The sequence below is a fragment of the Papaver somniferum genome, chromosome 1 (genome assembly GCF_003573695.1).
Source record: "Papaver somniferum cultivar HN1 chromosome 1, ASM357369v1, whole genome shotgun sequence".
In the NCBI taxonomy this organism is placed as follows: Eukaryota; Viridiplantae; Streptophyta; class Magnoliopsida; order Ranunculales; family Papaveraceae; genus Papaver; species Papaver somniferum.
In genome coordinates this window covers 1,674,836-1,819,014 of record NC_039358.1, presented here as the reverse complement: position 1 = coordinate 1,819,014, position 144,179 = coordinate 1,674,836, and the positions used below count along the sequence as shown (strand labels likewise).

Genomic DNA, 144,179 nt, shown 5'->3' with positions numbered 1-144,179 from the left:
CAGCAAAGATTAAACAGACTAAAAACTAAACCGCAACAAAACAGTGAACAAAAACAAAACAAAATGGAACAAAGTGAAAGTGACACAAAGGCAATTAGCCTAAGGCAGGGAAGATGGTGAAACTAACATGGTGACAATGCAAGGCCAAGGGAAGAATACATGCATACAAATAGAATGGGAAGAGAATTAGCTTGCTATGAGCACTAATTTCTCCCAATGCTCAATCAACACAATGCATCCTAAGCATACAAAAATGGAATGGCAAGATAATCAGCTTGCTATGAGCACTGATTTCTTCCATTTCTCAATTAATTCAGTGCTTCAAAGGCTTCTAGCCTAGCATTAACAGGAACATAACAGGAACATTATCAAAGGAACTTATCAACACAATGCATCAAAACAAGCACATTAACAGGATCATCAACAGGATATGAAAACAAGCACATTAACAGGAACATAAACATGAAATTAAAACAAGCACATTAACAGGAGCATAACAAACATTTAAACTACTAAACAGGGAATTAAAACAGGGAAAGAAACTAAAATTGAACAGAAATGAACATGAACATAAATGAAATTGAAATTGAAATAAAATTGAACTAAAATTAACAGAACTAAGTTCTGGACACTGGCTAGTCCAGCATAAAGTTTTACAACAACACCCACAAGGCTATTTATACCCACAGACACAATTAGGGTTCTACCCAAAAAAAATTCCCAAATTAACAGTAGACTAGGGTTTGATTTTTTTACCTAATTTGATGTAGCAACATCAAATTAAACTCGACCCATTCTTCCTCTGAATCTCCTGGTGCCTTTCCCATGCTCCTATTTCATCTCTAGGTCACCTATTTCATCAACCTCTCACGCCTAGGGTTTCATGGATGAAACGTGAGAGATGGAGGGAATAGGGGTCTAGATAGGTAGGGAGTGATGATGTGGTGTTTGGTAGTGATTTGGTGGAGGTTAGGTGGTAGAGATGGTGGTGACAGAGGTGGAGAAGGTGGTGGTGTACGGTGGAGAAGGTGGTTCTGCACACAGGGTATGGTGGTGAAGGAGAGCTCGACTGTTTTGGGAAGAAGGGGGGGTGTTTGGTTAGGTCATAGGGTTCGGGTGCTCCAGTGTGTGGCGGCTTCATCGATTTTTGATGTTCAGCAAGACTAAGCCGTGAGATGTGGAGCTGGTAGGTAGATCGGACGGTGATGCGGAGGCAAGCGAGGAGCGATCGTCGGATGAAGTGATACAACGAAACGAACGGTGCTAGATTAGGTTAGGTGCTGTAGTGTAAGGCGGAGATATCAAACTTTGATGAACAGCAAGGGAGCAACCGTTGGATTCAACTACCATCTAATCTGAAGGCTTGGAATTTCGGCGCTGTGGTGCTTGGCAGAGACTTCAGATTTTGATGCTCTATGAAGGAGCGACCATCGGATGCTTCTGAGAACTGATCTGATGGCTGATAACGGAGGCGTTTTTGTGTGTAGAAAATGAGGTTGTGCGCACCATTCTTCGCGGCTTCGTTGCGTGATTTCTCCCGGCTTTTCACTACTTTTCTGCTCTTTTTGCTCCGCAAGTCATCCAGACTTTATTTATTACCTAAAAATGAAAAATTAATTAATAAAAATATTTATTCTTGAAAACAATGAAAATACAGAATATGGGATAAAATGTAGAATTACTGCACAAAAGATGAGTTAAATGCAACAAAAAGGGATAAATATATACAATATTTGGCACTCATCATTTCTTTGTTCAAAAAAAAAAAAAAAAAAAAAAACGATATTCAGAAAAAAAAAAAAAAAATAGAAATATCAAGAAAAACAAAAAAACAAAAATACAAATCAAGTATTTATCAATTCCATCATCTTTTGTTCCAAAAATAAAAAGAGAGTAGTCAATGTAAATAAGAGTCATGTAAATAGTCATTTTGTTGTTTCATTGTAATAAGCAAGGAGGGTGTATGCCATTGATGTACAACGCGAGTAATTGTGAAATACCTCCAACTCATTCACAATTCTCGTAAAGTCCGGACAGCTAGCTAGATTTCGACCTTGGTTCTTAGCCTGAGAAACTACTCTTGGTGATTAGTAGTCATAACTTCAGATCTTTCTTTACACATGTGTAGATACACTTTACACTCTTATCACATGTCTTTTTTTTGTTATCAGTGCTAGGATTGTGCCTTCCATAGCTAGATTGACATCTCCATTTTGCTGTGAGCTTAAACTGTTTTACATGTCACATTTGATGGAATCTGAGCTTATATTTTGACCTAGAACTTTGTAGGTACGTTCTAAGCAAACCTTCACGAGACTTCAACTCGTCCACTAGGGACACTTAGTGGTTTAAAAGGCTTAGTGCATACGCTAAATGCATTCGAGAGACCAGCGACAGTGGTATAGTTAGGATTTCCTTAGTTTTGTTTTACTTGAGGACAAGTAAAATTCAGGTTTGGGGGTATTTGATGAGTGCCAAATATTGTATATATTTATCCCTTTTTGTTGGCATTTTAACTCATCTTTTGTGCATTAATTCTACATTTTATCCCATATTCTGTATTTTCATTGTTTTCAAGAATAAATATTTTTATTAATTAATTTTGCATTTTTAGGTAATAAATAAAGTCTGGATAACTTGCGGAGCGGAAAAGAGTTGAAGAGTAGTGAAAATCCGGAAGAAATTACGCAAGGAAGCCGCAAAGAATGGTGCGCACAAGTCCAAAAAGCTAGGAATGGGCTCAAGAAGGAAGAATTGTTCTTAAAGAAGATATGGGCTTGGCATACCCAAGGCCCAAAACCCTTACCCAAACCCATTTTCTATATCCATACCCGCCTCCATTCTCAGCCGTTAGATTGGATCCATCTCATCATCCAATGGTCGCTTCTTCATCGTGCATCAAAATCTGAAGTCCCTGCAAAACACCATAGTGCCTAAATTCCAAGCCTTCAGATTAGATCACATTTAGATCCTACGGTCGCTCCTTTGCCTGCGCATCAAATCTCGATACTTCCGCCTAACACTACAACACCTAACTCCATCTGGCGTCGTTAATTTTGTTGTATTGTATAATCCAACGGTCGCTGCAGGATCCACTTCATCTCACCGTCAGATTGATCTTTCATCTCCATATCCCACGGTCAGATTCGCCAAACATCGAACTCGATGATCCCGCTACACACCATAGCGACCGAACCCTATGACCTAACCAAACATCCCCTTCTTCCCAAAACCATCGATCTCATCTTCTCCCTCACCTCTGCAGAACCACCTTCTCCACTGCCATCGCCACCACCTACTCCATAGCCACCTAAACACCACCTCCACCATCATCACAACCACCTATATTACCTATCCCACCTAATACCCCTCTCTCTAGCCCTCTATTTCACTGATTTCTCACCATTCTTTTCTCTGAAACCCTAGGTGAGAAATCAGTCAAATAGGTGAGTCTAGAGTAGCAGTTAGCGCATGGGAATGAAGTAATAGAACAAGAGGAAGGATGGGTCAGTGTGGATTGAAGAGAAATCGCATCAAAGAAGGTAAAATCCGAAACCCTAATTTCTCTGCCAAATTAGGTATTTGGGAAATTGTCCCCAATTTTCAATTGAAAAAGCATGGAGAAGAACAGAGATGATAGGGGTATGGTTGAATTAAGTGAATTAGGTGAGAAACCCTAATTATGTACTGTTTGATTTTGGGGATTTTTGGGGAGGAACCCTAATTTTGTAAATTTCGGAAATTGGGTCTGTGGGTATAAATAGGGACTGTGGTATGATGTAAAAGTTATGCTGGAATAGCCAGTGTCCAGAACTTTGATGTTCTGTATATGTTCTACTCTTAATATCCTGTTGATGTTCATGTGTGTTAGTTTCTTTCCCTGTTTTAATTTCCTGTTGATGTTCATGTTTGTTAGTTTAAATGTTGTGTTGTTCCTGTTAATCATATGTTGTTCCATTTGTTTTCTCATGTTCTGAGTTCACTGCTGAGGCTCAGATGAAGATTTAGTGGACTGCTAGATAGTGGAATGTTAGGCTAGAAACCTCAGTGCACTGATTTGATTGAGCAATGGGAGAATTCAGTGCTCACTAGTGCTTGTGATTGATTGTACTGTCAAAAGACAGTCAATTCTAGGAGCACATCAGTTGAGCAAGCTGTTTATCTTGCTATTCCCTTTTTGTATGCATAGGATGTTCAATTCAACCTAGAACTACACTATCTGGCTAGGTCACAAGGGTGGACTCTAAGCCTTAGCTTAGCCACAGCTGCAAACATCTCCCCTGCCCTTGGCTTAGGCCTTGGTTTATCTCTTTGTCATTCTTTATGCCATTATCACCTTCACCATCATCATTGTTGTTTGCTGTTTGCTTATGCCATTGTTAATATGCACATGTAGATTACTGTTGTTTTATCATTGTATATATTGCCACATTGTATATATTGATACTATCTCCATTGCCATCCTCACTGCCTTGGTCTTTCCCTTTGCTATATTGCCTTGTTTTGCCCTGTTTTCTTCCCTTGGCTTGCTGCCTCCCTTCCACAGCTTGTGCTGCTGCTGCTACTTTCCTTCCACCACTGCTGCTGCTGCAACTGAGCTTGGCTCACAGCAATCCAAAAGCCCAAGCTCAGTTCTCAGTTCAAGACCAAGCCCAGGTTTGAACCAAAAGTTGAAGCCCACTGTCCATTGTTTGTACAAACTGAAGCCCAGTTCATTAAGGCCCAGCCACAGTTTAGGTTAAGGCTCAAAGCCCAATTTAGTCAACTGTGGGCTTAATCCAAAAGCCTGAACTCAATTAAAAGCCCAATCCAATTCAGGCTTAATCAAAAGCCTAATTCAGAGACCAAAGCCCAAGCTCAGTTCATTTCATCGTTAAAAAAAAACCCATTAGGCCCAATAGCAATTTAGAGCCCAAAAACACTACAAAACACTCCCAATCTCTGTGGATCGACCCGTACTTGCACGAGTTACAACCGACGACCGTGCACTTGCGGTATTACTGTAGGCCCGCGTTTTCTTCGCTTCATTTTTATATACTCCTCCGGGCCCACCACTATTGGGCTTCTAATTGTGCTTTGGGCTTAGTGGGTTTGTTTGTAATGATGAAGTGTTTTAGGCCTTGGGCCTTTGAATGATGAACTGTGAACTTGGTCTTTGGTCTCTGAATTAGGCTTTTGCCTTAAACCTGAATTGGACTGGGCCTTTAATTGAGTTCAGGCTTTGATTGAATCGGGCTTTTACTTTAAAAGTGACCTGGGCCTTTGTAATGACTGAGAACTGGCCTTGGTAACCTAATGATGAGCTGGGCCTTGAGCCTTTAGCTTGAGCTAGGCTTTGAACCTGGGCTTTTAGCCTTTGGTTCTAAGAATAACTAAACCTTTTGAGTTAACTGTGGGCTGAACTGGCTTGTGCTGTGAGCCAAACTCAGTTGCAGCAGCAGCAGTGGCTGTAGCACATGGCAAGAGAAGTGGAGTGGCAGCAACAGCTGCAGAAACTCAGATGCAGGAGGCAGCAACATGGGAGAACTGGAAGCACCAGGTAGCAGGCCTAGGAGCACCAGCTGATAGCAGCAGTGCAAAGGGCAAGTGTACAGCAGCAGCACAACAATGCAAGTAGTTGAAGCAGCAGAACAAGGAGTAGTAGAAGTAGCAGGAGCAAAGACAATGCAATAAATAAAATGTAAAGAAGCAAAGACAATGAAGTAAAGAAGACTAACAAAATAGCAAAGAAAACAAAACAAAGAACATCAATGACAGTGGAGGAAAACAAAAGTAACAAGGAAACAATGGAGGAAATGGAACAAACCAAGGCTGTTTTAGCCAAGGGCAGTGGAGATGGTGAAGGTGAAATGGTGAAGGTGAGCCTAGGCATACTACTAGAGTGGGAAGAGAACCAGTTTGCTCACAGTCACTAGTGAGCACTAGTTTCTCCCCAATGCTCAATCAACACAATGCTCTAAAGGCTTTAGCCTAACATTCACACAAAACAGTAAACATGAGTGATGAAAGAACACTAGGATGTTGAATCCATCATTAACCTAGGGGATATTCTACTCACAGCTAAAACAGTTACCAAAGTACTAATTGTCTGATTAAAGTACAACTAGTCTAAGGGCTTAACAACATTGGACAAGAGATGCACATGATGAAGAATATCTTATTGATTCATGGTTTCATCTAGTCCTAGCATTTGAGGCTTAGAACATACATAACAAGAACACTACAGGACATGATACAAACATTACATAAACATAACATAACAGAAATATGGGAGTGACAGCAAAGAACAAACATAACACAACAGTGGAGTTCATAACAGGAACAACACATAACAACATCACAGTGACATAAAATAGAGAAAATCAAAACATTAAAATGGATAAACAGTGAACAGCAAAATGAACATTTAACAGAACTAAGTTCTGGACACTGGCTATTCCAGCATAAAACCTCACACACAAACCCACAGTTCCAATTTATAGTTTACAAGAGAAGTCCCCAAAAGCCCCAAAACAGTGTAATTAGGGTTTGGTGAAAAATTGGAATTAGTTTTACCTAATCACTGATGATTGCTTCTTACTTCGACCCACGCCTCTAATTGTTCTCCTGATGTTATCCACGCCTCCAATTGCAACTCTATTTCACCTAATTTGTCAATTTCACCTCTAGGGTTCCTGACATGGGAGAGGCGTGAAATTGAGTGATTAGGAGGACATAGAGTTGGTGAAAGGGGAAGTAATGATGTGGGATAGGGTTGTTGAGTGATTTGATAGCTCGTATTGAGCTGGTGGTGGTGGCAGATGGAGTGGGTGGCGGAGCAGGTGGTGGTCATGGGGTTTGCAGTGAAGAAGAGGGGAGGAAGAAGAAGGAGCCCGATAGAAAATAGGTTAGGGTTTGTTTGGTTTTTGGGTATAGGTATTGGGTACCTATGGTGTGTAGCGGGATCATCGAGGTTAGATGTTGGCGAAGCTGAGCCATTGGAACCGAAGCTGGTAGGTGAATCGGATGGCTACCCTTGAAGAGTCTGGTAGCAACCGTCGGATGTCTTGATACAACGAAGTTAACGGCTCTAGATGGGGTTAGGTGTTGAAGTGTTAAGCGGAAGTATCTAGATTTGATGCACATGCCTAGAAGCGATCGTTGGATTCAACTAAAATCTAATCTGAAGGCTTGGAATTTAGGCACTATGGTGTTTTGCAGGTACTTCAGATTTTGATGCACGATGAAGAAGCGACCATTGGATGATGAGATGGATCCAATCTAACGGCTGAGAATGGAGGCGGGTATGGATATAGAAAATGGGTTTGGGTAAGGGTTTTGGGCCTTGGGTATGCCAAGCCCATATCTTCTTTAAGAACAATTCTTCCTTCTTGAGCCCATTCCTAACTTTTTGGTCTTGTGCGCACCATTCTTTGCGGCTTCCTTGCGTAATTTCTTCCGGCTTTTCACTACTCTTCAACTCTTTTCCGCTCCGCAAGTTATCCAGACTTTATTTATTACCTAAAAATGCAAAATTAAGTAAGAAAAATATTTATTCTTGAAAACAATGAAAATACAGAATATGGGATAAAATGTAGAATTAATGCGCAAAAGATGAGTTAAATGCCAACAAAAAGGGATAAATATATACATTATTTGGCACCCATCAAATACCCCCAAACCTGAATTTTACTTGTCCTCAAGTAAAACAAAACTAAGGAAATCCTAACTATACCACTGTCGCTGGTCTCTCGAATGCATTTAGCGTATGCACTAAGCCTTTTAAACCACTAAGTGTCCCTAGTGGACGAGTTAAGTCTCGTGAAGGTTTGCTTAGAACGTACCTACAAAGTTCTAGGTCAAAATATAAGCTCAGATTCCATCAAATATGACATGTGCAAAACAGTTTAAGCTCACAGCAAAATGGAGATGTCAATCTAGCTATCGAAGGCACAATCCTAGCACTGATAACAAAAAAAGACATGTGATAAGAGTGTAAAGTGTATCTACACATGTGTAAAGAAAGATCTGAAGTTATGACTACTAATCACCAAGAGATAGTTTCTCAGGCTAAGAACCAAGGTCGAAATCTAGCTAGCTGTCCGGACTTTACGAGAATTGTGAATGAGTTGGAGGTATTTCACAATTACTTGCGTTGTACATCAATGGCATACACCCTCCTTGCTTATTACAATGAAACAACAAAATGACAATTTACATGACTCTTATTTACATTGACTACTCTCTTTTTATTTTTGGAACAAGAGAGGATGGAATTGATAAATACTTGATTTTTTTGTATTTTTCTGATATTTATTTTTCTTTTTTTTTGAATATATACATCGTTTTTTTTTTTTTTTTTAGAACAAGGAAACACTTTTGATACATATACAAAAGGAAACAAAAGATTACATGACACTTTGCAAGAGGTAGCCCTTTTTGATGCACCCAGTTAAATTCGATGGTTGTCTTTCTTAATGTAACCTCCACCTTCTATCCCAACCAACCAAAGAACAAGCTAGTCAAGTTTCGTTCAGTATTCTAAAGTGATTGGCAATCGTAACTTCCTATCAAACACCTTGAAGATCGAGGCCATACATGTATTGGTAGATCGTGCGCGTGCAAATTTCTTATCACTATGTGAATTGTGCTAGAATCAGGGTGCCTAAATATCTAGACTAAGACTCCTAATAAAAATACATATTTGCACAAGAGTCAACATTTCAAGGTAAATGAGCTCCATTTTTTATGTTTTTTTTCAATTTTTAATTTTTTATTTTGATTTTTCAATTTTTTTTTTTTTGGAAGTTTTCAATTTTTTCAAAAAGAAGGAGTTTTGTTTTCAATTATGGCATAATATCATGGTATTTACTCTATACCCCCAAACCTAAACTAAACATTGTCCTCAATGTTTCAAAATATGGAAAGAATTAAAATGCAACATATGGAAAGGATCATGTTGAGTAGAGAAAAAGGAAAGAGAATACCCGATTTCGGCGAAAGCAATATTAGAACTCCGTTATTCAAGGAAAAAATCCAACATATTTCAGCCGAGATCATATCGGATTAGCAAAATATATACAAAAGGAATTTTAACTAACACATTATCTACAAGAAAATTTGGTTTTTAATGGGATTGGACTTTTTGGAAAAATTTGGTTTTGTCGGGAGACATTTGGTTTTGGCGGGAGAAAAAGAAAATTTGGTTTAAAAATGGGAGCAAAGTAGAAATTTGGTTTTAAAATTGGGAGCAAAAGAAAATTTTGGTTTTTTTTTTTTTTTTTTTTTAAAAAAGAAAATAAAATTTGGTTTTTGAATGGGAGAAAAGTAAAGTAAATTTTTTTTAAATATATATATATATTTTTTTTTTTTAAGAACAATAAAATGAAGAAAATAAAATTTGGTTTTTGAAATGGGAGCACGCCCACTGTTGGTTTTGTGTTTGCTTTGGCTCAGCTGGTTTGAAAACGTTTGGTGAAACTGAGTTCAAAATCTCGGCCTAGAATTTGGGTACTCGGCCCACTAACGAGTTTACCTAGCGTGATCGGTTACAAGCTCAGCTGGGTTTAAAAATCCAGAATACAAAATACAAGTCCAAATTAAACAAGCTCACAAAAATTAAATACAAGCCCACAAATTAAACAAACAAGCCCACAAAAATTAATTACAACCCAACAGAAAATAAGAGAAGCCCAAAAATTGGCTTTAATATTACAAGCCCACAATTAAAAAATTGGAAGCCCACAATTCGGGTTCTCTTAAATGGGTTACCTTTTAAGCACAGCCCAGCTGCTCTGATATTGTTGCAAAAACCCAGTTGGGCTTTGGTTCTTTTCCTTGGTGGCGTCCCAGCAGAGGAAAAACAGGTTCAGAACAGCAGGTCCAACAGCAAATGAAGTGAAGCAGATGCAGATGCAAATGCTATGCAGTGAAATGCAAAAATAGCTAATAAAACAACAAGAAAAACACAGCACCAATCCCCGGCAGCGGCGCCAAAAACTTGGTGGACCCGGAGATGTGTATAAAATTAAGCGAAATGAAACGGGCCTACAGTAATACCGCAAGTGCACGGTCGTCTGTTGTAGCTCGTGCAAGTACGGGTCGATCCACAGAGACTGGGTGTGTTTTGTAGTTTCTAGCTATTTGGGCTCTAAATTGCTATTGGGCTTCTAATTGTGCTTTGGGCTTAGTGGGTTTGTTTGTAATGATGAAGTGCTTTAGGCCTTGGGCCTTTGAATGATGAACTGTGAACTTGGGCTTTGGTCTCTGAATTAGGCTTTTGCCTTAAACCTGAATTGGACTGGGCCTTTAATTGAGTTCAGGCTTTGATTGAATCAGGCTTTTACTTTAAAAGTGACCTGGGCTTTTGTAATGACTGAGAACTGGGCTTGGTAACCTAATGATGAGCTGGGTCTTGAGCCTTTAGCTTGAGCTAGGCTTTGAACCTGGGCTTTTAGCCTTTGGTTCTAAGAATAACTAAACCTTTTGAGTTAACTGTGGGCTGAACTGGCTTGTGCTGTGAGCCAAACTCAGTTGCAGCAGCAGCAGTGGCTGTAGCACATGGCAAGAGAAGTGGAGTGGCAGCAACAGCTGCAGAAACTCAGATGCAGGAGGCAGCAGCAAGGGAGAACTGGCAGCACCAGGTAGCAGGCCTAGGAGCACCAGCTGATAGCAGCAGTGCAAAGGGCAAGTGTACAGCAGCAGCACAACAATGCAAGTAGTTGAAGCAGCAGAACAAGGAGTAGTAGAAGTAGCAGGAGCAAAGACAATGCAATAAATAAAATGTAAAGAAGCAAAGACAATGAAGTAAAGAAGACTAACAAAATAGCAAAGAAAACAAAACAAAGAACATCAATGACAGTGGAGGAAAACAAAAGTAACAAGGAAACAATGGAGGAAATAGAACAAACCAAGGCTGTTTTAGCCAAGGGCAGTGGAGATGGTGAAGGTGAAATGGTGAAGGTGAGCCTAGGCATACTACTAGAGTGGGAAGAGAACCAGTTTGCTCACAGTCACTAGTGAGCACTAGTTTCTCCCCAATGCTCAATCAACACAATGCTCTAAAGGCTTTAGCCTAACATTCACACAAAACAGTAAACATGAGTGATGAAAGAACACTAGGATGTTGAATCCACCATTAACCTAGGGGATATTCTACTCACAGCTAAAACAGTTACCAAAGTACTAATTGTCTGATTAAAGTACAACTAGTCTAAGGGCTTAACAACATTGGACAAGAGCTGCACATGATGAAGAATATCTTATTGATTCATGGTTTCATCTAGTCCTAGCATTTGAGGCTTAGAACATACATAACAAGAACACTACAGGACATGATACAAACATTACATAAACATAACATAACAGAAATATGGGAGTGACAGCAAAGAACAAACATAACACAACAGTGGAGTTCATAACAGGAACAACACATAACAACATCACAGTGACATAAAATGGAGAAAATCAAAACATTAAAATGGATAAACAGTGAACAGCAAAATGAACATTTAACAGAACTAAGTTCTGGACACTGGCTATTCCAGCATAAAACCTCACACACAAACCCACAGTTCCAATTTATAGTTTACAAGAGAAGTCCCCAAAAGCCCCAAAACAGTGTAATTAGGGTTTGGTGAAAAATTGGAATTAGTTTTACCTAATCACTGATGATTGCTTCTGACTTCGACCCACGCCTCTAATTGTTCTCCTGATGTTATCCACGCCTCCAATTGCAACTCTATTTCACCTAATTTGTCAATTTCACCTCTAGGGTTCCTGACATGGGAGAGACGTGAAATTGAGTGATTAGGAGGACATAGAGTTGGTGAAAGGGGAAGTAATGATGTGGGATAGGGTTGTTGTGTGATTTGAGAGCTCGTATTGAGCTGGTGGTGGTGGCAGATGGAGTGGGTGGCGGAGCAGGTGGTGGTCATGGGGTTTGCAGTGAAGAAGAGGGGAGGAAGAAGAAGGAGCCCGATAGAAAATAGGTTAGGGTTTGTTTGGTTTTTGGGTATAGGTATTGGGTACCTATGGTGTGTAGCGGGATCATCGAGGTTAGATGTTGGCGAAGCTGAGCCATTGGAACCGAAGCTGGTAGGTGAATCGGATGGCTACCCCTGAAGAGTCTGGTAGCAACCGTCGGATGTCTTGATACAACGAAGTTAACGGCTCTAGATGGGGTTAGGTGTTGAAGTGTTAAGCGGAAGTATCTAGATTTGATGCACAGGCCTAGAAGCGATCGTTGGATTCAACTACAATCTAATCTGAAGGCTTGGAATTTAGGCACTATGGTGTTTTGCAGGTACTTCAGATTTTGATGCACGATGAAGAAGCGACCATTGGATGATGAGATGGATCCAATCTAACGGCTGAGAATGGAGGCGGGTATGGATATAGAAAATGGGTTTGGGTAAGGGTTTTGGGCCTTGGGTATGCCAAGCCCATATCTTCTTTAAGCACAATTCTTCGTTCTTGAGCCCATTCCTAGCTTTTTGGACTTGTGCGCACCATTCTTTTCGGCTTCCTTGCGTAATTCCTCCCGGCTTTTCACTACTTTTCTGCTCCGCAAATCATCCAGACTTTATTTGGTACCTAAAAATGCAAAATTAATTAAGAAAAAATATTTATTCTTGAAAACAAGGAAAATACAGAATATGGGATAAAATGTAGAATTAATGCACAAAAGATGAGTTAAAATGCCAACAAAAAGGGATAAATATATACAATATTTGGCACTCATCATCTACTACTTGAGACAAAAAGTCGTATGTTGTATATAGACTTAGATTATACACATTTGGTATTTCGAGCCGAGTATACCTCGCCTATCTATATCTCGAAATATGTGTTGGTAAGCGTTTCGCTTCGAACATATTTATCTTTACCTAGTGACGAAAGTCATGATATGTTTCAATCACTTTGAAAATTTCTTTGACGAGTTATGGTGTAACAACTATATAACGTCCTCTAAGAATTTTTCAATGGTTGGAATGAGAGGTTAGATTACATAACCAATGATGGACATAAGTATTGTTGTGGAAACACATATGTGCATAAGTCCTATCCCTTGAACCAAAGTTTGCGAACTTTGTTGATCAAGAAAAACCGGAAGAATGGCTTGTTGCCAAGTCCGCGAACTGCAGAAATTCTCATCCCGAGAAATTTTGCTGGAGTTCACAAACTTGTTGCGTGAGTACTAGTCCGCGAACCGGAGGAAAGTATTTGCCGAGATTTTCTGCTGGAGTTTGTAAACTCTGCCTGGTTGCTTAAGTCCGCGAACCTAGTGTGCGAACTTAAGAAGGTTATATATCTGAAGATGATTTCTGAACTTAAACTTATAAAGACTAAGGAATGCAGTTTGCAAATCGTGGCTATAAAAGTGCATGAACCGATTAAAGTGAATCAAATCATCTTTGCTTCAATTGTGTCTTGTATAGTACATAAGATTTCCTTGCAATTGAAAAACTCTCTAACTAGTTCATTTTAAGTCATTTGAACTAGTTATGGTGAAGAAGAATATGGTTGGTATGAAATCCTCATATGGCTAACCTTTTGGTTAACTATTGTTGAACCAACAATGTACACGTTTGTGTACGGTTAACAAACTTAGAAGCGTGCATTTCATTTGTGCATAACAAGCTAAGTTTTCGATCTAACGGTTGAGAAATATTATCTTGAATCTAAATCAGGTTTTCATCTAACGGTGGATATTGTTTGCTTTGTGACCAAGGCGAAACCCTGATTTGAAAGACTATATAAAGAATACATCTAGTATTGTGCAAAACTAATACCCACACTTCACGTGTGATACTAGTTTGCGTGCTAGAGTCGATTCTCCTTTAACCTTTGGTTTTCTTCTTCTAAAACCAGGTTAACGACTTCATTGGGATTGTGAAGCCAGGCCAATACTACTTTTATCGTAGTTGTGTGATCTGATCTTGCATCTTCTATCGTACGAGTACAATCAGATTGATTGGATTGAGATTAATATCTCCTATAGGCAAGATATAAAAAGTAGTCACAAAAATCTTCGTCTCATTGTTTGTGATTCCGCAACATCTTGTTTCACTACCATACGATTAAGATTGTTGTGAGGTGATTGATTTGTCTAGGATTTTCTTCGGGAATATAAGACCGGATTATCAATTGGTTCTTGTGCACCTTGATTATTATCAAAAGACGGAACAAAAGCTTTAGGGTTTTTCTGTGAGAGACAGATTGAAAAAGATTATTGAGGGGTATAAAGAATTCGTCAACAGGTTGTTTTCCTCCTCAAACCAAAAATCTTCTGGTAAGAACTCAAACTATGTCTCGTATTTTGATGACAGTAAGTTTTATGATAATTTCTCACATAAAAAGGAGTCCCTCTCTAGATTCAGGAGGAAAATAGACTTGACCATAAAAACAAATCTCTTGATGAGATTGTGGCTCATACTTGTGCTAATTAATCACAAGGGTTGAAGAGCTTACTCATAAAAACCATGTTGAGTAAGATGTGTTAATTTTCAGATATACTTTTGGCATTTGCATATGTTAAGTTGAGCTATCTTCTTATCGTCCATAGCTCAGCTTTTTAGTTGCAAACTTACTATGCTTAAAGTATTGTTTGTGTCTAAAGTGTCTTCTCATTTTCGTAGGAAGTCGTCTTTTGATGTTTTTTCTTTCTACAACTTTGCTCAAAATTGCTTTCCTGAGTTATAGCATTTTTTCGAGGCTTTTGTTGCAAAAATCCCTGTTGGACTTTATTTTTGGGGGTCAGGTTGTACTCGAACGGATATCCATGTTTTGAGACGAGTCAATTGTTTAAGAAAACCCTAGAATCCCTTCCCTAAGAGACCCTTAAATATCAACCTATTGAGTTGCAAAAGTCACGTACACATACTCTAGGTTGGTTTCTGGGTTGTCAAGAATGTCTTCTTCTTCATCTTTCTATGGTGGTTTTGCAAGAGGATTCCTTGATAAAGGTGTTGTTGAATCCACGAAGAAAAGAACCCTTGTAGATGAAGATAATCCTAATGCTTCATGTTATTTTTCCTATGTTCATGAGGATGCTGAAAAGGATGATATGATTTCTGCTGAAGTTATTCATGACTTTCTTAAGTACTTTAGGGAAGCGAAACAACAGCTCATTGCTACTCTGAAAAGTGTTGAAAATTGATTTGGACCTTGGTCTCATAAAATCTCACATCAATTATTTTCGTAAAGAGAATCACCTCTCAGATGAGGAAATGGATGTTGTCAATCACAAGCTCAAGGACCAGTTGTCTCGTGAGGATTCTGAACCGTCCATATGATCTTAATTCGTGTTCAGAATAGCACTGGAGTCTGTTTAATTTTAGCTTGTTTTATTTGTTGCCTAGTATGTCTTCTTTTTGGTTTAGTTGGAAGAATAACTAGTGCTTGAATAGCAATGATTTTGATTACACATAGCTATTATTTTTCATCTTCTTGTTCTTTTTTAGGTTTATTGGTTTAAATTCTAAAAATATTTGGAGGATGATGGTTTGCAATATTTAATCTTTATGATTTGTTACATTGCAATTTGTTATGGGATATTGGTATTTACGTCCGTGAACTATGTTGTCCCATATTTTGTCAAAAGTAAAGTCGTTCATGATCGGTGTTCATGTATTGATTTAAGGATGAATATACTTTTAACATATACAAAAGTTAAGCCTATATTTTCAATTCTTTGATGGAACATAGGTTAAAATATTTTGTGTTCAAGGATTATGTCTATTAAATATCGTTATGCAAATAGTGATGGAAGATAGAATGAATCCTTGTGTATTTCACAGTATTGATCTTCACTGATCCATATTTCATGTAATACTGTGAGGCTCCGTAATGTGTCTTATGTAGAGCACGATCCAACCAAGTTGATTAATTTTTGATTATCTTTGTTGGTTGTTCTGTAAGGTACTTTATGTTGAGCATTCTTGAACTAAATTAATCATCTTGTTTGGTTATTTATTTATTGGTCCATAAGTCTTTTTATGTTGAGCAAAACAAATGACAATTAAATTGATTATTTTTGTAATTAGTTTGGTTGTGTATTCCAATTAGATTAATTATGGGTTCTCTTTTAATTAATCTAGTTGAGTATTTTCATACTCCGTAAGATTCCTCTTATGTTGAGTATATGAACGACTATCTTATTCATTTTCTAATGGTTATGTTAGTCGTATGCTCCGTAAGCTCTCTTATGTCGAGCATAATCAATTAAGTTGATCACTTTTGTGTTTAATTTGATTGCGTATTCCGATTAAATTAATCATGGGTTTACTTTTGATTAATTTGATTGAGTTTCTGGATATAGAAAATCATTCTCATGGTTTTTGGTGTCCAATCAAAATCCTTCTTTTCTTTTGAAATTAAGGTCGCTCTTATTGTTCCCTTGTGAATGACATCGAATGGGGGAGAGTTCTTTTGAACTTGTGCTTAATTGTCATATCTTAAGGGGGGTGCGGCTGTGGAATTTTAAAGGGGTTATCTTGTATCTTTAAACTCCTTGATGAATGCTATTAGCTTCGGAAATATGATTGCATCTAAATTAGATGGTATGTATTTTTCTTTTAGTCATAAAATGTCTCTTACAAAAATTTCATTATGATCCCATTCTTGTACCTTTGCCAATTTTATTGACAAAAAGGGGGAGAATTAATATGTAGTTCACACTATAAATACATATGGTTTTCAGATCATTGTGTAAGGAGGAGTGGTTTCCATGTGAGATGGAGTATTGACTAAGGGGGAGTGAAACATATCGCCATAGTATTATTGTTGAAGTTGTGGTACAATTGGACTTTGACACTGTGTAATAATACTATGACACTGTATAACAATGATCGAGACCGATGCTTTCTCATTGTTATAACTAAGGATCCTCAACAACGGTGATGCTAAACTTACAACCTTTGGGATCATTGGAGTACTTGGAAGTGACGAAGATTTCGAGGAATGTTGAATATTATACATGTGGAATAGAAGCTACTAAAGTTTCTTTATCTTTTTTGTATTCCATATGTATTGATAGTTTTGTAACTAAAATTGACAAAGGGGGAGATTGTTAGAGCATTGGTCGGTCGAACTCGCATGCGTTGCTATCTCAAGTATGTTTGTCAATGTTGGTGATCAAAACTATAAGTCTTGATTTCTAGTCTAGTATAGCTAAGTCTGGGACTATGATAGAAAATTTAGTTGAGATCAAGGACTTCATGGCGATTCATCATACAAGAAGAAGAACTAATCAAGGAACCGGTGGAACTTCTCGACAAAAAGGTATGTGAAGACTTGAAATTAGCTGTCACTCAAAAGTCTATCTACTCTATTTTCTACTTCTTGAGACAAAAAGTCGTACGCTATATATACACTTAGATTATACACATTTGGTATTTCGAGCCGAGTATACCTCACATATCTATATCTCGAAATATGTGTTGGTAAGCGTTTCACTTCGACCATGTTTATCTTTACCTAGTGAAGAAAGTCATGATATGTTTAAATCACTTTAAAAATTGGTTTGACGAGTAATGGTGTAACAACTACATAACGTCCTCTAAGAATGTTTCAATGGTTGGAATGAGAGTTTAGATTACATAACCAATGATGGACATAAGTATTGTTGTGGAAACACATATGTGCATAAGTCCTATCCCTTGAACCAAAGTTTGCGAACTTTGTTGATCAAGAGAAACCGGAAGAATGACTTGTTGCCAAGTACGCGAACTCAGTCCGCGAACTTCCGAACTTCTCATCCCGAGAAATTTTGCTGGAGTTGACAAACTTGTTGCGTGAGTACCAGTCCGCGAACCTGCGGAAAGTCTTTGCCGAGATTTTCTGCTGGAGTTTGTAAACTTTGCCCGGTTGCTTAAGTCCGTGAACCTAGTGTGAGAACTTAAGAAGGTTATATATTTGAAGATGATTTCTGAACTTAAACTAATAAAGAATAAGGAATGCAGTTTGCAAACCGCGGATATAAAAGTTCATGAACCGATTCAAGTGAATCAAATCATCTTTGCTTCAATTGTGTCTTGTGTAATACATAAGATTTCCTTGCAATTGAACAACTCTCTAACTAGTTCATTTGAAGTCATTTGAACTAGTTATGGTAAAGAAGAATATGGTTGGTATGAAATGCTCATATGGCTAACCTTTTGGTTAACTATTGTTGAACCAACAATGTACACGTTTGGGTACGGTTAACAAACCTAGAAGCGTGCATTTCATTTGTGTATGACAAGCTAAGTTTTTGATATAACGGTTGAGAAATATTAGCTTAAATCTAAATCAGGTTTTCATCTAACGGTGGATATTATTTCCTTTGTGACCAAGGCGAAACCCTGATTTGAAAGACTATATAAAGGAGACATGTAGTATTGTGCAAAACTAATCCCTACACTTCACATGTGATACTAGTTTGCGTGCTAGAGTCGATTCTCCTTTAACCTTTGGTTTTCTTCTTCTAAAACCAGGTTAACGACTTAAAGACTTCATTGGGATTGTGAATCCATACCGATACTACTTTTATCGTTGTTGTGTGACCTGATCTTGCATCTTCTATCGTACGAGTACAATCAGATTGATTGGCCTGAGATTAATATATCAGATAGGCAAGATATAAAAAGTAGTCACAAACATCTTCGTCTAATTGTTTGTGATTCCGCAACATCTTTTTTCGCTACCATAAGATTAAGGTTGTTGTAAGGTGATTGATTTATCTCGGCTGTTCTTCGGGAATATAAGACCGGATTATCAATTGGTTCCTGTTCACTTTGATTATTATCAAAAGACGGAAAAAAAACTTTAGGGTTTTTCTGTGGGAGACAGATTGATCCATTGATAGACTTGTCTGTGTGAGACAGATTTGTTTATTGTCAAAGCCTGCGATTTTGGGTCGTAGCAACTCTTAGTTGTGAGTGAGATCAGCTAAGGGAATCAAGTGCGCAGTATCCTGCTGGGATTAGAGGCGTATGGAGTACAACTGTACCTTGGATAAGTGGGAGACAGATTGGGGTTCAACTACAGTCCAGTCCGAAGTTAGCCTGGAGTAGGCTAGTGTCTGTATCGGCTTAATACAGTGTGTGTTCAATCTGGACTAGGTCCTGGGAGTTTTCTGCATTTGCGGTTTCCTCGTTAACAAAATTTCTGGTGTCTGTTATTTAAGTTTCCGCATTATATTGTTTTATCTTTATAATTAAAATAATACAGGTTGTGCGTTCGATCATCAATTAAAGTAATCCAACCTTTGGTTGTTGATTGTCATTGATTGATCCTTGGATATTGGTCTTTAGTACCATCCAAGTTATTCCTTATATTTGATTAGTACTCGCTGTTTCTGTTTGAGGAAATCAAATCAAGAGAGAGAGATATAAACTCATTGATGTACTTTTAATTGATTGAGTCTTGTTGATTCTCTTAAAAGTATATTCGAGTTTGTCCATACAAATTGCTAAGAGAAATATTGGGTGGTGTTGTTAGACCCCCGCTTTTTCAAACCCAACTTCATTTATATTTAGAAAAAGGAGAATTCCCAATAAACAGGTTGGAAGTGCACAATTTAAAGAGTAGAGAAACAAATTATGAGTTGAGAGATGGTGTACTTTACCGAAGATCATTTGTTGGACCATCGCTTAGATGTTTAACAAGAACAGAAGGAATGGAAATCTTGAAAGCATTACACTACGGGGATGCAGGAAATCATAATTGAGGAAGGTCTTTAGCATATAGAACGAAAATACAAGGCTATGATTGGCCATACATGCATGAAAACGCGAAAGAAGTATCAAGACGGTGCGAAGAATGTCAGCGTCATGGAAAGAAGATACACGCGCCCGGGACGATGCTCAACTCCTCCACAAGTGAATGGCCATTTTTAAAATGGGGGTTAGACATTGTGGGCCCATTCATACCAGGAACAAGGCAAAGAAGATATTTAATATTAGCGACAGACTACTTTACAAAGTTGGCAAAAGTAAAAGCGGTGCATCACATTCGAGATAAAGATATTTTCACATTCATATTTGAGAATATCATTTGCATATTCGGGATCCCAGCACAACTAGTTTTTGATAATGGAAAACAATTTGAAGGAGAAAATATAAAAATGTTACTCAATGCGTTCAAAATCAAAAGTGGGAAATCCACTCCATTGTATCCACAAAGCAATGGTCAATTTGAGGCAACCAATAAGACAATTGCAGACACGTTGAAAAAGAAATTGGAGGGACATAATAAAGGATGGTGCGAACAAGTACACAATGCAAAATGGGCATACAGAACAACTAGAAGGGAGGCTACCGGAATGTCACCTTTTTTCCTGACATATGGAGTTGAAGCGGTATTGCCAACTAAGGTTATACTTCCTACAACTAAGCGAGAAGCATGGGAAAAGAATTTAAGTGCGAATTTGATCCTAGCAAAATTGGATGATTTAGAAGAGTGAAGAGAAGTTGCTTTGCGACATATGGAAAATTACCATCAGAGGATAACTCGAGAATATAACAAGCGCGTAAAAATAAGAGATTTTCAGACAGGAGAATTAGTATTGCGAGAGATACCGCCTTATTAGAAAGGAAGTGATGGAAAGTTGGAGAAAAGATGGGATGGACCCTATATAATTAAGAGAATAATTGGAAATGGAGCTTATGAATTGATGGATCCTGAAGGAAAGAACACAGGCCGAAAATTGGAACGTCTATGGAACAGATTATATCTGAAGAAATATTATCTATAAACCATGCGATGATGATCGCATAAATGTATGCATTTGAAGAAAGAAACATGTATATGAAAATTAAGGAAGCGAAAATGAAGATGTGAATTGTTAATAAGGATGAATTATTCCACTGAATGCATTTGAATATTTCGTTATAATGATACTATCCAAATTAAAGACAAAATTAAGACCTTAATAAAAAGGAATCAGAAATAAAGACTCCAATTAAGGAGCCTAGCTATGCCATTGTGGCGTGCATCCTAGTTCGCGTAAAGCAAGAGAAAATAATAAGACCTAATGCACGTCATAATTCGTAAACTAGTTATCATGGCTCAAGTGAAATCTACACCGACCCTGAAGCTTGAGTCATGGATTTGGGGTGAAACAAAAACCCATCCGGTAGGGCGCCTTAGTTGAAAGACTAAGGTAAGAATCTCTTTACAAAGGAGTGCAGAAACTCGATCAAGGCGCCGAGGTACACGGTTGAGTCAAGAGTGCCTGGGGTGTCTGGAGTGTACCTGGCCATTCTTGACAAGTCTTGACTATGATGCAATTGGTCCGAAGAAACCCCACTTAGAGCTATCTTGTAACCATAAACCATATCGGTGGAGGGATAAGAGACCCCTAAAACAACTGGTTGTTGCATTACTGGATGGGAGGAGACCACCCTAACCCGGTAGAGGTACGCCTCCTTGAAGGAGCAATCAAGGGGAATATAAGGACGACACTCTCTATTAGGGAGCTGAATTGTGTCAAAAGACACAAATATCATGAGAATTTTTACTCACGGGAGTATTAAGGCTTGTTATATTTGCGCAATAAAAATCATGGAGAGGTAATAATACAAGACAATGATTAGGCGAGATCAATGGGTTATTTGCATCAATTTCTTCATCGGTTTCTACCTCTAGGTCTTTCATGGATTAACCTAAGGATATTAACAGATGCTACCAAAGAAAGATTTTACAGCCTTGAGAGGAAAAATCATAGTGCAGAGACGTTTTTGATGTTGTTGCCGATGCTCTATTGAACCCTCGACCATGATTTTGGATGAAAAAAGGGCTTCAGCTATTGTTTGTGTTCTTTGGTTAGGGTTTGCTTTCAGAAGAGTGAAGACGACGACGCAAATAAAAAAAACTGGATGGTGGAAAAGAAAACCATTGTATTTATAAGGTTTATCTATCTACCCTTTTAGTTAAGGTTTATTTTATCTTTTATTTCAGTTTTATATTTCCATATTTGATCTGACGGTTGATAATATGTTTAACCGACTGCAAGTGCAAACGCAGCAGACCTGCTTATATTTTATCGACGTTTGTGATGTTGTTTGATACACGTGAAGGATATCTATAAGGTGGTGTCTAAGTGTGAATTGTGGATATAGTCTACACTATTTATATATATATATATATATATTTTTTTTTTGTGAATAACGTATTTCATTAAACTTAGGACTCAAAAGGAGCCGACATTACAATAGAAGTTAAAAGAATTACATGAAAAATAAAAGACGAGTAATTGAAGGTAAATGATAAAACCACCGGTAGGTGTTGGACACGTATATGTTGCCTCGTTAAAAACCTTGACAAGAAAAACCCACAGTCATAGAGATAAAACCTTGACGAAGGAAAAGAGCACAACGCGATGAGTCCTTGAGAAGATCCTAAAATCAACATACAAAGATAACCAAACCATTTGTAATTCTTCAATAACATAGAAAGCATTAGTTTTCCATGGTTACCCAATGAGTAGTCTTCTAATACTGGCAGTGTAAGGTGGGGAGAACAAGCAATATACACTATATATTGTGAAGTTAGTCTAAATATGAGTATTATAGATATAGTTCCAGAAGAAAATACTCCGCCGTGGTTAAAAACTGTATCAAACTCTCTTCCTGGAGTTTCTGACCCCACCGAAAAATATTTAGATCAATAAAAAAAATTGGTTTTTTCACACCACCGATATTTCGTCGAGTAATACCACCAAGCTTAAATTTGGTAACCACAACCTTGAGACCTAAAAAGAAAACGGGGTTTGCGTCTGAATCATCTGCCCAAACAATTCCCTCTAGCACAAATGCCGCACGTTTCTGATGTTCAGAACCCTAATAGCTGTTTCCAAGACCAGCTGCGTCTTTCACCCTGTCTCTCCCGCAGTCCGTCTCTATCTTCTTCCGGTTTCAGTCGTTGCGATTACTTTTTTCAATTGTATCTTGATCAGATTTATTGTTTGATTACCTAATTATGATCGAAAAAATTATATATCTTCTTTTTAATGTTTTATCTTATTGGTTACAGATATTAATGAAGCATCCGATGATAATCGTGTTTTTTCGTATCTAAAAATCAGTAAGTTGATTCTTTGAATCGGTTTACTGTGTATCAATATTTCTTCCGATTCGTTCGTTTGTCAACTTTCAGACCTAATATATGGAGCAGCCATTGATTGCTTAGTTTAGGGTTTATGAACAATGGTGGGAACTTTGGACCACAGGTGGTGTTCATGGTGGTTTTGAGAATCTTGGGTTAATCACGCTTTATGGGAAGCAAATTGCTAAGCCGCTAAGGTATAAAACGTTTTTTGGGAACCGGCTATGAGTTATTAGGTATGGATGCTTTTATTGATTCTCTGTTAGTTTCTCACCATTTTTTTCTTGATTCAAGATATTTTTTTACTGATTCATGATGTTTTATACCAAACATCGTTGCTAGGGTTTCACGGGCTCACAACCCTTAATCTTCTTTTTGATAAGAAAAGTGGAATTAAGCATAAGCGAACTTCATGCTTTTACTGATTCATAATATCTACTGATTAATAAGCTTAAAAATGTGAATAGATTATTGATTCGTGAACTCCTTTAATGAGAACTTATAGTGTTTAATTTGGAGTCAATAATGGTACAATGAATGTATATATTAAGTCCGTGTTCATTTTTTTTAGAAACTCTGAGTCCCATATTCCTTCTCTACTATATACTTCATGTCCAGCAATTGTTCGTCCTTTATCTAATGCATTCAGGTGCCCTAACTTATAGTTATGCAAGTTTTACGACTAACATGGCACATAACTTTTTGGGCTTTGAGTTTTATTTTATTTACAGTTAGCATGTAATTCTTCTAGCAACAAAATTTGGATTTTTGGTGAATTTTGGTTGACATAGATCCATCTAAGAGTTTACAAGCTACAAAACGGATTTAGTACCTTTTCTCTTGGTTATTTTCTTATGTTAATTTTAATTTGTACTGGTTATTAAACTCTTTTTGGTGGTCTTGCGGCTTCTTGCGGTATTATCCAGGGTAAGTTGAACAGAGACATGTCGGGCTCATGACAAGCCAATGACTGAGATGGATAGCAACTGAGATGGATAAGAAGTATACAGCAAGATCGAGGGTGACTAAGATGGGTAGCAGGTATACAGCAAGATCATATATGGAATATAGCTATGTTATTTCTGGAAACGGGTACTTATTCATGCTTATGATTATACAAAATCAAGTTGAAGATATACCATATGATTGAACTATTTAATGTTCCTGTTTTAGCATTGGATGTAGGATATTCTATATGGCAGTGTAAATTAGCTATTTTGGCTATTTTGGCACATTGGATTTAGGAAAGATCATGAAATTAACTGAAGTAGTGCCTGCATACTAATCAGTAGACATTAATCAAATGTTTATAGACATTATGAATCAGTAAGTATTAGCTATTTTGATTCATAATACATGCTAATCAGTAGACATTTTTCAGAAATGCATTTAATCTTGCATCGCATTGCCGTGGGATTCTTGGTCAAATTTCTACAAAGCCTTGCAACTCAACTCATGCTGCTTTAAGTAATCACAGTTCGAATGTAAATGGCAATGAAAATTAATTGCCAAAATATTTGGGACAACTAATTTAACCCGTGCAACGCACGGCCGCACACCTAGTTATCTATAATGACACCGCCACACCGGCCGCTGCGGTATTAGCCGATATTGGGCGCAGCAGAAGTTAGGCTCGTGGGTCTTGGACTTTGTTGCCTGGTGGCCGTTGATGCATTATTGCATTACAGGGAGCTCATAACATTTGTGTCGAACTTTAAATATACTACCTTTTTTAGGTGTAGGATACAGAATCAGGGACGATGAAATTACGTGATGAAATTACGTGTTCCAAAACTCATTATAGCCCGTTTGGCAACACCATTATCTCACCCACCGGTGGCACCAGTAGAAAGACCATGATGAGATAAAAAAGGCATACACTGATTGCATGTTGACAAAGGGTGTTTATCCCTATATTGAATATACAGATAACTCATTATTTGAATATACCGATAACTCATACATGATTATTGTTTGAACTGTTGTTACCTCCGCATTCCCATTGTTTAGACATTCTATGCAAATGGATTTAACTTGGAAACAAATTGTTCCGCGTCGTAGGCTGCTTTAGCTGCTTCGTACATTCCTTGAGCTATGGTGAAAAGTCCTTTGATGCTATCCCACCAAAACTCGAGTGTATCTGTAAATGATTTCCACCATGCTTTTATTTTGTCACAGCATCCAAAACACCCATTACAGCAACCCTCACGTTGTGTCTCCTCCGCCGGTGGTGAAAACAAATCACCGATCAAAGGAATCCGGAACTCATTTGAACTCATTCTCCCTAAACAAATTAAGATTAGCTAATCGCAAGTGACTGTTAAGTTATCTATTCGAGATACATATATAGTGATGACATGAAGACCAGTCGGTGAAACTGCAACAATAACTGAAGTCATTGCAGGACTACTTGGTATGGAATTAAAATATCATAACATGAATATATATTATAAGGGGTTATGTTTGGTATTACTGGTCGATCAACTGTAATTGGCCTCGTTAATTAAAGAATATGATTCCTTTGATGTTGAATGATTGTTGAGGATTAATAACGTCTTATAGTACTTATTTATTGAGGACTAATAACGTCTTATAGTACTTATTCAACAGTACAAGCTAGCAGTCCCAAATGATGCAAATCAGAGTGGCGTACTTGACTGGTGACACTTAATTCTAATTAGGATGAAAAATGGTCACCGTATACCCCCGTGCATGTTCCGTCATCTTCATTCACAACTTAGGATGTCTCACCTGTCCCCGGCCGGAACTAATGCTGTACCCCAGCAGACTTATAATACACAATTCTATACATTTTAGTTATACGTACATTCTTGGAGCTGGGTTTCTTGACAAGTCTAAAGGTCGTATCAATTGGAAATATATACTAATATCAATTGGGTAGCATTTAAGAGTCAAGACACGTAAAATGTTGTACACTTGGTAAAAGAAAGAAAAGGAATAAACCATAAATATGTGAGGCAAGAAAAAACAAAAAGCATCAAAATTTATTTTAGTATATATGATGATGAGGAGTTTCCTTTGAGTTTCCTACGTGATTCCACTATGATATGAAACACAAAATTGGTTAAAAAGATCAAAATTAACAATTTTTGGGTGAAAAGAATATTTAGATTTTGATACTGTTTAAATGGACAAAAATGTAAAAATAGCCAGGATGTAAACAGTATCATCCTATCCATTTTCAAATACGTTTTCTTATTTTTAATTTACATCAGGATACATCCAGTTTCATCCTTACTATTTTTTAAGTTTAAGTCGGGATGAATCCGATTCCATCTTTATTATTTTTTTAGTGTCCATTTCACCGATACTAATTTTTACTCGTCCATTTGAACCATGTTTTAAAAATATTTGGACAATGACCCATTTTCCGGATATGAAATCCATGTTTTCAAATTCGTCAGTTATTTTTATGAGGAGCAAGATGTAGACTTGGTGGACACAACAATGTCATCTCCAACTTTGTTTTCGTTGCAAACTATATAGATTATCCTTGTATAAAACCAATTAGAGAGACAACTCACAAAATCGATCAGAACGAAATGAACAGTTAATAGAGAGAGAGCACATAATTCTTCGAATCGGCAAAAGAGTACGGGGTTTTTGATTAACATATTATTGTATGAATATGCAGGTACGGCGGGGAACGCGGCAATCTTTGCTATTGTTGGTTTAGGACTTCTTAGATTAAGGGTATCAGGTTGTATATGTAAAGAAATGCGACAGTGTTGAAAGAGGTTACGTCAGTGGACACTCTCTTATTTGGTTTCGTTGATTTCAATTCATGATTCTTTATTACAGATTAAAACACACAGAGGATTTGTTTATAAACTTTGAACTCTGTTGACCACCTGAACCGGTGACCAACGTATATATGACCTTCTACAGACAGTTACAACACTTCACATACTTACACAGCACATGACTCATAATGGTCAGTGAAGATACTCTGCACACACTCACAATGTTCAGTGAAGATATGTTTCACAGGACTATATTCTAAACACCCCCTTGGTTATACCACGACATGAAAACTCTCTCAGATGTTACCCAATTAATTGGGTTGGCTGAGTCTAACTCTGTACATACTCTCTATCTCTCTCAATTAATTGGGCTGCTGAGTCTAACTCTGTGCACACTCTATAACGCGTGTGCATGTAACGTTTCAGTCTTCCCTGTTATTAAATTTTCTAAGTTATGTAATGAAAGAGATTATTAACACATGTGATAACGTAGCCATCCGTGAACTACATGCCAAATCCGCCAAATCCGCCAAATATTTTAGGGTCCGTTTGGCACACAAATTTTAGCAATGCAGGCTCATTCAAAATACCTGTAATAGAAAGTATTTGCATTCATACTACCGGTAGTTCAACTAGATGTGTTTGGCTCGATAGATATGTGAAAGGTGTAATTTCATCCTAACAATATCAAATATTGAAATATGTTTCAGGATAAACAAGAAAGTAATAATAAAGCTTTAAATTCATGAATTATTATCTGTAGTCGAAAATCTACTACACCCCTTAGATAATCTATACAATCAACTAAGAAATCATCGTGAAGAACATTTAGAAGAATTTTTATTAAGTTTAAAAATCAATACAAAGAAGTAAAGTAAAACCCTTAACTTGGGGAGAAAACAACTTTCTCTCTCTTAAAGTTCTAACTCTACTCTCAAAAAGATCTCTCTCTTTACACAGTGGTAGTTGGTCATATATATATGAGTTTTACATAGTGGAGGACAGCTAATAAAGCCCCTGTTTTCGGATCTGAAGTGCGATGTCTTCAGACGTTTATATTGTATCTTCTCGCACGGATCCCTTAACTTCGCATAGTCTTCATATTTTACTCGTGACTTCATGACGTCATTGATCCCGTCATCTGGGATATATTATGTACGAGTACATTCGCCGCCTTATAATAGTATCCCTTCGCACGTTACCTAAGGATGCGATATTTAACCCCTACATTTTTCCTCTTCTCTTAGCGGTCTTTATTATGGAAAGAAGGATGAGAGAAACTCCTCTTATAATCCTCTTCGCACCTTTTATGTGATTTTCCGCACCTTATCAACTTATCATATTTCTTAACTGACATTATTCCGAGATTTCGGACTTTAACTTCTCCATGTGTCGTTCTTATCGATCCACCTTTGGACATGTTGCGATTAATCCCTGCAACTGTCGCTTCATGTTCTTTCACTCATTAATGCATTCACAAAAGTGAATTTCGTGGGGAGGAGGCGGAATCCTTTATAAGGCCCCTTTTTCGTTTTTATTCCTCTCTTTTTACTCTCTTCCCTCAACCTCTGCAACTTTTCTTTTCTTACCGTAGCTACTTTTCTATTCGATCTTGAATCTTGATCTTTCTTTGTTCCAACGGTTGCTTCTCTTTCCCGTCTGTTTTATTGTTTCGCCTCTTTGATCATCTTAGCTATCTTGACTTTCTTGATATTTGTAATCCCATTCTATAAGATCAACAATGGGGCATAAGCCAGGTTGGAGAATGGTAGAGCAGTTTGACAGATTACACGTTGAATTCAGGTATAAAGGCTTCACATTAACCGCTACTTCTTCATCGGGGCCTACTTTGACGCTTAACCCTAAGTTCAAGTCTGATCACTGGAATGATCAAAAAATCATTATCTTTGTAGGGAATCTTCTCGCTGGTCTTCCTATTCCCCTCTTGGATCCGCGAATTCCTCTGTTTTATAATATCCTCTCACATGATAAATTTAAGCGTACGATTTTTCAACTGGGCGAGGACGCTATAAGGATTATGTTGGAGTTCGCTCGTCGTGCGGCTGGATTAGGATCCCTTTATCTTAGAGAATATAGGAATGAAGCGTATGCTGACTTAGAAATTATTCTTTCTGATTATACTGTTGAGAGTTTCTTTGCTAACTACGAAGTGGTGATCATGAAGTCTGAGTCATCTCGCTGGGCTGTTCGTCTGTCGAGGAAGGATGGCCTCGCAGAGAATCAAAGGATTATCCGAGACGTTGATTTTAACTATAAGACTAATCACACTGCACGGAACTCCAATGATAATCGCTGGGATGTTTATCCTGTTATTCTTGAGGGTCCATATATCACCGGTTACGGTGACAATAGGTCGATAAATCCCCTTCCCGAGGGTTTTTCGACCTGCTCTCCTTGGTAGTTTAGTTGGATTGAGGAGGAGAAAGTGGTACGTCTTTCTAACCTTCGCTCTTTCATTGATATTTCTTTATTTTACTTTTCTTCCTTCTCTATTTTACTAGTTTCTTCATCTCCAGATTGCCAAGCTGAAGAAGGACTATAAGGCTCATAAGAAACCAGGCACGCTGAAAGCTCTACGTTCGATCACTGATGAAGTAAGAAATAATTTTAATTTTACTTTAACAATATTGTTGCCTCTATTTCTTATCTTTATCAGTGTGCGAAGGTAGAGGGGCTAGATATTGGTGGTACTGATGATAAAAGCTCTTCTGAGGGTGAGGAGGAGGCTGCTACTCGCGCGAAGCCTACTACCTGTGCGAAGTCAACGGGCAAAGTCGTTGCTTTCTTCTTCGAGAAATGTAAGCAAGAAGGATAATCCCAAAAAGAAGAGAAAGATTACCTCTACTACCTCGTCTTCTAATCCTTTAGTTCCTTGCTCTCAGGGGAATGAGCTACCATTCCCTGATGATTCTACTTCAGCTTCCCTCATGACCCAATTATCTCTCATCTCTAAAGACTCCTTCTCAGCTGCTGGTGATGATAACTTAGTTCGCACCTGCAAAATGACTTCTTCCATATATGATGCTCCCACTTTGAGTCATGAATCTCTGCGAGGATCTTCCTCAGCCATATCTCTAGAGTTTTTATTTGCTATGGCTTCCATGGTATGTCTTCTTATTTTATTGTAGACTGGGGTGAGCTTAAGCTAATAATTCTTCCTTGTACTTTAATTATTTTGAATTCCTTTGTCTTCTGGTTCTTACAGGTGGCACGAGCTTCTCATGCGGTTGCCTCTGACTCGCAGAGAAAGAATCACTCCTTGGAGGTTGAGTGTACGAAACTTAAGGGGGAACTTTTGAGTAAGACACAGGAGGCAGATACTCTTCGTCATAGGAATAATCAACTAATAGGTGTGTTTGTTTTCGCTCCCCCATACCTTGTGAACTTTTGTTGTGTCTTTATATTCTTTCTATTACTTAAACCTGCAGAGCTTTATAACCTAACCGAAGAGGCGGCTAGACTTCCCGATGATAGTGATGCCCTTTTAGAGCTTCTTAACGCCTAAGTGAACAATTTCCCCATGCGTGGTCTAGAGAATCTTAGTTGGAAGGAACTGAGGGTAAAATACGAAGCCCTTATTTTTGATCATAGACCACTATTAATTGCTAATAAGGCTTTACAACGTCGCGCCAGTGAGGATAAAGAGAGAATTAGGACTTTAGAAGCCAAAAAGCATACTCTTATAACTAAGAAAGATCAGGTAATCATTAATGGTGCGAAGGCTTTGAAGCACTTTCATGAAGCTCAACTCAAGGTTCAGATAGAAAGGGATTGTGCCATGAGTGAGAGGGATGCTCTTCTCGCTCGTGAAAATAAACTTCGCTCTTGTCTGCTAATAGAGAATTAAAATAAGTTTGAATGGGCTGGTAGAGTCCTCGATAATGCTAGGTTGGGGTTGGCTACAAATGTTAGTTTAGAATCTGACCATGCATCCCTGGTGATTTTGACCCTTGTTCTCATCTCTTCGAATCCGTTGAAAAGGAATTTCTTGAAAAGGAGCAGAAGTATCAGAGAGATATTGAAAGCTTACAGGAAAAGTCTTCTTTTGAGATTGACAGGTTGGAAGCGAAGTTTGTAGCTCGTGACACCAAGTGTCGTCGACTCAAGAAAAATCTCAAAGCCACCGTTTCTAATCTAACCAAGGACGCCATTCGCATACGTGATGGATCTATTAAAGAGGAAATAGGGGAGCTTTGCTCTGAACATCGCATTCGTTTCCCATCTCATTATGAGTTTGAGGCTCCTTCAGAAAATGAAGAAACTTTCAAAATTTCAAATAGTGATGCTGAGTATGAGGATTCTGATGAAGAAGATTATGACTCTGAGTTTGATGAAGATGATGCTAGCAAGAAGTAATCTTCTGCTTCTCTCCTTCTTTTATGTTCTTTTTATTATACCTTCCTCTTTGTACATATACTGAGTATTTTTACCTTTAATAGATTTTCACCTTCTTTATGCTTCTCCCTCCTTCTCCTTTCTGTTTATCGAAAGAAAGAGACTTTCCTTTCTAATAATTTGTGTTAATTTTAGGGTAACTAATAGAAGCGAACTTAATAACCTATGTGCGTGAATTTATCATATAGTATACACGTGCGTCGTGGGTCCATCATGTGCACGAACATAATAATACATGTGCATGAGTTTACCACGTGTGAGAATACATGCACATGAGTTTACCACGCGTGAGAATATACGATTGCTATCATGTTTGACACGAGGCAGCTGTGTTAGTGCGAATAACATATTCATATTATATTTATAATCTCATTCTTGCCTCTGTTGTTCGCAGGAGTGAAATTGCCTCTATTGAATCCTCAGCTATGCATGCGAGCTTTGTAATTCAAAATCATACCTTTGTAATTTGTGGTGTGATCATACCTTTGCCTCTGCTTTTCTTTCACCCTGCAAAAATAATGTTTGTGCTGTCTTTTGTGTTTCTTCGTGAGGTCTTATTGATCCTCCCTAATTAGAGGTTTTAATCATCCTACCCTGTTAATAGGACTTAGCTTTGCCCAGGGTATTCATCTTGGTCGTGCGACAAAATCGCAGGATATCTCTACGCTTTCACGCAGAGACCCATTGATCTCGTCTTATCATCTTTCGTATTATTGCCTCTACAGGATTTTTTTATGCACCAATACGACAGGTCTATACTCTTGTTTGATTTATAGTCCCATGATATTGACGCCTTTTGACACAATTCAGCTCCCTAATGGAGGGTGTCGTACTTATCTTCCCCCTGGTTGCCATTTCAAGGAGGCGTACCCCTACCGGGTTGGGGTGGGATCCTCCCATCCAATGATGCAACAACCAGTTGTTTTCGCGGTCTCTTTCTAGACCGCACCCTAAGTGGGGTATCTTGAAGACCGAGTGTATCATATCCAGGACTTTCCAAGAGCGGTGAGGTACGCTCCAGAGGCCCCCGTCATTGTTGGCTCAACCGTGTACCGCGACGCCCTGATCGAGTTTCTACACTCCATAATAGAGAACTTAGTACCTTAGTCTTTCGACTAAGGAGTCCCTACCGGATAGGCTTTTATTTCGCCCCCATTATCCATGACTCAGGTTCCAGGAAAGGTATGGATTTCGCTCGAGTCATGCATTATTAGGTTTTTCCCCACTGTGACGCACGTTAGGGCTTATCGATATTTCCTCTTGCACAAGTGCGAACTAGGGTGCACGCCACAATTGGATACCTAGCCTCCCTAGTTAAAGGTTTTAAATTTTGTTTCCCCCTAGTGAGGTCTTATTTTGGAGGTCTTATTTTTGCCTCATTTTTCTGCTTGCATGCAAGGAGTATTCGTTGTAGAAGAAATATAATTTTTCTATTAATAATCTTTCCTCGTACTTTTCTGATTTTCCTTTCTCTTCTTTATTCGCACAAACATAAATATCTTTACTAATACTATATAATAATCTATTAGCTACTTCACCCCTTTTCACTTCTTCACCCACTTCGCATATAGGTAATACTTTTGAGATGTATTCGTGCGTCCTAACTGTAAAACTGCTTCAGATGTTTCTTGTTATAAAGCATATTCTCCATTTTGTCCATATTTATTCCACCTCTTTCCATTAACTTGTACATCCCATTACCAACACATCTCTTCACCACATAAGGTCCTGCCCATGTTAATTTTCCTTTATTCTTATCTATCGCTTGCGATATGGTGGTACTTCGTTCATGACTTACTCTCTAGGTTGGAACTCTGCCTTCTTAGTTTGCTTCGCGCATTCATGCTTTTTTGCTTTCTTGAACGTCCTCATCCGAATTTTTCTTGTACTAGTTCCTTCCTGGTTCTCTTTTTCGATCCCAGCATTTTCTCTCTTTGACAATTCCTCACTTTCATGATAGTCATCAACTTCTCCTTTTATTTCTATGAAATTCACCATCAATCTTTCGCACCGCTTACTTTCTTCTGCGTCACGCTTCCAATTTCTTCTCTTATTCGCACGCCCTTCGCTTTTCTCAACATCAATTTTATTGCATGTTTTCGCTTCATTAACATCTCCTTGGATAATTCCAACGCCTTGTGGTAACAGAAACTTGATACACTGATGATATGTGGAAGCCACGCCGAGAATGCTATGTAACCACGGTCTTCCAATTAATGCATTGTATGGAGATTAGACGTCCACGACACAAAAGGTTATTTCTGTAGAGATTTCCTTAAGAGGGATTCGCATGGTAATTTCTCCCTTTGGCTTGTTGGCGGATCCATTGAACCCGTATATTTTATAAGTTGAAGGAATCAGATCTTCATCTTTTCCTCCCATTGTCTTATATGTATGATAAAACAAAATATCCACCGAGCTCCCAGAATCAATTAGTATCCTGTTTATTGCCCATGTGAGATCATCTTCACCTTCTTCCTTGTCCGACTTTTCTTTTGATATTATTTTTAACTTAACTACCAGTGGATTCTCGTAGAGTTCGCCTCCTCCAGATACTTCTTCTGCGCTAAATGTGATTGGTTGTTTCTGTCATTCTTTGAGTTTTGGTATCTTTGCTAGGTTCATTATCTCCTTCCCTTCGGAATCCCTCGCAAATACGCGGCTTAACACATTGTCGTGGAAATCTTCTATACTTTTGAATGAGTGTATTATTGAGTTACAGTGTAGATTCTTGGAATTCTCTCCCACTTCTATTAGAAATGTGTTTTTTCCTTTGTCTGCTCCTGAAGTATCATCCTTGCATGTTCTGCGTCATTTGCTCGCTGTTCGTCATCATGCATGTGGTTGTATTCTCCATTTTGCTCCAATCTACCTTCTCTATGATGTCTTCGCCTGTGTTCGTCCTCTCCTACTTGGACATACCCTATTTTCTGTTGACGACGTTCGCGCTCCTCCTGTGAATTTTATCACCTGAAATTTTTTATCCAAACTATTATTCATAAATTTTCCCTGTGTATTATCTCCATGCTCAGATCTACTTCTCCTAGTAGTACTTCTGCTTGTTCCCGATATCGAGCTCGCACGTGTGGTTCTGGATCGTGATGGTGACTTTCGCTCTTGTAATCGTTGATTTTCCACTCTTAGCTCATCATTTTGTCGTGTCAAGTTTGCACGTAATTCCTCTTATCTTCTTATTTCCTCTGCTAATCGCTGCCTTAGTTCACCAATGGTCATGTTTTCATTTTCTCCTACTGTTGTATTCCTTCTTCATTTTCTTCTGCGGTGTCTGTATCCGTAGTGTGAAAACTTACTTCATCAAGATTTCTTTGGATGTTCTCCCTTGGTTCCTGCTGGGTCTAAGATCTGATCGGTTGAGGCCTGTTGTTCCTCCTTCCCATTCTTGATGTTTCTGCAATTTCGCCTCTTCTTATACCTGCAATTCTTCTACTCCTCCTAATCGGTATTGCATTTTCTCCTGCATATGTTCGTCTCCCCATCTTGTGTCCCTGAAATAACAAACCCTAAGCTTATGCAAATCCAAAACTTCCTTCCTAAATGAAAACTGCGTTTTAAATGAGAGAATCCAAATGTCGAAACTCCGAGAAAATAATCGAACACTTTCACAAAAACAAGGACAATAAGAATTTTTTCAAGAAATAAACTTAAAACTTTTACAAACAGGTATAATTTCAAGATGTCCCTGATTCTATCGCCAAAATATAGTAGTCGAAAATCCTGCTACTATACCCCTTAGATAATATATACAATCAACTAAGAAATCATCGTGAAGAACACTTAGAAGAATTTTTATTAAGTTTAGAAATCAATACAAAGAAGTAAAGTAAAACCCTTAACTTGGGGAGCAAATAACTTTCTCTCTCTTAAAGTTCTAACTCTACTCTCAAAAAAAAATCTCTCCCTTTACACAGTGGTAGTTGGTCCTATATATAGGAGTTTTACATAGTGGAGGACAGCTAATAAAGCCCCTATTTTCGGATCTGATGTGCGATGTCTTCGCACGAATCCCTTAACTTCGCATAGTCTTCATACTTTACTAGTGACTTCATGATGTTATTGATTCCGTCATATGAGATATATTATGTACGAGTACATTCACTCCCTTATAATAGTATCCCTTCGCATGCTACCTAAGGGTGCGATATTTAACCCCTACAATTTCATAAACCATTTATGAGATCAAAGTCTATACTCTCAAAAACGATATCCCAAACCATGGATTCATCTCAAACATCAAAATAAGAATGATAGATCTTGAACTCCAATCAAAATAATCTTGAGATTCAAGAATTATTATCTTGTTTTAACCCTTCATTCAAATCTCAATCAATCATATCCCAATATTGAGTAGAAAAAAATCTAGAAAGAGGGGTGGAGGGATAGAAACCCTTAGTAGCCAGGAGCATCCAAACCCATCACGAATCTCCTTAAAAATCGCGATTTTGCGCTCCTCACTGAGATACATGATGGGAGCACGCTCCTAACATGGGAGAAACGCGATCCCCTTATGTTAGAAATGTTTCCGTACAATCACAACAAATAAAAAAGGAGAGAAGCAAGTGGAAAAGAAACCGAAGAAAAAACCAGTGAGAAAATAAAGGAGAAAATAAATTAGAGAGAAAGTAGACGGCTATGCTAAAAGGAGCAGAAAAAGAAGTTTTGGTGTTAAAACCCTAGGGCGTCATTTTTAGAACGATTTTTTGGGCACTATTCAAAAATGATGGGGGACTACTAAGTGATAGAATATCTACCCTATAATTGTAAGGGATGTCCTATAGTGTGGAAATGACTAACCTACCCTTAACCTATATATATTTAACCACCTCATCACATCACCACCGCCGCTCACCACCACCGACCACCTAGAATCACCACCACGGCCACCTCTATATATAATTTAATTTAAATGATTAACAAAACAAAATCAAAACCAAAGTTACAACAAACCCATTAATTGTCATTTGCTTTTGGTCGAAAAAATGAGAAGTAATCATCAAAATGAGTTGAAAATGGAAGTTGTAGAGAGAAGTTCGATTAGGAATTATCTGAAAAACTTTGTCGAACTAGCCGAACTCAACTTTAATGGAGGTTTTTCTTTTAGAGAAAAGTTCGGTTACGTCGCAATTTTTTTTCCTAGCCGAACTTTTAGTTCGGTTACGTCGCAATTTTTTTCTCCTAACCGAAGTTTTCTCTGAAAACCTATTTATATATTTAGTTCGGTTACGTCGCAAATTTTTTCATTTTATTTTCCCAGCCGAACTTTTAGTTCAGTTACGTCACAATTTTTTTTCTCCTAACCGAACTTTTCTCTGAAAGAAAAAACTCCATCAAGCTGAGTTCGGCTACCTGTGTTCTTAGAAACATTAGCCGAACTACACTTGCTGATGAGTTCGGCTACCTATTCTTCAAATGTCGTAGCCGAACTTTGTTAACCAAACCGAAGTCAATTTGTAAATTGTTCATTTTTAGGAATGTTTTGGCCAATTCAAGCACCATTAACTAAATTTGAAGTATCAATGAGTACCCAAAACATCATACTCTTGTTGTGGCTCTTAAAAAAAAGATCTAACTTTTGTTCTTCCAAAACCCTCATCTTCATTATCATCTTCATCTTCTTCCTCTCAATAATTCTTCTTTTGAAAAAAATCAAATTATTAATTTAATCTCACTAATGACTAATTAACTCATTAATCAATACACTAACTAACTTTATTACCAAGAGAAAGTTTGGTATTAAAAAGAATAGATAAGAGGTGACTCAAAATTACTTAAAATATCCATCAGAAAAATGAAGAGTAGTCCTCCTCCGTTTTCGAGTAGTGCCCAAAAAATCATTCCATTTTTAATTATAAACACCTTGCTTTTAATCTGGGCTAAGTCGTAACCCACTCCCAACATATTCCCATACATCTACCTCGAAGTTCCAACGGATACCAAGCCACAAAACTAGTTTCACCATGCTTCAAGAGACCAAAAATAAAAAAGATGAATGCATCAGATACCGTAGAAAAATTAGTAGTATAACAAATCTTTCTATGAAACCTAATTCACGCTCTCCTTGAATTTCATTTTTCAAGAATTTCACGAATCTCGTTTCCGATTTCGTTCCCGCTCGTTGCTAAGTAGAAACCACGTCTTTGATGAAACACTAACGTCGTAGGTTCTTTTAATGATGGCAATGATGTTTTTGATGAAAACCCAAGTTTCAATCCACAAGTTTGTATCTCAAGAGAATTGCGGAAGAATCTGTAAACCTTCCGAAGTGAGGAAGATGAAAAGAACATGAAATGCCAAATGGAACAGGCAACAAAATAAATGGTCAAAGTTTGTCAAAGGCGTAATTAGAAAGCGTAGTGGAAGGTGTCATTCAATTATGTCGTGCTTTGGCTGTAGCCAAACACCAAATTTATGAGTCGTTGACCGCACCGTGGGACTGCACTCCCTCCTCCTATTACACCAAGCGAAACGGACCCTTAGAGCAACTGCAATGGTGCGATCAAAACCATAAACCAAAGATCAGAAAAAACGACCAAATTTAAGTTTAGTCGGTGGTGTTATACTAGGGTGGAAGAGTAAATTTAGTCGTTTGGGAAAAAGTATACACCAGGATCATATTATATGCCCGCGCCCATCACCAGGATCATATTATATGCCAACCCCATCACATGATCACATTATATGCACGCCCCATCAGCCATCAGGCGAACTTTATATGTACACCTCACTCCGGATCACATTATATGCCCGCCCCATCACCAGGATCACATTATATGCCCGTCTCATCAATAGGATCACATTATATACACGCCCGACGACAAACGAACATTATAAATCCGCTTGACTATATATAGTTTTGGTTTTGGTCCACGACCAAATATAGTCTTTACTCGGTCCCAACTATGTCGCGTCCGAATATAGTCTTGATCCGAATTTTAGTTTTACTCGGTCCCACTATGTCTCGTCTCAGGACCATAGTTATAGGTTTGATCTCCATTGTGGTTGGTGTTAGTGCATAAAAGTCAGAGTCGTCCAAGCCCAATTTCCGAATCCGAATTCCGATTCATAAAATCCCCGGTCCCAATTTTCTCTTGGGCAATGATGCCCTAGTCTAGTTTTCTGCTGGGCAAACACAAATCGATTTCACAATGAAGGAAATTAGGTTAATGGGTTCTTCTTCTTCTGCAGATTCAGATTCAGATTCATCCATGAAAGGAGTTGATCGAGAGGATATACCAGATGATGTTTGGTCTGAAATTTTTCTTCATCTTCCATTTAATTCCATCTTCAAATTCAGGTGTGTTTCAAAGGTATGGTTTTCGATACTCTCAAACCCTTATTTCACTAACAAATGGTATCAACTCAACTATTTATCACTCCCATGGGCATCAGTGGAAGTGGAAAACCATTCCCAAGGTAACACATTCAGAAGAATTTTCACAATTGCATATCCTGATTCATATTCAAAATTTATATCTCATCATCAAACTGGGTTTTCTTTTAGATTTTTATGAATGCGATCCACTCACTCAAAAATGGGATTTACTTCCTCCATCACCACCAAGAGAAGATGATTTCGCTGTGTCAGGTATCGTGTGTAATTATCAATTTTGTTCATCATCAGTCATTTCTAAGAGTTATAAGGTTATCCGGATACCAAATTTTGCAGCTGCAGCAAATGAATTTACAGTTGAAATATTTTCTTCTGATCTGGGTGAATGGAAAATCTATGATGTTTCATGTCCTCAGTATGTTACTTGGGATATTGACTACTTTTACGGCAATCTTTTTACCCACAATGGTGTTTTCTACTGGTTTCAACAGCGAAACCGCAAAATTTTAGCTGTCATTGTGAACGGAAACACCAACCATGGAACCAGTGGCCCCAAATGTAGAATGATCAAGATGCCTGGCGAAGCTGTGGATGGTGATATTAAACATTTAAGTGAATGTCTCGGGGAGTCTGAAGGATTGATCTGTTTCGCTAGGTTTCAGGAAACGGAGATGAGTTTGAGTGCTTGATGGAGACTGGTGTGTGTTGCACAAGGATATTCAACTTCATGATTGGTTAGCAGAAATGTATTCCCAGTTTTTTGGTGTAGGTGTGGGTAACTGGGTTTCACAATTTGAGGTTGCAGGTTTCAGTCTAGTTGACAAAAATGTGGTCATACTTAGTTCCATGGAGTATGCTTGGGCATATAACATCAAGACCAGTGTATGCAAACTGTTATGTCATCCTCGTTTGAGTACCTCAGCAGGTTTTCAACCAAGGCTACAAGCCTTCCACCACCACTTTCTTAGAGTGACACATGGTTTTTGGATGTTCAAATAGTAGTGCATCAAAATGTAAAGGTGTGGAATCCAAACATCCATTATCCTACAAACTTTATTGTTAGAGTGAAGTGAGGACCATCTGGAGATTAGATTGAATGATGACATAAATTAGATTTTCACAAAGACTCGATGAAAATATCTCTTTTGGGGATTTAGGTGGACTTGAGCAGGTGTTCGCAATCCTTCAGTGTCATAGCAACACTTGTTCTTTTTGTTTAGTATCTACCATGTAGGAAGTATAATGCATCTGAATATTTGACAGGCAGGGGATCGATCATATTGCAGCTATATTAATTGAATCTTTTGGCAGGGGTAAAACACAGATACACATCTCATCATTGCGACTTTTCATTGAAAATTATTTGTTTAGCATCATTTTAATTTAACACGCTCCTAGTTTTCTTGTGTATAAAAGATCCACTTGAATAGATTTTTCACCTGGTGCAAATCAATGATTGTTTGTCCCCCTTGAATTGTTATGTTCACTACTATCATTTCCCCCTATCTCTATTTCTGTTGGGTGGTATGTGTAGTTGGTTTATCGGTTTTGATCTTTTGGTGCGAGCCTTTGTTTTAATTAGTGCTTGTATCTGGTGTTTTGGCAGTCGTTTGCCCTTACCTCCTTTTGTGGTGGCTCATTTGTCTTATCAGGATTCGGCGATGGCTAGAACTTCGGGAGAACACACAGGACTTTGAGCATTTGGTCTCTTCTGAAGGAATGGTGTTTGCTGCACTACTTTGATTAGCATATGTACCTCAACCTTGGCAAGGTGGACTTGAGAAAATTATTTAACACCTTGTATATAACTAGATTTATACTCTCACCTTGGAGCACTTACTGTTCTTGATTCTTGTTTATGTTCACTCAATTTCAAATTGTCAGGAATCATGTTGTTTAAATGTGTACTTCCCTTTTAGTTTGTATCTTTCGTTTGTTTACAAGTAACCGATTTTACACTCACGTTTTTTTACTTTTCCTAATGAGTCGAATGTGATAAAGCATTAGCATTATCACCTCAGCTGCACCATAATTAACACATAATTGTAAAAATTCAAGTTATGGTGATTTTTACAGTACTGTGGGCATTTTTGTTTCTGTTTGTGCTTAGATTCAGAGTGAGACTTTGAATGAATTATAAGCCGTGATTCATGCACTTAATTTTGTGACTATAGTCGTTTTACATTTACTGGTGGAAAATTCCTAGGATTCTCCGGTAGACCCTTTTCTGGTGACTAATCAGTTTGAGTGCCATGGAATTTCCGACGAATTAGTGCCCGTGACAATTCATATAATTTCAAAAAGTAATAATTTTGTTTATATAATTAAGACCCATTTTGAAACCGATCAAAATGAAGGATGATCCCAGAACATTTTGGACAATCAACCACATACTTGGGAAGCATGAAATACATCATACAACTCTTGCAACCTGCAACCACAAGAACTTGATCACGGCGAGTATCGTTTCTCTTCGCCTTTGATGATGATGTTGATGGAGATGGTGATTGTGATCTTTGTTCACTATCAGAAGAGTTTTCCTCTTTCACCAAATAATCATTTCGGCACCGGAACTTAGTTATCGCTTTCCTTGGGTCTCTTCTTGATTTCTTACCAGTTTCCTTGTTTCTATAGTAAACTTCACCAGTCTGTACCAAAAGAAGATCAAAACTTTACAAAAGGAAAACAAAATAAACAGAGGTCTCTGTTTCCGAATTTTAATGATGGAATTAAACTAAGAATTGATTGAAATTGGAGAAAAAGGATCAAACCCATGGAAGAAATCATAAAAACATGTAAAAAAAAGATTAAAACAAAAAAAAATCATAATTTAGCATCCCTTGAAATCACTGGTTCCCTCTGTTTTTTTGCAAAAAACAAACAGGGAAACAGAGTGCACATTAAAGACTCTGTTTCAGATTCCTATTAATGGAATTTGAACTATAAAAGAAAAGGGTTTTTGGTAGTACGTACCTTCAAATCAAGACATTGCTCCCATTTCAAAGGAAGAGGGATATCAGAATTAAGCTCAATTCCGTCATTAAAATCTGTTGTATCTTCTTCTTTCATGGTATCATCATCACTAGTGGTAGTAATCCTTGACTTTCCGGCATGATTCATAAGTGATAAATTCTGCAAAGAATGCTCCAAGGCAGCAACACTGGTTGTCGCCATGATATGTTGAAATTCGGACCAAGAACAACCCAAAATGATGGCTAGAGAGACGGAAAGGGAAGAACAAGTTTGGGTTCTTAACTGTCTTGCCAAAGAAATTTTTTACTCTTGGGGGTTGATTGTGTTCTAATTAAGCAACTATTGTTAAGGACTTAAGAAAAAAATGAATGAATATATGGTTAAAAGAATGGGCGATATTGTAAAATGGTTAAAAGATTAAATGAGTTTGTATGCAATAAAAAAATACAAAATTGGTTAAAAAGTCCAAAATCAATAATTCATGGTTGAAAAAAACATTTAAATTTTGATACTGTTTAAACAGATAAAATGTAAAAATAGCCACGGTTTAAACAGTTTTATCCTACCCATTTTTAAATATTTTTTGTTATTTTTAATTTACATCAGGATGCATCCAGTTTCATTCTTACCATTTTTTAAGTTTAAGTCAGGATGAATCCAGTTTCATCCTTGCTATTTCTTTTAGTGTCCATTTCATCCATACTATTTTTCACTCGTCTATTTGAACATGTTTTAAAAATATTTGGACAAATGACCCATCTTCCGAATCTAAGATACAGCCGGAAAAATCTTTGCCCAACGTGCAAAACAAATATGCGGATACTTTGGGCATCAACATATAACCTCAATCACACTTAATGCATATTTGACCAAAGAGAATAAAAATGCTCAATAACACTTTGGGCATTAGCATCTTTACTAAGGAGGAGTGCCGGGCATGATATGCAGAGAAGAAGTCAAAAGGCAGTTTCATTTCATGTCACATATGCACATTGCATACAACATTAGGTAGGAATGGGATGCAAACAAAAACATTTATACCAACTCTTCACATTTGTTTGACCTTTCCCTATCAAAATAGTCTCGACCAAATTCGCTTTCATTACTAATTTTCCCATTTTGTAAGGAGAGATTGATGGCAATGGGCAACGGCATAATCTCATAAGTCAATGTTGACATTTCATCAAGGTCAAAAGTAAAATTGAAAGTTTAAGAGGGTTAAAATAATAAGATTGGCTAATAACTTAGTGTTTCTGGAAGATTTATTTATTTTTCAGAAAATAAAAAAGGGGCGGAGTCAAGCGTTGACAAAACCATTTCCATTTCCATTTGCCAATATGGTTTTGTCACCGAGAGCAAGAATTCTGGTGCAATATGGGTAGAAACACTTGATTAATAATAATCATGATTCATGAGGAAAGAAGTGGTGCAATTTGATCATAATTCTTGACCAAAAGCAAGACTAGTATATGGATTAGTTGGAAATGACACATCTTTGTCCTTTGTTGATTTGAGTGCGAAGTGGTGATCCTACTGGAAAAAGAAAATCTCATTTTGAGAAATTTTCATTCGTAAACGAATCTTGGAAAATAGATTTACAATCCTATTATGCCTTTGAGTGTTAGATTTTTATTGACTTTGAAATAGTACTTACTCATAAATTTGGAGTGAGTGAGTGAAGGAAAAACATTGAAATGTCCTTGAATAGTAATGTGACTATTGTCAAAGCGTTATTCCCACTCTACACTACACTCCCTAGGAGCTAGGGATAGACAAAAAAAAAAACACGAAGTTATGCTCTTGTAGTTTCGCGCACTACAACGTATAATAACACTGGATATGTATTTTTAAGCCGTCATATTTTGTATCAAAATATACGTATGTCTTTATGATCTTAAATCTGATAATTTAAAAGTTCATGGTTATTGAGCACTCCGGTGCATGATAACAATAGTCAAAAAGAAGTGCATTGAAACAACTCTTATCTTTACTCTAGTAAAACCTTCCATTTGTACGCAAATATTCTTGCAGTAACTGCTACAAAAGGTGCTATGATGTGATTTTTGGTGGTGTTGTGGGAGAAAGCTAGCATCAAAAGGAAGCAAAAGGTGTGGGGGGGATTAAGGCAGTTATGATGATGATCAAGTCGGACGAGTTGTCTTGTTTCTCAGGTACTATCTGTGTGATGCTCTCTGATCAGAATATATTCCCTTCTTTCTCTCATTTTTTTGTATGAGTCTGCATGTGGTACGTATTAGTTGCATTGGTGCAGTCCGTGTATGGTGTGGAAGAAGAAGAGCCAGTGAATAATAATCAGATTCTGCATCCGCGCTAGTACCAGTACTACTGCATTATTTAAGTACTGATGACTCATGCACTATCTTTCAGAAAGTCTGATCACTCATGGCTTATGCTCATGCATTCTTACTTTTGGACTCAAATTATTGGTCTTCATGAGAATAATTGTCTTCCGGAACTAGAAAATGTGCTTAATTACTTTTCAAAATTATATTTGGGAAAGACAGCCACAGAACTTATGCAACCAGCCCCTACAAATTCACCGACGACACGCCCATCTTCATGTGTCTGTGCGGTTTTTAAATCGTTCATATAAACGGTTCATTTAGAAGGACCGTAAAAATAGATACTATGTTATCTAATATTCGTTGACAAATTCGACCAATCATGTCTTCATCAGTTGCATAATTTCAAGATACAATGTACCTAGAAAAATCTAGCTAATGATATGCAAATCTTAATTGAAAACAGGATTGGTTTTATACGACAAAAATTATTACTAGTATTATTTTGATGAATAAAAGTTATTAAGAAAATCTTCTGTAAAGCCAATAGATACATTAAAAAGTGGCGTTCATCAACTTATCCGTGAAGAAATAGTCATCGAGTGCGAAACACCAATATTCCTTTTCCTTGCACCAACAACAAGCATACATTCCTTCATGGGGTATGTTTGCATGCTAGTTGCAAGAGCAAGAAACATCCATGAGATTATGGGATTCTCTCGATTTCATGCTGAGGAAACGTTAAATGAAATTTTCGTATCCCTTAAAAGTATTTGGTTTTGTGGAAAATGATGTATTTGGTTGTGGAATTTTTTTTTGAAGTCCACTAGAAATTGCTAACTTTCAATTTATATAAAGCAAAAGTAATTTGCTAGGCTTGCTATACCGTAGTGGAGATGCGATCTAATCTTTTCCCGCTGTCAACGGCTGCTGCCTATGTCGTGATTATATTCTTCGTATTACAGGAAATGTCAATTCAACTGAACATGTTCGGGAAGTCGAAAGTTATTCACAAAAACGTTTTCTTCTCATCGAATACCAAACAAAAAACAGGCTTTTAATGAACTCTTTTTGGGGCCTCCCATTTTGAATCTTCAAATCTGTGTGCTCTTATCTAAAGAAAGGTGCCGTATTAGTACTAGGGATTCAAGACTTGCGTGTACAGTATATTAACTGTGAAAGAAAACCTAAAACATAAACCCTAAAACATCCAAGGAGATCGAAGAGGATAAAATATACATCAAAAAGTGTTGGGAATATATTTTTGAAACATAAATTTATTCCCATTTAATCTGTTTTTAATTGCATCCATGTCTTTATTGAAAGAAATTAATTTTTTATCATAACTAATTTGACCGTTTCATATTTCTGGTTTTAATGGTGTTAACTACACCATAATAACTTTGAGAGTTTTATATAGTGGAGTTAATGGTGTTAACGACACCATAATATTTTAATAAATTATGTTAAAAGTTTTAAATATAAAATTAGTTTTTGGTTGAAAAAAATAGGAGTTGAATTTTTTCTTTTATCTTTTGTTTTTTAAGAGAAAAAAATTTTTGTGAAAGAAAACAATGTGTGAGCATCATTGTTTTTCTAAAGAATTTTTGAGCAAGAATAAGTGTAATAGTATCACAATCCTCACGGTGCAAGAGTGATTGTGAAAGAGATATTTAACTCGGCTGTTTTATCCTGGGGACGATGCGACATGGAAGAACTGCTTGCACAATCTTAGGCAGAGCCGCGAAACGTCTTAAAGAAAGCGACCTAGTCCGCGACTCAGCCATAACAATTTGTTTCGTGTTTGATTTTGTTTTTGTGCAGGCATAATTCGACAATTTGATTCCAACAAGTTTAAGACGTTTTATTCTGCCATACGAATCAAAAGAAACGATTCCTGACACGCGATAAGTATCATTGTTTTATTTCGTTTTGTAGAAGTATATGAATGGTATAATTTTTCTTAACGATTTGATATGACGCTTGGAATTAGGTAACTTGGTACCTAAAGCAAATTTATTTTTGATCTTGATGGACTAGGAATATCATGGTTAAATGTTTTTCTTCATTAATATTTAGCATAAAAAAAATGATGATAAAGAAATGGTTTTAACATGCTTTAGAATTTTATTTTTATCTCCTACACGGATTTGAATTTGGTGTTGAATTTTTTACTCGAGATCTTAGATATCTCGACGATTGTCCGTGTTAAATTTCATAATTTTTGGACATCGAAAAGTATTTTTAAGGTATTTTACAAAATTGGATAACGTTGCTGAAAATTTCTGATGAGTGGAAATATACCCCTGATTAAATTTGTTTGCCTGATTCTTGTGTAGATATTTTGAATTCATGTGTCTGACATGAGACTTTTAGATCAGCAACTTATGTTTAATACCCATTTTTGAAAATTTCCATTTACATTTTTACTTCGAGAGATGTGGTGATTTCAAAATCGTTGTGTATGTTTATGAAAAATAGAGGATGTGATACTTGAGTTTAGAGATTAGAGATGTAACAAATTACATTACAAATCATGTTTTGATTCTAGTACTTCATAATCTTGTTTTGGTAATGAAAAATAATATCATTGTTAGAAATCAAACTTATGCACTACATATGTTTGATAATATGCTTATTAGAAAGTTGTAAATACATGATGTTATAACTAAGGAACTTTGTATCCTTGTTTGGTATTTAAGAGAAACTTGGAGTACTAATTTTGTGAATGGTCTTGAAGTAATTATGTAAGTGCATACCTTGCTTATTTTTGGTTTCAAATGCTCACATGTACATGATTGTGACAGGTGAAAATTCACATACTTGAGCAAGTTTTTATTTTCCTATAAAATAAAAATTGCGGGAGATTAATCGATGTGAGGAGCGATGGGGTTACTGATTTCTTTGTTTGTACGCAAAGAATGGACAATGGTTTATAACCAATTGAGCTTTAGAAACAATTGAGGTATGTTTGATGAACTATTTTTAGTTATGGTAGTGATCAAAAAATGGTATTCTAAATTGAATAAGTTGATTGTTCAATCTTAGAATAAATTTTAGGGAAACAAGATATTGAGAATTATTGTGTATGACAATAAACATGTGACTCATATAAGTTTTGAACTTATGAGATGAAATTTTATACGAGCCCAAAACCGAAATAATTAGAAACCTAGTCAAAATAAATCTGAATATCAACCCTCACGAAGAAATGAACATAATATTGATTATGAGATTATTTGCTATTCTTGCATGGCATTGCAAGCATATCAAATGTTATTAACAACGCTTTTCAAGCTTAGTTAATGTGAACTATGGATACGGTGAGAGGTTGATATATATTGGTGTTTTACATAATATTTGTTTTGATAGGTTATGGTTCAAAAGTTAAACCAAATATTTTTAAAAAGAAAGTGGCGTTGAGATATACTCACATCACTAGGATTTTCGGTATTGGTACGATCTCAAGGTTTACTTTGGGTAGAATAATCTTGTTAAAGATGTTTATACTTCTGAAATGAGAAAGAATTCTAGTTTCCGCCTTTCTTGTTATTAACAATATTGAGATTAGAAATTTGTTGAATTTGATCATTGCAATACTACAAATGATATGTTATCGATAAAATGTTTGAGCATAATAATGCAATTTTATCATAACATAAATTGAATTTTGAATATTTGATATTTGAGATTTTGTCATGCTTTTTAAGAAATCAATGAGTTAGTGATGAATATGAGCATGTTATATTTTCTTATAAACTTGGTGAATTTTTTGAGTAACATGTATGTAATCTTACCTAACTCATAAAAGCATGTACATTTTCAAATCTTACGCAACTTGCAATAATATTGCATGAAATAAAATATTTGAGAATTTTATAAATATACTTTGAGTAACTTGTCTTGATATCAAATATGATCTTTTGAGTAGTGAATTAGGCAATGCTGTTTAACAAAAATTGTTTAAATTTTTATTCACTATATTGTGCAAAACGTTTTGGGTTTAAATCATTGGTTCACTAGTTTTTCACAATTTTTGGAGTCTTTCGATATTGTTTTGAAATTCTTGTTTGAGTCAAAGAAATAGTGGGGGTTCCATATCCTATGTTTTAACATATTTGTTTTAAATTAGAGGAACTTGAAAAATGAAGGTGACAAGTGATTCACTAAGAATGAACCTAGAAATACATAACTATAGGGAGACTAAAAGTTAGCCATGAATATTTTGTTGCTGGAAAATAACTTCTTATAGAGAGTAACTTTGTTCTTTAAACTATTAAATCTTTGACAAAAAGTTTTTATGAGCCTATTGTTTTTAGACAAGCAAACAGAAAATTGTTGACTCTTGCATTCATGTCACTAAATAACTTACATTCTTGTTTTGTTGATTTTGTTTCTACAATGTATGATTTGTTATAGTCATAAGTAGGAATATATACTTTTGAGTAAGTTAAGGATGAGAATTTATGTAAACCAAGCATGAAAAACTGTGTAGTTTCTACAATAAAAGAAATCATATAAGTTAGATAAGTTATCATTTATATTCTGAAAAACAACTTTAAAACAATTTATAAAATAAAAATTGTTTACTTATTCATTCGAATGATTTCAGAAGTAATGAAAGTGAAATGCACAATACTATTTGTTTTGTATGCATAAGTGTTTTTTGAATTTTTATTCTAACTTATTGGATGAAAATGAAATTGAGAACATGCTTAGTTTGCTATTTGACATAAAGACTTGAATGAAGATGGTGTATATTTTTGAAATGAATTTTTTCTTTCTTTGGATCAATTTTCATTTCAATGAAAATAGAATTTTAAAAGAGATAGAAATATATAGTCTGACCGTAAACTAGTTTTCACTCATTTGGTTTAGTGCTAATGCTTTTGAGATTGTGTGTGATTGCACTAAATGAGTATGGTAGCTTAGTATGTTTCTTTGCTACGTGATTGACTATATATATAATATATTTTGTTGTGGGGGTGTAGTATATTGCTTCCATAGTGGGGATTTTTATTCAAATTTACCAATCCTAAAATGGAAAAAATTGGTAAAATATTGGAAAGTTATGAGATGTTTCAAACACATCTTACGCATAGAAATACAACTATCTAAATGTTTACAGCAATCCTTTAAGGATATTGCGAAGATGATTGGACATCCTTTCAGTTGAATCCTTTAAGGGATGGAGTGATTCGATCCTCTATAGTGGATAAAGGAACAGACATATTAATCCAATGTGATAGTACCGCGGCTATTGCATGAATTGAGAACATAACGACAACTATAAGAGTTGATTTTATGAGAATATGGATTATATAGTGTCTGAAACGAGTTTCCGTTAGTCCTTTGACGAAAGGATTAATAAGAAGATGTGAATACATCTTAGGGATAAGGTTGATGCCCATTGAGATTGAGTCATCTGTGATGGATACCCAACCTAGAAATAGGTTCAAAGGGACTAGACGAAGTCATAGATGATATGGAGATGCGAGAATCATGCTTTGAAGAATTCATACCGCGGCATGACATCCTGAAGCGAGTAAAGGTTGAGTTTAATTTTTTATTCTAAAATATTAAATTCTTAATGATGTTTATATCTCTATTTAGAGTGGGGTACTTTCAGGAGTGCTCTTGATAAACTCACCTATATGAATGTGAAAGTGTGGCCGCTTTCTATGAGAATATGGGCAGTTCTCTAGATCATTCATTAAACTGGGATACAAGCGCAGGGCCGTAATGTGCTGGCTTTGGACTTTACACTAGCATAGTCGTGTGTGTTAAGTAATCTTTTTATCTCCTAGAGTTCAAGACTTATGTTCACTCTATGGTCAGGTTTTAAGATAACCTATTAACACTATGTAAAGGTTCAACTCGCGAGACACCTTTGCTTATGCACAAAAGTACTATGCAATTCTTGCTCAATGTTTTAAAAATATAAGTGGGGGATTGTTGGGAATATATTTTTGAAACATAAATTTATTCCCATTTAATCTGTTTTTAATTGCATCCATGTCTTTATTGAAAGAAATTAATTTTTTATCATAACTAATTTGACCGTTTCATATTTCTGGTTTTAATGGTGTTAACTACACCATAATAACTTTGAGAGTTTTATATAGTGGAGTTAATGGTGTTAACGACACCATAATATTTTAATAAATTATGTTAAAAGTTTTAAATATAAAATTAGTTTTTGGTTGAAAAAAATAGGAGTTGAATTTTTTCTTTTATCTTTTGTTTTTTAAGAGAAAAAAATTTTTGTGAAAGAAAACAATGTGTGAGCATCATTGTTTTTCTAAAGAATTTTTGAGCAAGAATAAGTGTAATAGTATCACAATCCTCACGGTGCAAGAGTGATTGTGAAAGAGATATTTAACTCGGCTGTTTTATCCTGGGGACGATGCGACATGGAAGAACTGCTTGCACAATCTTAGGCAGAGCCGCGAAACGTCTTAAAGAAAGCGACCTAGTCCGCGACTCAGCCATAACAATTTGTTTCGTGTTTGATTTTGTTTTTGTGCAGGCATAATTCGACAATTTGATTCCAAAAAAAAGAAATAAGGAGGAGAAGTAAAATAAGAAATTGTTGGAACCAGAAAATATGGTGCTGCCGCATCTCCCGGAAGAAATCATCATTGAGATCGTTTCGAGGTTAGCACTGATACGTCGCTTAAAATTCAGGTGCGTTTGCAAATCTTGGAGCATCCTATTTAATCATTCTAAACAGTTCGTGCTCGTCACAAGTTCCAATGAAGTATACACTTTAGATGATAATTCGTTGACATCAGTATTACTTGATGATGGTATTAATGAAGTGCCGATTCAAAAGATTGAATCTTCGCTCGCTAGCAAACAGCTGGTAACTGCTGAAAGTCATTAATCCTCCAATGAACTATTTTTGTTTATGGAACCCTTTATCGAATGAATACAAACTGCTGCCAAGACCACCACTTGAATTTGATGATATGTCTCGTAAGCCGCATCTTGGTTACCCAACGACCAGACATGGGTTCGGTTATAACTCGAAGTGTGATGATTACAACTTCGTATGTATTAAGAGCTATTCAAACTTCAACCAGTCCGAAGTTGTCGTTTATTCACTTAGATCGAATGCATGGAAACGAATTCGAAATATCCCTTATATTATGTGTAGTTTTGAATCACAAGAGTACGGGGTATTTTGTAATGGGGCTCTTCATTGGTTTGCGCTGTCTAAATCAGGTCGGTCATCTTCTACCTCCAAAGTAGTAGTTACATCCGAAGTATTAGTTGCATTGGATATAACAGATGAGATTACCAGAGAAATCCCACAACCAGATGATTCTGAAGTCGTTAACTATACATATTGACATATTGGTGTGTTGGATCGGTGTCTATGCGTGCTTTTTAGTAATCCTGTCATCGGTTTTGAAATTTGGGTAATGAAAGATTACCTCAAGAGAGTGATGTAGGACATCTGCGTATGTATCAACAATCATTGTTGATCCCTTGCGTCTGTATCAACAATGATTGTTGATCCATTGCATATGTTTTAGTTTACTTGCTTTGCAAGTCCTTTTAATTTTCTAGTTTAGGTTCTTTTCTTTTTAGTCGGTCATGCTAGCCTATATAAAGGCTAAGCCTTCCTGTTTAGACACAATCAATCTTATTATCAATCAATCAATATTATTATCGTTTAATACGATTCTCTATCTCTTTTATCTTTTCTTTTATCTCTTTATAATCGTCAATTCTCATCATTTTCATCTCTTCTCATCCCTTGCAATCTCCGTATTTCCGTCTTCCTATTCGTTCTCCATTAGTTGGTACCACAGCCTTAGGTTTTAGGTTCTATTATTTAAACCCGATCCATAATCGCTTCCACAACTCAAAACCTAAAACAAAAAACCCTAGTTTTCGTTTTCTTCATCAGAAGGTTATATACAATGGAACAAGAAGATAACCAAGCTTATCATACGAATTTATTAGGTATGATTCGTCCTATTTTGTCTGATCAACCTTCTTTATCCCAGAGAAACAACATATTCAAAACTAGATGTTTAATTGGAGGTAAAGTATGTGATATGAATATAGATAGTGGTAGTACGGAAAATTACATTGATTCTATTGTCGTAAAGAAGATGAGTTTACCAGTTTCTCCGCATCCTAATCCTTACGCGGTTGGATGGGTTGATAAATCTACTTCTCAGCGTATCACGCATCAGTGCGTCGTGAACTACTCTTTTGTTGGATATGAAGAATCTGTGCTATGTTATGTTATCGATATGACTGTAACACATGTCCTACTTGGAAGACCATGGTAGTATGACGTTAGAGCAGTTCATAACTGTTTTGAGAATACTTATACTTTTTACAAAGATGGGAAAAGAGTAACTATGTTTCCTTCCAAATATACTGCAGTTTACAAAGAGCACAGTGATAAAAAAACTCGTGCTTTAGTATCCAACATAGCCAAATCACTACTATCTCATGAAGAAAATAAAGAAGATTTGTCATCAACTACGAAAGATACTAGCGTTCCCACAAGACCTTTTATTCAAGACGAGATGGAGACTACTTCTCAAAAGGGGGCACAAGATCATATTCCTAAAGATGTTCCACATAATTCGCATGAAATTTCTAACAAAAGTCTGTTGAGTAATCCTACACCGTCATTATTTCAAGACAAAGATGAAGAGAAAGTTGTTTCCAAAGAAAACAAAGAAAATCAAGTTGACAACGTTTCACACGATTCGTCAGAATTTATGGGTGAGTGTTTAAAGCTTAACAAACTTATCAATTTGAAAATTACTGATAATGCTATGTCTACTGTTGTGAACAACCAATTTGGCTATACACGAACGGTGTTGCATGCAAAGCCTAGCAAGACTCAACTTGTTGAGTTAGCCCATTGGAATTCTTTTGTGGTATGTTTGTCTAGAACAATTAATTATCAGTCTTTGTTTCATTCCTTTCTCTATGGACGTGGTTTTCATTCCCTTGAAGATATATGTATTTAGAACTATACCGGAAGGATTCGTGGTCGGATATTCTCCAAAGCCGAGAGAGTATCATTGAAAGAAGATTTTGAAACAAAGTTGAACAAGAGCATGATTTCCTATCAATATTTTGTTACTTGCAAGAAAAATCCTCTTGAGAGACACCCGACAACAAGAGACATACAATGGATAGATGCACATCTAGCAAATTTAGTTTCATATGGCATCCATGTTGGTTAAACTTCAACATAGAAGTCACTAACAAGCTGGTTAGGACAAGATTAGGAAATTGATGTAATCCTAAGGGAATTAGAAGTCATCTAGTTCTAAGAAAAGGAAAGACATGTAATAAGGTAATAGGACTAGGAAAAGGAATTCATAGTTCTATATATATATATGATCACCAAAGTTGTGGTTGATCATACGATCAAGATTAGAGCTTGTGTTTAGTTTTGAGAGATTTTCTAAACATCAATAAAGAGAGTTGTCTTTATATAAGCTAAGTTTCATCTTGCAGTTGCCATTAATTGGTATCAGAGCTTGTTTCTGAGCCATGAAAAACGAAACCACCATTGTGGGTGCAAAACAGTTCACCCCACCATCAATACAAGTTCCAATCCTCAACGCCACAAACTACACAGTATGGGCCATGAAAATGAAGGTACTGATGAAAATCTACAAAGTTTGGGAAACAATTGATCCTGGTACATTGGACCCAGACAAAAACAATGTTGCCATTGGATTACTCTTTCAAGCAATACCAGAATGTCTTGTTCTACAAGTTGGTGAACAGGAAACTTCAAAGAAAATTTGGGATGCAATAAAGGCACGTAATCTCGGAGCTGATCGAGTTAAAGAAGCCCGTATGTAAACCTTAATGTCTGAATTTGAAAGAATGAAGATGAAAGACACTGATACTATTGATAGCTTTGCAGGAAAGCTATCAGAGATAGCCTCAAAAGCTGCGTCACTTGGACAATCCATTGATGAAGATAAACTGGTAAAGAAGTTTCTCAATAGTTTACCAAGATCCAAGTATATTCATATCATAGCTTCTCTCGAACAAGTCTTAGATTTAAAGAAGACTAGCTATGAAGATATAATTGGAAGATTGAAAGCATATGAAGAAAATCCTTGATGAAGAAAACAATGGAGAAACTCAAGGAAAACTCTTGTACACAAACTCTTACCAACAAAACTCTGCGACAAGAGAAGAGGTCGTGGAAGAGGTGGTAGAGGAAACAGAGGCCGAGGAAGGGGAGGAAGGTTTAACTCACAAGATAGAACAACAAGTCAGAATGATCAAAACCAAGGGAAAGAAAAGAAGGATAGATCAAACATTATTTGTTACAGATGTGATAAACCAGGACACTTCTCCTCTGTATGCCCTGAAAGAATACAAAAGATGGAAGAAACACAAAATGAAACAAGGGACAGATACAACTCTTTTCATGCACGAAGTTGTATTCTTAAACGAAGGGAAACTAATACCAAAGAACTACGAATCAAAGGATGGAGAAAAGGAATCTGGTATTTAGATAATGGAGCCAGCAATCACATGACTGGTAAGAGACACTACTTTTCTGAACTCAATGAGAAAATCAAAGGACAAGTGAAGTTTGGGGATGGATCTCTGTAGAAATTGAAGGGAAATGATCAATTCTATTTCAGAGCAAGACCGGAGAACAGAAGCTTGTCACAAACATCTACTTCATCCCAAACTTACAAAGCAACATTCTAAGTTTAGGACAAGCTACAGAAGTTGGATGTGATGTTAGAATGCGACAAGATTATCTAACAGTTCATGACCCAAGTGGAAGACTTTTAGTTAGAGTCTCACGCTCACAGAATAGACTCTACAAGATAAGTCTCATGATTGGAAGGTCATTGTGTCTGAATATGAGATTGGAATATCAGACATGGAAGTGGCACGCAAGGTTAGGACACATAAGCTTTAGAACTTTAAAGGCAATGTCTCAGAACAAGATGGTTCGAGGGATACCACAGATAAACGATGAATCAAGGATCTGTGAATCATGTTTAGTTGGGAAACAAACGCGTCAAGGTTTTCCAAAAGCAACAACATTCAGAGCCTCAAAGCCATTAGAGCTTATTCATGCTGATTTATGTGGTCCTATTACACCACAAACCCTTGCAAATAACAAATACATATTTGTTATTATAGATGACTTCTCAAGATATATGTGGTCTATTCTTATGAAAGAAAAGAGTGAAGCATTTGACAGATTCAAAGCTTACAGATTATTCAATCCAACAAAGAAAAGAGTAATAGTGAGTCGAGATGTGGTATTCGATGAAAAACGAACTGGAAAGAAACTAATGATGGACCAAGTAGGGATCCAGGAATATTTCACATGATATGGGGTCAAGTAACTGATGAAGGCGAAGGACCCATAATCATCAATACCAATGGAAACAATGATGTTAATCAAGAAGAAGAAGAGAATAATGAAAACACTGAGAATAACGAAGAAGAAGAAGAAGAAGAAGAAGAGATCGATGAAATAACTCAACCCATTCCACTGCGAAAATCAACAAGACAGATACAAAAGCCACAGTATCTGGAGGATTATGTTCTTCAAGCTGCAGAAGAATGTGAGATTATGCTACTTTCTGTTAATGATGAACCAAGGAATTTTCAGGAAGCAAAGGTCTCGACTAAATGGACACAAGCATGTAGAGAAGAAATTATTTCAATCAACAGAAACAAGGTTGGTTTCTAGTTGATAAGCAAGAGGCAGCATCAAACTCATGGGAAATTCACCACTTAGACGTTAAGACAGCATTCTTACATGGGAAATTGCGAGAAGATGTGTATGTTGAACAACCAGAAGGTTTTGAAGTAAAAGGACAAGAGCATAAGGTTTATAAGTTATCAAAAGCTCTATATGGTCTAAGACAAGCTCCTCGAGCCTGGAATACAAAGTTAGATCAAATCTTAAGAGAAATCAAATTTGTTAAGTGCTCTAAAGAAACATCAGTATACAGAAGAGAAGAAAAGGGAACGCTTCTTGTGATTGCAGTCTATGTAGATGATCTATTTTTGACTGGCAACTCCCTTAAGGTGATCAATGAGTTCAAGAGAGAAATGTCATCAAAGTTTGAGATGTTAGACCTCGGAAAACTCACTTATTACCTTGGCATAGAAGTCCATCAAGGAGTAGATGGGATTCAAATTAAAAAAGAAGCTTATGCAAGGAGAATTCTGAAAGAAGCAGGCCTTGAAACTTGTAATCCAACTAAGATACCAATGGAGTTTGGACTTAAAGTTTCAAAGGAACAAGAAGAAGCAGAGATTGATTCAACGAGTTATAGAAGAAATGTTGGATGCCTAAGATACTTATTACACACAAGACCAGATTTGTCTTTCTCTGTGGGAGTAGCAAGCCGTTATATGCAGAGTCCACGCAAGTCTCATGGTGATGTAATAAAGCAGATATTGAGATATCTAATAGGAACAATCAGCTGTGGATTGAAGTATGGTTGAGGAGGATCAAAAGGAATTGTTGGGTATAGTGACACCAGTCATAATATTGACCAAGATGATGGAAAAAGTACAACTGGTCATATATTTTATCTAGGAGAAGCACCTATTACATGGTGTTCACAGAAGCAAGACACTGTAGCCCTCTCATCCTGTGAAGCTGAGTTTATGGATGCAACAGAAGCAGCTAAACAATCAATATGGCTTCAAGAACTGTTGGGTGAAATTAAAGGAAGAGAACCTGAAAAAGTTCTCATCAAGATTGATAATAAATCTCCAATTGCACTCACTAAAAATCCAGTGTTTCATGGGAAGACGAAACACATTCACAAAAGGTATCATTTCATACGAGAATGCATCGAGAAGGAGGTCATTAACGTTGAACACATACCAGGAACTGAGCAGAAATATTGACAAAGGCATTAGCTCGGATCAAGTTTGAAGAAATGAGACAATTGATTGGAGCACAAGATATGTCACGGGTAAGGTTGAAGCTTAACGGGGAGAATGTTGGTTAAACTTCAACATAGAAGTCACTAACAAGCTGGTTAGGACAAGATTAGGAAATTGATGTAACCCTAAGGGAATTAGAAATCATCTAGTTCTAAGAAAAGGAAAGACATGTAATAAGGTAATAGGATTAGGAAAAGGAATTCATAGTTCTATATATATATGATCACCAAAGTTGTGGTTGATCATATGAGCAAGATTAGAGCTTGTGTTTAGTTTTGAGAGATTTTATAAACATCAATAAAGAGAGTTGTCTTTATATAAGATAAGTTTCATCTTGCAGTTGCCATTAATTGGTATCATAGCTTGTTTCTGAGCCATGGAAAACGAAACCACCATTGTGGGTGCAAAACAGTTCACGCCACCATCAATACAAGTTCCAATCCTCAACGCCACAAACTACACAGTATGGGCCATGAAAATGAAGGTACTGATGAAAATCTACAAAGTTTGGGAAACAATTTATCCTGGTACATTGGACCCAGACAAAAACAATGTTGCCATTGGATTACTCTTTCAAGCAATACCAGAATGTTTTGTTCTACAAGTTGATGAACAGGAAACAATGTTGCCATTGGATTACTCTTTCAAGTAAAGAGAGTTGTCTTTATATAAGCTAAGTTTCATCTTGCAGTTGCCATTAATCCATTCATCTCTGTTTAAGCCAGGACTTTTGACACCAAGTTATGGATATGGTGTTGATATCAAGTCGGGTTTGATGAGATGTAGCCGTGAGAAGTTTGCTCTGTTTGGTAATACTATTCATCCTGGAGTTGTTATATATCTAACAACCGTGTTAAAACCCAGTGAGGAGTTGTTTGAAAAACAAGTTTTGATGCATGCAGACTTTGATAATGAAAGTGTTGTTAATTTTGTCGACTCTTTAGATTTTTATTTCCAGTCTGTTAAAGAAGTTAATCCACTATGCTTCCGATGGGTTAGCGTTAATTCTATGAACGCGATGAAGTTCTGATGGATTTGTACTCAAAAAGAGTTTATGCTGTCAGATATATGGGTACTTCTCATTTAACTGGGTATCCTACTTTTCATTCTACTGATAGCTGTGGAGGTTCGTATTGTGCAGTATATGAAGAGACTCTAAATGTGCAGTTTTACAACAAGTACGTATATCCATGGCTCATTCATGTTTTAAATTATGATGTCCAAGAGACGTTAGCTTTGCAAGTTTTGAATTATGGACAGTCTTGTGCCGTGGTTGAATTTTTTCTGACATCTCGGGAAAAATACTATGAAGGTTGGCAGCTTGAACTTGCTGAAATATTAGGGACATTACATATAGTATGTGAAACCTATAATTTGCCTTTAGTTATTTGGGTCCGTTGTAGTCGTCACATTATTCTAGCAGGTTATAGTGATGTGAAAAAGATTTGTCCAAACTTTGATGAGAGCTGTGTCATGAGTACATGCGTGTCGACAACTAATGTGTCATATTATGATGTTCATACGCATCAGTTGGAATTTATATATGTTTTTTCCGAGCAACACTTACAGAACGAATAGCAGGTGTCCAGAAGAGAATTTGGATTGCATAGTTGTTAAGGATCGAGCAAGAGAGAGGATAGCATAAACGCGGAAGTATTAAAAGACTACATTGATAATAATCTTGGTGTATTAATTCTCATGGCTTAACAACCAATTTATATTGTTCACAAACTTGTCGACCACTCAAACTACTTTCCTAACTAAGATCAAACTCTAAACATAGACATATCTCCTAAATATAGACTCTCATATATATTATTTCCTAATACCCTCCCTCAAGATGGAGCATGTAGATCACGAATGCCCATCTTGGACAAAAAAAAATTAACTTCGGTTTTCTTCTTCTTTTTTTTTTTTTTTTTTAACGCTTTTGCGGAAAAAAAAAATCTTCAGATCGTAGTTTAAGGACGTTTCGGTCCCCTTCATAGTTTAAGGACATTACGGTTTCGGTCCCATTTTCGTAGTTTAAGGACATCTTTCGGTCCTCTTCGTAGTTTAAGGACGTTTCGGTCCCCTTCATAGTTTAAGGACATTACGCTTTCGGTCCCATTTTCTTAGTTTAAGGACATCTTTCGGTCCTCTTCGTAGTTTAAGGACGTTTTGGTCCCATCTTCGGAAGAATACTTCTTGTACTCTTGTTTTCTTGGTTTCTTCGATAGAATACTTTGTGTACTCTCTCGACAACTCATAGGATTTTAACCTACTATCACCTCTTGGTGATGTTTTTTTTTTTTTTTTTCCTTCTTCTTTCTTCTTTTTTTTTTTTTTTTTCAACATGAATGTTGTTTCTTCTTCTCTCTTGTTCCAGTCACGCACTTCTTGCGAAACCTTCACACTTCTTTGTTCTTCAAGATTCTCTCACAATCCTGTCGTCTTTACAAAGTCTGCCACACATTGTAGGATCTCCAAGTTTCTACCACAAACTCTTCAACCACACTTCAATCTTCCAACTGTTATAACTCTTTTGTCACGCTCACTGTAACACTTTCTTCTGTAACTACTCTTCAACACTTAACTGTGACATTCTTTTGTCACACTTCTGTTCACCTGTAACAGTTCTTTTGCAACTGGTAGAATCTGTAACAATCCTCCAATAACACTTTCTTTTCTTTCTTTTTTTTTCGCCGGAAGTGAAACCCTAACTGTTTGTTTGTTTTTTTTTTTTTTTTTTTTTTTTTGAAGTAACTTTCCCTGTTGATTTCAGGAAACTTTCTCTCGACCACAGACTCGAGCATGTTCTTCACACATTGTCCCTTTACTTCTCTCGGTGATGACCTAGAATCCGAAAACCTTCTTCCATATCATTGGCAGCAACAGTAAAATCAAATCTCACCCACAGCTGTCAGCATCAATCAACACTGTCCCTCTCGTATTACAGCATCATTGCATTAATAATCATCATTCTTGTCGACAGCAATATTCTCTCTGAGTTTCTCACTCCGTCGCATCACTTCAATTATCAACTTCATCGAGAATAACGACAACATCATTGACCAACACTTATTCATCGTCACTGCAGCCTCATTCATCATCAAACCTGAGCACTAAAGCAGCAACACTTAGCTCCAACTCCGTCAATGCAGTCAATACTCGGCTACATAAATCACCATCTCCATCTTTGTTTCACCTACGCGTCACCGTCGATCAATGACTGTGGCAGTAGCCATCAATCTATCACCGAGAACATCCTTTGCAGTACTACTGCCGTTCTCGAGATTCAGTTCAGCTCATAGTTTTCATATTCCATTTCACGAGAATCATCAGCTCTGCCACCTCCCCGTATAGCTGGTTACTCCGTTAATATCTGTATGTTCCGAGCTCTTCGAAATCGACAGCAAACAACCATCGATCACCACTTTCCTTGTTTCATGTTCACAAAAACAGATCTAAATCTTTATTCCTTGTCTTAAAACACCGATGAGACCCACTGAACCATGGCAAACTAGCGACCAGTACCAAGTCCACCACAGCACATCATCATCTTCTGATTCAGTCACCATCAACTCGTTAGAGTTCTTCACACTTTCTCGAGCCCATAACAATTCTACATCTTGCTCCAAGTTCTTCTTTTCGTCAACAACACACGAACAAAACACATGAACATGACTTGACAGGTAACAAGTCATGGAGCAGCGACATACCCTAAACAACTCCAACTTGTTTATCACAGCTTCTCGAACCCTGATGAAGACAAAGACCGACAAGCCTTTAAACACTTCTCTCTTCTTCTTTAACTCGTCAGAACTTTGTGCATCTTCCCTTTTAACAAAAACAATTCTCTAACCAAACGCAGCTTCTTCCTTTGTTTTTAAAACTTCAAAACACGGCTTCAAACCTTTTTTTTTTTTTCCTTTTTTTTTTTTTCTTTTTTTTTTTTAGACTCAAAACCTAAACCCTAAACCGATGAAAAACTTCACTAACTCTTTCTCCTTCTCCTCTCTCTTCCTCTCACCTCGCTCTGATACCATGTTAAGGATCGAGCAAGAGAGAGGAGAGCATAAACGCGGAAGCATTAAAAGACTACATTGATAATAATCTTGGTGTATTAATTCTCATGGCTTAACAACCAATTTATATTGTTCACAAACTTGTCGACCACTCAAACTACTTTCCTAACTAAGATCAAACTCTAAACATAGACATATCTCCTAAATATAGACTCTCATATATATTATTTCCTAATAATAGTTCATGTTTTTCTAGCAATATTACCGAGTTTGGCAAAATTGATCAGTACCATTTGATGGAGTATCTTACGTTACTGGTCTTTCTTATGTTGGACAAGTATATAAATTTCTCGGAACAAGTGACAAAATTACAGCAGAAGCAAACTGTATTGGATGCAGGAATTTTTATTAAACAAGAAATCATTACAAAAACGTTACTGCCAACATTGATATCAGTTTGCATCATTTTCTATGATGTGCTTATTGAGAGCTTTCCTTCGGATGGTTACCACATAAGTGGATTTAGTTCAATTAATACAGTCAGGGAATGGTTCATGGTCATCTTTGATACCGTATTCTTTTCTCCATTAACTGCTGCATCGACGGTCGTGACACTTCTAGATAACACAGGCAGACGGTATGTCGAAGATAGAAGAATTGGTCGGTGGATTATTTTCCAAAGCAGAAATGTTGGTACTAGATTCAAGGAGCTGCTCAAACTTTTAGACCAGCGGGAATGGTTGATGCAGCCTCGCAGCTCGACCAATGGAGCAATACAAGCAGCTCTCGTAGATTTTGCTTTTCCGGATAATTTTGGTAACTACTACGAAAGGGGAAAGGTACTGTTTAGTTCTAATATGGATTCTTTGGACTACATAACTCTGGAACGGGAGGAAGTTTGCAAAGAAGTTAATATCGACGGGAATGGCTCAGTGATATTATTCCATTTCATGATAAATGCAACAGGGGTCTTCAAATGAAGGTGCACTTCAAAATTTATGTTTTGGATCCGCAACAGGGGTTTTCAAATGAAGGCGCACTTCAAAATTTAGCTCAGTATTCCGGAAAATCACTATTTGAGTTCGTGGTCGCTACTCACAAGATTTCATCAATTGGTGGTCATGAGAATTTCGTCTTTGATCGTGGCAAATTAACACGAACAAATAATAAGCTGGATAGTCTTCTAGACAAAGAAATTTTGGAGTAAACCGAGTAGGAGGAGAAAGGAAATTAGTAGTCATTATTAACATGGTCAACATGAATATCAAGTTCATTTTTCCACCTGCTACTGCATCGTTTTGGGTTGAAAACTATAAAGAAGACTTTGTTGGTGGAAGCTTTTTCAACTCAGAGCTATTCTTGGACCAGCGAAGGAACGATTCAGTTGAATGCGTTTTCAAAAGTATAGCTCGAAATTTGGGAGATACGCATTCTATAATCGTAGCAGTCTTTGCTTGCATGGTTTTCATTACCATCATCATTGGTGGGACTTTTGTCTTTGATCGCGGAAAATTTAAGAACACATCTTATGATGCGAGGAACAACATTTCTTGGATATTTCGGATTATGATCTCTAGAGCTATGAGATTTGTGTTTGATCGTGGTAAGACGTTAAACGTGGAATCTACAACTTTCATGGAGGAAAAGAACTCATATTCTGTGATGACAACTCGAGGCCTAAAGCAATATATGGAGGAAAAGAACTCATATCAGGTGCGTTTGCAAATCTTGGAGCATCTTATTTAATAATTCCAAACAGTTCCTGATCAAAACAGGTATCGATGAACTTTACACTTTAGATAATGATTCGTTAACATCACCATTAATTGATAGTATGGAAGTATCAATTAAAAAGATGGAATCTTCACTCTCTAGCAAAGAGCTGGCGATTCCTAGTTGTTCCATTGTGGGTTCATGTAAGTGATTGGTTTGCGTTAATCCTGGTTCAATGGGTACTTTACGTTTAAGTCGTTTAAGTTTATGGAACCCGTTTACGGATGAATACAAACTACTACCAAGACCACCACCTTCTATGTCACGTAAGCAGTATCTCGAAATCACAGCAACCATACATGGATTTGGTTATAACTCAGAGAGTGCTGATTACAACCTTGCAGGTATCACAAGCTATTCAAACTTGAATCAATCTGAAGTTGTCAATTACTCGCTGAGATCGAATGCGAGGAAACAGATTCAATATATCCCTTATATTTTCCGTTATAAATCAAAAGAGTATGGGGTGTTTTGTAACGGGGCTCTACATTGGTTTGCGGAGTCCGGATTAGATCAGTCGTCATCTACCTCCAAAGTCTTGATTGCATTAGATATCACAGACGGGATTACCAGAGAAATCCTCAACCAGACTATTCTGAAGTCGATAATTATATATACAGACATGTCGGTGTATCGGATGAGTGTCTATGCATGCTTTTTAGTAATCCTATCATCGGTTATGAAGTATGGGCAATGAAAGATTATTGCCAGACAGAATCATGGGCTAAGATTTACTTCATTTCAGACCAGAATTTGCGTAAACCTCAACCGCTTCAGTACTTGAGAAGGATAGAATGTTTAAGAACTGGAGAGATTCTATTAGAAGTTCAATTCAATCCGAAATGTAACGAATACAAAGAAGAGGCTTTAGTCTTATATAATCCAGAGAAGGATAGGGCTAAAGTTTTGAAGTTTGGAAAGAATGCTGGGTGTTTAAGATCATTCCAAACTCATGAGAAGAGCTTAGTTCCATTACACTCGGGTACTTACTTCGGAGATAGTTAATTCGAAGCACGGAGATAGAGATGTCTTAGAAGGTGATTCCTCGCAAAACTACATTGAAAAGGGGTACCTACACCCTCACCATGGATAAGGAGATTATCTTGATGGGTTTCTTGTTGGATAAGCATTATATTGGCTATTCTCTGTATAAAAATATAGTCTTTTCGAACGCTGTGGTTAACCGGATCTTCTGGTTGATTTTGACCCCATTTTTTTTATTTAAAGTAAGGTTTTTTAAAATTTCAAGTAATAAAATTTTAAGAGAATATTTTAAACTCCACAATATATATTTTCCTAACAAATTTAAAAATAAATCTCATAATATTGGCAAAAATATGATATTTAATTCTAAATAAAATCTAACATGAAATTAGACAAATAAAATAATTGATATTACCAAAAATATGTCAGTCACATTTAATCATATCAAAAATTAAATCAATATGCATTGTTTATCATGATTTCATTATAAAATTAAATTAATCTCCATAAAAAAGTTAAGAAAATTGTCCAATGTCCAACATTCAGTTACAATTTTCATAACTAAATCAACATCTTAACTCCATACTATAGTTACAAATTTTACAAACTACCAAGAACTTAACAAACTTTAATTGATATTTAAAATTACACTGTTAAAGAAATTAAAAACTCTTTATAAAAAAATAGAAAAAATTGTAGATGCTTACACGTATGCTGAAGGATATTCCTTCTTCCGGAAAAAAAGAATGATCATCAATCCTGTCAATAGTCGAAACGCAAAATAATTAATAGAATATTGTGGAGGTATTAAAACATAACATTCAGTAAAACTTCGAGAATGAATAACAAGAATATTAGCACAAAAATGCAATAAACAATGAGTTCCGATCTTATTTTTCTTAATATTACTGCTTCCATAAAAATATATTAAAATAAATAACTAAAACAATTGTATTTCTATACATATGCCTAATATTTTTTGAACAAAATAATATTATGATATTATTTCTACCATCACATGCCAAAAAAAGACACGGTACTATTTGATAACATTAGGTGAAAAATATAATACAAATAGGTAAACAAATTATTTTCTTGGTTCATAGGCCGCACGAGTTACCAAAAATATAGACATCCTTGATATTTTTAAATGATATTATTTGCAAAAGAAAATCGTCTTATTTATGGGTTCGGTTGGTGTCTCTATCTATATAAACCTTTACCCCAAAAGCCAAACGTCATTGTTTCGGCGCAGCTTCTTATCTCTTCTAGGTTTGGTTTTTTATTTTTTATTCGATTTGTCTATAAGCTCTTTGTTTGTTTTACAGGTATCTCGATTTGCATTATCCAAAAATAAGCCTGATGGCATGAAAAATTAGGTAAATGTATCTATTTCATAGATGTTTGATTGATTGATTCTACATTGAAATTACTACTCAGGTTTTGCTAATAGAGTAATTCTACGTTTTGCTCCCCGTTGAGAGAAAATTTTGGTCAAGCACAATCGGTAGTTTTACCGATGATACGGTCGGTAAACCATGATGTTCATTATCTACCGATTGTGACAATACTTCCAAATTCTAACTTTTCAAAGGCTAATAAAGTTTCGAATTTTTCTACATTCACAATCGGTAGTTTCTTATAATCAAGATGTTCATTATCTGCTGACTGTGATAATAGTACCCCAAATTCTAATTTTACAAAAACTAATAGAATTTCAAATTTCTTTACTTTCACAATCAGTAAACATGTGTGGATGATATCTACCAATTATGTTTAAATTTTTGTACAGAAAAATTGGATTTTTTTGACGCAAAAATAATCGTGTAGATAACAATCTATTACGCCTACCGATTATATTTCTGCAATTATAAATCCTAGAAATATTTCCAATCAATTTTTTGATTTCAATCAATCAAATCCTAATATTGGATCACAACTACTATCATTTATCAGTTTTGTTTGTCTAACTCGAATTTTCTTTTTTATTAATCCTAAATTTCAACTTTAAGATTAATGAATTTTGTGTGTTAATTTAAAATAATTAATCTTAATATTTGTTTGGTCGACGTTATTTGGTTTTAAGCAAAATCAAAACGATGACTTTTTTTTTTTTCCGAATACGGCATAATAAAAAAGGAGAAGGGGAATGCTATGATTACGAAAATAAAGGATATATGTTTAGATTTAGTATAAAGATGAAGAACAATACATACAATTTCTAATTTTAAGTAGCCATCAGTTTAAAGGGCAGGTATAAGAAAGTCATCCCTAAATCTATTTAGGTCTCACCTAAAAATGCCAGGCTTATAATAGGACCATTAACTATCAAATACATGTATATCGAATCAAACCCCACTATTTTCATTGTAATTTTATATATGTCAACAGTTTACACGGTTCTTCTTTTCTAGGATGTTTATTAAATGGGTGTAACAATGCAAAGGAACATCGCCACCATAAAGATCACACAATTAATTAATATCATTCCCGTGATTTTGGATTGTGTCCATGCCTGTATTTCCTATATATGTATTGCAGCTCAAAAAATCAAAAGGTTATTAAGAGAACTTCGCAAATATGTTTTTGAAGTTTCGTTCGATATGGCGGTGCTTTAAAATTGTTGATAGTAAGGCTTTGTTTTATAATTGAGAAAGGAAACACCATGAACTAAGTTTTCCAGGAAAGGCAAGGATAAATCCTATCAACCAGAGACTAGGATAAAATCCAAGAAATTAACTCCTATCAACCAGAGACTAGGATAAAATCCAATAAAATCCAATGATGGAGAATATTAATTTGCAATGTTTACTCGATTTTCGTATCATATTTTGCCTTAAAGAGATGTATTACATTTGGCGATGACAAAGAGGATGCCTAAGAATAGAAGTTCGTTTTCATTGCATTGTCTCTTTAATTTGTTTTAGCCTTTTTTGGTTCATTTGATTTTCATACACACAAACTCAGATATTTTCCTATTGATTTGTTGTTTATAAGAAAGTTTGTCACTCATTTTTTAAATATTTTTCATAACAAGCAGTCGATGTCTCATAAGCAAAAAGCAGACCCGTGCTTCGCATGGGTGAGAAACTAGTTGTATTAGAACAAGCGTAGAGTTAAAAAGGATCGGGATCAGTTTAGTCCACAAAACCTGTTTTTTCTTTTTTGAGTTTTTGATGAAAAGTTTAATCCATTTTTTTTTAAGTGATTCTTTAATTTTCAATTTTCAATTATCACATTCTTTATTTCTTTTCTGTTTTCCTAATCTAATCCAGGTAAAGAGAGTCGTTCACTTACCTATTCCACGGAGAGTAAAATTTCTGATAAGAAAAACCGAAAATCCTACCTAATGCATGTCAAATGTCATTGAAGAACCCATTACAATTCTTTTGACAAGCTACATTGAGAAAAATTGCTGACACCAAACGGCTAGAATGCATGCATACTAATGTTATGTTTGAAACATTGTAAAAACTGCTGTAGAGCATATACTGTTTCCTACGATGCAACAAAATGTTTCCACATGCCTCTCTAAAAGTTTAAGAACATTGCTTAAGATCTGCTTAATGAGTTTCATGTGTCCGTCCTGTTCACCAAAAACCATAAATTTTTTTATAGGGATGCTGACAGACATATTTTTGTGTTTGATATAATCTCAATTGTATATATTGTTAGTGCTCGATTTTGTATTTATTTTGGCTTTTTATGTCTTTGTAGGTGTTTTTGGAAAAATAAGATATTGCGGCGAAATTGGCTGGAAAAGTGTTTTTTGCGTTCATGGGAGGACAATTGCTATTCGGACTCTCACTTTGGATAAGGGGTAACCTAATTACTAAGGGGCATCCCATTTCAAGGCAGTTGCAATCGTGATTTGGAGGAGTTTGAGGTCGATTAAACCTCTGATTTTCATAGGATAGACTCCTTACGGGTCTAGGAATCTGATATGGGTATTTAAATCGATTAGACTGGGCTCAATCGACGGATTTTTCTCACAACAGAAAATATGGAAAGTCACGTGTGTGACCTGTTTTAGGGAATTTTAGAGATATTAAAGTGTTGTAAACCTTCCCAAAGATTTGTATCTATCTAAGGAAGAGTTTAGAATAAAAAGAAAAGCTCAGAAACGCGTAGAAATTCTAAAACAAGAAATTGCCGCAACTTGGCCGTGAAGAGAAGGAAAGAGATTTTGGAAGATTTGGGAGAGAGTTAATCGGTATTTTTGATATAAATAGATGTCTTGGGTCATATAGAAGAGGTGTCGAGAGTTTGGGAACCTAAGGAGAGCCAGAGAAGAAGAAATCAGAGCTTTACCAAACTCTGTTTCTGCTTCTGCTGCTGCTGAAGAGGAAGAACGCGAAGAACATTGACGCACGGGAAACAGTCCCAGAACAGTGTCGTTGTTTAACAGCTGAAGAACATTAAGCTGTGTAGGGCAGTCGTATTCTAGGGTCTTAAAATCAGCGACAAAGCAACAGTTTTTCTGTAACAGTTCCATTGTAACGGCTGTTTTGCAACACCAATACACTGTTGCGAACAATCTGTGTTATTACTTTTCACTCTTTTAATCATCTTTTGAGCAACAAACACATATTTTGAGATAATGACTAATATGAGGAGCTAAACCCCATTGCTGAGGCGATAGAGGAAGCTGTTTTTCCAACAAAAAGTGGTATATTCTATTTTATCTTTTTATTTGCAATAATTATATGATTATTTGCCTTGAACTATTATTGAATATGATTTTTTATTTGAGTGATTGTGATCTATTTTGATGGAGTATGCTTAGTTTTAAGACTTTTGATGCTTCATACTTATTTACAATTATTACTTTTGAAAATCTACTTGTTGCAATATTTTAGAATCAAATTAAACGAGAAAATTGCATAAATATAAGTATTGGTTTAATCACTTTGAACTTGGAAAATAGTGGAATCTTAGCCTCAGTGTTTCTTTTAGTATTGATATCATCTTTGATTGAGTTTGCTATAATTTTTAGTGAGTTTTTTATTTTAATATTAGAATTTAAGTCTAATTAATATCCTTCACAAGTCTGAGAATCGAACCATTTTTACCACTATTTCAAAACTACATCAATTTTTGGCGCCGCCGACGCGGACTTGTTTTTAGGGTTTTATATTTATTTTTTTTTATTATTTTTTTTATTATTATTTTTGTCTTTTTTTATGTTTTTGGGTATTTATCTTGTATCTACAGGTTCTGGATCATAAAGAAAATTGAGCCAAGGAGTTTGGTGATTTCATAAAGACTTGGAGCTAAAGATTAAAGCAAAAAGAACAGAAAAGAAGACAATTTTATTTTAGACAATTTTAGTTTAGGGTTTGTTTATTTTATTTAAAAAAAAATGTATTAGGGTTTATTATTTTTGTAATTTTTCTTTATTTTTTTGGACTTTTGGACTTTGGGACATTATTTCTTTTTATTACCCTACGGAAGGGTACTTTAAATATAAACTGTTTGCAGAGAAGGAGGACAATTACGATATTGTCTCTGCACCTTGGGTTCGTACACTAGACATCGGAGTCAGTGGCCCGGGTCGACTGCAACCGATTCATCCCCCGTCTGGAACGGGAGGTAAGATTCTAAACACTCGCGAATCCCCTGTCAGCGAGTTACTGGACTCCTTCGTATGCATATATGTTGAGGACTGAATACAGACATTTATTTTTCTAGTAAAGGGAAAGGCCTGGCCATACAAGATAAGGATTCAGATTTCATCACCGTTCTCTTCTTTCCCGCTTTAGGAACACGTAACCTACGCGAACCTAAGCCTAAAATTTTGACTAGAACGAGACCAATAGGGTAGCGAGCTTAACAGTAAAAGTCATTCAAAAAATATTGGTTACTCTTTTAATCATACTTCGAAGTTCTTGACTATTTTTGTAAGTTGAATGCATGACTGCGCCCCCTTGTAATACCGGTGAGGCCTTGGGTATCAAATCTTCACCGAGCATCCCTCGCCTCTATTCAACTTACGTTAACTCGGATTGATTCCAGAGGGGTTTGCTTAAATTGTAACGAATTCCCATTCGAAGGATTAGAAGCTGGTCTAGAAACAATCTAAGTGGAGCCATCATGCTTTTTGTTTGCTAGAACTCAATAGGTTTGATTTGGTTGAGTCGGCCTTGATCTTTGTTTTCTTACCCTTCCAATTTAGAAAATTCTATTGTATGCGTGAACGTAAAAGAGACGCACTAGGTAGATTTGTTAAAGAGAAACCTAGTAGTTCGAAGCGTCTCGATTACCTTAATCTAGAAAGTCCGAATTTTGAAGAGTCTGTTTTTGAACGTCCTTTGACTGAGGAGAGAATCCTTGTTGCTCCTATAGCGCCCGAAATGGCAATTTTGAAAGCTTTGTTGAATCCAACTAGGACTACTCGTCCTTCGTGTATTAAGTTAGCTGAAACGGAGGCACCCTATGAACTGAAACCCGGGACCTTACAGATGCCCCCAATCTTTTTAGGGAAAGAAAATGAAAACCCTTATTACCATGTTAGGGATTTTGAGGAAATTTGTAGTACTCTAAGAATTAGAGGCTTAGATGATGATGCTTTGAAACTTAGGTTATTCCCATTTTCCCTGAAAGATAAGGCCAAGTCGTGGCTATATAGTTTGGACTCCGAGTCAATTGAGACATATGAACAACTTACATCTTCCTTTTTTAATAAGTTTTTCCCTAGGCACAAAACATCGTCTATTAGGACGCAAATATGCACATTTTCACAACAAGAGGGAGAATCTTTATATAGGTATTTGGAAAGGTTCAATGATTTATTATCCCAATGTCCTCATCATGGTTTAGAAAAGGTTAGGCTAGTTCAGATCCTTTATGAGGGTTTAGATTATTCCACTACGACCATGGTTGAGTCTCTATGAACTGGTGGATTTGAAAACCAAACTGTTGATGCAGCGATGGAATTTTTGAATGAAATCGCCGAAAAAACCCAGAAATGGGAAAATAGTAGGGCACCTCATAAAACAATTCTTCTAGGTAGAGGAAACGTTAATAAGGTAGAAGGCTATGAATCAGATGCCAAAATTGCAGCGATAGAAAAAAGGTTAGAAGCCTTAGAATTGGGTCATACTATTAGTAGAATAGAGCTTTTTGGGAAGGCCGGGCTATGGAAGAGCAAGCCAATGCTCTTTACAATAACACTAGATTTGATAACTCTCAGAAGATTGACCCATATTCGGAAACCTATAACCCTGGTTGGAGAGAAACCATCCAAACCTTTCATGGTCTAAGGGCCAGATTCAAGGTCAGTTTAGTAATTCTAATGCTCCCCCAGGTTTTGGCTATACTAAGAATCATCAGTTTAGAGGACTCTCTCGCCTTGTTAACTCAGCAGACTGCAAAGTTTCAGTTATCAGTAGAACAGAGTCTGCAGGCTAGTAATAGGATAGGACAAGAAAACAGTCAGGCTATTTCCGAACTGAAAGACCAGGTTAGTCTGATCAATGATTCTCTAAGAGAAAAAGGTAAGTTCCATATTCAACCAATACCCAATCCTAGAGGATAGGAAACATTTAATCAAGTGAATTCTGTCACTACTCTTAGAAATGGTAAAACGGTAGACAATAAGGTAGCCATGCCTAATAGTGGATATACTATAGATCCCCCTCTTAGTTCCCATTCTAGTCCCCAAGAGGACCAGCAGGAGCCACTAGCTAAAGAGACTGACAAAATTTCTAGTGATGCCAATTCGGTTCCTGAGAGGTCTCATTTTATGCCTAGAGCCCCATTCCCAAAGTTGTTAGCTCCAACAAAGAGAGAGTCGACTTTCAACGAAATAATGGAGATATTTAAGCAGATAAACATTAACATCCCTTTGTTAGAAGCAATTAGGCAAATGCCTGCTTCTGCCAAGTTCCTTAAAGATCTTTGTACACGAAAGCGTAAGCTTAATGTCCATAAGAAAGCCTTTTTAGCTGGTCAGGTAAGTTCGATCATTCTGAATCAAACAGCCCCTAAGTATAAAGACCCTGGATGCCCTACTATATCTTGTGTGATCGGTAATTATTCAGTAGATAAGGCATTGCTTGACTTAGGAGCAAGTGTGAACTTACTCCCATATCATGTATACAACCATCTAGGTCTTGGTAAGTTGAAACCGACTAAAATGACATTACAATTAGCTGATAGGTCTGTCAAAGTACCTCTTGGTGTCATAGAGGATGTTCTGATTGAGGTTGATAAATTTATTTATCCAGTGGATTTTGTTGTTCTAGATACTCAGCCTGTTCAGGATCCTAGTGCTCAAATACCGGTGATTTTAGGTTGCCCATTCTTAACCACAGCTAACGCTGTCATCAACTGTAGGACCGGACTTATGAACATATCCTTTGGTAATATGACTACTGAACTAAATGTATTTAATGTTACTAGACAACCTTCTGATGATTTAGAGGAAGTGAATATGATTAGCACTTTAGTTCAGGATCTAGTTCAGGATAATTGTGATAACACTTTATTTGGTGATTCTCTAGATAAATTTGATGAGACAATTCTCTTAGGTCAGTTAGATTACCAGACTTTAGAACTAGAAGAATCTCTCGAATATTTTAAGGACTCTACAGATCTAGAAATTCAGGAAATAGTGTTAGGTCTTTCTGAGAGCAGTTATGACCCTAAGTTTGGGGGTAGTGATCTAGAAGACGCTCTTGAGTATTTTAAAGACTCTGAAGATCCGGAAATTCAAGCAATAGTGCTAGGGCTTGCGGAGAGTAGTGGTTATAATAAGTTTGGGGGAATGATCGTCAAGTATTCCCATTAGAAGTCCCTAACTTGGGATTTGAGCCTAACACATCTGAGGTATTACTTGAGTCTCTTAGGACTCCACAACCCGATCCCCTTGATACTGTCCAGGAAGAAATTAAGCTATTAGAAACCCGTTATTCGGATGAATCTGTTTGTCAAGAAACTCATATGAAGCCCAATTGGTCGTTCCAGATAGATACAGTTGTCTTGCAAGAAACTTTCGATAAGGTTGTGCTCTGTTTGTTCATTTTTCTGATCCTCTGCAGTTGTCTCATTTTAGTGGCAGTATTATTTAGTTTTGATGATCCACAGTTGTTTCGACTATTGATATACGATTTGAAAGGGTAATTAGCCATTTTATGGGTACGTAATGTCTAGCTGAAGACATTAAACTTAGCACTTCTTGGGAGGTAACCCATTCTCATGCAACACGGTAATATCTTTCCTTATCTCTTTTGCTTCAAATGCTAACAGTTTCTCCTTGTTCATGCTTTTAATGTAATCTTTAGAATATTGAGGACAATGTTAGATTTAAGTTTGGGGGTATAGGAGAAACTTTTTAGTTGCGTAATTAAACTCCAGAGCCTAGAAATTTATGCCTATTAAGGATGGCACTAACCAATCTAAGTGGATGGAAGCATTTTGGTTGTAGGAGTTGAGGAACCAATCTGTCTAGATGGAAACATCTAAAGAGTCTATTCATAAAAGCACAAAGCTCAGGTGTTAGAAATAACATGATAGTTTCACCATATCTCGTTGAGTCCTTTTCACTTCTGTTTTTATTTTGTTTTGTTTTTAAACTATGTTTCTCTAAGTGATTAGGTGGGACTCACGATTCAAGTTGTTACCAATGCTAGGGTGAATTAGAGTGATTGAGATACAACAAAAAAAAAAGAAAAAAAAAAGAAAAAGAGACCAGAACATCAGACCAATTGGAATAAATTCAATAAATTCGACCACTGGAACCCTTGTATATGCCAGTTGTGTTGACCCAGAGTTAGGATTATCGACCACTGGTACCCTTGTATATGCCAGTGTGTTGATATTAGTCAGACCGGTATCTCAGTCCATTAGGATAGGTTCATTTTGGCGGAGGCCTTCAGACAGATATGAGAAACACCGTTCACCTAGTAAACATCAAAACCATCTATGTTTTTCTATATCCATCTTCTTGATCTATCCATGTGATTAGTTTTGACTCCGGATATTGATGTCCATAGTGAGACTATCTGAGTAGAGCTCTGTCACTTCATATGAATTTTAGTATGCTTGAGTGCAAACTCGTGTACAACAATTGGAATTTCACATCAGGGTACTTCCTCCTGTAGTCAATAAGTATGCCAACCAAGGAGATTCTTTAGTGCCTTCCAAGGTTCTGTGTAGATAGCTAGGGTCTGGAGTATAAAGGTTTTGTGGGTATACCTCTGGTAAGCCCTCCGGAGACAACACTCCGCCACTAGGGACACCTAGGGGTTTAAAGTCTTATTGCATACGCTAAATGCAATCGACGATGCATGCGACAGTGAGTTAGGATTTTATTTCTATTTTATTTTTCCTCGAGGACTAGCAAATAATAGGTTTGGGGGTATTTGATAGACACATTTTTGTGTCTGATATAATCTCAATTGTATATATTGTTAGTGCTCGGTTTTGTATTTATTTTGTATTTTTATGTCTTTGTAGGTGTTTTTGGAAAAATAAGATTTTGCGGCGAAATTGGCTCGAAAAGTGTTTTTTGCGTTCATGGGAGGACATTTGCTATTCGGACTCTCACTTTGGATAAGGGGTAACCTAATTACTAAGGGGCATCCCATTTCCAGAAAGTTGCTAATAGCACCCCTACTCTGGATAGGGGGCAACCGTCTTCAACATTTCAAAAACTAGGTTTTGGCGGGAAAATAGGTGTAGTGAAGAACAGTTTTGGAAATCGTGATTTGGAGGAGTTTGAGGTCGATTAAACCTTTGATTTTCATAGGATAGACTTCTTATGGGTCTAGGAATCTGATATGGATATTTAAATCGATTAGACTGGGCTCAATCGACGGATTTTTCTCACAACAGAAAATATGGAAAGTCACGTGTGTGACCTGTTTTAGGGAATTTTAGAGAGATTAAAGTGCTGTAAACCTTCCCAAAGATTTGTATCTATCTAAGGAAGAGTTTAGAATAAAAAGAAAAGCTCAGAAACGCGTAGAAATTCTAAAACAAGAAATTGCCGCAACTTGGCCGTGAAGAGAAGGAAAGAAATTTTGAAAGATTTGGGAGAGATTTAATCGGTATTTTTGATATAAATAGATGTCTTGGGTCATATATTTATAAATAGAGTTTGGGAACCGAAGGAGAGCCAGAGAAGAAGAAATCAGAGCTTTACCAAACTTTGTTTCTGCTGCTGAAGAGGAAGAACGCGAAGAACATTGACGCACGGGAAACAGTCGCAGAACAGTGTCGTTGTTTAACAGTTGAAGAACATTTAAGCTGTGTAGGGAAGTCGTATTCTAGGGTCTTAAAATCAGCGACAAAGCAACAGTTTTTCTGTAACAGTTCCATTGTAACAGCTGTTTTGCAACACCAATACACTGTTGCGAACAATCTGTGTTATTACTTTTCACTCGTTTAATCATCTTTTGAGCAACAAACACATATTTTGAGATCATGATTAATATGAGGAGCTAAACCCCATTGCTGAGGCGATAGAGGAAGCTGTTTTTCCAACAAAAAGTGGTATATTCTATTATATCTTTTTATTTGCAATAATTATATGATTATTTGCCTTGAACTATTATTGAATATGATTTTTATTTGAGTGATTTTGATCTATTTTGATGGAGTATGCTTAGTTTTAAGACTTTTGATGCTTCATACTTGGTATTTACAATTATTACTTTTAAAAATCTACTTGTTGCAATATTTTAGAATCAAATTAAACGAGAAAATTGCATAAATATAAGTATTGGTTTAATCACTTTGAACTTGGAAAATAGTGGAATCTTAGCCTCAGTGTTTCTTTTAGTATTGATATCATCTTTGATTGAGTTTGTTATAATTTTTAGTGAGTTTTGCATTTTAATATTAGAATTTAAGTCTAATTAATATCTTTCACAAGTTTGAGAATCGAACCACTTTTACCACTATTTCAAAACTACATCATATGCATATGAAAATAATATTGGAAAGATGCAACTAATGAACCTGCACATACCTAAGTATGAATTGTCTCCTAACATATTTCGGTTTGCAATTTATCCACGAAAGATCTGTTCTGGCTCTATCTATGAAAGAACACAGTATCTCAAACAACTTTACCCAACAAAAGCTACCCATGAATTTGTAGCAGTAAGAGCACTTGCAACTCCCATAAATTAAGAATATGTTCTGTTCAGGTAAATAATCAAACACAAGCAAGTGACTCGATATATTTATGGAACCTGAACCTTCCTTGACCCGGTATACCTTTGTTTGTACCATGAGTAAAAATACCACATATTGGGCCAGAATATTGTTTTGGGCCACTACTTAGCTGTCACCAGCCTGCCCACTGAAGTAGCTACCAGCAAGTTCACGGCTCCATGAAGTCAACGCCAGGTCTACGGTCAAAGTCAACTGTCAGTCAACTATCGAAGTAAGTTGCTAGTCGAGCTTCTAGGAATTCGGAAGGCGGCCAATGCCGCATTGCCAGCCAGTCTCTATTCATGTTGTCAGCTGTGCTGCCAGACAACATCCATCCATACTGCCATCCCGTTATGCCAGTCAAGCAAGTATGCCAACAGGGAAAATCAATACAAGGAGGCATGCAGGGCAGATTAATGCCAGGAGGCATACAGGGAAAGTCAATAGGCATGCAGAGTAGTTTCATTCAGACTTAATACATGAGGGAAGTTTCATGTAGAATTAATGCAGGGAAGTTTATGGCCAGGAGGCATGCAGGGAAACTTAATACAGTTTATGACCAGGAGGCAATTAGTTAGGGAAGACCCTAATTCACATTTGTATAAAAAGAGGGAATTACAATCCCAAAAGGGAGACTAGGTGAGAGAGAAAAAATCCATTGTAATTATGATATCAATAAAACATCACGCCCCAAGGGGACTCGTCCGTGGATGTGGGAAAACTTGGTGAACCACGTAAAATTCATGTCTCTCATCTTTATGCTTGTTTCATGTTTTAAACCCTTTTTTCCTCATCATCACCAAAATCATCGTGTTTAGTGCCTGGAAAGATTTCTGGGTGAACATGCACAAATCTCAATTCTGCGCGAATCTCAATCCCTGAAAGATTTGTTCACTGGGATACCTACAATGTGGCGAGGGTTTTCACATTCCCAGGCATGTGAAGATGCACACATCTCAATTATGCACGAATATGGAATAGTGGATTGGCCCCCTACGCGAATTCCAGTTAGCAGAAAAACTTTTAACCTCATTACATGCGCGAGCAAGATGCAGCAAGGCTGTGCACCCTTGTGCGAGCATTGAGCAGCATGAAAATCACTATCTTCTGGGGGCGAGTTGCATATCACTTCAACGTGGATGACCATCACTTGGGGGAGAGATATGTAACACCTCATAGTCTAAACTATATCTTTCAAAGCTAGTTGGGTAACACTCCACAAACTTGGGGGAGAGTTACGTAGCACCAAAATGCGATGCAAAATTCAGCTGCTAAAAATCGGAACAAAGGGAAACCCGAACTTCTTAATCCTACAACGAGTTACAGGATTAATAGGGGGCGAGTATACACCCTAATATCTCGACACAATTATTTCAATCAGTAATGTTAAACAACTTTAGTTAAGTTGATCGTACTGCTGTAATCCAGTTCCTTAGCAACTGCTGCACTCAGTTGGACGCAACTGATGCAGTCCAGTTTTTCTCATCAATTCTGTACTCAGTTGGACGCAACTGATGCAGTCTAGTTTTATTTGTAACTGTCACACTTAGGTTTATCGAACTGTATAAATCCAGTTCCTCAGCAGCTGATCGAAGCTTCTGCAGTCCTCCTCTGTTCATATCTCCTGCAAACCAGCTGATCGAAGCTGCTGCAGTCCTGTTCTGTTCGTATCTCTTGCAGTCCATCTGGTCGAAGCTGATGCAATCCTACTTTGTTCGTATCTCCTGTAGTCCAACTGGTCGAAGATGCTGCAGTCCTGGTCTGTTCGTATCTCCTGCATACCAGCTGATCGAAGCTGATGCAGTCCATCTCTGTTCGTCACTCCTGCAGTCCAGCTGATCGTAGCTGCTGCAGTCTTGCTCTGTTCGTATCTCCTGCAAACCAGCTGATCGAAGCTGCTGCAGTCCTGCTCTGTTCGTATCTCCTGCAGTCCAACTGGTTGAAGCTGATGCAGTCCTACTTTGTTCGTATCTCATGTAGTCCAGCTGGTCGAAGCTGCTGCAGTCCTGGTCTGTTCGTATCTCCTGCATACCAGCTGATCGAAGCTGCTGCAGTTCATCTTTGTTCGTCACTCCTGCAGTCCAGCTGATCGAAGTTGCTGCAGTCCATCTCTGTTTGTAGCTCCTGCAGTCTAGCTGATCGCAGCTAAAGCTCTGTTTGTCACTATTGTAATCCATCTGATCGAAGTTGTTGCAGTCCAACTTTGCTCGTCGCTGCTGCAGTTCAGCTGATCGAAGCTGCTGTAGTCCAACTATGTTCGTAGCTCATGCAGCCCAGCTGATCGCAGTTGCTGCAGTGCATCTTTGCTCGTTGCTGCTGCAGTCCAGCTTATCGAAGCTGCTGCAGTCCATCTCTTTTCACAGCTCATGCAATCCAGCTGATCGCAGCTGCTGCAGACCAGCTGCGCTCAAAGCCATTGCAACCCAGTTTTTCTCATTACTGCAGAGGACAGTTTTTTGTGGCCATCGCGGTCTACCGCAATCATTGCAATCCAGTTCCGCAGAAAGTATTGCGATCTAATCTACATCGCTGCTGTTATCTTGATTCTTATAACTATCGACGAAATATAAAGATCGATGTCATATCCAGTAGCACGAACAATACCGTTGGAGGTCCAACACTGGTAAAAAAATCCCTTTTCATCACGGTTTTTTACCGTGACCAAAGGTCTATGGTCACGGTATTTCAATTTTGAGAAACCGTGTCCAAAGCCTGCGAGGCCAAAAGTGTTTCCCATTTGGTCACGGTGAGTTTCGTGACCAATTTGTACATTTCACCGTGACCACAATTTCTTTGGTCACGTACTTTTGTTAGACACCGTGACCAATACGCACAATTAGACACAGATATCGTTCTATACCGTGACAAGTTCATGTTTTTAAACCCGGGAAACTAACATACACCGTGTCCAAATTTGATCATTGGTCACGGACCACATCTCATACCGTGACCAATCAGTGTAATGGTCACGGATCCGGAATACCCACCGTGTCTAGTCCAAGTATCCCCAATGTTGACTACAGATTTTTATATCAATACTGTACCCAAAAAAGTCTTAAAAGCCATAACTAACAATAAACTGAGTTTTTATTGAAAATAAAATATTATATCCATGACATAAAATTCAATAAACATATATAGCTTACTGTTAACAAGAATGAACAAGAAAGCATAATGAAATCCCTATTTACAATGCTGGTACCACTTGTAATGTCCAACTTAGACCACCAAAAAAGTCTTAAAAGCCATAACTAACAATAAACTGAGTTTTTATTATATCCATGACATAAAATTCCATAAACATATATAGCTTACTGTTAACAAGAAAGCATAATGAAATCCCTATTTACAATGCTGGTACCACTTGTAATGTCCAACTTAGACCACCAAAAATCTAATCACGGAGATGGAGACAACTCCCAACCTAGGCACTTCCATGTCAGTATTACTGGAAAGCATGCACTGTATTGATCACAGCTTCACAAGAGAGGTTTATTTATCCAACAAGAAACTCATTGAGATCATAGCAATGAAATACCTTTACGCGAATATAGTTAGTGCGTTTAAGTCTCATGGAGCATCTAAGTCTCTGACACCGCATGTGTGGCATCTCCATTAGCATCTTGGTGTGCCTGAAATTGAATGCATATTGCCTCTTGCATATCTTTACACTTTTCCAGAAGTTCCTGAAACGTAACCAAATTAGTGTGGTTCACTGTTCTATCAGATTTTTAGATCAAACACTACAGCTAAAATTACGGGTCTGATATATCAATGACAAAATGAAGGAAACAATTTGTTTGTCGTAAGTTCTGCAGCTTCAGCTATAAACGTAATGCTCAGACCTGTGCCAGTAGTTTTCCATTGCGGATAACCGTTGTAGGTCTAAATTAGATAGCCAGCCATTCACAAGTACTGCAGCCCCAACCACCTGAGAAAATACCAAAATCTATTTTAACTTTAGTTTGTTTAAATTCTACCGAACACACCTCACTTAAGCACCCAAGTTGACTGTTTTATTCATTCTCTGGTCAAGGGTTGGTAGCTACAATCAATTCAACTAACGAGAACTACAGCCGTCAATAGGAAGTTGATCCATACAATATATATTATGGGGACAGTATTTGATGCAGTACATTCAACAAAGACGAAGAGACACACAAGTCAAAAGCTCTTCCGAAATACTGAAATAGTTTCACGGAAACATTCAGAAAACTGGTTTACCTTTATCGGATGGTACTTCGAGAAGGAAGCATGACCATGGTCCATGGGCCAACTCTACAGCTGTTTATCCCAAATGACCAGATATCAGCTGTGCAAGGTGTATAAACAAAGAAACTTCACAAGAGTATATAGTGGTTCTTATAGACATATGAGATAAGGGTTTTCTGTGTATCAGTAGTTTTCATGGAAAAAATCGAGATCTGCCGAGTAAAAACTGTTATACAGTACAGTAAGAGATAAAAAACAGCCACTCATTTGAAATCGTATCCACTTCCCGGCTGCGAAACTTCTAAGCCATCCCGTAAAATATGGGAATGTTTTCTAAATTCAATTGTGTACAGCGGTGAAGAATGAAAAAAGGAAAAAAAAAAGAAGAAACAGAAGATTTTCATTCAGAAAAAACTTGTTAGAAGGAAAAAAAAAATGACGAGCATGCAGTTCTTACAAAAGTATCCCTTGAGCGTTGCCTGCCACCCTTGTCAAATACACAAGCTGAAACACCGAAATCCCCAAGCTTCACTATTCTATCGCTGTCAAGCACAAGCCTGCATAGATGCATTCCTTCAGTTCAATCAATCTCTCCAAATAAATCACAAAGGGAGCACATATGTATATGTCTCGCTTCTAGTAAAAAGCAATAGATAAAAAACCTTGACGTCATTTCAGTTCAATCAGCATAATGTACTTACGCCATTTAAAGCCATACTATATACGTCACCTCCAGTCTAGTTTAGCCGTGTCTCGCTGAAGCAATCACAATAAACTCTCCAGTGTACCGGAAGGAAGAAACTCAAATCAGTAATGCATGTGGAATATCAATTCAGCCAAATTAATTAGAATTATAATTGATCTGAATTGATAAAAAAAAGTAGAGTCGATAATTATAATACAGAACAAGTTACACATCTAAGAGATAAAGGGTGCATTTGAATTGATTGACTTCCCAAAGATATTATACATTCACATTGAGAAATAATGTAATAGCTAGCATGATATAATCAGTGACCAAGACTCCAAACTTCTCATCTTACCGGCAAGATATTCACCTAATGATCCAGGATTAGAAAAACAAACGAACAACAAAGAAAAATAAAAATAGTATATTATAATAAAAATTACCTGTTCAACAACCTAAGTGATGAAATCCCCAGCTACCTCCCTAGACTCCGCAACTCCTCAGCGATCCAATTCCTATTAGTTTCAGTAGTAGTAATGAAACTAGCATGTGTGAAAATCCTACATTTTGAGGTGCAAAATTCTAAATCACGAGACATGAGTACTTCTCCACATTTTGGTAAGTTTTCAGAAGTAAAAAATAAACTGACCTTGCACGGTGGTTAATATTAACCAAAGAAGCATCCAACATGTTAAGCATAATATTGTCCAAGCCACTTAAAACAGTACTTGCCGTTAACCGAAAAAATCTTCATCGCTTTTCTTTACCTCGCACAATGTAGTTTGTTCCACAGGTTTTAAGAATTTAATGGTACAACCATACATGAATATATCCAACATAGATAATGGAAAGGTAAATGAAAAGAAAAAAAGACTTACCAGGGGTTGGTATACCCCGAGCTGGCTACTAGCACATGACCTTCATTGCCCTTGGTTCTTGATGCTTATGTACCTTGCAGAAAGTAGAGTAAAGGTCAACATCGTAAGTCTATGATGTCCGTTATATAGACAGAGTGTTACTGCCATAACACATTAAACAAGAAGTGAAGATTGAACTTCAATCATAGTCTTAACTGTAGAATCAAAAAAATCAATAAGAAAACACTGAAAAAACTAGAACATCAATGGGAGATGACAGAATATTGATGAACACTTTCTATTCATTTCAAGAAAACCCTTATCTAGCATCAAAATTCTGCTGGTGATTCGAGCTAGTTATAAGATATTCTTGCCAAGGCAGTACAACGGATTACAGAACATAAATAACAAGTAAAAGAAGATAAGAACTTAATTATATGTGCAAATAGAATGCAGAAATGGAAGTAAACGATTTTGAATCTGCCGTAGCACGACAACTACACACAAAATCCACCCTCCCTTCATAATAACAAGCAGGAGGAGTTACCTGCAACAATAAAGCATGGATGAAAGATAATCAAATTTATGGGCACATTACCAGCTTGTGAAATTACAAACTGAAAACAAATCTAGCTTCTTCGAAACTGTACTGTTAACATACTGAAACTGGTGGGTCTCTTACCAGCTGTTCCTACCATCTTATTGTTCAAAGCAGGGATCAACATATATCCCCTGACCATCATTGCGAAAATAAGAAGTGTCAGAATCGTCGTCCACATAAAGTGAGCTCATATCTACTGCCATATTATCTTCTGGCCGACGATTCTCAGACATTAGCTCATCCTCAGAAATTTCATCGACATTATCGTCATCCATATAGTCATTTAAAGGGCACGATATAACAACAGACCACCTTGGATCTCCTTGATCTTCTACATAAAAAACTTGATTAGCTTGGGAAGCTAAAATGAAAGGATCTTTTTTATGCCCTAATCTGTTGAGGTCGACTAGTGTGTAACCAAGTTCATCAGTTTTGACACCATAACCACTGTGTATCCAATCACACAAGAACACGGGTATCTTTACGCATTGGTAATCAAGAACCCAAATCTCATTTATCACTCCATAATAGCGCGATGTAGCAATGTTTGGGTTACTGTCCTTCGCACTAGCAATGTGCATTCCTGACGCCTCCACCCCACAGTTTTGGTTTACGCCAACATCATGACTTTTAGTGCGATACCGGCATCCATTTATGTCATATCCATTGTACTTTACAACTAAATGACGCGGGCCCTGTGATATCCACCTAAGATATTTAGAGATCTTCTTCTCCTCTGCCATGATTTCATCTTCGTTCTCCAACTCCTTCTCGACCTACATAGTTAATGTTTTAGATTAGGAATCATGGAACACAGTTACGATGCAAATAGCTGTACGTACTAATCAGGGATAGAAAGAGATGCCCAATTGATTAGAACATAGTTAAACTGCACATTGGGACATACATGTATCTTCACATAGTTCAACCCTAATGGATTAATGGATTTCTTAGCTTCATATGTAGAAGAAGGAATTTCATTACCATCAGGAAGCATCTTGTTCTTCAACAAATCTAAAAGCTCACCAAAAAACTTGTCGGATACTCCATGCTTCGCTTTCAAGTTGTACAGCTTGATTATTGCCGACAGCTTGGTAAGTTTCGAGTCTCCTGGAAATAAAGGCTTCTTAGCATCCTCTATTAACTTCTCAAACTTTCTACGATCACCTGGAAAGTCCTCTAGTATCGCGTCGACCATCTTTGTTGCCTCTGCAACATAATCTGGAGCATCATCTATAGTACTGTCTGGAATATCACCCAATGGCCCCTCTTCAAACTCATGTTCTGTAGAAGTATGAGTTTCAAAATTAACAGTACAGCTACTAGCATGAGGAGCATGAAGATTCTCTCCATGTTTAGTCCAACAAGTATAGCTCTGGTCAATACCATAGCGGAACAAATCATATCTTACTTCGCTTTCAGTTTTACGACAATGGTTAACACATATTTCACATGGACAAAAGATTTTCTTTAGTTTCCTTCTCCGTGCATCTTGAGTAGCAACTTTGATAAAATCGTTAACTCCTGCTCTGTATTCGGGTGATAATCTATCCATTCTCATCAAAATTTTGTCCATTCTGAATGCTTGAGCTAATGCCCCTTCTTATTGATGAGTGCCAAATAATGTATATATCTATCCCTTTTGTTGGCATTTAACTCATCTTTTGTGCATTAATTCTACATTTTATCCCATATTCTGTATTTTCATTATTTTCGAGAATAAATATTTTTATTCATTAATTTTGTATTTTTAGGTAATAAATAAAGTTCGGATGAGTCGCGGAGCGAAAAAGAGCAGAAAAGTGGTGAAAAGCCGGGAGGAATTACGCAAGGAAGCCGCGAAGAATGGTGCGCATAAGCCCAAAAGACTAGATTTGGGCTCAAGAAGGAAGAATTGTTCTTAAAGAAGATATGGGCTTGGCATACCCAAGGCCCAAAACCCTTACCCAAACCCATTTTCTATAACCAAAACCGCCTCCATCTTCAGCCGTCGGATTGGATCCATCTCATCATCCGATGGTCGCTCCTTCATCGCGCATCAAAATCTGAAGATCCTATCAAACACCATAATGCCTAAATTCCAAGCCTTCAGATTAGATGGTAGTTGAATCCAACGGTTTCTCCCTTGCTGTTCATCAAAGTTTGATATCTCCGCCTTACACTACAGCACCTAACCTAATCTAGCACCGTTCGTTTCGTTGTATCCCTTCATCCGACGGTCGCTCCTCGCTTGCCTCCGAATCACCGTCCGATCTACCTACCAGCTCCACATCTCACGGCTTAGTCTCGCTGAACATCAAAAATCGATGAACTCGCCTCACACCAAAACAACCCTAGGGTATATTAGCAAAAATTGAAGAAACCCTAATCATCTTCATTCCCCTCTTCTCTTTCCTTCCACCCGCACCACCTTCTCCTTCACCTGCAACTGCCGAACCACCACCACCAACTCCACTGTCTGCAACCACCTCTTTCACCTGCAACTGTACCACCTTCTCCACCTACCCTAGACGATATTTTTCCTCTCCAACTTCTACCAACCCCTTTCTCTGACTTACCCTACTTTTAGGGTTCTAAGTTGAGAACGTGTTTGATAGATGTGGTAGAGAAACGGCATGGAGAAGAGCAAGGAAGCAAGGAAGAAGGCATGGGATCGGATTGTCCAATCAAGTTAGGTAAAAACAAAAACCCTAATTTCGACTGTTTTGGGGAAGAACCATGAACCCTGATTTGGGGATTTAGGGTATAAATAGGAGGGTTTGTAGAACTAGTGAGGGTGTTCTTGGACTAGCCAAGTAACCACCCAATTTGGGTTAGGTTCACTTCTAATTTCTAATTTCAAATTCCAAGTCCAATTTCTATTTCAGTTACAATTAAGTTTGTTTTAATGTCAATTTCAATTCCAACAGTTCAATTTAGGTTTTAATTTTGTGTTTAGCAAGTTTAATTTTGATTTAATTTTCAACTGTTAGTGCAATTAGGTTTATGTTAGTTTAATTTTAATGTTTGGTAATTTCTAGTTCCATGCTTGGTTATGTTTAATTCCAGTTCATGTTTCATTTCAGTCCCTGTGATTTTGTTTTAAATGTCTAGTACATGTTCTATTGTCTTGTGTAATTCATGATTTGTTCACTGTTAGTGGTAGAAGTTTAGCTTTGAAGCATTGTTTTGATTGAGCAATGGGAGAAATTAGTGCTCATAGCAAGCTAATTCTCTTTCCCATTCCATTTGTATGCTTAGGATGCATTGTGTTGATTGAGCATTGGGAGAAATTAGTGCTCATAGCAAGCTAATTCTCTTCCCATTCTATTTGTATGCCTAGAGCCACTGCCTTGGCCTTGTTTTGTCACCACTGTTAGCTTCACCATCTCCCCTGCCCTTGGCTTAGGCCTTGGTTCACTTACATTGTTGTTGTTTAGTTCTTTGTTGTTAATCATTGTCTTATTTTATTTACTGCATTGCCTTTGCTTTATTGCCTTGTTTTCCCACTGTTTTCTTCCTTGCTTGTGCTACTGCTGCTGTTGCTTCCCTTGCTGTTGCTGCAGCTGCCTTTTCTTTGCCTTGTGCTGCTGTGCACTGCTTGTGCAGCTGCTGCTGCAACCCTTCTGCTGCTACTTTCTTTGCACTGCTGCTCCAAAGCTCACTTCAACTGAGCCCAAGCTCAGTTCTCAGCTCTAAGCCCACTGTCCATTGTTTGCACAAACTGAAGCCCATTTCATTAAGGCTCAAAGCCCATTGTAAATTGTTGAAAGACCACAGGCCCAGCTCAAACCAAAGCCTAATTCAGAGACCAAAGCCTAGTTCACTACAAAGCCCAGTTCATTCCCAAAGAACTCAAAGGCCCAAAGCACAATCATAACCCATTGGTTACCAAAATCCATTGGTACCCAAAGCCCAACAATAGCAATTTAGAGCCCAAAATAGCTATAAACACTCCAAAACACACCCGATCTCTGTGGATCGACCCGTACTTGCACGAGCTACAACCGACGACCGTGCACTTGCGGTATTACTGTAGGCCCGCGTTTCATTGCGCTTAATTTTATACATATCTCCGGGCCCACCAAGTTTTTGGCCGGGGATAATTTTTAGGACCTTTTAGAAGCCTACCACTTATCAAGTTTATTCTCGTAGATTCTGTGTAAATGAATGTTGTAGGACAAAACCCTAACAATCACCAAACAAACACCCAAATTAGATAAACAAAATCACAAATATTAAAATTTTAGAAAAGTAAAGCAAACTTTGGGTCACTTTTCTACCTGTGGTCCTTACTCTCCAGGACGTTCTGCACCCAAAATATTTACAAGGTCATCTGTATTAGCTTCACAGACAATTGTACCCTCTTTGATCTGTTTTGAGCAGTCATCCTATCACAAAACCAATATTTTGCACACATTTCAAATTAGGATAACTACTTACTTTGTACAAACACGAATTTCATCGGTTTTATATTCCCAATTTTCATTTTGGCGTGCAAGTATCCCAATTTTAATTCTCGTGGAGGGGGTGCATCACCTGTTTTCTTTCTTTCCCTTTTCTGTACAACAAATACATTAATATCAGTATGATGCTTATGTTGAATAATACTATGTTTCATCTAAAATCTTATATCAACAGAGAAAAAAACAAAACTGAAGTTATAAATTTCTGGAGATACCAATCTCTAGTAAAAAACAGAAAAAAAAAATGAGAATCATGTATACACAAGCTCTCTCAGCAATAAATTTCAACATTTTGCTAGAAAAAAAAAACAAGTTATGAACGCATACCTTAAAAAAATGATGAGTTAGGGGAATGATTAAGAGCTTATGCCTCTTCTTCTCAAGCACATTTAAGGGGATTCACGACAATACAATAAAGTAGGAAAACCCTAACAATGAGTAAACAAAAACACAAAATTAGATAAGCAAAAACTCAAATTTAAAACTTAAGAAAAGTAAATCTAATAAAGGGTTAGAAATAAGTCAGATCTAAAAGAAAAGATGAGTTAGATTGAAGATTTAGAGATTACCTTGTTGACGGAAGTTACAATGGAGAAGATTTCACTGTAAAATTAAAAAACCCCAATACTATCACCATACGAATTCGAGTAATTCCAGTACTCGAAACAGGATGTTTCTAAGATGAAGAAATAGGAAACGAATATTAAGTTAAACTAAAATTAGTGGGGAAACTGGGGGAGGTGCCTTCTAGATTCTTCGATCCCGCCATTACAGGGTATAACGGGGAGGATTGAGAATACATTAATCACCACGATGAATTCTCTCCTAATAAAAGTAATAAAATAAAATAAATGGAAAGAGAATATAAGTACTATGCAGTTTACATTAGAACGAGCACGTGTATAAGTATTTCAGATCGCTTGACACCTAATTTTCTTAAATCTTTTGAAACACTGGTGAAGAACAAAGAGATATATTTATTAAAAACTGGATACTAGTTTCACAAATCCTTCAATGGAAGTGCCATGAGTTTAAGCATTTTTGCTTCTATGCATACAAAAAAGTTCAAACCCAAAATCAACTTACGTGCTCATTTGCTCCTCTAGTTTGTATCTACACTTCTCATCCAACGAATTTAAGTAATAAAATACCCCATCGAAAAATACAATTAGTACCCAATGAATTCTACAAAGTGAACAGAGAATAAGATAGTATATGCAAGTATGCAAAAGCAGTGTCAGCAACACCAGATGATATCAAAGAATACCTTAACTATGCTTCAAAAAAAAACAACAAGGATACCCTAACTTTAATAGTTTTTTTTACTTGATATGCAAATTAAGGTTAAATTCTGAAGAAAAAAATATATCTAAATTCGAGATGAATAATGCAATGCATCTTCCGCTTACCCTGTATTACAAGGAATAAATATGTATTTTCGACTCGGCACTGAATCTTTCAGTCTATTTAATACACTTTTCACGAGTTCTGTTTTATTGACTGAAAAGTGAACTGCCGCTGGATTCATAAATCCGAACTTGGTTTTGCGTGCATCGCCATCCAATTTTTCATACAAAAATCTAGGAACAAATAAAAACACGAGTTCCAATAGCATACCATTAGCTAGTCAAAAAGAAGTAATTATTTATGAAAGCAACAATCAACAGAGACTTACCGGATGAATAAGACTATAGCATTGTTCGTAAGTTTCTGAGACGTGCAAACAAACTCAATATCTTATAGTGCCATATGTATAGGCACATCTACAGTTTGACCAAACACATCGCGATGCAACTCAATTTTGATCGCAGCCCTGCTTCTGAACACTTCTTTTGCTCTCTTAACAAATTCATCAAATGCATCCAATCTCGTTCGCCCCTGCAATAAAAAAGTTCAAGTACAAGACGACCAACACCTAAAAGAGATATTAAACTACGCTGTAAATGATTTCATAATTGAAAAAAAAATAGAGATTAAAATACATTTCCGACAAGGACCACCAAGTGTTTTGGCCATTGAACAACACTTTCACGGGCATCATACACAGTAACAATATCACCACATGGATATGGAAGTATTGCAGTTTTTATCTCCACAAAATCCACCGACACACGCAAACAATCATCACGCATTTTTTTTCCATGAATCATTTTTGAGTCGCTGTGAATAACATGTCCCAGCGCAACAACCCTGTTGATTTTGTCGTACAATTCACACGGATGGCTCTACATGACAAATTTAAAATTATATTTGGAGTTATCTAGTTTCAGATGAGAACGCCATTAGTAGGGGGTCTTTAGATTAAGAAACTTACCCTGTTAGAAGGCGGATGAGGTGGTCCTGTTGGTGGCTGCAGACGTCATATAATAACATATGAATGTCCTGCATAATCAATTAATCTGGTTTGATTTCTAACAAATTAAACAACTCACCTGTGCAACCACTTTTTTTGAGGACATCATCAAATTAGGTACCTAGATAAATTAAATGAGTAACAAAATCAGGATAACCAAAATAAACTATGATTTATCACCATATCATAATTAGGTACAAGATTCCCAACATTTGAGGATAAAAAATGTAGAAAAGAAACCGAATAAAACACTCACTTGGGCGGGCGCTTTAAGAGAGGCCGGGATAGATGTATTGTTCAATTCTTGAGACGTCTTTCTAGCATCCAGTTTAGAGCTTTTGGCCCCATTATGTCTCTAAAAAATTGATATCCAACGAAAAAAAAATTTATCATTCTCAATATATCCTGATTGGTTACTGCAACTCGATTACGACAAAGGTACTCGTACACAAGAACAATAAGTATATGTCTAAAGTTCAAATTTTGACAAACCCGAATATTTTGGGCCTTTCCTTTCGGATCGTGAACAGCTTCCCCCCAAGTTTCAGCTAAGTCCTTATCCTCAGCACCCTGAAAAATTTGCAATGCCATTTCCATTAAGGTGTTCAAAAACGATCAAACCAGATTAACCCAATTCATCCGGGTTCATGATACCACAATTAACTTCATCATAACAAATATTAACTTGTATTTACTTCTTCATAACTTTCTATGTTCAGCATACTATCTATATTTCTATTTAATTAGAAATATAAACTAAAAAAACAACTCACTAAGGCAGGGACATTTTCTGAGGACATCATAGGTGGCTGAATCGTATCATATTGGGATTTGCCCAATAATTCTTTGAACTGAAGGAATTGTTTCTGCAATTTTCTCTCTGTGTCTAGTGACTGTTCCTCCAATTGTTGTTGGAATTCTTTTCTCAAGTTCTCTTCACTTATTCTTGCTTGCACATCTTTCACTCTTAGTTGCTCTTCCAGTTCTCTGATTTTATTCAGATTATCTTTATTTGATGATCCACGTTGTCGATGAGTGTCAAAATACTGACTATGGGTCACTCTTGTACCTGCAGCCCTTACTCTTCCACCATGTTCTTCACCCAAAATCTTTACAAGGGCATTTGTCTTACCTTCACAGACAATTGTACCCTCTTTGATCTTTTTCGAGCAGTCATCCTGTTACAAAACCAAAATTTTGCACACATAAAGAGTTAAACTGGATATCTACTTATTTTGAAATAGAACTTGTGTATAATTAAATTGAAGTTGTCTATCTTACAATTTGAGCAGCAACTTCACCAATCTCATCAGTCTTATACTCCCCATTTTCATTTTGGCGTGCAAGTATCCATAGTAATTCTCGTGGAGGGGGTGAATCACTTGTCCACTTTCCTTCTCTTTTCTGTACAGCAAATACATTAATATCAGTATGATGCTTATGTTGTATAACACTATATTTCATCTAAAAGCTTATGTTGACAGAACACAACAAAATTGAAGTTAGAAACTTTGGAAGCAGATAGCGAACTCAAGTAAAAAACAGAAGGAAAAAAAATGAGAATGTATACACGAGCTCTCTCAGCAATTAATTTCAACATTTAACTTCACAAATTAAAAAAAAACAAAAAAAAAACTTATGAATGCAAACCAGTTTGTCCTTTAATCCAGCATAGGTCCTTCATCCCATCCTATGCGGATATTTGTGGTGAGCTTGTACCGTTTTGCCAATTTCAGACAACTCCTGAAAATTAAAAATGTATTAGCTCTATATAGTAACAAAATAATTCTCGACCCAATCTTGTTTAGCTCAATTGACATACCTTTCCTTTGTCGCTCAATCTCCGTTTTACAAACTCTATCCATTCTTCTTGTTCTACAAAACCTCTTAAATCTGAAGGAACATTCTTAAGCTTTTTTCGGCTTTTTTCGAATGGGGTAACATGCTTTGCAGCAGTTCGTTTCCTCCATCCTCGCCACAAGTCAGAAAATTGTCTCAATACATCTTTCCTCTTTGATTCGTCAAGATCAAACTTAAACTGGAGGTAAATAAACATCGACTAAGTGATATATATATATATATAAAACATTGGTAGGTATTTTAACATTGGGAATTTCATTAATTAATACATACCGTTACGTCCTCCCATAACTTTTTCTTCACTAAAGGTGGAACTTCTTTCCAACAGGTATACTTCAGTCCAAGACTTGGGCCAACTTCGCTGCCTATGTAACTTGAGAGCAAGCAACCATTTTTACCGGTTGCTTGGTTGGCTTCATCATAAGTAACAGTCCGCATTTCACCATTAGTATCCCTTAAAAGCTTTGGTAATCTTGTCTTACCCCGCTTTCCTTTATTTGCATCCACGTTATCTTCACTTGAAACTTGAGATCAAACAAAACAGAAAAGAAAAACGAATTAATAAGTGTTTGGCGCGGTACAACCTTAAGGAGCTTTATATTGTCAATTTGTTTTGGTCCAATCAACCATGTATACTGCAAGAAAACACTTAAACAACAAACCTGATTGTTCGCTGTGGGAAACTGACTGCTGTTCGCTATGGGAATCTGAATACTCTTGAAGCCCGCCATCAGACTCCGTGTCTGAAGTATCCATGAAATGAGCTGCAAGAATAGATAATATATAAGCTGCTAGGAGCAAAAAATTACAAACATATCCAAGAACAGATAATATCTGAAGTTCGAGATTACTAGTAAAGACAATAATAAAAAAATTACAAACATATCCAATGTGCTATTACTAATGAGAGATCGGCTAGTATTTGCTATTACTAATGAAAATAGATTTCTATTAAACTTTAGCATGAAAAAATGTGGTTAACTAATGAGAGACCGGCTAGTATTTGTTAAAATGAAGCACTTTCACTATACCAAATATCATAACCATTCAAGCCATTTAGCAATCAAATGAAGAATTCAACTTAAACTGGTACGAAATTCACGTCCTGCAACAGCTTAGAGTATGCACTACAGACCCTGTCTTCCTTTTCTTCTTTAATTGTGGTCAATGCAGAGGTCTCCCTAACACCTGATATCACTAGCCCCTTAGTTAACTTATTCTAATCCTATAAAAACAACTAAAAGGAAAGAGATGCAACAGATATAAAAGACAACAAATAAAGAAACGCAAAACCAAAGGTAACAACACTTAATCTTTTCTTTCTAAAATACTGAAAGTGTGAGAATCAGGCAGTATCCCATTCTTTGACATTTCACCAAGCACCTTGTATGCATGGCCCATTGATCGGAGTAGTATAAGATACCGAATTCGGAGAATGATCCCAAGACAAATATAAGAGAAAGATTTGATTTTAGGAGGGGAATACCTTGTAATCAACTGTTTACGCTTTCACCTTTCAATATATTAGTTTCAGGGAAATGGAAGGATTTTGCTTGATTAACATCAGATAGAGAAAACAACTTGCAGTTGGCTTCACGTAATCTCTTCAAAACTGCTGCAGTTTCAAACAAGGAAATGATGGAGAGAAAATAGGGAGTGGAGTGGTGTTGATCGTGGGATACCAAAATTGACAGTAAATTTGAAATGGGTACATCATAGGCGCGGGTATTAAACAGTTGCATCAGACACGATTTAATGTAAGTCGTGTCCAATAAAAAATCTCCGTGAGATCTCATCGATCAATAAAATCTTCGGTAGAATTAGCTGAATGGATAAATTAGTTAGGGATTGATAACAGTGGAGAATGGGTTTTGATTTCGAACTGAAATTTGGCAACATGGGAGAATGGGATTGATAGCAGGGGAGAAATTAGGTTTAGAAACGGGAGTTGTTCTTCATCTTCCAGGCTAGAACCTTGTCTCCGTCTTTGTGAATTTCGTTTGTATCGAAACCAAGGTCCTAAATCCACAACACGTCTCTGGAGATAAATACGTGTCCAATTTACTGTCTCGGCTATCAATTAAATACTGCCCAATTTACACGTCTCTGGAGATAAGTACGGTTGTAAAACCGGGTCTATGATGTATCTAGAAATCTAGTGTCTCGGCTAAAATGAATGCCGGGACTAAAGATATCGTGAATAGTCCCGGACCTTTATATCCCCGAGACGAACTCAATTTTGGTCACGTGTTTACATAAAACTGTGACAAGGTCAACCGTGACTAAAACCCCTTATTGTACTAGTGCAACAACACACAAAGTCTGTTACCATCCCAACTATTGAAGGATCACACTCTTTTGCTCGCAACTACCGCAGCTCAGTCCTTAATTGACAGCAACTTAATACCAACGACTACTACCCAGTTTGGTCGGAAATTACTGACAGTCTGCAAATTCAAGTTTCGTTTACAACAACAGCTCATACAAATTCTAGCTAGGTGACTTCAAATATAACTCATCTTTTCCAGATAATTCTTACTAGTCTAGTTCTACGCAACTACCACAGTTCAGTTTTTACATCAACAGTTACAACTCACTTTCAACACCTCTCCGCTTACGTTGCATACCAATTCAGCCTTTAGTCCAGTTTTTGCATATAACAACGGTTCATACTCAACTGTTGCCCGATGATCCTCCAGTCACAATAGCCTCACTTGGGGGTGTCTTGATTATGATTTCCGCAAACAACAAGGGAAGGTTGCCAATCACCTCGGAAGCAATAATCCACACTTGGGGGTGACTTCTGTGATTGAACATGGAAAACGAAATTTTCTTAACCCCCAACAAGTTGGAGGTTAAGAGGGGGCGATGTTTGTACCATGAGTAAAAATACCACATATTGGGCTAGAATATTGTTTTGGGTCACTATTCAGCTTCCACCAGCCTTCCCACTGAAGTAGCTACCAGCAAGTCCAGGGCTCCATGAAGTCAACGCCAGGTTTATGGTCAAAGTCAACCGTCGGTCAACTGTCGAAGTCAAGTTGCTAGTCGAGCTTCTAGGAATTCGGAAGGAGGCCAATGCCGGATTTCCATCCAGTCTCTATTCATGCTGCCAGCTGTGCTGCCAGACAGCATCCATCCATATCGCCATCCCGTGATGCTAGTCAAGCAAGTCTGCCAACAGGGCAAATCAATACAAGGAAGCATGCAGGGAAGATTAATGCCAGGAGGCATGCAGGGAAAGTCAATAGGCATGCAAAGCAGGTTCATGCAGACTTAATACAGGAGGGCAGTTTCATGCAGAACTAATGCAGGGAAGTTTATGGCTAGGAGGCATGCAGGGAAACTTATTACAGTTTATGACCAGTAGGCAATTAGAGGAAGACCTTAATTCACATTTGTATAAATAGAGGGAATTACAATCCCAAAAAGGAGGCTAGATGAGAGAGAAAAATCCATTGTAATTCTGATATCAATAAAACATCACTTCCCAAGGGGATTCGTCCGTAGATGTAGGCAAAACTTGCCGAACCACGTAAAATTCATGTCTCTCATCTTTATGCTTGTTTCATATTTTAAACCCTGTTTTCCTCATCATCACCAAAATCATCATGTTTAGTGCCCGGAAATATTTTTAGGTATAAACAACCTTCCATTGCATAATGTCGTGGTGCTGCTACATGAAAGAGTTCTTGAAAGTTCGCATTTTTAAGATCATATGAGATGACCATTTTCCTATCATGTATTAGTAGTATTAACCTCGGTGAATCTTCTACTTCTTCATGAAAGGATATTAAATTGTAACCACGAATATAACCAAAAATTGGATCAGAAACTACTGGTCCCTGCAGATCCACTTTGTACTTCACACTCCAACCCGTGTAATCGGTGTCCATTTCCATTATGTCCAAGTGTGAACATATCTTAAGAGAAACCTCCACACAAAACAAGTGGCCACCATACTCGTCAAAGTTATTAATTCTGTACTTCCTAAAGTACCTTTGATAATCAAGCTCCTGGAGAGGCCGAGGCACTTCCCCAATTACTTCTCGATCAATATCAAAATAAACCAAAGATTGATCACCACAAGCAAGCCAATTCAACATACCATTCCACGACACACCAGAAAATTTTCCTATCAAATTAGGCAATATATACTCATTTCCACAACCACAAAGCTTCCAAGACTTGGTTTCCGAAGAGTAGACTTCGATTCTTTTCTTAAAATCCCTTTCTTTGACATCCCATAAGCATATAACTTTGTAATATGGTGACCGGAGTGAATCGTAAACCAAGTTAACATTGCCAGCAAAAGTAAACCCACCCTTTCTTAGTATGGATTTCGGTAAAATACTGTATTTCTTTGTGAACGGATCAAAGATGTAGTAAATACATTTCTTACTATCATTTGCAAGTACTACAAAGGAAAAGACCATTACAAGATTGAACAATCTTTATGGAACAGTTACCAAATCTATCATCCAATGCAATGCTTTTAAATGGGACATAACGACCATTCTCATCCCCCTTAAGATTGATATACTCATACACGGGTTCTTGCCGGTCTTCACCTAAATCGGTTTCATTCCAGTACAATCCTTGGACTGATAAGTGAGGGTTTTGAAGACAGTATTTGTGATTGAAATAAGGTTCTTGTATGAGAGAAAGCCATTGTTTTGATACAGATTTGAATATAAGCAGATATTTCAAAGGTAAACGGAGTAAAATCTGTGACAACAGATTAATATTGCTAGCTATTACTACTGATGGTGATGATGATGGCGATGATGAAGAATTACTGTTATAAACTGAGATTTTACCTTTTTTTCTTTTTTTAGAAAGCATTTTTGAAATGAAATAGAGTACTAAACAGCACCGTCTTCAGAAGAGAAAAAACTCAAGATCTGTCAAACCCTAAATCTCCATAGACAAGTCGAAACTGAATCGCTTCCACTTCTCTGTTTACTTTTAGGAACACAAAAGGGACACTCCCTAGGGCTGCACAAAACCGACCCTACCCGCCGACCCAACCCACACCCACCGAAAAATACCCGCACCCGACCCAACCCATCTAGACACGGGTCGACTATGGGTGATAACAGCTGAACCCACCATATGTTGGGTTGGTTGTGGGTAGCAGCTTATGTCACCCGAACCAACCCGCCCACCCGCCTATCTTAACCCTAGATCTCCTAACTATTAATCCTAGCCGTCAATTCTCATATATAAGTCAAAAATCTAACCTAACTAGCCCTAATCACTTTTTTCTCTCCGTTTCTTTTTATCTTTCCTCTCTTCTGCAGTCTTCCTTCTTCACTTCACCACTAAATCGAAATCACCTCCAATTCAGTTCGATACCAGTATACCACCATCAAATTCCAGAAAGGTAATTTCATTACATGATTCAACTGAATGTTAGGGTTAATGTTCTTTGATTTGAATTGTTTTATTGTTAGAGTTTATGTTCTTTTGTTTTGAATCTCTTTGTTTGATACTTTGATTGAAATTTGTTTTTCATTTGACGTATTGGGTTTGTATTTGTTCTTTAATTCATTTGCATGTTTTTTTTTTCTGTATTTGTTTCTTTTAAAAGGTTTAAAATAACTAATATGTTGATACGGAAGTAGATTTTTTTGATTTGGGATGTTTTTTTATCAGGGTGTGATGATTTCCTAGGTTTTGATTTGTGGGTATGTTGATTTTTTAGGTTCCAGTATTTAGGTATGATGATTTGTGGGTGTAGATGTTGATGTTGATGCCAATGTTATGGATGAGCTCATGGATTGCTTCCACAATTAAGCGTCTTTCTTTGTTCATTTTTGTTTGTTTGTTTGGGAACGATCAGACCCAAATTTATTATCAATCATCTTCCCATCTCTATATTCAATTGGGTTTGTTTGTTCTTCTAGAATGTATTTATCGCAGTTCTAACTTACTAGGAAGATAATTTGATATACAGGTAGAAGGGATATTATTAGTTTAGTTAACCAATGAATGGTTGAAGCTTATTCCAGTTTGTTTAGTTGTGAAATTCCGGTGTATGTAGTTCAGGGATGTTAGTTTTATCTAATTAGTATGCATCTGTGAGTCTTATATGTATGGATGTGTTGCAGATTTCGGTTGAGATCAAATGTTGATATTGAAAATATGAGTGAGGAATTTTCGTGCTGGTAACGTTTTGGTAAAAACCTTTATACGTCGTCTGACTCGAAACAAGAACCTCTTGGCTGGGGTGCTGGTATTGACAAAGCCGGTCAGTCATCTACAAAAGGTAATAGTTCTTAATCAGAGAAGAATTAGTGGTAAATGAATTGAGGCAATTGTAGATGGGAATTTCTGTGCTGACGATATCAACCTGGTCATCGTCGTACTAATTAATTCGGGTTAGTTAAGTACTACTGTACCATGATCTGTTTATTCCTGGTATTCTATTTTTTATAATCATGTGCCAAACTGCCAACCTTGGTTGGTTTTCCAGTTCCTATGCATGTGTTGAGATATAGAAAACTATTAGATGCAGTATTTTTGTTTTCTTTTTCTGCATAATAGTGTTTCAGTGTTGATTGTATTCTAGAAACCAGTAAATTTGCATCTGCGTGACATTTAGGCTTTAGCTGTGGATCTTTGAAGACCTAATGTGCTTATGTATGCTGAGCTGATCATCTGTTATTATCTAAATCTGTGTAGTTGTGTCCAGTAATTCACTATTCACTGCTCCTTTAGTTTTATCAATTCATTTTTTAACATGTGTTGCATTGTAAGAGAAGCTGTCTGCTAAGCTTAGCTCCTACTGCTGCATGTCCGGCTCAACTTTGTTAATGTAAGTATGTAACTAACTTGCATACTTCGTTTTATTTCAGGCTAGCAGAGCATTCAGGGGTAAAACATCCACATCTTCTCGGGGGTCGCTGATGGTCGCTTTATATGATCTTAGGCTATAGTATAGTAGGCAATAGTCTTTTATCTTTTGAGCTTTGAACAGTTGAACACTTGAACTCATTTTCTTATACTTTGTTTTGCATGCACTTTGTAACTTTGTAGTTGGCACCAACTTCTTACTTCTCTGGATTATTGTCATTTGCTTAAACTTGGGTTCAGCTTTTTAATCCTCATCTGTAAGAGTCTTAGGTATGTATGTATGTAAATTTTTTTTTTTTTTGGTAAGTAATGTGTATTTTATGGTGGGTAACCCACCACCCACCCGATCCAACCCACTGAAAAGTGGATCGGGTGAAAACCGACCCATTGTTATGTTGGGTCGGTTGTGGGTGAAAACTTATGTTACCCACCATCAGTGGGTTGGGTGGTGGATGAGGCCAAACCCGACCCAACCCGACCCATGTGCAGCCCTAACACTCCCCATCATATGGGTCCCACACACGAAAGCTATTGATGTCATGGGACAATTCTACCCTTACGGAAGTTATCCAGATCCAACGCTGGAGAGAGGGGCGATTCTACCGCTTGGGTCGGTAGGGTTGGGAAAATGGGATCTCACTGATTCGCAGTAAGAACCACTCACTGTAAAAGCCCTCAATCTTTAAAGAAGCACTAAACTTTACCATGGGAGCTCTAATACCATATCAAGAAGCATAAGTTTCAACAACAAATAATGTTGGATAGTGTATTATTCATCTCCAAGAGGAGTTATATATTTAGCAAGATACAAAAACAGGAAAAAAGAAAAAGCCAAAGAACAGTAGAGTTCAAAGACTTGTTGTAAGTACACATGTAATAGAAACTCGAAAAGGAAATAAATACAAAGGTAAATTTAATTATACATGTAGCTAATATTCAACAATCATCGGCATTGTTCTTTTTGAGGTGGTTTGAGGCTTTGAGTTTGAGCTCCAATTGCAATGAAGAATGAACAACTACTTGGGGTCGGAATCTTCTGAAACAACAGCTAAATCTGAAGGAGGCTGGTTGTAATACTGTTGTTGAAAGATCAGGTGAAACTAATAAGCTTCCTATTGGACCAAGTTCTGGACAATCGCTCCTTCCAATTAGAACAGATTGCACAACACCAGTTGGCATGCGACCAACTAAATATAGACTGCATTTACTAAATTCTTGAACAACAGCCACAACTTCCGCAGAATTTTTAAGCAATCTCTTCTCATATTTTAGGTATGTGTTTTGAGGGATCTGCTTTTCGAACTCGGATAGGACTTTCTCATCGAGTAAACGACTTTCAGAATTACTTCCTTCATTCATTTCAATCACAGCTATTTGTCCACCGGATTCAAGCTGCATTGTGATGTGAATGACTGTTAATTTGATACCTGGATGCTCGGCCATGCGGACACCATAAGCAAGCGCTTCACGGTCGTCACGACCCCCAAAGAATATAACAGTAACGGAAGAAGAAACATTACTTGCAGACACTTGAGAGGCCCCACCAAGGCTACGGTCGACAAGGATACCTACAGAGCACGGTGCATTTTGGAGAACCTTGTGATTTACCCACCGAAAATCCGTACGTGCATTTTCGAGGGCACCATCTACTCTTTGGTGCTTGTGAAATGGGAGGATGATCATTGCTGCTTTCTTACTTTCGGCACTAGCACAGATATCCTCGTGCATATTCGACAGACCAGAGATGGATGTCATTGGTCTAATAGAGACATGACTCAACTGCTGGAAAGTATCAAAGGCGACGATAATGTGGTCTGAGTCTTTCCTCCCCTTATTCCAAAATGGTAATCCATTTTGCCGTGCCTTGTGTACCATGAGAATGCAGACGATCTCTCAGAGAGCTCTGTTAAGTGCAATGCGTAAACACATAAACCTTCTTGTCTTCCACTGCCACGAGAGGCCTCAATGAGATTTATCATTGTAGGGATATTCTTTGTACTATGGAAGCATGTCAAGATCCGAAGCTGGGAACTGACGTCTATGCTCTCTATCGTTCTATTCTTGTAGTCAGCTCCCATCAGGCCTGTCCTTTTCGATGGTTTATATATAATCATAACTATAGGTGTTGTGATGAAGGTTGTGAAGAGAGCCATCAAAACCATGATGGCAAAAGTTTGATCATTCAACACCTGAAACAAAAGTTCGACATATTAATTACCAACAATAAAATGAATACTGGTTTTTAACATATAATGCACAACTGACTAGAGAGGATATAGCTTTACCTTTCGGTCTTTGCCAATATTAAGGACGATGAGTTCCACCAAACCTTTACTGTTCATGAGAACACTCAAAGTAATAGATTCACGCCACGGGACCTTACAAGCACGGGAAACTCCAATAACACCGACAAGCTTCCCAAAACAAGCTGTGAATATAACCAAGACAAGAAGACCCCAAGATTGAATCCCTTGAATAGTGGCCACATTAGTTTTCAAACCACTTGAAGCAAAATACAACGGAAGGAAGAGGCCAGATACCAAATCCTCAACCTTTTCAACAAGAGAGACACCTAATGGCCCTTCTTTCGGGACAAGAATTCCAAAAACAAAGGCACCAAAGAGCGCATGGATACCAATAACGTCAGTCACAAATGCAGCTGCAAGAACAACACCTAAGGTGGCGCAAATATAAGTTTCTCCAACAGGTTCACCTTCATGGGTGCGTTTAGCCATCCATGCAAAGAGTGGTCGGAATATGACAATTGCTCCTGCAACAAATCCACAACAGAAAAGAACCCACAGAGACACAATCGGGGAATGACCTGAGCTAGAAAGAGCAACAGCTAGAGCAAGTAGAATCCAGGCCGTCACGTCGTCTACTGCAGCAGCCGACATAGCCATCCTACCTACATCCGTCGTGAGAAGCTTGAGCTCGGCTAGAATACGGGCTAAGACACGGAAGGAAGTAATGGAAAAGGCTACGCCCATGAATATGAAAAACGGTAGACCGTCAACGTCTTTTGATATTGTATTCTTAAGGACAAATGATGTTCCAATTCCTAAAGCAAATGGTACGGAAATTCCAGCAAGAGAAATACTGAGAATTCGCTTTCCAGTCTTAGAAAGGGATTTTGGGTCCATCTCTAAACCAACTAAAAACATAAAGAAGATGAGACCGATGTTGGCTAGAGTATCTAACACTGTTAAGCTTCGCTTAGGAAAAACTGCATCCAGGTATGTCTTATTACGACCTAGAGCTTATGGCCCGAGCAATATACCACCCTACAAGGTTCAAGGAAACAACAGCTCAAGCTAAGTATGATGACAACTTATATAAATATCTAAGAAGATAAGAGAAAATGCAAATGGAAATGGAATATAGCAGTGAAAGAACTTGCAATGATTTCAGCAACCACACGAGGCTGTTTTAGTGGCCTTAAAAGATAAGCAATAAACCGAGTGAGAACAATCACAAGGCATATCTGCATGATGAGAAGAGGAACCGCAAAATCTAGCGGACTGTCCCCTTGGAAAGTTCCATTAGATGTTGCCTTCATTGGAGGCGGACAAACAAGTTTGGTAGCATTAGACGCCATTTAATCACTTCAGACTAGTTGCGCCTGAATCATTCACCAGAAAACACCACGTATTAAATGGCAACTCAAATATAAATTATGAATGTACAGGTTCATTTTTCCACTACATATATACACACTAATCTAAATGTTGCCTTCGGGTTCAAGACATGGTTTTGATATGTTTTGCCCATTTTATATTTGCCACTTTCATCATTTATCAACCCCAACTTTTTTTTTTTTTTTTTTAAAAATAAATCTAATTTGCCATCTGGCTATCACAACAAGTCAACTTTAGCACTAGCAAATTCCATTTTTTGCGTCATGACTGATGGTTCATCATGTTCATCCTCGAAACAAAATTAAGAACCAAGTTTTTTTTCTTGCCTAATTCATTCATTGTTTCAAACAAAGAGTACGACCTGAAAACTGAATGCACTGATGAAACTATTTTATCCATCAGATCTCACATTTTCAGCTCAAAATATAACTTTCCCGAAGTTTTATTTGTATCTTGCATTAAAAGAGAAAGCATTGCAACTAGAAAATTGCACAAGAACAATTATCACTATATGCAGTAACAACAAATGAACGACATCAGTACTAAAAAACAAAACATGGCAACTAAATTAAAGATTATAAAGAAGAGAGACGATTTATTTGTCATTAGATAACTACATACAACATATTTAACAACATATTTAAAGATTGACGAAGCTAGAATGTTACCTTAACATATAAATGGAGTGTCTGATCTGATATCTTCGACGAAATCTGATAAACAAAAGAAAATGTATATAAGAAGAACCGGCAGAGTCCGAAGAGACACTTTTTTTATGGACTGCCAGCAGTGTTAGAAAACCAAACTTAGTTTTGTTTTCTATTTTGCGTGTGAAGATTCAAGAGAATCTAACACAATTTATAAAAGCCAATTCATTGGATCGGATAAGAAAAATAAGATCAATAAAATCTCCCACTAGGCCATTACAGTCTTCTCTGGCGAACGTGAATCCCGATTTAAAAAAAAAAAGAGGAAAAATGAAAAAAGTCTTCTCTGCAAACAAACTGTGACTTTTAATCTTAGTTCCCGAGTTACGATCCTGACCGTGACGATGTATCAAACCTTCATTTTTTGGGAACACTTGTTTTTTTTTATTTTTAATCAACGATTTGTGGAATGAAAATAGAGTAAGAAAATTATCCACCGTAGGGTGTATCTAACACTTTCCTCTTGAGTTTACTGAACACATCCCACAGTATTATGCTCCTGTGCCAGCTTTCCGTTAACAGAGTGTGAACAACGTACTCCAAGTGTTGTACATGTAAATTCTCCATCACATGGATTGTGATTTGTGAACCTGTTTGTACCCTAATATGTTATATCAAAAAATGGGCTTGGCTTACCTTATAAGCACTATGTACGATGACTCAAGACGGAGACCTATGAACAATAGCAAAGCATGATGGGCTACAAGACTAGCCTAGGGAACTGGCACATCAACAATACGAACTGCCATGTCAGCGCCACATGTCAACAAAATGAACTGACATGTTAGCATACAACGTCAGCAAATTGTCGCGCCATACTAGCAGAAAACGCGTGTTCGGCAGTCACAGTCCATCAGACGGTGACGTTATCATGATGTTAGTACTGTTATGACACCGTTAACGGCATCCACAGGAAAGGGAATCTCACCGTTTTGATGCAGCATCTTGATACCTTTCCTAATTTTGGTCTTTTTTTTTAGATTTCCTTTTCTTTTATAATTTCTTTTTTTTAGATGTTCGATTTTTAGGAAAGATAGGTTAATATAAATAAGGGATTGTAAGATAGTTTTATTCATTCAGTTTTAAGAGATAATAAACTAGAGTTTTCTCTAAAGCCTTGCATTGATTTGATTCTGTCATCAATTCAAGAGCCTTGCATCGAATTTGATTCAACTCTTCGATTCAAGAAGTCAGGTCTCTAGAAATTTTAACCTAAATTTCTAGATTGAGCTGAATTACCGTTGATACGCTGCGCCAGGTTGGTATCAGATACAGTCTACGTTCTTTTTCTGTCACTACAATGGTAAGACCTCGTCGAGCACCAGTTCGTACTGAAGCAGAAATCACTCGTGACGCCATTGCTGAGCTACAAGCCCAGATGGCTTCCATCACAACTGCCCTCCAAGCCCTTATGGTTCAGCAACCAACACCAGCCGTACGCGAACATGTTTCTCACGTTAACAGTAACAGAGACGATGTTGATAACGAAGAAAACCCGTTTGCAGACGACGTTAATCCCTTTGCTCCTCTACACACCAACCGTACCCTAGCACCAGATAACGTACAAAACGCAGCAACTCATATTCATTGGGAATCGGGTTTCAAAACCGAGATACCAGAGTTTCATGAAAATTCTTCAGCTGAAGAACTGCTCGATTGGATAGTCACGGTAGAAGAAATCCTAGAATTCAAACGAGCTCCAATGGATCAATGTGTTCCTGTTTTAACAATGCGTTTTCGTGGAAGAGCAGCTGCATGGTGGACACAATTGAAGACAACTCGTGCACGTCTTGGAAAACCAAAGATCATGTCATGGGATAAACTTTCATCAAAACTTAAGAAAACATTCTTGCCTTACAATTATGACCAGCTTATGTTTCAGCGTCTTCATACCATCCGTCAGGGAAATCGATCTGTGGCTGACTACTACACTAAATTTTTTTTACTTCTCAATCGAGTTGATATACAAGACTCTGAGCGTCAACTGGTGGCACGGTTTACAGCAGGATTACGACAACAGATTCAACACACAATCAATCTCTTCCATCCATTAACACTGTCAGAAGCACATCAACAAGCTTTAACTATTGAGGCGCAAACTAAATTATCCTTTTCATCATGGTCTACTGTTCGTTCTTCTCGACCAAATCACAATCCGACTGCGACAGATGACGCTGTTTCTGTCAAAGCAGACACACCCATTGTTCCAGCTCTTGACACTCGGCAAACTCGACCAAACTCAATTCATTGCTTTTCTTGTGGAGATTTAGGTCATCGACAGTCTAACTGCCCCACTAGAAACAGAAGAGGCCTCCTCCTTGACACTGCTGGTAATGACGTTGAAGTAATTTACGATGAGGAAACTACAGAGCCACAAGATGAAGTAGAGGTTCTTAAAGCTGATAGTGGACCAGCATTAATGTTGCGACGTGTGTGTTTAGCTCCGCGTGGAACAGATATCAACCCTCAACGACATAATCTTTTTCATTCAAAGTGTACTATTGGAGGCAAGGTGTGCAACTTCATATTTGATTCTGGTAGTAGTGAAAACGTCATTGCCCGAGTACAACACGATGGCTATCGTAATACCTACAGTTTTCGTTACAATAATCGCAATTTCACTCTACAGCCTTCTTTGCCCGAGAAACAACATACACCATCAGCTCCAGTCCTTTTCTTGCAGCAAAAGGCTTTTGAAAAAACACTTCGAGAAGAAAGATGTGTTCTAATATTGATCAATTCGGTTGTCAGAGAGTCTTTGCCGTCACCTCCAGAACATTTTCAAAGACTATTGGAAGAGTTTCAGGATGTTTTTCCTAATGAGTTACCACCCGGCCTTCCTCCCCTCAGAGATATTCAACACCATATTGATCTAATTCCAGATGCTGTTCTTCCTAATCGAGCTCATTATCGTATGAGTCCGAGTGAGCATGAAGAACTTAGACGTCAGGTTGAGGAACTTGTGTTGAAGGGATATTTACGTGAAAGCCTGAGTCCGTGTGCAGTCCCAGCTTTGCTTATACCAAAGAAGGATGGATCTTGGAGGATGTGTGTCGACAGCCGTGCTATAAACAAAATTACAGTACGCTATAGATTTCCCATTCCCCGTCTCGACGATCTATTAGATCAAATTGGAGCTGCAACGATTTTCTCTAAACTGGATCTTCGAAGTGGTTATCATCAGATACGAATCCGCCCAGGAGATGAATGGAAGACGGCTTTTAAAACTCGAGAAGGACTTTTTGAATGGCTTGTCATGCCCTTTGGCTTGTCCAATGCACCAAGCACTTTCATGCGTGTTATGAATCAATCTCTTCGGCCCTTAATAGGTAAGTTTGTAGTTATTTATTTTGATGATATTCTCATATTTAGTAAGTCCTTCACAGAACATCTTGCACATTTAAGAGAAGTACTTCTTGTTCTCCGTCGAGATCAACTATTTGCCACACTAAAGAAGTGTGAGTTCGGCTCTCCTGAGGTTCGCTTCCTTGGATACATCGTCTCAGCAAAAGGTCTAGCCGTCGATCCGAGCAAGGTAGAAGCAATCAGATCTTGGCCTACTCCTACTACTTTATCTGAAACTCGAAGTTTTCATGGTCTAGCATCTTTTTATCGAAGATTTGTGCCGCAATTTAGCAGTTTGATGGAACCTATCACTGATTGTATTCGTCATGATAGTGTCATCACTTGGACTACCGAAGCAACTACAGCTTTTGAGATCATTAAAACGAAATTGTTATCAGCACCTATACTAGCTCTTCCAGATTTTACTCAAGTTTTTGAACTTCATAGTGATGCTTCTAAGTTGGGCATTGGTGCTGTCTTGAGCCAACGCAACAGACCTATCGCCTTCTTCAGTGAAAAACTGGCTGGAGCTCGTCTACGTTATAGTACTTACGATGTGGAATTTTATGCAGTGGTTCAAGCAATCAAACACTGGAGATATTATCTTTTCCATAAAGAATTTGTTCTCTACACAGATCATGATGCTTTAAAACACCTGAACAGTCAAGATAAAATCTTAGCTCGTCACGCATCATGGATATATTACTTGCAACAATTTACGTTTTTTATCAAACACACGTCAGGTGTTTCCAATCGAGTTTCTGATGCCCTGAGTCGTCGCCATTCTTTGCTGAGTGTTCTTCATGTCTCAGTTCCGGGATTTTCCACCTTTGCTGATTTGTATGAGTCTGATGACTTCTTTGGTCGAGTTCTTCTTGACGTTCAGAATGGTCTTTCTCGAGATTTTACTATGCACGATGGATTTCTTTTTCGAGACAGTCGTCTTTGCATTCCAGACTGCAGCCTCCGTCTTAAACTTGTTGCTGAAACACATAATGAAGGTCACATTGGTCGCGACCGGACGTTGTATTTACTTTCTCAGTCTTATTTTTGGCCTGCATTGAGACGTGATGTTGAGCGTTTTGTCGAACGCTGTACAGTGTGTCAGACATCAAAAGGTCATTCCACGAATGCAGGTCTCTACCTTCCTCTCCCTATTCCAACACAACCATGGACGGACATCAGTATGGACTTTGTGATGGGTCTTCCTCGTACACAAAAGGGTTTCGATTCAATCTTTGTCATTGTTGATCGTTTCTCCAAGATGGTGCACTTCATTCCATGTAAAAAGACATCAGATGCAGTCCAAGTCGCAACACTTTTCTTTCGAGAGGTTTACAGACTCCATGGATTGCCAACTTCCATCGTTTCTGATCGGGATTCTCGGTTCTTAGGACATTTTTGGAGGTCTTTATGGAAATTACTAGGAACCAGCCTTGACATGAGCTCCGCTTATCATCCTCAAACGGACGGTCAAACAGAAGTGACCAATAGATCTTTGGGGAATTTGCTTCGCTGCCTTGTGGGTGATTCTATTAAAACTTGGGATTCAAAACTTCCTCAAGCAGAGTTTGCTCATAATCATTCACTAAATAGAAGTTCGGGGTTCAGTCCATTTCAGGTCGTTTATGGTCTTCTCCCTCGTGGTCCTTTGGATTTATCTACTCTTCCAGACCGTACACGTCTTCATGGTGTAGCTGATGATTTTGTAGACAACATTCATAAGATTCATACGCAGGTTATTACCAATCTCGAGTCATCCTCCTCAAAGTACAAAGCTGCGTCTGATTCTCGTCGCCGTCGTGTTCTCTTCGAAGTAGGTGATCAAGTTTGGGTATTTCTCACTAAAGATCGAATGCCGGCTCATGCTTATAATAAACTCAAGGCAAAGAAAATAGGTCCTCTCACAGTTGTGGAACGAATTAATGACAATGCTTATCGCCTACAACTTCCAGCAAACATCAACACTTCGGATGTCTTCAATGTTCGTTATTTATCACGTTTTGTTCCACCAGACCCAGTTCCAGATTCGTGGTCGAATCCTTCTACCCCGGCGGGACCTGATGCAGCATCTTGATACCTTTCCTAATTTTGGTCTTTTTTTTTAGATTTCCTTTTCTTTTATAATTTCTTTTTTTTAGATGTTCGATTTTTAGGAAAGATAGGTTAATATAAATAAGGGATTGTAAGATAGTTTTATTCATTCAGTTTTAAGAGCCTTGCATTGATTTGATTCTGTCATCAATTCAAGAGCCTTGCATCGAATTTGATTCAACTCTTCGATTCAAGAAGTCAGGTCTCTAGAAATTTTAACCTAAATTTCTAGATTGAGCTGAATTACCGTTGATACGCTGCGCCACCGTTCATCTTGAGCAAAATCATCACGCCATTATAACGCATTTTACTCCGTTATAACGTTGTTACAACGCCGCCGCTCCGTTACGATGCGGTTATTACTGTATTCAATAGTCTAGTTCAACTGTCACACTGTTATAACAATATCATTAACGTCGTTTAGTGCGTCATCATGATATCAGCAGAAGTAAATGTCTGCGTGCTATGCGTCATTATAACATCAACCACGGAAACATCAGCGATGGCCGACACCGGCGGCCATGTTCGATGGCCACTGCGGACGGTCAAGTTTGGCCACACTGAACTCCATCCGACTGCGATTGTTCTTGTGCGCACGCAGGCAAGCAATCATGTCTGCCTCGGATTTTTTCTCCCCCTACAATTCGTCTGCAGGATGTTTACCCAATCCAAGTCAAGCCGCGTCAGCTTAGCTGAGCCAACTCTCCATCAGAGTCGAGCCAACATTCCTGGATATTTTAGCCCAAATTTCCTTGGTTTATGGATGTTTCCACCCCACTTCATGGACTTTAACCAATTACACCCATTTTTGGGCGTGGTTACTTGTGCCCCTTTGCTTAGCTAGGTCCATAGAAATTAGGGGAATGATCCGGAAATTCTAGGGTATTTGTTGTCTAGTCGGTGAGGGGAAGTTCTGGAACCTTCCAGATGACTTGCAGAGCAAGTTAATACAAGTCATACTTATCTCGAAATTAGGGTTAAAACCCTAAACTGATACATATAAATATATCAGTTCATAACCCTAGGCTGAAATGTATGCATTCTCATGTGAAAAACTTTAGTGTTTGTATGGTAAAATATTCTTCTACCTCAAATACGAATTTGATGTGATTTGTTGAAGATTGATCTGCTGTTTTTTTCTCCAATTGAACAGTGTAGGGGGTACCTGCAAAAAACCATTCGATGCTTAAGTTATCTTAGGTTTTTCACGGATTATTTTAGTGGGGAAGATTGCATACCTTCTAGGATTGCGAACCCATCTATTTATATGTTGCAAATCAGGATTTTATCCTCATTTTCGATCTAAGCTTGAATTGCATTAATTGTCCCTTGCATGTCTCCTGTCATGAATTGCATTGACTGACCCTTGCATGCCTCTTGTCATGAATTGCATAACTGGCCCTTGCATGTCTCTTAGAAGTTTCCAGAAACTTCCTCTATGGCTATGGAATTAATCAAGCCAAATAGTGCAAAGGGTTGGCCCAAAAAATTAGGTGTACACATGCCAAGCCCAAAGAGAAAAGTGTGCATAAGCCCACAATGGGGCATAAATATCCGCAAGACAAACTAGTGTGGGCTGAAATATCAGCTAGCCAATGGTTCAACTCGGCTAACTCAGTGAGTCAACTCGGTGGGTGTAAAAATCCGTCAGTGTTCATACGTGGGGTGGAAATAACCCAGTCGCATCGAAGCTTGATGTACCGCGAAGCATAGGATCACCAATAGAGCTTTTGGCCGAAATCTGGTACGGCTGCCGGACTTGGCCGTCGGAGAAGGTTATGCGCGGTGACGTGGGAAACTGATGACATGGCATACTCTCGTTGATGAAGTGGTAACACTGACGTGTCACATCGATGACGTGGCATCATCTGGGCAGTGCACTTTGTTGATGTGGCAGTGTTGATGTGGCCCCTTCTCCTTAATGACGTGGCAGCGATGACGTGGCATCATATGGTCAGTTCAATTTGCAAACGTGTCGGCGCTGACGCGTTCTCTGATGACGTGTCACCTATTCGTTGATATCGTGGCAGCGCTGACGTTTCACATTGCTGATATGGCCATTTGGGTTGGTTCGCAATGCTGACGTGGCGTACTGGTGACGTGACGTTGCTGACGTGGTGACAAATGGTTGGCTAGTTTGATGACGTGGCAGCTACTAACCTTATTTTGGGTATTTCGCATGTGGGCTTTTATGTATCGTGTTTGTGAGGCCTAGTTAGCCATACTTGGCTAACAAGAGAAGTCTAGGCCCAATGAACCATACTTTAACTAATAAGAGGAGTCTTTATTAGCTAATTTAGGTTTTAATAAGTGGGTTAGATTAGTGGATTATTAGGATTAGTTATAATCTTAATTAGGATAAGGCAGATTAGTCTTTCCTAATCTTTTAAGACATTCCTTATAACGTTGGGTGGACATTTTCATCACAAAGTAGTCCCCCATTTTTTAAATAGTCCCCAATAAACGGTTTTTTTCTTTTGTTGTGAATCCATCATGGTCTCCCATTATTAGGTTTAAGCTAACCCACTTGTGGCTCATCTTTTAGTGTAAAATATTATGGTACAAACATTTAGCTAATTTAAGCATTAGAGGTTCTCTTTGCTAGTTTTCTTTGCTAGTACCCCCATCACTCTTCCTTTGAAGAGAAAGGTTATAGTTCGATTATCAATTTAATCATCATCTGATGATTCGTGTTTGAGGTAAAATTCTTTTACTGTACAAACAAAACCCTACCCGGCGGCTAGGTTTACTATCCAAAAATGAAAAAGGTTGAATAATTCGCCAACACACACCAATTCCATAAAAAAATGTACAGTTCATGAAATTTGACAACAGAAGTAACTTACAATAACACACAGGGAAAAACACATAAAACTTTCAAGAAAACATCCAACCGCACCTGGTGATAGCGAGGGTTGCTTAGTTCCTGTAACAGAAAATCAACAACTATTTGGAGTCTAAATCTTCTGGATAAACAACAGCTAAATCTGAAGGTGGCTGCATGTAATATTGTTGAACAACCAAAACCGAAGCCGTTGTTGAAAGATCTGGTGAAACTAATAAGTTTCCGATTAGACCAAGTTCTGGACAATCACTCCTTCCATTTAGCACATGTTGCACAACACCAGTTGGCATTCGACCAACTAAAAATAGACTGCATTTACTGAATTCCTGAACAACAGCTAAAACTTCCGCAGAATTGCTAAGCAATCTCTTCTCATATTTTAGGGAAGGGTTCTGGGAGATCTTCTTTTCGAACTCAGATAATACCTTCTCATCGAGTAAATGACTTTCAACAGGACTTTCCCCGCTCATTTCAATTACAGCAATATCTCCACCAGATTCAAGCTGCATTGTGATGTGGAGAACTGCTAAGTTAATACCTGGATGCTCGGCCATGCGAATAGCATAAGAAAGTGCCTCTCGGTCATCACGACCTCCAAAGAATATAACAGTAATGGAAAAAGAAACATCACTTGCAGATACTTGAGAGACCCCTCCAAGGCTACGGTCAACGAGTATTCCTACGGAGCATGGTGCATTTTGGAGAACCTTGTGGTTTACCCACCGAAGATCTGTTCGTGTAGTTTCAAGGGCTCCATCTATCCTTTGGTGCTTGTGAAATGGGAGGATAATTATTGCAGCTTTCTTTCTTTCAGCACTGGTACATATATCCTCATGCATACTCGACAACGCAGAGATGGTTGTTAATGGTCTTACAGATACATGACTCAACTGCTCGAAAGTCTGAAAGGCGACGACAATTTGGTCCGAGTCTTTCCTCCCCTTATTCCAAAATGGTAATCCATCTTTCCGGGCCTTCTGTACCATGAGAATTGCAGATGATCTCTCTGACAACTCTGTTAAGTGTAACGCATAAACACACAAACCTTCTGGTCTTCCACTACCACGAGACGCCTCAATGAGATTTATCATTGTCGGGATATTATTTGTACTATGGAAGCATGCCAAAATCCGAAGCTGGGAACTGCCATCTGTGCTCTCTATTGTTTTGTTCTTATAGTCAGTAGCCGTCAGTCCTGCCCTTCTTGAAGGTTTATATATAATCATAACTATAGGTGTTGTAATGAAGGTTGTGAACAGAGCCATCAAAACCATGATGGCAAAAGTTTGATCGTTCAAAACCTGCACAAATGAAGGAATCTCTATGAACTCTGGTTACACATATTTCCGGGCAACAAAAAAAAGAAAGAAAAATACCGACTACAAAGAGTATGCATGCATGGTTATACCTTTCGGTCTTTACCAATGTTAAGGACGATGAGTTCCACCAAACCTTTGCTGTTCATGAGAACACCCAAAGTAAAAGACTCACGCCAAGGGACCTTACAAGCACGGGACACCCCAACAACGCCGACAAGTTTCCCAAAACAAGCTGTGAATATAACCAAGACAAGAAGACCCCAAGATTGAAGCCCTTTAATTGTGGCCACGTTGGTTTTCAAACCACTTGAAGCAAAATACAACGGAAGGAAAAGGCCAGATACCAAATCTTCAACCTTTTCAACAAGAGCGATACCTAACGGCCCTTCTTTTGGCACAAGAACTCCTAGGACAAAGGCACCAAAGAGTGCATGGATACCAATAAGGTCGGTCATAAATGCAGCTGCAAGAACAGCACCTAAGGTGGCGCAAATGTAAGTTTCTCCAACAGGTTCACCTTCTTGGGTTCGTTTACCCATCCATGCAAAGAGTGGTCGGAATATGAGAACTGATACCACAACAAACCCACAGCCACATAAAAGAACCCAAAGAGCAACAATCGGGGAATGACCTGAGCCAGAAAGAGCAACAGCTATAGCAAGCAGGATCCAGGCAGTCACATCGTCTACTGCAGCAGCCGACATAGCCATCCTGCCAACATCTGTTGTGAGGAGTTTGAGCTCGGCAAGAATACGGGCCAAGACAGGGAAGGCAGTGATGGAATAGGCTACACCCATGAATACAATGAATGCTAGACCGTCAACGTCTTTGGATATTGTATTCCGAAGGACAAATGATGTCCCAATTCCTAAAACAAATGGTACCGAAATTCCAGCAAGAGAAATACTGAGAATTCTCTTTCCGGTTCTAGACAGGGATTTTGGGTCCATCTCTAAACCAACTAAGAACAAAAAGAAGATGAGGCCGATGTTGGCTAACGTGTCTAAAACCGTAAGGCTTCGTTTAGGAAAAACTTTATCCAGGTATGTCTTGTTACGACCAAGAGCTGAAGGCCCGAGCAATATACCACCCTGCAAGGTTCAAGAAAATAATAGCTGAAACTTGTTTTGCAGTATGATGACAACTTAAACATATAACAAGATAAGAAAAACTGAAAAAAAGAAAATCGAAACGAAATACAGCAGTAAAAGAACTTACAATGATCTCAGCAATTACACGAGGCTGTTTTAGAGGCTTTAAAAGATAAGCAAGAAACCGAGTTAGGACAAGCACGAGGCATATCTGCAAGATGAGAAGAGGAACCGCAAAATCTAGTGGACTGTCCCCTTGGAATGCTCCATTAGATGTTGCCTTCATTGGAGGCGGACAAACAATTTTGGTAGCATTTGACGCCATAGAATCCCACAAAATTTTCAGATCACTAGCTAGCGCCTAAATCATTTACCAGAAAATACCACGAATTAAGTCGCAACTCAAATATATATTATGGATGTAATAAACATTAATTCAGTGAACTTTAACCGGCCCAGTTTATTAGATACGAAAGAGGTCATTTTATTTAAGGAAAATGGATCATTTGTCCAAATATTTTTAAAACATGGTTCTAATGGACGAGTAAAAATTATTACGGATGAAATGGACAAAAAAATAGCAAGGATGAAATTGGATTCATCCTAGCTTAAACTTAAAAAATAGCGAGGATGAAACTGGATGCATTCTGATGTAAATTAAAAATAAGAAAAAGTATTTGAAAATGGATAGGATGAAACTGTTTACATCCTGGCTATTTTAGCATTTTTGTCCATTTAAACATTATCAAAACCTAGATGTCTTTTTCATCCAAGAATTATTGATTTTGGTCTTTTTAACCAATTTTGTGTTTTATTTACATCCCCACGTATTCTTTATGAACTTACATTATAATGATTTGTAACATATTAGTCCTGGTGTATCAATAAGGGATAGAAAATATGCAATGATGAAACATCACACCAGCAAGGTAACAAAATTCAGAAAAATATTTTTTTATTTTTAATATTTCAGTGATCCATTTCCTTTCTAAAATTCAACTTTTCAAAAAAATTTAATTTATTGTTTTAGTTTTTTCAGATTATTATACTAGTAATTATTTTTATTACTAAGAGAAAATCATTCCAAGCGTAGTTCTTTCTAGGTCATCTATAGAGCCCTTAAACTTGAGAAAAGCTAGGTAGAGCCTTTATCAGGGACGGACCAACAGCTGGGCTAAAGGGGCTTTAGCTCAGGTTGTTTTTTCAGTCCACAAACCAAAAAAAAAGATTACTACTCGACCAAGACTTCTAGCCCGGGTCTTAAAAGGAAAATTATCCTTCCTGGGTCCGTCCCTGGCCTTTATATGAAAAAGAAAGTATGAGTGATAGGAAATTAAATCTAATTAATCTACTAAGTATTCCAAATTGCCAATCTCAAAATTGTAGAGAAAATTTTACCCAAGTCATCACAGGGGTTTGAGAATCCCTCTGTTCATCAACAGGATTAAAGATTAGAAAAAAATAATCAAAGAAACCCGATTTTCTAAACTCAAGAAATTAAAATTTAATGGAGTTTGATCTCCTTGAATACAGTATAAGTTATATTTATAACCACCTGATTTCCTTCCTGCTATGTTGGGTCTTCTTGAATCACTAGTGGTTACTTGAAATTATTCAGTTTCCCCCAATGTCTCATAAAATTTCTTGAATATTGGGGCCTGGATGGCATATATAATTCTTCCAAAAAATGAAAAAACTGGCATTGAATCAAAAACCAGAACATGAATTACATAATATAGTTGGTTTGATTGCAGCAATAGTAATAGCAGCCCCTAGCTCCCATCTTGCAGTCTAGTGTTAGTGCAGCGAGTATACAAATGTTTATCTCTAGGGGTGGGTATATATAGTTATTTTTTACACGATGTATATACACAATTATGAACTACTGAGCTACCGAGAATTTAGAAAGAAAACCAAAACATTTGCTTCCAAATTTATTTTGCATGACTTATCTAAATTTGTACATGCAGTTAACAAAGTCATCTTGCATGTCATTTAGCACGGTGGAGATTGTTACCTTAGAAAAGATCTGCTAAATGATTTCTTCGTGATAAATTAATGGAGCTTGCTGATTTCTTGGATGCAGTCTTATAAACAGAAGAAAATTCTATATAAGAAGAACAGACACAGTCTGGAGAATCGGAACTGGGGGACTTGTGGCGGTTTTGAACACCAAACTGTGTTTGGTATCTGTGTGTGCAAAGATTCAAGAGAATCTGACCCTATTTATAAAATTTCATTCTATCGGGCCTATGAAAAGTCGTTGTTTTGCGTATCCAAAACAGCTTTATCATGTAGAACTAATCTTAATTTTTTCTCAACCAATGCTTACTAGTAGTAGCTTGGTGTTGTAGAACTAACTTTAAATGTTCATTAATTTATCTTATTTTCTCAACTTGAGGGTAACTAGTAGGTTGATAATGTGCAAATAATTTTAACTGTTTATTGATATATTTTTCTCAACCAATGGTTACTAGTAACTTGACCTCGTAAAACTAATAATTTTAGCTTTTTAATATTTTTTTTCTCAACGTCTATTAATTATTGTTACTTGTTATATTTTTTCCTTAACTGGGAAGGTCTTATCTGGACCACCGATGTTGATCTATATTAAAGAAGAACAACTGGTTAAGATGCAAGAGAATTAATCTAACCCTATTTATGCAGTTTAATTCATTGCACAGGACATACAGCAAAGTCGTTGTTTTTGCATATCCCCAGTACCAATAATGTCAAACCGGAAGCTTCGTGCCGATGTCATCATAATAAGATGGCGAAGGCATTGGATGATGGTACCAATGACCTGAGTTTGAAACTTGTCATCATTGAATTCTTTACCCATGAAAAGAAGAAGAAAAAAAAAAAGCTGATAACTTAACTACTGTACCATTGATTATAACATTTTTCTAGTGGTTTTCTCTCAACAATAATTCATTAACCCTACTTGTCATATGTAATTTTTCCTTAGGGCTAAGTCTTATGCTGAGGCCAATTGTTGTTCAACTTAATCTTCAAATTTCAATATCTACGTTATCGTACAAGGAGACTAAGTTTAGTGATACAAAGAAACTGAAACGGAAAGCGCTAAATGGTTGAGCACCGGCGGTTTAGGAAGGTTAATATATGGAAAAGGTTAAAGAGAATACAAGATGTAAAGAACGCCTAAGCGTGGCAAAGGGAGGTAGGCTAAAAGCCTTGCCTAAAACAAGCTAACAGCAAAAGTTAGCATCAAGCAAGGAAAGTCCAAGCACAAATTAAACAGAAGCAAACAAACAACAAAGGCCAGCGTCTTCTCCCATGAGAGTGTTTCCCTCTACCTAAACTCTCGTTACAATCGTTGGGATTTTCACAATTCCATTGAAGTCTGAAGAGCTCTCTCCCTATTTTCTGGTAAAACTTATTATCTTCACAGGAAATGAATTTGTTGGTTTATTCCAAACCCACATTTGAATATCCAACAGTTAGCCAACCTAGAGGTGTAAGATGTGCCGACACAGCCCAACACATCTCATTAAGAGGCGAGCCGACCGTGCTGTGTGCCGTGATGTGTCGTGCCAGAAATTAAGGTGTACCGTGTTGTGCAGTGCTTGAGAACGTGATGTGCCGTGTTGTGTTGTGCCTGGCACAATTGTTTTACATTTTTCAAAATAAATATTTTCAACATATTTAGATAGTATACGAGTTGTTATTGAAATAGTTCGACACGAAGATGGAATGTCAAAAAAATAGTTAGAATAAACATTCTTTTGTGATTGGAAATTATCAATATTTATACTTTCTATGTCGTGCAAAAGCAAAACAGAAATTATTATACCTCTATTTTTCTTGCTCCTTGCTCCATAACTAAGAAAATTGATAGAGTTGTGAGAAATTTCTTATGGGATGATGAAAATAAGAAAATAATTCACAATATTGGTTGGAAATTGTCTTCAAAACCAAAAGAAAAGGGTCGTCTTGGTATAAGAAGAAATAAGCAAGTGAACTCGGCTTTGGTAAAAAAATATGGTGGTGGCTTTGGTCTAGAGAAAGATGCGTTATGGAGGAAAGTCATAGTTGAAAAATTTGGCATAACATTTACCGGTTGGGAAACTCTCCAACTCAAAGGATCGAAAGGTAGTAGCTTGTGGTTTAATATCTATAAAGAGCTTGAAAACTTCAACAAGAATATTAGATTCAAAATTGGAGAGGGTAAGGAAACTAGATTTTGGAAAGATTCTTGGTTTGGTGAAGGAAGATTACGTGATATGTTTCCTTTGGCTTATGAAGCTTTGTTGGAAGTTAAACTAAGATATGATGAAGTTTGGCGTTGGATCAACAAGTATTGTTGACATAGTCTGAGTGGATCAACATACATTGTTGATACATAGTGCGATATTTGGAAGTTGGAGTTTACTTGAGAAGCAAGGTGTTTGAGTTCTAGAGAGTTCTAGAAGAGTTCTATTTAGAGTTTGCTTTATGTTAGGAAAGTGTCTTTGTTTAGAGTTTTATCTTTGTTAGGAAAGTTTTCTTTGAGTGATCGTCAAGTTTGTGAGACTATAAGTAAGCTATTGAGCCATAAGAATTGTACACCGAATTTGATTATCAATGTAGTCTATTATTTGCTTCCGCGTGTGATCTCCTCTCTCTTGCTCGATTCTACATATGGTATCAGAGCAAGGTGAGAGGAAGAGAAAAGAGAAGGAGGGAAAGTAGAAGAAGTTTTCTTTTGTTTTCGGTGATAGGAATTGTTTTTGATTAAAGGAGAAGAAGTTGTGTGAGGTTCTGATGTTTTAAATAAAATTGGAGTTAGTCATGTTTGGTTAGGGTTTGGAACAAACAAAGAAGATTTGGTGGTTTCTGCTAATTGTCAAGAAAAAAGAAGGAAGAAGTTGTTGTTGTACGTAGTTGAGTTTTTTCGGAAAGTTTTTTAAACAAAAAGATTGCGTGAAGTTTGAAGATGTCAAAAAGAAAAAAGCATAGCCCATGTTGGTAGTAGTAACCATTGATGGTGGTAAGTTTTGGATAAGTGTCGGTTTGCGAAGGTTTACAGCTTGATTTAGAAGTTAAGATCGAAGGTTTCGAATTGTTGGAGAATGGACAGAGCTTTCGGTCAAAGCAACACAGAGAATGAAGGTCGAGTTGAAGATTGTTTTCTGAGATGAATGGGAAGATGGTGTTGTTTCTATTCATTGCTGATGTGATCAATGGTGGAGTTCAAGATATTGGTATTGCGTAATGGATGATCGGTACTGCGAATGGTTAAGACGTAGAAGAACTAGAGATGCCATCGTTCACGGTGATGCTGTGGTGATTCGTTGGTTGTAGGGTCAGGAAAGGTGCCGAGAGTTTTGAGGACGTAAAAAAAAAAAAAAGCGTTACTAAGTAGATGTTACAGGTGAACAGAAGTGTGACTGAATACTTGAACAAAAGCGTGACCTAATTGTTATAGAAGTGTTATTGGATGAGAGTAACAGTATGGGTGTTACAGAAGCGTAACAGAAGAAAGTGTCACAGTTGCAGACAGTAACAAAAGTGTTATAACAGTGAAAAAGTGTTACAGTCTTCTGGCAGAGGCGTTGTAGAAATCAGTTTGTTGGGTATGTTCGTGATAGTGAACAAGGGTTGCTGTGGCAGAGCATTGAAGGATTTTGGAAGACGAAGAAGTTTAAGGTGAGTGGTTGATTTAAAGGGTTAAGTCATGGATACGAAATAGACGCAGTAGGATCAAAGTTGGTACTGCAGTCAGAGGATTGGTACAGTTTGATAGAGAATCAAAGATGGTATTGCAGTCAGGAGGACTGGTACAGTTTGATGGAGGTCAAAGATGGTATTGTAGTTAGGACTGGTACAATTTGATTAAGTTGATCGAATTCAGATACTTATAATGACAAGGAATGTTGGGTGGATGTGTTTCAGCTTAAGGGAGAATGTTGAAGTTTAAGCTCAAACAGGTTAAGCTTAGAGAAAGTCTTATGGTGGAATCCATCCATCTTCCATCTTCCACGCCACCTCAGCACTTGGAACTGTGGATGGAAGCGCAAGTGTAATTGTGGAATAGTAGAAACGCTATTTTTAATGGAGCTAAAAAAACGCAATTATGAATGGAGCTAAAAAACGCAACTATGAAGCTTTTTTTCAACCGTTAGATTTCAACAACTCATTTTAAATCGGATAAAAAAAAAGCAATTCTTAATTGCGTTTTTTTAGCTCCATTCTTAATTGCGTTTAACGCTATTCTTATTGGCGTTGGATCAACAAGTATTGTTGACATAGTCTGAGTGGATCAACATACATTGTTGACACATTGTGCGATATTTGGAAGTTGGAGTTTACTTGAAAAGCAAGGTGTTTTCGGTGATAGAGAATTGTTTTTGATTAAAGGAGAAGAAGTTGTGCGAAGTTCTGATGTTTTTAATCAAGTATCTATCACCAAAAACAAAAGAAAACTTATTCTACTTTCTCTCATTCTCTTGTATCTTCCTCTCACCTTGCTATGATACCATTTGTAGGATCGAGCAAGTGAGAGGAGAGCACATGCAGAAGCAAATAATAGACTACATTGATAATCAAATTAGGTGTATAATTCTTATGGCTCAATAACCAACTTATAGTCTCACAAACTTTCTCTTGTTACGTTTATGCCACAAGCAATAACTATCACAAAGTCTGCCATACTTTGCATGTATTATAAGTTTCTTCCACAAACTCTTCAACCACACTTAAGCTTAACATGTTTGATCTTAAACTTCAACAAGCTTCGAGGACCAAGGAGATTGTGGTGGCTAGCATGTATGAAGTTATGGAAGGCGGTGTAAGGTGGGCGTTTATGTCTAGGGAAAGAGCAAAATGCAAGACCCTTCGATAACAAAAAGAAAACTTTGGCAAGCCTCATTAGAGTTATCAAATTACAAGCGTTCTTTTGGGCGGAATCGAATATATGAATGTTAGGGCTTAAGGAAAATATGGTGATTTTTCTATGGAATTCATTATATCGACCTCCATAATTTTTTTTGTGTTTTTTACTTGGGTAGCAGAATGCCTTTTCGGTTTCCGTTTTTTGTTCGGTTGTATCCTTTGAATTATGGTGCTTCAAAGGTTCAATTTAACCAAGACCTACGGCGAAAGGTGCTAAACATGAAATGCAAATAATAAAAACTACATCAATGGATCGAAGTTGTGTTTTGGCGTTTTGGTTGAAGCAAATATTGAAATACAAAAGAAAACATGAAATGATATAACGCGAAAAAAAATCTCATTGGGTTATGTATCAAATCCTATATATTAGGACACAAAAATAAAAACCATAATATTCGGACCCCCTATATTCAAGGTGATATAAGTTTTGATTTGAAAGTTGATTTGAACCATTATAACACTTTGCACTAACGAATTTGAATCCTAGGTCTATACTTGTTCCTTTATCTTTAGGGGTACCTCTAGTTATTTAACATTAAAGTGTACGTGGGCACAAAGATTCGGGAGAGTTCCCTCATTTCTGCATATAATACCTGCTTCCCCTATATCGGGATGTCCCCTTGCTGCTCCTTCTGTGTGAATTTTGATCCAATCTAAGTGGGGTTTGAGTCATCCCACGAAGATAATTGATATTGATAGTGTTCTTTGCAATGGGTTTTGATATGGTTGCATTCCATGTAGAACTGACAGTAGATGGTTATGGACCCATAAATATTCCTGCTGAAGTTTGATGGCCATTTACATTATGCTTGTCGGATTTGGATGTTTCTGGTGATAAACTATATCTTTCATGTGTATTCATAAGGACCAAAAAACGTAGCCGAATATTGTGGTGAATGGAGATGGAGCTTTTGATTGATTAATTCGTAGATGACGGTGTACCATAACGCTTTAATTTGTATTCATAAAAAAATACTGATATCTTTCCTCAATTTTCTATATTTTTAAAATATAACGATCGATCTATCTTTGTCCCGAAAACTTGTGGGTTTGGATTTCAAACTTTGTAGATATAATTGTCCATTTATGTAAGTAAGTTATTAATTGCTTATTTTCATTCCTATTTAGGAGGCTATTAATTGTTTACGCTCTTGTCGATTATATTGGAAATTAATTAATGATCACATCAAAACATCAAATGTAAGTAGATGGATAATGAAGATAGAAAGGATTTCTCTCTTGTCGAAGGACGATTTTCTCTCATCTATAGGATGATTTTTTCTCTCGTCAAAGGACGGTTATCTTTCTCTTCCTAATATTTTATTGTTGTTTACTTGTGTTGATTGTTTTCTTGCAGGTTAATCAAGTTTTGTTCGCTCAGTTTCTAAATCTCTTTTTGTGTCACCTTGGGTTCATTGTACTTTGGAATAATCTTCATCTCGTGCTGCGGATACAGAATATGAATATCTAGCAAATATAATGGCCTCGTTATTACAAAATGAGGAATAAATCTTTGAAGTTCCAGAGGACCTTGTGGAACTTAGCACTGAATGCAAATACAGTCTTGTTATCACCACCATTACCGGACGTGAATATGGGATCAATATACTATACAATATGCTGCAGAGATCTTGGAAACCATCTGGAAATATAGAGATTCAGAGTTTTGGCAAGGCAATATATGTAATACACTTTGAGTAAGGGTGTGATTTTAATACAGTCATCACAAAATCACCTTGGGCTCTCAATGAAGATGTCTTACTATTGGAGATATGTGACCCAAAAAAGCTACCTCATGAGTACGAGTTCAAATATGCAGACTTCTCTGCTCAGATTCATGGATTATCTATGAATAACCAGAAGATAAAAATGGTGGAGTTTATTGCATCAAAAGTTGGTGTTCCTTATCCAATTAATCCTTCAGAACAAGATAAGTGGGGAGGCTTTGCAAGAGTAAGAGTCAGGATTGATACTACTCAGCTAATCAGACAAGAACTGACATTCACACTTCCATCCAAGAAAAAGTGCACAGTCAATCTAAGGTATGAAAGATTTCCAAGGGTCTGTTTCTTTTGCTGTAGATTTGGCCACATCATGAAGCAATGTCCGGATCTTTCAAAAGAATGTGAGAAATTATGTTTCTTCTCACCAGAAACCTTTCTGGAGAAGATGCAAGATATGAAATTTGATAGGCTCACTGATGATAAAAAAGTTTAATTGTTTTTATAGTAAATGAAATTCAAACTCTAAGAGTTGTGAAGATTAAATTTAAAGATTTAATGAAAGTAATAAATATATACAAAAATAATATAAAAATAATATAAAAAATAGGAGTTCTAGGATTCCAACGAATTCATAACAAGGTTCAACTATTTATTCTCAACAATTATCGCTTCATAAATAAAATAACATCGACTCTGATTTTTTCAAAGTAGGTTCTCAAAATATTAGTTATAAATAGTAATCATGGGACATCAAAACATTCAAGAAAGCATGACTCATCAAATAAAATAATAACTAATTAATTCAAATCATAAATCAATTTAAAATAAGTGCAAAAGTCATAAAAAGAATAATATAATTTTACTCATGTATGAAAATCGGATTCCTCCGCCGTCCCAGTGATGGGTTTAGCACCTCATGTTGTAGACACTGTCAAAATGACTTTGCACTGCTCCTATGGTGTTTAAAAAGAAGAAATTATATAACTCAGGGAATTCGCAACGCTGGTGCGGTGTTACAGAACTCATCGTTACAATATATGTCATAAACTGAAGATAAATGTTGCAAACTGACCGTCACAAATTGTTGAAAATAAGACCCTAGAAACGACAATTTTTTATGGTATTATGTTCTTCGGATTCTTCTTCCATGCAGCAGCAAAAAAATATGCTCTGTAGCTTCCTATTCTTCTCTGTAGCTTCCCTAATCACTCGACACCTTTCCTCTGGACCTCAACACTTTATTTATACTCAACTGGGCTGAGATATCATGCGTAATAACTCTTATTGATCTTATTTCCTTTTCTGCTGCTGCATGGGAATAATTTCTTTTTATTTGATCTTTACGCGTCTTCTACAGCTCAGCACACTCCAAACAAGATTCTGCATGTATGTTTATCCAGTATAAGTCGCCTCAGCATACAAAATCCTCCAAACATATATCAACTGACCCATGGAAGACTCGAGATATCCTCGTGTCCTGTTTTTCTCCCAACCGCGAAAATATTCTTATTTCCTTGAATCCAACAGACTTATCGTTCCTGTTTCAGCTTAACAGGATATCTCCAATTAAAATCCTTGAAAAAATCTCACGGAATCAGCCACAAATCTTCCACAGAAAATCACGGAAATTTAAACCATTATATGTCGTACTCCTCTGTTTGTATTTATCCGAATATCCAGCCAATTTTAACCGTTTCTATCACTCTTACCAACCACATTTGTCCGAATAGAATTAACACAGTGAATTCCAGTGATTGAGTCTGACTAAGTCTGCCAAACTCTTCCAAGAAAAGTACGCAGTTTACTGCAACCAATTTCCCGCCAAAAAGATAAATTTGAAATGTGGAAGATGAAGGTGCCCCTTAACCAGCTGGTTTGGGTGTGAATATCAGGTGGGTTGCCCCTTATCAATTGAGGTGTCTCTTATCCATAGTAGGGGTCCGATTAGCAATTGTCCGCCGAGGTGCAAAACATCATTTATTTAGCAACATTCTTCACGAGAGCTTATTTCCTTGAAAAGACTTAAAACAAGATTATTAGTGATAAATTGAGTCTTAGCTAATGTACTTATGGGTGAAAATGCGTCGTTTTTTTGTGCTAATCAAATTCCCCCACACTTACATTTTACTAGTCCTAGAGCAAAACATAAGAAGACCCGGTACAAAGCTAGTCATATAATAAGAGAGAATTAGATCCTCTACACAGCTGGTCATATCAAAAAAAAATATAAATTTTATTATTTTAGACCCGCTCAATAGCTGGTCATAACATGCAAGAAAAAAGAAAAAGACCCGCTACACAACTGGTCATAACCCTAACAACCAAACAAAAAAATTTAGACCTGCTAAACAGCTGGTCATATATACCTACAAACCGACAATAGACCTGCTCAACAGCTGATCATGATTTGCAAGAAAATTCCTGAAAAATTAAATTAAAAAGTTAACCTCTCCCCCACACTTAAACATTACATTGTCCTCAATGTAATTGAGTCATCCAACATTAAAATTAAGAGGGGAATTTCATAATATGGAAAAAGTAAACGAAAACATAAAAAATAAAATAAAATAAATATACCTACTGGAATGTACAGAAACGGATCCCCAAAAATTAACAACCTGAAAATTTGGGGATCAACCCATAATACAATATTTACAAACGACGGCTTCACAATTATGATATGAAAATATGGGGACACTGAAACTGTTAGAAATAAAGGATCACCCCCAAACCTAGTTTATACATCATATGGAAGTAAATATAGAACAAAATATGGGGATACTGTTGAGACTGGGGAAATATCAATTGGCTCATGCACTGTATCAGAAATATGCAAATCCTCTGGGTATTTAGATGCAAAGTATTCCAACAAAATTTTAGAAGCAAACAATTCTAACCCTAAATTAGGTAACTTTTGGAAGTCTAGGGGTCTAGAAACAACCTCTAAGTTGGGTGAATTATCTTATGAGATAGATTTATCTATGGCATTAGCCAAATCATCTACACAATCATCTGCAGGGTCATCTACAAATTCACTACAAGACTGATCATCATCATCATTATCATCAAATAATTTTTTGCATTCCAGAATTCTCAATATTTGTTCCAAACTAAGTGGTGTTATTTGTAATACTTCTCATATATCATTAGAGGAGATTATTCACTTACCATTTGTGGAGAAAAAACTACATACCGTTGCCTATGCATATATTCACCAAGCATCATCTCAGATGAGGTTGCCTGATAATTTTAATTTCTACGCTTATATTTTTCCAGTGTCATCTTAGGTGACGTCTCCTCAGAAGAAGTCATCATCCTCAAAAAGTCCCTGAAAAGAAATACAAAAAGAAACGCATAAAAAGGAAAAAAAGAAAATCTAAAATGAATGAAAATATTGTACAAAATAAAAATAAACCTAAAATAAATCTAAAAACAAATCCGCGTCGGCGGCACCAAAAATTTGATAAAGATTTTAATTGTCGTTGTAGTAAATAAGATTCGAACTCTAGGACTTGTGAAGATTAAATTTAAAGATTTAATGAAAATAATAAATATACATACAAAAATAATATAAAAAAGAGAGACTTACTGGGATTAGGATTCCGCCGAATTCATAACAAGGTTCAGCTATTTATTCTCAACAATTATCGCTCCATAAATAAAATAACATCGACTCCGATTTTTCCAAAGTAGATTCTCAAAATATTAGTTATAAATCGCAAGCATGGGACACCAAAACATTGAAGCAAGCATGACCCGTCAAATAAAATAATAACTAGTTAATTCAAATCATAAATCAATTTAAAATAAGTGCAAAAGTCATAAAAAGAATAATATAATTTTACCCATGTATGAAAATCGGATTCCTCCGCCGTCCCAGTGATGGGTTTAGCACGTCATGTTGTAGACACTGTCAAAATGACTTTGCATTTGTCCAATGGTGTTTAAAAAGAAGAAATAATATAACTCAGGGAATTCCCAACGCTGGTGCGCCGTTGCAGAACTCACCGTTACAATATATGTCACAAATTGAAGATAAATTTCGCAAACTGACCGTTACAAACTGTTGAAAATAAGACCTTGGAAACGACATTTTTTTACGGTATTATATTCTTCGGGTTCTTCTTCTCTAAAGCCGCATAAAAATATGCTCTGCAGCTTCCTATTCTTCTCTGTAGCTTCCTCAATCACTCGACACCTTTTCTCTGGACGACAACACTTTATTTATACTCAACTGGGTTGAGAGATCACGCGTAATAACTCTATTTGATCTTCTTTCCTTTTCAGCTGCTGCATGGGAATAATTTCTTCTTATTTGATCTTTACGCCTCTTCTACAGCTAAGCATAATCCAAACAATATTCTTCATGTATGTTTATCCAGCATAAGTCGCCTCAGCACACAAAATCCTCCAAACATATCTCAACTGACTCATGGAAGACTCGAGATATCCTCGTGTCCTGTTTTTCTCCCAACCGTGAAAATATTCTTATTTCCTTGAATCCAACAGACTTATCGTTCCTGTTTCAGCTTAACAGGATATCTCCAATTAAAATCCTCGAGAAAATCTCACGGAATCAGCCACAAATCTTCCACAGAAAATCACGGAAATTCAAAACCATTATATCTCGTACTCCTCTGTTAGTATTTATCCGAATATCCAGCCAATTTTAACCGTTTCAATCACTCTTACCAACCCTGTTTGTCCGAATAGAATTAACACAGTGAATTCGAGTGATTGAGTCTGACTAAGTCTCCCAAACTCTTCCAAGAAAATTACGCAGTTTACTGCAACCAATTTCCCGCCAAAAAGATGAATTTGAAATGTTGAAGATGAAGGTGCCCCTTAACCAGCTGTTTGGGGTGCGAATATCAGGTGGGTGACCCTTATCAATTGAAGTGTCTCTTATCCATAGTAGGGGTCCAATTAGCAATTGTCCGCTGAGGTGCAAAACATCATTTATTGAGCCACATTCTTCAGGAGAGCTTATTTTCTTGAAAAGACTTAAAACAAGATTATTAGTGATAAATTGAGTCCTACCTACTGTAGTTATGAGTGAAAATGCGTATCTTTTTTGTTCTTATGAAATTCCCCCACACTTACATTTTGCTAGTCCTCGAGCAAAACAGAAGAAGACCCACTACACAGCTAGTCATATAATAAGAGAGAATTATACCCGCTACACAGCTGGTCATATCAAAAAAAATAAAAAAATGATTATTTTAGACCCGCTCAACAGCTGGTCATAACATGCAAGAAAAAAAAAGTACCCGCTACACAACTGGTCATAACCCTAACAAAAAAAAATATACTTGCTAAACAGCTGGTCATAATGTACCTACAAACCTACAATAGACCCGCTCAACAGCTTACCATGATTTGCAAAAAAAATCCTGAAAAAATAAAGTAAAAACTTAACCTCTCCCCCACACTTAAACATTACATTGTCCTCGATGTAATTGAGTCATCCAACGTAAAAATTAAGCGGGGAAATTCATAATATGGAAAAAGTAAACGAAAACATAAGAAATAAAATAAATATACCTACTGGAATGTACAGAAATAGATCCCCAAAAATTAACAGCCTGAAAATTTGGGATCAACCCATAATACAGTATTTACAAACGACAGCTTCACAATTATATTATGAAAATATGGGGACACTGAAACCGTCAGAAATAGAGGATTACCCCCAAACCTAGTTTATACATCACATGGATGTAAATATAGAACAAAATGTGGGGATACTATTGAGACTGGGGAAACATGAATTGGCTCATGCATGGTATCAAAAATAGGCAAATCCTCTGGGTATTTAGATGCAAAGTATTCCAACAAAATTTTAGAAGCACACAATTCTAACCTTAAATTAGGTAACTTTTGGAAGTGTAGGGGTCTAGAAACAACCTCTAAGTTGGGTGAATTATATTATAAGATAGATTCATATATGGCATTAGACAAATCATCTACACAATCATCCACATGGTCATCTACAAATTCACTACACGACTGATCATCATCATCATCATCATCAAATAATTTTTGGCATTCCAGAATTCTCAATCTTTGTTCCAAACTAAGTGGTGTATATTTGTAATACTTCTCATATATCATTAGAGGAGATTATTCACTTACCATTTGTGGAGAAAAAACTACATACCGTTTCTTATGCATATATTAACCAAGCGTCATCTCAGCTGAAGTTTCATGATAATTTGAATTTCTACGCTTATATTCTACGAGTGTCATCTTAGGTGACGTCTCCTCGGAAGAAGTCATCATCCTCAAAAAGTCCCTGAAAGGAAATACTAAAAGAAACACATAAAAAGGAAAAAAAGAAAATCTAAAATGAATGAAAATAGTGTACAAAATAAAAATAAACCTAAAATTAATCTAAAAACAAGTCCGCGTCGGCGGCGCCAAAAATGTGATAAAAATTTTAATTGTCGTCGTAGTACATAAGATTCGAACTCTAGGACTTGTAAGATTAAATTTAAAGATTTAATGAAAATAATAAATATATACAAAAAATAATATAAAAAAGCGAGAGTTACTGGGACTAGAATTCCACCTAATTCATAACAAGGTTCAAGTATTTATTCTCAACAATTATCGCTCCATAAATAAAATAACACCGACTCCGATTTTGCCAAAGTAGATTCTCAAAATATTAGTTATAAATCGTAAGCATGTGACATCAAAACATTCAAGAAAGCATGACCCATCAAATAAAATAATAACTAATTAATTCAAATCATAAATCAATTTAAAATAAGTGCAAAAGTCATAAGAAAAATAATATAAATTTACTCATGTATGAAAATCGGATTCCTCCGCCGTCCCAGTGATGGGTTTAACACCTCATGTTGTAGACACTGTCAAAATGACTTTGCATTGCTCCAATGGTGTTTAAAAAGAAGAAATTATATAACTTAGGGAATTCGCAACGCTGGTGCGGCGTTATAGAACTCACCTCACAATATATGTCACAAACTGAAGATAAATGTTGCAAACTGACCGTTACAAACTGTTGAAAATAAGACCCTAGAAACGACAGTTTTTTACGATATTATGTTCTTCGGGTTCTTCTTCTCTAAAGCCGCATAAAAATATGCTCTGCAGCTTCCTATTCTTCTTTGTAGCTTCGCCAATCACTCGACACCATTCCTCTGGACCTCAACACTTCATTTATGCTCAACAGGGCTGAGAGATCACCCGTAGTAACTCTATATGGTCTTCTTTCCTTTTTTGCTGCTGCATGGGAATAATTTCTTTTTATTTGATCTTTACGCGTCTTCAACAGATCAGCACACTGCAAACAATATTTTGCACGTATGTTTATCCAGTATAAGTCGCCTCAGCACACAAAATCCTCCAAACATATCTCAACTTACTCATGGAAGACTCGAGATATCCTCGTGTCCTGTTTTTCTCCCAACCGTGAAAATACTCTTCTTTCCTTGAATCCAACAGACTTACCGTTCCTGTTTCAGCTTAACAGGATATCTCCAATTAAAATCCTCGAGAAAATCTCACGGAATCAGCCACAAATCTTCCACAAAAATTCACGGAAATTTAAACCATTATATCTCGTTCTCCTATGTTTGTATTTATCCGAATATCCATCCAATTTTAACCGTCTCTATACCCTTACCAACCCTGTTTGTCCGAATAGAATGAACACAGTGAATTCCAGTGATTGAGTCTGACTAAAAGTCTCCCAAATTCTTCCGAGAAAAGGACACAATTTACTGCAACCAATTTCCCGTCAAAAAGAGGAATTTGAAATGTGGAAGATGAGGGTTCCCCTTAACCAGCTGTTTGGGGTGCGAATATCAGGTAGGTGCCCCTATCAATTGAAGTGTCCCTTATCCATAGTTGGGGTCCGTTTAGCAATTGTCCTCCGGGTGCAAAACATCATTTATCGAGTAACATTCTTCAAGAGAGCTTATTTCTTTAAAAAGACTTAATACAAGATTATTATTGTTAGTGATAAATTGAGTCCTAGCTAATTTAGTTATGGGTGAAAGTGCTTCGCTTTTTGTGTTTATCAACTGAGGAAATAAATGCACATTTCAAACCCAAAGTTCTTCAGTCAAGACAAACAACAAGACCTTACCCAGAATCTTCAAAAACCAGTAATGGCGTTGTCGAAGAAAGAGGAATAACCCCTACATCACAGCCAACAATCCAGCATAATCAAAACCATACTTTTCTTAGCACCACAAAAAAATCCGCATCCGTACCAAATCTACTAGAAATTTCTCATCTTTCCAAAACTGTTATTATATCCCATGCAAACCTGGAATATTTCGTTATTAATGCCAATACTCATTCAAAGGAGAATTTTTCTCCGAATCAATCAAGCAGCATTCAAAATCCTGAAGAAAGGGAGACACTCAAATTTTCCGAATCAAGATAGAGCCAAAACCTAAAACTTGTCCAATTTCTTAGCCTCAAACACAACAAAAGTTATCAAAACAACAACCCACTAGCCACCCCACTTCCCCACCCACAAACCACCAAAATATCCCCACCCCGTTTACCATATCTGTTACTAAAGTTTACCATACATCCAACACCATAAAAAATCCACCAACACAATCTCCTGCTCCCATCAAATCTACCCCTGAAGATGTTCTTAACTCATCCAAAATGCCGAGACAATGGAAACGACAAGCCAGGTTAACTCAAGAACATGATAACCCAAGATTTAATCTCAATGTTGGAAGAAAAAGGTCTGCAGAACCTATGGACTGTGATCCTCCTCTTAAACAACACTGCTGTAACTCAGATGTGGCCGTGGCGACTTTCCCTGAAAAGTCGCAGAAGCAATGTTAGTTCATTCGTGGAACTGTCGTGGTCTTGGGAACGAGGCGACAGTTTTAGTATTAAACTCGTTCCTACGGAGTTGCAAACCTTCTATCATATTCTTATCTGAAACAAGATTAAATGAGTCCAACAGTAAAATAGTTTGCAACTCTCTCAACCACAGGCACTTTGATTATGTAGATGCCAATGGAAGAGTGGGGGACTAGCTATTCTCTGGCAAGATAATGTTGACTTGCAAGTGATCTCCAAGTCACAAAACCTGATTCATTGCATCATCAAACCCAATTTGAGCATTCCAAAATGGGAACTCTTTTGTGTGTACGGTTCTCCAGCACATCAACAAAGAGATAACTTCTGGGGCCATATGAATAATTGCATTACAAATGTTGAAGAAACTTGGTGCATGATTGGAGATTTAAATGCTCTAATGCATCAATATGATAAACATGGTGGTTCTCCAAACACGGACATCAGTTACAATGAATTCAGACGGTTGGTAAGGGAAAGGGATATCATCGATCTTGGTTATGCTGGCCCGGCATTCACCTGGACAAACAATTCCGTTCAAAATACACCAATTTTTGAGCTACTTGATAGAGCAATATGACAAAACTTTGGTAATTCTTTTCTTAATTTTATTCATGATACTTTCATAGATATTTATACATTGATTTATTTCAAAACTTACCTAAGACACTGATTTGAGACTTTCCTTATAAGTCTCACATTCATGACTTACATAAACAATCCTTTCCTAATATATACCACTTACCTTATCAGTCTCAAGTTCGTGACTGATATGGACAATACTTTTCCATAGACTGACCACTACGGTCTTGGAAAGTATTACCACTTTCCTTAATACCCCCCTCAAGACGGAGCATGCAGGTCACAAATGCCCATCTTGGACAAAAGACCTTGAAACTGAACTCGGCCTAATGCTTTGGTGAAAATTTCCGCCAACTGTAACCCCGTGGGTGTATACGAGGGAGAAATAATTTTATGTACTATCGCATCCCTGATGAGATGACAATCCACTTCTATATGTTTAGTTCTTTCGTGAAATACGGGATTCTGAGCAATATACAATGCCGACTGACTATCACAAAGAAGACTCATTCCCTGTGTATGACAAATTCCCAAATCACCTAGTAATTGCTTCAACCACTTCAATTCACAAGTAGCTGCAGCCATAGATCTGTATTCTGCTTCAGGTGAACTCCGAGAAACTGTGTACTGCTTTTTAGTCTTTCAAGACACTGGTGAATCTCCAAGAAGCACAAACCATCCTGTCAACGATCGTCTAGTCAAAGGACAGCTTGCCCAATCCGAATCACACCATCCTTTTAAACTTAAACTACTATCAGAGCGCAACAAAATTCCTTGCCCAGGATTCTTTTTCAAATACCTAACTAATAATCCCAACAAAATCGTTTAGTCGATATATCATCAGAAAAAGCCACTCAATCTTAAAGTCAGGTTCGATGGATTTTTCAATTTCTTGTTTTCGAATAATTTTTAGTATATGGAACAATAATTGAATAACATCAGTTTTCTTTGTTTATAATCGGCCAGTCTAGAGGACATCTTCCTCGTAAATTTGTTTATTTTTCCAGTTTGTCATCCTTCCTCTTTGATAAATGGTAGTAGTACTTGATTTCACACGTATGATTAATACCCCATGATTTATTGGCGCACTTTTCTGATAGAAATTATATTAGCGCGTCGAGAGAGTCACACCAACGTTACATCCTCAATTGCTATATTTGATTTTTCCATTTGTTTCAACGTCTGCCTACGTGGGTAGATGGAGATTACTGGTTGGAAAAGTTCAGACAATATCTTCTTTCGGACAAGTTAAGATACATTATCTAAGCTTGAATAAGATAATTTATTATCTCTGAAATTATTTAAGGGGACCATGTTCAAACATTACATCCATCCCACATTAGATTAAGAAACACCAAATGAATACCTTAGCCAGCCATACATCCATGAGCAATTAGAGAGAGACCTGTGGTTATAACCATATAACCTAGTCCTACCGTTTACCCCTTCAAAGTATATTCACTGATAGCTAAAATATAAGCGGACAGCCCATGGTTTTGCTTTATCAGCAATTTAAAATTGGTTGCAGTTTGGACAGGGATTTTCTTTTCCCGATCAAAATATTTAGGTAACATAACAACGATAAAATGTTAAAAATTGGCTAAAATAATTTTTTTTTTTATGAAATATATACAAAATTTGATATTTTTACTATGTTGTGTAGTGTTTTATGCATATCATGACGTCCTTTTTTAACGTGATGTGCTATGCTAGGCCACATGCTTATTCATGCCACATGTTGTGTTATGCCATTGTGCCGATTAGGCTAGCGCGGAACATCCCATGAAACTAATATGATGGGTCATGCTGGGCTAAATCACATGCTGAGATGGGATTAAATTTTAGCGTGCTGGGATGGACTGGGTTGTGCTCGTGATGGCACGTCCAATTTACACCTCTACTCATGACTCTCACTCCCTGCCAAACTGTACCTAAGTGTAATATCTTGATTTTGTTGTAAATTTCGTTTTGCTTAAAGAAAAATGACCCGATACAATTTTCAACCGTTTGGGAAAAAAACACATTGAGCGGCTGAAGATCATCCTCTCAAGCCTATTTTTAAAGTTTTATTAATTCAAAACTCTTGGATGCGGGATCCACAATTAGGTTTTATTATTAAAAAAAATACGATGAGGCATATGTTCAGCCACTTGCAGTGAATTTTTCTCTCCAAGAGGATAAACATCAGCCGCTTAGTCTGTTAATTTAAACAATCATGGTCACAAAACAATTTTTCACTCAGTCTCTCACTCAATTTGGTAGTGAATGAGTGTTAAAAACACTCATTCCATAGCCCTTGATCTTAGAGACTTCATTTTTACAAGACTGAATGATATTCTTAGACGCAATTTGAAATACATCTCCATTTGATGAATTTTACCTTTAAATGCACAAAATTAGGGGTGAAAGCATTGGAAAAGTTCAATCTAATCTCTGGTATATTCCTTCCCACTAACTTGTCTCAAATCTTTGAAGATCAGTTGCTACTTAATTTTATTTCTCTCTTACATCACCTAAATTACAATCACAGAATCCATGTTTACAGGAAATGTTGTTATAATTATGTTTACTATCTCATTCATGCTAAGCTAAACATCCCTACCTACGGGTCTGCTTACAATCCTGTTCAAATCTATAATGGAAAACAGTGCACAACAATACTTAGAGATAATTCTGATAGCACGTTCATTATATTCAGGAAAAAAACCAAAAAATTACCTTTAAATCCACACAACATAACATTGTTCACAAATTAGGGGATTATCATAATCAGTCAAACACTTATAATTTTATAATTGTTATCTTAAGAATGCAACATAACTCTATATTCCCTCTGAGATATGCTTTAAATCCTACCTGGCTAGATATCCTAAACAAATTCAATACCCATATTCACATTCAATCAAACAAATCTGCAATAACCATTGTAATTCTCTTGAATTGCAAAGTTATTTACCTGATGCTTGGGAGGAATCAACTTGGCTCTCTTTGGATATCCTTGACTTTCATAAGTGGATCTCTGTCCCCCTACCATCTTACTGGTACTCAAAGTATGATCTTCACTTGGAAAGCTGCTCGACATAAAATTGCCAAAATGTCGTCTGGTTCTACTTTGGAAAAACTGAATGATAAACTGAAAGAACTACCTCTCTCAATGGGTTTATTTTGAATAGGAAGAGCAACAATTTTCAAATCACAACCGTCAATCGTCCGAGGTGGCTCTGAGATATCTAATCCTAGAGACTGGCCTTGCACGATGTTACAATTTGGAAAGTCTACTGGCTACTCTCTTTGGCATAGCAAAAGTAAGTCCACCTCAATGGCTCATGCTCAGTGGCAGCAAACACTTAGTGCTCATAAATTGACCACATCAGCGGGTCGGACTCTGGATAAAACTCATTGGATATTACCTGCGGAAATTGGCCCGCTTGAAATTCCTTCTCAGCCTGGGGGGACTTTTTCACACATCTGACTCGGAGGACTTCTCACCGCATCACCAGTCAGACGAAAGCTGACTCTTACTCAAATTTGACCAAAACTGTCTGGTGTCAGATATTTTTCCTTAACTCAGACATCCCCAGTCCACCGGCTGTAACCAGTAACTAGGTAAATGATTATCAAGGTAAAAGGGTAAGAAAAACTCAACCCTACTCATCTTCAGCTGTCACTAATGCTTTAGATTTCAGTACAATGTCTTTTGACAGGTCGCAGTCCAAAGTGCCATTAGCCATGATCGACCAAGTCAACAAGCTACCGGCTGTCTATCAAAGGACAAGTACGACTGCATAAGCATTTCTACTGAATTTGTTACTTTGTGCAGTCACGACAAGGCGCAAAAAAAGCCCGTGAACAATTCTCAAATTAAAGCTGGTCACATCAACATCACCCTCTTTCTCCACTTCTCTACCCCTCCCAACCAAAACAACTCTACCTCTCTCACCCATTTCACTATCTGGTTTCATTTCCCTCCAACAATGGCCTCCTCCTCCAACTCTAACCCACCTTCCATTGAGAACCTAGTCAAGAAAATGAATACAACCTTAACTATTCCAGAGGATTTATTTCCCAAAGTCTTTATTAATTCTGAGAACATCAGAACCAAACAAGTACAGGATTGGAAAGGTTGCTTCATTGGAAAACTGTGTAGTAATATCTGCTTCCAAACATCCAGAGTTAGCAACTTCATCAACGCTCACTGGAAGATGATTGGCAGAATTGAGGTTGAAATATGGAACAGAATAAGAAACTTCTACATCCTCATAACCACCAATGAAGACGATTACAACACTTTGAGAGATGGAGGCACTAGAGGAGTATTTGATAAGTTGATGGTTTTAGCAGGTGTACCTGCAAAAGGTCCAGAGCTAATTGATGAATAATTGTTCTCTAAAGTCATGATCTGGCTTCTAATTAAGAGGATTCCTACTCACATAATCCCAGACATCCCAAATATCGTTCAACCAATTACTGTATTTCAATGCTCAAAAAAACCATATGGTAGAGACAGATTTGAGAAAAATGTGGAAGTCAAAGTTACCATCAATATAACCAGATCTCTCAAATTTAGATTAGAAGCCTGTGAAACTCCTACCCTCTCTCACTGGTTAGAGTGTGTTTATGCTCTCAATGGCATCAAGTTCTCCAAAGTCTGTAGAATTCTTGATCACCCAATCCCTCCCTGCCCTACACCACCAAATCAAAACACTGCTGATTTCCACCACTTACCACCCCCCAACCAGCACCTGCACCTATAACTCCCAAACAAAAATTGGTTCAAGCTGGAAAAGCTATTATTCACAGGCATTACTCTGATGCAGATGCAGCTGTTGTGTTTGAATTAAAAATGAAAATTTCCAAGAGATTGGAGCTTGAAAAGTAAATATCAAACATCGCATCTACATCTACCAATCATATCATTTTTGGAGCTTAATCTCATTCTGCTGAAGCTCGGGCTCCTACTACTGAAGTTCATGACTCCCCTTACCCAGATGTCTTAGCATGTCAAATTAAACACAAAAGATTGGACTTAGCAAAAAAGATAGTTGGCCAGTACAAGAAAAAATTACCAAAGTGGAAAGCGCCTGCTAGAACCACTTCAAACAGCAACAACAACTTGAGGAAAAATGGTGAGAACACAACTACAGCTGATCCAGCTGCTGATCATCTAGTTGCTGCTGAGCAATTTTTTCCAGTCACCTCTACACCAAAGTTCTTTCCCACTCACTCCCTCCCTAGCTTAGCTCAGATCAAAGCAAATATGGAAGTTGAAGCAACTAAGAAGAAAAAAGTTGCTTGGAAAGCTAATAAACAAGATCGTAACTTTGAGAATCTTGATGACATCTCTCTCAGTCCCTTCTCCACACAATTTGCTGATTCCAAGAGGAATAAGGCCACACCAAATGAAGAAAATGCAACTTTTACCAGCAAGGGAATGACAAGTGCAAAAAGATACAAGGATCAGACTGACACCATTCAGGAACAGATGGCTCTTTGGACTGCTCTGCTGCTGGAACAAGTGTATACATTCTCATCCTAACCTTTTACTGGCATTTCTTAAATCTTTCTTATACTATATTCTGTGTTATTTGCATCTCGTAAGCACTATGAAAGTATTACTAGAAGACTTGCCTCAAAGTATCCAGCAGTGTCATATTTTTGGCAATTTTTCACTTCCTTAGCTTGGAATTGCCAAGGATTGGGAACTAGGGATGCTAAAAGATATCTCAATGACATTCTTAATAAATTGAAACCTGACATCATTTTCTTGTCTGAAACTAGACAAAAACATGATAAACTCAAGAAAACTCTTCATGACTTGGGTGTTACCAATTTCTGGAATGTTAATCCAGGAGGGGAAAGTGGCACTGCTGGTGGATTAGAATTATTATGGAAAAACAATCTAAATGTAGAAATTTCATATTGCTCTATAAACCATATTAATGCTATTATCAGAATTGTCAATAGCCCCCCTTGGTTATTTACAGGTTATTATGGTAATCCTTTTGATACTCAATCCAAGTTAAAATCTTGGAAAACTCTTGAGCAGACTGCTTTCTCCAATAAATTACCATGGTTGGTAATGGGATATTTCAACTTCATTCTCCATGATACTGAAAAGTTTAGTACTCACCCAATTGATGCCAATGAAGCCTCAATATTCAACGAAAAGATACAAGACTTAGATCTTATTGATCTTGGCTTCTCTGGATGCCCCTTCACTTGGTCAAACAAGAGAAAAGGCCATGCTCTAACTAAGCAAAGATTGGATAGAAGGCTAGCAAATTATAATTGGCTGGATAATTTTCCAAACACTACTATCACCAATATGCTAGCCATTGGGTCTGATCATCACCCCATTTCGTTAAATTCTAATGCTCACTGGAAAAATGGTAAGATACCATTCAAATTTTTTGGACCTTGGTTAGATCATGCTGACTGCAGGAAAATTATAGCTGAATGCTGGAACAAGGTCACTCCAGGTTCAAGTGCCTTCTCCATTGCTAGGAAACTTAAAGACATCAAATTACAAATCAGAGTATGGAACAAGGAAGTTTATGGAAATATCAAAACCAACATTGAAGAATGCAAACAACACTTAACTTGGTTACACAGTTACTACTTCAGAGCTGACAGAGGACAAGCCCTAGCTGATGCTAGAAAGCAACTCAAAAACTGGCATGATATTGAAGAGAAATTCTGGAAAACTAAGAGCAGGGACCAACTTATCAAGCTAGGTGATCAAAACACAAGTTACTTCCACAGAGCCACAAAAAGTATAGCAAGGAGGAATAAAATTGAAACTATTCAAACTGAAGAAGGTATTTGGATCACTGAACATCAGGAGGTTAAAGACTGCTTTACCAATCATTTTTCACATATGGATACAGCTGAAATTACCAACTCCTCTTCTGAAATTATCAATCTCATCCCCTCAACCATAGCTGCTGAAGATAATATCACCCTTAACAGAAAGCCAGAACCTGAAGAAATCAAAGCTATCTTATTTAGTATGGCAAATAACAAAGCTCCATGTCCAGATGGATTCCCACCAAATTTCTTTAAAAGAAACTAGGATATTATAGGTAATGATATTGTTTCAATGGTTCAACACTTCTTCCTCTCTGGTCACTTGCTAAAAGAGATGAATGCTACCTTCATAGACCTCATTCCCAAGGTAGATAACCCTACCTCCCTTAGCCACTTCTGACCTATCAGTCTTTGTAACACTACCTACAAAATCATTTCAAAACTTCTAGCCAAAAGAATGAAACCTTTTCTTAACAAAATCATATCCCCTTACAAATCTGCTTTCATCTCTGGGAGGCAAATTTCTGATAATATAACTATTTCTCATGAAATTATACACACTATGAGATCAAAAAGAGGAAAAAATGCAACACTGGATCTATGGGTATAAAATTGATATGGCAAAAGCTTTTGACAAAGTGGACTGGTATTTCTTAATGACAATTATGAAGAAAATTGGCTTTGATGATCTATGGTGCAACAAGATCTATCAATGCATCTCAACCACAACCTCACTTGTTCTCATCAATGGATCTCCTGATAAATTTTTCAAACCCTCTAGAGGCCTAAGACAAGGTGATCCTCTATCTCCTTAACTTTTTCTATTTTGTACGGAATCCCTCTGAAAAACTTTATTGCATGCTGAGGAGATATGCCTTATTCATGGGATAAAGATCTGCAAAGCAGCACCCTCTATCAGTCACCTCCTATTTGCAGATGACTGCATGATCTTCTCCAAATCAAACACTATAGAAGCACAAAACATCATGCAACTATTGCAGACATTTGGAAGTCCTTCTGGTCAGCTCATCAACTTTCATAAATCTGGAGTCTTCTTCAGCAAAAACACTAATCCTAAGCTAATTCCTCAAATTAGCCATTATATGGGAGTTCAAGTCCTTCATATTGATGATAAATACTTAGGATCACCACTCTTCACTCATAGAAGAAAAATCAATTCTTTCAAACCTGGAGTAGAAAAATTGAAGTTAAGGCTAACTGGTTGGAAACATACTCCTCTTAACCCTGCTGGCAGAGAAGTAATCATCAAATTTGTAACCTCCTCAGCCTGCATTTACCAAATGAATTGCTTCAAGGTTCCTAAGAAAACTTGCAAAGACATTAACAATCTGCAGAGATATTTCTTCTCGGGTAAGAATATAGAAAATCCTTCTGGTTATTATCCAAAGGCATGGATAGCAGTCTGCAAGCCAAAAGCTCTGGGAGGTCTAGGATTCATGAATATGGAGTTATTTAACAGCTCCATGATAACAAAAATTGGATGGATATTGGAGTATGACAAAGATTCTTTGTGGTATAAGCTTATGGATGCCAGATATCTTCTAGGCAGAAATGTTCTCAGCATAGATACTAAAGCCAAGGATGGGGATTCTTGGATATGGAAAGGAATTCTAGAAGGTATAAGAAACATACAACATCACTTCTCCTGGAGGATTGGAAATAGCATAAGAATACAAATTTGGGAAGACTTATGGATTCCAAATTCTACAGCTAGACTTCAAAAACCACACCACTTCCCTCAATATATAGATAAGCTAGAATCTTTGATTCTTCCAGATGGAAACTGGGATGAAATTCAAATCTCTAACATCTTTAGCATGGCATAAGTTGCTTCTATTGTGTCTCTTCAAACACACCCAAATGAAGAAGACGGAATAATTTGGAACTTCAATGACACAGGAGATTTATCTGTCAAGGATCTTTACAAGGCCAAAATTGATTATATCTACAAAAATGATGTCCCAAATGGAAATTGGGAAGCCATTTGGAATATGGAAGTGGCACCAGTCATTAAAATCTTCATCTGGAAGTGTGCACATGGGATTCTTCCAACAAATGCCAAGACAGCTAGCATACTTCGTTACATCAATCCTATATGCACTGTCTGCCATAGTGGGGAAGAAGAAACCATGTCTCACATTTTCCTAAATTGCACTACTGCTACTTTAGTTTGGAAATAAATTTTTGGCACCTCCCATGCTCTTTTTGATAACAATACAATCTTCATTGACTGGATGAACTCCTGGTTTCATCTAGGAAACTATGATAGCAGCATCTATGCAACCACTTGTTGGTACATTTGGAAAGCTAGATGTGATCTTATATTTAAACAAATTCAACCTAATGTGGGAGTGATCACTCTCAGAATAAAGCTAATGCTCATTATACTTGGAATACAGATACAGGATTTGGGAAACATATCAGTATCTGCATTCTACAAGATTCTGAGGACTCTGTTTATCATACTACTTTAACTATGACAGATTTTGCAGGAAACACCATTGTCTCTAGAAGACATACAGGACACCATGGAGAAGGAGGACTCACAGGAGGCACAGATCTAGCTTTCCAGTGGGACAAAGAGATGCAACACACAAACATTGCAATATCTGCTAAATCAATGGATATTCTAGACCGATTCAAGTTCCTCTACAAAGAAGCTGCCCAAGGAAGATTTCATCTCAATTACCATGAAAGAATACATAGTTAAGAAGACACTAGTAGAAATATGGTCATAAATCCCATATCTTTTGTTCTATTAAACCTTAGCATTGTTACCCGTAGTCAAGACATGGAAACTTTTGAATTAGCTCTACTTTGTAAGAACAATACTGGTAGGTTGTGTGATTCATCCACAGTTGCTGCCTATCATCACATTTGTACTGCTTCTTTGTGCCTTTCTAGGCCTAAGATTTTCCAATTAAAAAAAAAGTGTGTAAACTGTAGTGTACTATTGTGGCGTGCTTGTTTTGTTTTTTACGAACATATACGTGTCTAGTGGTCTAAGCCAGCAGCGTAGCACAACCTCTTCAAAAGTCCAACCATCCCACATGCTTTGTGAAGTCAAAAAAACTATAAACTATGACATAAAATTAAAAAAGAGAATTAGGGTTATCGATCCTTCCCTTCTCTACGATGTCCGTCTCTCTCTTTTTCATCTCTCTGTAAGAAGAGGGAAATTTTTCATCTTCTTCTTCTTTTTTCTCCCTTTCAGTGTGACCAATTTCCCTGTTGTAACTTGTATGTAGTTTTTCTTTTGTAAATTCTTATATTATCGATTATATAATTAAATCTTGATGCGGGGCTGTGTTTGATTTTTTATTTGAAATAATGGCTTGGCTTGAGGAAGAATGAGATTTGTTGTTATATTATTATCTTTTTCATAGATTTTGTAATTAATTCCTCTTTTGCCTAGAGAAGATTGAAGATTCATAGAAAATTGAAAGAAACAGAATAGGTTTGTTTAGGAACTTTTCAGTTTTTTTTTCTTTACTTGTATCGACCCATTCAAACCGTGCTGAGTCGGCTGGATCATGAGTATACCCGGCCGGGTCACCCGGTTTTTATAATAGAGAGAGGTTTTTTGTAAATTTGTTGGGTCAGTGATAGACCAGCCCGGAAAGGTGACTGGGTCACCGATTTATTGGGCTGACCGGTCGGGCCGGTTTTCAGAATATTTCATACGCTTCCAATTACACGGATAATTTTTAGTTTCCTAAATTAACAAGCTTTCCTGACATCTAAAGACTTAAAGGCCTAGAAAAGTAAAGCTTTTACGTTGAAAGGTGAGGAAACCGTCGCTTCCTATTGTCCGAAATAAGATATTTTAGGGTTTTGTAAAACGAGAATTTTGATGAGGAAATTTGGAAACGTATGATAGGTTCAAAATTTCCAAACTCAAAAAGGAAAACTTTACTTACCGTGTTTGGAATTTTATGTCCAAATTCAACTCGGAAGTCGAGTACCTAGCATATTAGTTAAGATTTTTTTTTCCAAATTAATACATATAGAAAAGAAAAACCACATATTCACTACACCATTTTAAGGATATAGCAACCCAGAATGCAACATCACTAGTGCCGTTGCTAAATTTCCGCTGTTGAATTTTCGCAACTGCATATTTTTGTTACTAATTTTGAAACCACGAAATTTTGGTTGCGAATAGCAACCGCTAGGTGTTCATGCATGCGAAGAGCGCGTGTGGTCGGGAACACTTTGACATGTTGTTACGCCCAAGTCAAAGTTTGGTCAAGCCTTCTTCATTATTTTCTACCCCTTCAAGCGTTATCTATCTTATCTTTCCTTACTTCGATTTTTCTCAGCCATTTTGGTTTTTCACTCTTTTTTTTTCCACCGTATCTTTCTTCTTTGATCTGCATCTATGAAGAACCCTAGTTCTACTGAAATCCAACCCAAGTTCGATCTGCAGGTAATAATTGTTTCGTTCTGTTTGTTCTTTGTTTTGTGTATATGTTGGTTTTTTAGGTTTATGTTTGCTAATGGATTTCAGATGGAAGCATCGATCTGAGATTTTAGGTCATTTGTGAGATTTAGTAGCATTGATTTGATAATCAGGTAATAAGGTCATCTTTTTGTTCTAGTTTTATGATTTGGGTTCAATGTTAGGTTTGGTTGTCTGTGAGATTTGGTTGTTTTTTTTTTCAAATTGAGTTTAAATGTTATACCCAATTTCAAACTCTCTTTAATTAGGGTTTTTTTTCAATTTATTGTCTAATATAATTTTTCCATTTTAGGGTTTGTCAAGGTTGCAGAACTGAAGTACTTTAAAGAAAGCACTCTGAAAAACTGAAGATCATGGAAGGTATAAGTTTGATATATTATTTTATGTTAAGTTGTTTTAGGGATTTTGATCTATTTATAGTTTAAGGTTTAATTTTCATTTGTGGGTTTTAAAATATAAACTGATTTTATGGTTTGTTGTTGTATATCATTTCAGTTCATCAGAGTTTGAAGAAGAATTGGTTAGAGTTGAATTACGAAGAACTAAGAAGGTATATGTTTCTATGAACTAGCAATTTAAAGAATTGGTCAGTGGTGGATATACCTTATACTCATTCCCTTGTGTTATATGTAATAATGGTAAAGGATTGGAGCCACTTAGTGAAATTTCATTGCATTTTCTTAACTATGGAATTCAATCTACATATACGACATGGGGTTTTCATGGAGAAAACTTAGAAGTAGAAGCACGGTCAGATGAGGATAACACTAATAATAGTAATGTAGATGAGAATGTAGAAAATTTATGAGATGTAGCTGTTGATCCTGCTATAGGTGTGGGTGATAATTTAGAAGATGTTGATGAGGATATCGATGCTGCTATAGGGGTAGATGATAATATTAGAATAGATAGTGGGATTTATAATGATTCTGGAACCAAGAAAATGAATAAAAAGAAATATTTCTATCATCATGCAAAAGAACCGGTATATCCTCCATGTCCTGAAGGAATGACATCATTGTATGCTTCTATCAAATTGAATTACATAAAGACACAATATGGGTTTTTTGATAATGGTATGACTGCACTATTAGAGTTGATGAAGGAGTTGCTTCCTGAATAAAACACGTTGTCATTTAAGTACCCAGAAGTGAAAAAAGATTATCCAAGGACTAGGAATGGATTGTATAACATATGATGTGTGACGGACCAAAAAATTTACGCCTGGGGCGCCATCCCATTAATTCCCCGATGCGCCTTGATGATGCTACTTATCGGGCCTTAAAACTAGGAAAATGCACGTTCGCTTTCCCTTGCAAGCATACTCGTAGAGCATGATGCATCTAATTATCTTCCACAACGTTCCAACTTACCCTTGTTCCGCGAAGGGTTTATTAAGAAAGAAAAAACTTTCCTAAAACGGAAAAATTGGCGTTTTGAGGCCCTAAACGATGGAATCTGGCTAAAATTCCAAGATCGTGATGCATAAGATCGCGTCTTGATCATTGGTCCATTTCCAATAAATTTAGATCCGTCTTGAATTTTTAGCCACCAAATAAGCTATACCTTGCTCATCTGCATCGGCTTGTCTTGCTCGTTCCAAGGGTGAATCTATTGGGCTCATGCCGTACTTTCCTTAGGCTTATGCAAGCTCCGCTAATTTTCATATCGATGTAGGTTAATTTCGAGACCATGCCCAATGCGTCATTGGTACATACCTAAGTTGAATGCCTTGATATGAAGTATAAGCATGCCACAATCATCTCTTGCGTCGAGCTACCGAGAAATATGATATGAGAGGCCAGTATGCCGCAACAATATCGCATTTATATGATATGAGCGAAAAGTGTTGGATCGGCAATATTGCAACTCATTGCGGCTGCCTACATACCCTTCCCTACTTGAAATAGATCAAGCACATACCGTAGTGTATCCACGAAGTGACAGAAACTTAAACCAACTCGTTTACGAGGTCATGGCCTTGCAATAATGTTAATGTCTTAGTCCGTATAGGCCGTTCCGTCAAAATGCACAAAGGTTGCGCATTATCGGGTCCGAGACATGGAATAGTGATGCCTAAGCATCAAATGCCCTATTTTCAAGGCTATGCAACTATAAATGAGGCTTACGCATCATTTATACTCTTTCGGATAAGATATGAAGCTTACTTGGTGCATG

The 144,179-nt window shown here is 37.1% G+C and overlaps 5 protein-coding genes, 1 long non-coding RNA gene and 2 pseudogenes across 13 annotated transcripts; 1 reads left to right on the top strand and 7 right to left on the bottom strand.

Annotated features, from left to right (window-relative positions):
- The first annotated feature begins 38,341 nt into the window (after positions 1 to 38,341).
- Positions 38,342 to 40,634, top strand: LOC113277166 (putative F-box protein At2g16220). 5 transcript variants are annotated; one of them, XR_003324767.1, is made up of 3 exons: positions 38,342 to 38,678; positions 38,767 to 39,614; positions 40,248 to 40,634. XR_003324767.1 is itself a non-coding variant. In XM_026526338.1 (3 exons), the coding sequence occupies exons 1-3, from the start codon at positions 38,411 to 38,413 to the stop codon at positions 39,282 to 39,284; spliced, it is 705 nt and encodes a 234-aa protein (XP_026382123.1). In that variant the 5' UTR covers positions 38,342 to 38,410; the 3' UTR covers positions 39,285 to 40,520. The 5 variants fall into 5 exon arrangements, 2 of the variants coding, with proteins under 2 accessions (XP_026382123.1, XP_026382113.1); XR_003324766.1 differs by having other exon boundaries at positions 38,767 to 39,908; positions 40,248 to 40,633; XM_026526338.1 differs by having other exon boundaries at positions 38,767 to 38,850; positions 38,932 to 40,520.
- Positions 40,635 to 40,889: 255 nt separating this feature from the next.
- On the bottom strand, positions 40,890 to 41,893 carry LOC113324938. Its single transcript, XM_026573214.1, has 2 exons — positions 41,569 to 41,893; positions 40,890 to 41,243 (listed from the first exon to the last, which is right to left on the bottom strand). The coding sequence occupies exons 1-2, from the start codon at positions 41,767 to 41,769 to the stop codon at positions 40,920 to 40,922; spliced, it is 525 nt and encodes a 174-aa protein (XP_026428999.1). The 5' UTR covers positions 41,770 to 41,893; the 3' UTR covers positions 40,890 to 40,919.
- A 28,401-nt stretch (positions 41,894 to 70,294) lies between these two features.
- On the bottom strand, positions 70,295 to 70,394 carry LOC113341450 (annotated as a pseudogene).
- Positions 70,395 to 87,639: 17,245 nt separating this feature from the next.
- Positions 87,640 to 88,281, bottom strand: LOC113324932. Its single transcript, XR_003347955.1, has 3 exons — positions 88,218 to 88,281; positions 87,952 to 88,122; positions 87,640 to 87,727 (listed from the first exon to the last, which is right to left on the bottom strand). It is a non-coding gene; the product is annotated as an uncharacterized LOC113324932 (long non-coding RNA).
- A 2,294-nt stretch (positions 88,282 to 90,575) lies between these two features.
- On the bottom strand, positions 90,576 to 92,156 carry LOC113340457. The gene is made up of 5 exons (XM_026585598.1): positions 92,087 to 92,156; positions 91,418 to 91,543; positions 91,029 to 91,279; positions 90,718 to 90,933; positions 90,576 to 90,638 (listed from the first exon to the last, which is right to left on the bottom strand). The coding sequence occupies exons 1-5, from the start codon at positions 92,154 to 92,156 to the stop codon at positions 90,576 to 90,578; spliced, it is 726 nt and encodes a 241-aa protein (XP_026441383.1).
- A 2,174-nt stretch (positions 92,157 to 94,330) lies between these two features.
- On the bottom strand, positions 94,331 to 95,600 carry LOC113340447 (F-box protein At5g07610-like). The gene is made up of 2 exons (XM_026585591.1): positions 95,225 to 95,600; positions 94,331 to 95,172 (listed from the first exon to the last, which is right to left on the bottom strand). The coding sequence occupies exons 1-2, from the start codon at positions 95,598 to 95,600 to the stop codon at positions 94,331 to 94,333; spliced, it is 1,218 nt and encodes a 405-aa protein (XP_026441376.1).
- A 2,949-nt stretch (positions 95,601 to 98,549) lies between these two features.
- Positions 98,550 to 102,027, bottom strand: LOC113340431 (annotated as a pseudogene).
- An 8,130-nt stretch (positions 102,028 to 110,157) lies between these two features.
- Positions 110,158 to 114,974, bottom strand: LOC113277149 (cation/H(+) antiporter 18-like). 4 transcript variants are annotated; one of them, XM_026526316.1, is made up of 5 exons: positions 114,670 to 114,974; positions 114,208 to 114,348; positions 112,780 to 113,013; positions 111,651 to 112,652; positions 110,158 to 111,543 (listed from the first exon to the last, which is right to left on the bottom strand). In XM_026526316.1, exons 3-5 carry the CDS (start codon positions 112,975 to 112,977, stop codon positions 110,344 to 110,346), a joined length of 2,400 nt encoding a protein of 799 aa, XP_026382101.1. In that variant the 5' UTR covers positions 112,978 to 113,013; positions 114,208 to 114,348; positions 114,670 to 114,974; the 3' UTR covers positions 110,158 to 110,343. The 4 variants fall into 4 exon arrangements, with proteins under 4 accessions (XP_026382101.1, XP_026382106.1, XP_026382110.1 ...); XM_026526321.1 differs by having other exon boundaries at positions 114,208 to 114,329; XM_026526325.1 differs by having other exon boundaries at positions 114,208 to 114,310.
- Positions 114,975 to 144,179: the final 29,205 nt, after the last annotated feature.

Coding starts and splice junctions, on each gene's coding strand:
- LOC113277149 (XM_026526316.1), bottom strand. CDS start 112,977: ATGGCGTCAAATGCTACCAAAATTGTTTGTCCGCCTCCAATGAAGGCA. Junction 112,653..112,779: donor GTGTAATTGCTGAGATCATT/GTAAGTTCTTTT, acceptor TGAACCTTGCAG/GGTGGTATATTGCTCGGGCC. Junction 111,544..111,650: donor ACATTGGTAAAGACCGAAAG/GTATAACCATGC, acceptor TCATTTGTGCAG/GTTTTGAACGATCAAACTTT.
- LOC113277166 (XM_026526328.1), top strand. CDS start 38,411: ATGAAGGAAATTAGGTTAATGGGTTCTTCTTCTTCTGCAGATTCAGAT. Junction 38,679..38,766: donor AGTGGAAAACCATTCCCAAG/GTAACACATTCA, acceptor GTTTTCTTTTAG/ATTTTTATGAATGCGATCCA.
- LOC113340457 (XM_026585598.1), bottom strand. CDS start 92,156: ATGGGCCATGCATACAAGGTGCTTGGTGAAATGTCAAAGAATGGGATA. Junction 91,280..91,417: donor TTCCCACAGCGAACAATCAG/GTTTGTTGTTTA, acceptor TTTGATCTCAAG/TTTCAAGTGAAGATAACGTG. Junction 90,639..90,717: donor GATTGAGCGACAAAGGAAAG/GTATGTCAATTG, acceptor TTTAATTTTCAG/GAGTTGTCTGAAATTGGCAA.
- LOC113324938 (XM_026573214.1), bottom strand. CDS start 41,769: ATGGCGACAACCAGTGTTGCTGCCTTGGAGCATTCTTTGCAGAATTTA. Junction 41,244..41,568: donor AGCAATGTCTTGATTTGAAG/GTACGTACTACC, acceptor CTTTTGGTACAG/ACTGGTGAAGTTTACTATAG.
- LOC113340447 (XM_026585591.1), bottom strand. CDS start 95,600: ATGCTTTCTAAAAAAAGAAAAAAAGGTAAAATCTCAGTTTATAACAGT. Junction 95,173..95,224: donor TGCATTGGATGATAGATTTG/GTAACTGTTCCA, acceptor TTTCCTTTGTAG/TACTTGCAAATGATAGTAAG.